This window comes from Lycorma delicatula, chromosome 1 (assembly GCF_047948215.1).
Source record: "Lycorma delicatula isolate Av1 chromosome 1, ASM4794821v1, whole genome shotgun sequence".
Taxonomy (NCBI): Eukaryota; Metazoa; Arthropoda; class Insecta; order Hemiptera; family Fulgoridae; genus Lycorma; species Lycorma delicatula.
Window position 1 is genome coordinate 323,675,336 of NC_134455.1, and position 144,179 is coordinate 323,819,514.

Genomic DNA, 144,179 nt, shown 5'->3' on the forward strand with positions numbered 1-144,179 from the left:
GTAAACAAAATTTGAGATAAATAACAATAAAAAAAAATTTTAAAAATCTAAGTTATTAATGAAATAAATATATTTTATGTACTTTTCATTTTAAAAAACCTGTATTCAAAATCTGAGAAGTTCTTTGGCTTCTTTAGTTTCTACAAGAGTGTATTTTGGTATCGGTACAATAAACAGTTACTCTTTGTGCGATCAAATGTAATTATCGGTAAAAAGTAATCTACAAATGTGTTATCGAAGAGATTTCACTTCCCTAAAACTGTTCAGGAATCACAAATAATCGGTCAAATAGTTTTTCACATTTTAACAAACAAAACTGGGGTAAATAAGTAAATTTCATAAATTAACTGAAACAAAAATATCTTTTGATCCTTCAGCATGTCTTAAATACTTATCGTTGTCTACAAAAGGGCTATCGGGGAACCACACATTTCATTTGTATTTAAAAGAAACCTTTTGTGAATATTTTCCACTTTTATTTTGTCATTAAATGTTTTTAATAACTTAGGCATGGAGTTAGATTTTTGAATAAAAACAATTTTATCGGTCCATTATTATATCGGCCATGTAAAATATTTTTCTTGAAATAAAATATTTATGAAATTTTTCAAGGTGCCTAGATATCAATGAATTACCATTTTGATAACATGTATCACACTTTTCTTTCCGCAGATATAACATAATCACTATGCTTAGAGAACTTTAGACGATCTCTGTGGAAACATTCACAGAATACAATAAAATTTACACTATTGTTTTATTTATTGTTTTATGTCATAAATGACCGATATTTTGGAATGCGGTCAAATATTTTATTATTTATAGTCGTAGAATTTCCAAATAACAGATATATTTGACTGAATTTTACTAGGCTTAAGAGATAATTCTTATAGTTCTTTAAATCCCTCTCGAATAATTCGAGATAGCTGCAAAAGCTAATTTTTAATTACAGTCATATCAGAATACGGTAAAATTAACGGCTAGGTTAGGTTATGTTTTTTAAGCATAATTAATTTTTACTTTCCTGGTATAATAGCTCTAGAGCTATGCTGCTAGAAGGAAGTATCAGTCAAGACATGGAATATGGTTTTTTTCATTTCTTGACGTTTCATGACCTAGGGACCCCAAAAAAGTAAAAAAAAAGTGAGGGATAATGTTCGTATGTAGAAACTTAACACGGTAAATCTTTCAACATAGTAGACATTATAGTATGCCATTATAGTACTGTAGTTGCATTATAATCATCTATCATTTATTTTTTCCAGTATATAAAAATAAATACCGGTGTCAGGAAAGCATAACTTTGTTGTAAGCTTTTTTTCTTTTAATTCATTTCCTCAGCTAATTGAATTTCTTCTCGGTTTTAAAAATCTAAATCATAATGCATTTACTTAAAAGAACCTGTAAGTTTTGTGTAAATAATCTTATTATTTGTATATACGACGTCATTAAAGCAAATTTACTTCTTTACTTATTAAGGCAATTTTTTTTTATAATTTTGATCCTATGTCTTATTTTTGGTCAATCACATCTTAAAATCTGTCATATTTTTCATCTTGAAGATAATGTTTAATAATAAAATTTTAACTATTACATGGAAATAAATATAATAAAAAATTTGTTCTGTAATGACTGTTGCCCGAAAGTTAGATATTTTTCTGTTTATGACTTACGTATTTGAAGCGAGTTCTCACTCGCTATAATCAAACATTAATCGCTGAGCGAGGCAGTGAACCCAACAAGAAGACGTGCCATTGTCATAGAAACCGTCATATACCATTGTGTTATTATCATTGGCAACGCATTTACTCATAAAATTACCTACTTTAATTATTTTAGGTTATACTTACAATATTGTGCATTTTCTGTACTGTGTTGTACGGTAAGATAAACTCAAGTTTAGGTGTATCTTAATATTACATACAAAATTATAATAAAAAAGGATATCATGGAAATTAAAGTAAAAAAATACATAAGATTTAACGTTTCTGAAGCATACACTTGAAAAGATATAGAACTTATAGAAAATAATTCAATTCTCTTGAGATCAAGATAAAAATTACAAAAGGTAAACGTATTTGGTATGTATAAAATATACATATATATGAGTATACCAGGTTAATTTTGTGAAGCAGTAATTCATCTCCCTCAATCAACGGCCTATCACAAATAAGTACTTGTTGAAGTAAAAATTATTTATAAAAATGCAGCACTCTAATCAAATGTAACTGTTGTAATGTTTTTACAGCAAACCTGATGCTATTTTGGATAGAGTTAAACCTACCTTCAATGATTAAACACCATCTTTTAATTATTATTAAAAATGCAACGTAAATATTATAAAATTTAACCATTAAGTACAATGTCTGAAGTCTATTTTCGATATTAAATAATCGGTAACTTACTTTCCTTCATTTGCATAACTAATTTTTGGTTGTAAATCATAATAGAAAGCGACAGAATATTTTTTCTCTTGATTTCTTAAACTAATGGTATTTACATAGAAATATTTTTAAGTTACTGAAGGTGTTCATTAAGAAAATATTAATTACATAATCAACAATATTTTATAAAATTCTTTTATTTGGCGATTGTCTATTACAGTTTTTTTTTTAATATTAAATAAATAATGCATTTATGTAAATATGAATAAATATACTATGTAATAAATGGGAGGGAGTCAAGGAAGTTTATTATTTTTTTTTAAGGAAGCCCTTTCTTAATTAATTCGGTCAGACAACAAACCGTTTTCGGAAGACTCTTCATCAGATATTTGGAGAATTTGTCCTTCGTCTTTGTTTTCTGTATCTCCAAAAATAATATTTTCATCGTCATCCAAATCGCTTGTACCCGTTTGACCTTTTCTTTCCATTTTTCTCCTCCAGTCTTCTTTAAGAGCGGCCGCTGCCGCGGCAGCGAGTTCTGCTTCTCTTTTAAGTTTTTCCACCGGTGAAGGATCTGGGCCGATTTCGGGGTTTTCTGCGGGAGGAATTTCTCTTATAAACGTCGTCGGAGGTTCTTCGCTGATCGACACTTTCTTCGGCCACGAAGTCTTTCTTCGTACATGTCTTTCGTTCGTTATCAATTCGTCTGAATCTCTTAAAATAGAATCTGCCGAATCTCTAGCTCGATTTGTAATTACTTTGATGTTGTCGGCGCTCGTATTCGCTCCGGCCGGATGGCTGGGATGATCACCTTCTGTCAACCAGCACCTCATGGGTTCGTCTGAACCTTTTACTAACACTCGCCCTCTCGCCGTCGGAGGTTGTGCGGTTCCTGAAGTCGGCGTATCCGTGTTTCTTTCTTCCGTCGAATCGTCTGAAGCATCAACATTTTCAGCTTTCCCCTGTAACTCGTTATCGGGTAAACTTATTTTCATCTTATCCACTTTGGTCGGTAACTGTGCGCTTTTATCGGATAAATTATTTTTTCTGTCTTTAAGAAGTAATTTAGAGTCTTTCACCTGCAGAACTTTTGTAGTATCATCATCCTCCTCGGTGAGATTTTCTCCATCAGAAGCATTTTCTATGATCGGTATTTTTTCTTTTGAAATGAAATCTTCATTTTCAAAACTTTTCGACGGAAGACTTTTGGTCTCTTCTAATACCTTGGAGACCTCGGACCTATTCAAAATTATTACAAAAATATTAGAAATAATTAAAACCTAACGAATCAAAAATATGAAATAAAAATGTAAGCGATACACTTTATAAAATAAACTAAAACATACAGACAACAAACTGTTATAGAAATATGATAAAATGGTTTTGGAAGTAATGATTTCCGAAAAGAATTAACAAAGAGTGTAGATATACTCCTGATCAGCGGTAGATATACTCCTGATCGGGGAATCTTTATTAGCCGATGAGATTTATTTAACTTACTCTGAAGGGCTTTTACTTTAACAGTTACAAAATTAAGGCTACTTTTCATTTAAGTATGTAATTGAAAAAGCTTTTACCAGAGAGAAAATTTCAAAGAAGCGAAACGTTATGAAAGGGCGTGGATTCGAAGTTAATGCTGAAAAATAAAATAAAATGGTCATATACCTAATGAAGTAATTAATAATGCGTTCTGGATTCTCATAGTGGAATCTATTTAAAAAATCGAATGATCAAAAAATATAATACATGGGAACAATAAATCTTAACACATGGGAATAGTTTGACACCTTATTTAACCCTGAAGATATTTTAATTTCAAACGATCGACTACATTAATAAATTCATTCAAGTAACAATAATCTGCGTTCCCTCTTCAAGTAACGATAAGTGTGTGTAGTATATTGTACTCAAAATATGTAGTATTTTTATGCTTAAAATATATGTTATTTGAAGGTTGAAGTCGCTAAAAACTTTAGTGATTCCTACAATGCGAATGACTTACATATTCTTTCTTGTGAAAATTGATAATTGACATAAATCTTCTCAGTATTATTAGACAAATTCTTACTGGCATTTTCGCAATGTATTCTTGGGCTTATTTTTTTCGAGTTGTTCAGTAATGATTTCTAAATTTCTTATTAAAACGTGTAATATTTAAAATGAGTCACATTTAAAGGTCTGGATGTATATCCTTTAACCGAGCCGATTGCTGTTTTGAGAAAAAACATATTCCTACTTCATTTATTTATGTACTGTACCCAGTAGATAAATATATGAAGTAGGACTATGTACGTACATAATATATATTTATACTTGGGTGTGTATACACAAAAAAATATTTTACATTTAAAATTTATAATCTTAAATAAACGAATGTTCGTATTCATTCATTCTCTCTCTCTTTCTCTCTCTCTCTCTCTCTCTCTCGCTCTCTCTCTCTCTATACATATATGTATGATGGTCATTCAATAATTCACAAATAACTATGGAGGAAAAACAGTTGGTAAGAGGATTAGATACTTTCAGAACAGTAATTTGATAACCCTGAATGACTTTTTTGATCAGCTGTTTGAAAAAAATTGTTTTGTTTATGACCTCAAAATATTATTTTATGAATGCAAGTCCTCTTTAAGTTCGCGAATTACTTGAAGAGCGTGCGGCGATTCATTTTTTTTTCCGAAGGTGAAAAACCAGCGTAACATTTACTTTCGTATGACCAACAAATAATACGGACAGAATTGTATGAACCGCAGAAACGTTTACAAGCGGGTACAAAAATTTAAAGACAGTCAAAATTTAGTGAATGAGGAGCACCGTTCTGGACATCCAATTGAAGTTTTAACTCCAGCGCTTGAAACTCACGTAAACTCTCATCCAAGAAGATCGACGGATTTCAGATGAGATTATAGCTGAAAAATTACAAGTGTCCGACAGTAAGAGAACCGGCAAATTACCATAAGGGGACAAATTTTGCATGTGCACAGAGCTGAAACAATGGTATCAACAGGAAGGTGATGCTTTTTTGCACAGTATTCTAACCTGTGATGAGACACGGATCAAAAAGACAGCATAAAACGGAAGTAGATCTAGAAGATCAGCAAATAATAAACTGTGCATAATATAATATATTATCAACAAAGTAAAGGCAGCAGTGTTGAAAAACGCCCTGAATGTCATTGGAAAGGCATGTCATTCTGCTTCACAATAACAACCGGCCTCACACCAGCTAAGGTAACTTTTTATTTTTCTTTCTGTTTAACCACCGTAAGAGGATGAATGAGGATATATATAAATGTAAATGTAGTGTAATCTTGTACAGTCGCAGGTCGACCATTCCTGAGATGTGTGGTTAATTGAAACCCAACCACAAAAGAACACCGGTATTCACGATCTAATATTTAAATCCGTATAAAAGTTTAAATCCGTTACTAAGATTTGAATCTTAGAACTCGCGACTTCGGAATCAGCTGATTTGGGATGACGAGTTCACCCCACTAGACCAACCCGGTGGGTAAATACGTAAGGTAACTAGAGAAACCGTAGACAAATTGCATAGGAAGTTCTACCGCCTCCCTCCTTAAAAATTCACCAATTCAGCCGAGAAGTTGGCTTCGTCGGATTTCTACTTGTTTGATCCACTCGAGCAATGTCGACGTCAAAGAGAATGTGCTAAATTAGCTCTGACATCGAGACAAAGATTTCTTTGCAGCAGGGATAAATAAAATGATTCAGAGATGGTGCAAGTGTATTAATGATGTTGGAGATTATGCTGAAAAGTTACAAAATTTTAAATAAAATAATTTAACTAAATGAACAGTTTTAGCATTAGAGCAATTGTATTTTTAATTACTGAATGACCCTCGTGTGTGTAAGTATATATATATTTTATACACATACACACACAAACACACACACACACACACATACACACACACACACATATATATATATATACATACATACACGCACGCACGCATCGGTATCTTACAAAGAAACAGAAAATTTGGGAACATTTTCTGCAAGTGAAGATAGAAAAAGATTCATGTAAACATGGATCCAGCTTTTTTTCGAATTATGGTAACGAGGTCCCAGAACTATACCGCTAGTAAATTTTGAAAAAAGTTTTGTAAAACACAAAAACTTGGTGTCTTATAACACAAAGTTTAAATTTGACGTACAAGTTAATTAAATTTCTGGTGAAAAAATAAAATTTTCCAACAAAATTTGCACAGAATTTATTCTTGAGAAAGAGAGAAACCATATTTTGACTTTTCAAAACCATTTTGAAAACCATATTAAACAATTAAATTTACTACGTAAGTTATAAGAATTTTAGTGCGGCTTCCTTGGAGTAAAAATCACTGCGAATTTTTTCCCGCGACATCACCGCGAAGTCCCGGACAAAAACGAACAGTTTCTGGAGCCATGTTTATGTGATTTTTTTTTATTTTCACTTTTAGAACATGTCCTGAAATTTTCGGTTTCTTAGAGAGATCTTGTTAAATTAAATAAGTAAATATAATTTATTAGTATGCAGTGTGAAGAGAAAATCACAAACATTTCTAAATACTTGAAAGTTAAGTAAAGTAAAAATTTTGGTGTTTTAAAAACATTCTATTTACGAATACATTTTATAAAAATGACTTACCCATAAATAAGATCGTACGTACTGTATGCAAAAATTTACCATCTCTTTAGAGAGCGTACATTTTGAAAAGTTATTATATGAAAATTTATTATTAAGAATTTAAAAGTATTTCATTCATAATTTAGTTATATAAAGCGTAAATATAAAGTTAATAAACTCTGAGTAAAATTAACTGGTGTTTTTTCGGTATTTAAATCTGCACTTAATGCTACGTTATAAAGCAGCCTATGTATTAGATTAAAGTTTAAGAGTACTAGTCACACATCAAGAAAATGTATATATATACATACTACACTGTATAAAGAGAAGAGGTTTTTTTGTTTGTTCGGGATACACAAAAAACTGTTCGATCAGTCGCAACCAAATTTTTACCCATGTTTCTTGGCATAATTAAGAAGGGTTTTAGATATATTTCATGTTGAAAAAAAAAATGTATGTAGTAGTGGAGATTTTCCGGTTGAGACAAAAACTGGAATTAATTGAATTAATGAACTGTGAGTCTCTATCACTGTGTGAGCTGGGCTCGAACTGAATGATTCGAATCAATCGAATGATTAATATTACAAAAATAATAGAATTAAGTTTACTTTAAATAAAATATAAAATAAATTTTTTTTTAATTTCTATTTTACAATAATGGGCTTCCCGTGGGAACTGCGTGTAAGGCAGTGATGACGTATGCGAGCACCTCGTGGGAGGCAAGACCGATCATCACCACCGACTGGTAACAAACGGGGTGCCTCTGAGGCGCTGTTTTGGGAGGTGCAATGGGGTGTTCTTATAATATCTCTGCAAACAATCATCCGATTTTCAACATTCAAACGGGGTATTTGTTAATTGGTTGAAGGCTAACTTTTTCATGCATCAGGTACACTCTCGATCTAACAGATCATGGTTATCATAAAGTTTGTATATGTGTGTGTATATATGTATATCGGTGTATAACAGACCGACTGATTTTTTTCAAATTTGCGGGATACTTTTTTGTTATCCCAGGGAAGGTTTTAAGCTACCGACCGAGGCCCGAGCTCCCTTGAAGGTTAAGATACTAAAAATATTCATTATTTATTCGTCCCTGAGGAGGGTGAAGTTAATCCTTTTACTTCATTATTATATTTTTGCCACTACGGCAAAGAAGAAACCACGGCAAGTTATGAATTTTTCGTCGTCAAAGATGTGTGTAGTAACAAAAAAATATTAGCCGTAGTAAGTTGAAATTATGGATTTAGCACTGTTATAACATCTAGTTGTGCACCCCCTCCCCTTTATTGCAATCAAATGAACCAAAAGTGTCTAAAAAAGCCCAAAATCCAAAAAAAATTGGATTTTGGACTTTTTCTTAACTGCAGTAATAAGTCCTCATTCAGAGATTTTCAACGGCATATCATAAGTGGTAAAATAGTTCTAAATCCAGTCTTATTAGAAGATATCGTTTGAATTTTTATTTAAAAAATTATCGATCTGTATGACTCATATGTATTACGCCAAATAACAATCCGTCAGCCAGTTTTTGTAACCTAACAAATCTTTCTAACATTTAGAAGAAATTCCAAGATTTAATATCATATTTTATACGAAAATAAAGTCTTAACAAACTTTGAAAATTACATTTAGCATTTTATTAAGATGCTTTAAAGCAATAAAGTAAAGCCTTACGGTAAATAAAATCAGTCCGATCTTGTTTAATGATAAGTACCCAAAACCTTCAGACAATTAAAAATAATACTACCGTTATTAATGACAATACTATTAGCAATAGAACGTCTATCTGGTTAAGTACATATGGTCCTATCTGAAATAAAATAATTATAAAACATAATAAATGATTTTTTGAACTGCCAGCAAATAACTTTCTAATCCCGTTTTTTTTTTTCAGAAATAGCACTGTTTTATCATCGAAGCGAATCTCTGTCTGAAGAAAATCAATAATAAAAATTAAAAGCGGCAAGGAATTGATACTTTCTAGAATATCCGTGTTCTACAACTTTGTAATAAAATCCTGCATTTTCACGGCTACTTTTACAAAAGAAATAAAATTTAAATCGATTTATAAGCTTACGGTTGTAATGTAGTAACCCTAACAACACCCTTACCACATCGCAATTTACTACATTGTGACGCAAACTTGCGAGTAATTGGTAGTGTGAGAATTATTTTTCTCACTATATTTAATAAAATTACGATAATGTTAAATATTGATAATCGAATTTAACGTGTACGAGGATTTTTGTTTAATTTCTAGTTATATTAGCCTGCAGGAGTTATCTGAATCAGTCTAAACTTTAGACTCTGAAGGTTAGACAGGCGCATATGTTTCTTTACTTCCTTTTACCTCTGCTTCTTATGAGTTCAAGTTATGCCGTGGTCAGTTGAGGATATATTTTTAACATCAACTGGTCCCGGTCTGCGACATTTTCATTTAATGCCGCTTCAACGTTTAATAAAAGATAGGTTTTTACGGCCTGTTTCGGTTTTAAAGGATATAGCCCCATCTAACCTCTAGACGGAGTTTAGGTTCAGATACTGCTACCGGACAATTTTCATAATTCATTTTTACCAAAAATGAATTTTTTACATTTAAAAAAAGTACAGCCGTTTCTACTCTTTAGTGTTTGTTTTGGTACAGATTTCGGTTTTCCTGCCTCTGATGTTCAGCGTTTTTCTGGTTGCATCTCTTAGGAAGAAACGTATTTTCATGAGTAAATGTAAACTATTTTCGAATAGAGTATTTAGCTGCAGTCAATTATAAAAACATTACTGCACCTGCTGTAATACGAATGTAAAATAAAGAAAGCTCTGTTTTTAATCTATTTCACTAACAAAAAAAAATATTTTTATAATAACTTTCCAGATAAAGGTAGCGAGTTTTTGTTGTATCGGCATTAATTTATCTTAAAATTTTTCACTCTACTCTGAAACTGACAATGCTATTTCGAGATAATGCAGGCCTTATGACCGGGTAAAATTCAACAGGAGATATTTGCCAAACTTAGGCTAATCGTTCTAGAACAACTGTTAACATTTCAGTCGAAAACTGCAACAGTAAGGTTACACCGATTAACTTGTCCTATATACAAGATTTCCTTAGTAGTTATTTTGCGTATGATCATTGCCTTTCCTTTAGTAACGGCTATGATTATATCGATAAGCATAGATATTAAAGATAACAATGAGACAATTTTTTGAACTTCAATTTATTTTAGAATTTTCGGTTTAAGTTTTATTATCGAACTCTAAATTTTTAATGGGATGAGGTGCGAAGAACGATTATTTGATTGATTAGGATTCATCAGAACGTAAAATCATAAAGCAGTGTTAAGTTCGGTTAGTAACTTACAAAATAGAATGTATTAGTATAAGCAGTATGTATGGTTATTAATGAAAGAGTAAATTAAATATTGGTAATACTACACAACTTCTTCACTCACAACAGATATTTTCTGCTTCGTGTTAATCGCATTGAATCACGATTACGCTTATTTAAGCGTGAAACTTACGTAGGAATTATTTTTTCTGTTGGAGGTGGTGGTTGTTTATCTTTCGCCTTTACGACTTTAGTGTCTGCTATCGATTTTTGTTGATTATCGCTTGTAGATATATCAGCTTTCGAGGATACCGGAGGTTCGGTTTTAGATGCCATTGCAGACGAAGAGAGATTATCGGTAATGCTACTTAGTTTTAACCACTTAAAGAAGCCACGTCTCCTATACGTCACACAAAAAAAAAAAAGTTAATAAAACATCAGAAAAATAAGAAGTACAAAATTAGAAATTAAAAAGTACAAAATTATAAAAATAAAATAAAATAAAATAGATTAGTTGTGTTTAAATTATAATTATGTGGTTAGGATTAGACTTAACGCTTTTGTTTAACAAGCATTAACTATACAAATTGATCCCGATGCTATGACTGAATACCATGTAAATATCTCAAAAATATGAGAAGCAATCATAAGAAAAATAGGTTTTTTCACATTATTAGTGAATAATACCAACACACACACACACACACACACACACACACACACACACACACACACACACCGAATAGTTTTAGTTTGATGGGATACTTGCAAAAAAGAATACCCAAATACATTACAAGAATGTTAGCTAGAAGGTCACTGAAATTTCGCACTCCACAACAGTGCGTTTGTTTTTGCCCGAGAGAAATGACACATACATTAAAAAATACTATTTTCATTGTGGAAAAATAACGGATATCAACAATTTTTAAACAATTCTTAAAACATTCTTAAACAATTTAAAAAAAAAATATCCTGGTGATTAGATATACGTCAAGATTCCTTTTTGGAAGTAATTTGCATCGTGAGCTCGAGAAAACCCAGGGGGGGTTTGGCCAAAAGGTTCTTTCTTTTTCCTGTTTAGCCTCTGGTAATTACCTTTCACATAATTCTTCAAAGGATGAATGTATGAGTGTAAATGAAGTGTAGTCTTGTACAGTCTCAGTTCGACCACTCTTGAGATGTGTGGTTAATTGAAACCCAACCACCAAAGAACACCGGTATCCACGATCTACTATTCAAATCCGTGTAAGAATAACTGACTTGAACGCTGGAACTCTCGAATTCCAAATTAACTGATTTGGAAAGACGCGTTCACCACTAGATCAACCCGGTGGGTCTTGGCCAATCTTTTACATCTGTTCTACCTCACTGATTTTAATGAACTGGCGTTCATAAAAAAAATTGGTTTTGGTTTGCTTCTGATTTATGTAACAGTAAATTATTATAATTATAATCATCTTATTATATCATCGTTATTATAATCATCAATACAATATTATTTTTTTGACTGATCTTGTACCCTACATTTTACCGGTGATCGAAATATATATGTTAAAAAATATCAATTACTAAATCCCATTCATTCGCTAATGTTACAAAAATCGATTGAAATAAGATGAGAACATCTGTGAATCCACTACAGTTGCATCAACTTTCAGTTCCTTGTTTTATGAAACAAGTCACAAATTTTTAAAACTTACGAAATCCAATTATTTTTAAATACAAGTTAACAAATTACAACATTATGTATGAGAAAATAGCAGGCTTCAGACTTCAAGTTACGTTTTATTATGCTTACCAATATTTATTACTTAGTAATTAAAGACAGTAAAATTTTAAAAAAAACGTTGTCGTAGTGCGTATCAATCTGACACTTTTATTTGATCTTGAGTACAGCAATTGTTTGTACCTCCCAACTGCCTTTCGCCTTAAGACTTACAACTTGTTACAGGACTATGCGGAACATTATGGGGGTAAACTGGATTTATATAAATAGCCTATTAAAAGTGAAACAATGTTGTAGCATCTGAAAACTGTTAAGCATACAGTAGTGATAGTGCCGTCCTATTTCACGGTGGAGTTAGTTATCAATTAAAATTTCAATTTGAGTTTTGCTAAGTTTACCCAGAAAGTTACATAAAATGGATGGATACTAATTGGGGTGACGGGTGAGTTTACATCAGTTTTTATAAATCGAAAATATAGTATAAAATATAAATCCGAGTTAGGAATAAACAGAACTTGTTATACGTAGGAAATGTTTGATCAAAACTTTTAATCTGTAATACGGATTTCTTTCCTTTCTGCAAAAAATAAAGGGAAATAATTTTTAGATATGATTTTGAGAATAATTTTTAGCTAAAACATTTTTAAGGCGTAAAAATTAAAGGGAGTAGAATTTTAAACATTTTCATAGCTGCAACTGCGTCAATTTTTAAACGGTTCTCATGTTCTCAACATAAACTGTTATTTTTTTATTTACCGGCTGATCAAAAACAATAGGGGAAGTCTTTGTAAATATTTTTTTAAGCGTTTTCCCTTCCGAAATCATTTTACTCGTATTCTTTTTAAATGGCATTATTATACTAGAATTAAAAATAAATGTCTTTTTATGGGACTGTTATTTATATTATTGTCTATTTATCAAGGCTTACACAAAATAAATAAATTATTTACAGGGATTGGTGTTGAAAGAATAATTACAGAATTAATGCACGCACTGTTTTCTTTTGGATGTATACAGTCTTTCTCCCTGTGTAACTACGTTTAGTTAAAAATTGGTTTTTGTTACTTAAGAAGTGGAGAGAAATTATAGCACATAGAGCAGATATTGTTTGGACATTGTTCCGTAGCTTATAACGTAATTCGTCTCGCACCTGAGCGGATGCAAGGTCGAATTCACTACTTCATAGCAGCATTCACTGCTGCACCCGACTACATATCTTGGGTCACTTCTAGTGTACAATAATCTAGGACTTTTATTATTTACTTCTTAAATAATATTTATCTGATAAAAAGTAATCGATTATATTTAATTGTGACGGTGTTACAATAGTAAACCGTTGAAATAAAACCAGAAATAAAATAAAATTAAACCACTTAATCGCAAAAATCAAATTAACTTCTATTTCACGAATCCGTACTTCTAATAAATTGTCCATCGGTAATCTGATCGTCAATTAATTAATTATCTAATCAACAGTTAAAATTAATTTAGGCGAAAATAATTTACATATTTTATACGTTTATTTTTGGATAAAACTTTCTCTTTCTTGGTACAGAGAGAATGAGAGATAGAAAGTGAGAATAAAAAGCCGTGAATTTGAGGTGCTACGGTGACTATTTCTGTTATTGTTAACATTTCTGTAATTATTAATCTGTTTATAAATTATAAAAAGTAGTATTATAATTTCATTTCTTTTATTTAAACTTCTCGGCCTAGAAGTTTCAGTTATACCTAAGTTACGTTCGACCATTAAACCGTACTCTAAATGGCCGCTACAAATTTTAACTGTTCTGATTTTGGAAAGATTTGTTTCCAAATATAATAGTACAAATAAAGTAGCCGAAATAGAAAACGTATCTCAAAAAAATGATGACTGAATTTTTCTACCAATGAATTAGCTACAGATTGCAATGTAATATTATTGGAGCGTATATTAAATATTATGCATTTAAGATAAGAATCGAGATCCACTTAATCATTTGATTATCTACTTTAAATAGGACAAGATTAAATGAAGTACAAAAATCAAAATCTGGTAAAAAGCAGACAATGATATCGAATTTTTCTATGTCTTTACAAAGAGTATAAGTTATCAGTTCAAAGGTGAATTTAATCCGATCTCCTGCTAACTGAATACAAGATTAGTCTGTGGTAGTGTGGCACAAGGAAAATAAATTGTTGTCGCAGCATACATTAAAGTCGAGTAAAGAAAAATCATCGATCAGTAGTTTCTGCTCCCATCGTAGGTAAAATGACCCTGCTCATCCGCGGGATTGTGGATAAGATTTCCTCTAGGTACGGGTGTTTGTCACGACTGCGATTTCTCTGTAGATCGTCCTAACCTTTTCTTCACCATATACATCGAACACGGGCAGATGAATACGATATGAAACTCCCAGTGGATATTTTATTAAATATCTCTTCTTGATATTTTTGATGAAATATGTAGTGAACATTAATAAAATGTTAAGATTTATTATCATGATTTTTTTTTAAATGACATGACAGGAGGTCTTTATTATTAAATGAAAATTGGACTACTGGGGACCGCGAAACATATTCTTTTTCATATTCTCTTAAGGCTGTTCTTCTGCCTTAAGCAGAAGAACAGAGAATAATATCTGGCTATTTTCGCCAGATATTTGGCTGTTAGATTTTCTTTTATGTTTTCTTAGCTTCTTGGAATTCATTAAATTCAGTTATTATTTTCCTGTACTTGGTTCTATCTAGCGCATCCATTTCTAACGGTCAAAGTTCGGTTAAGTCTTTGTTGATTTTTTTCTAACCAGTGGTTGGTAGATTTACTTTGACGTATAATACTAAAGATTTTTTGGCGAGTCTACTGTCGTCCGTTGTTATAGAGTATTCAAAGAACATTAGCTTTCTTTTTCTTATTTGTTTTTATTGATTTCATATATTGATAGATCTTTTCAAGATTACTTGGTTTAATCCAATTGTCGCCACATTTAGAATCTTACTTAGGGATCACACTTTTATTACAAGAATTTTATTTTTGAAGGAGAGTGTTTTTATTCCGTACTGTACTTCTGTTCTTGTCTCTGTATTATAGTGTCTCTAAAATTTTAAAAATTATTTAAATAATTACGTTTGTCTTTTTAAATTTAAAATTATTTACGTTAAAAATATTAAATTTACAAAAACAGTTAAATGTATAGAACATTCACGACTGATGTCGGATATTATATGGAATGAGAAAATTGCCAAGCTTTAATAACCATTAAGGCTAAAAATATACATCTATCTATTATTCAAGCGACTTGGTTATCCCCACCCCCTATTATTGTCATACAGTGTGCCAACTGGCATTCTTAATCTTCCATAAAGTGAACATGTAGGCCTAATTGTCTAACTGTCAACTTTTTCGTTGAAAAATGCTCCTATGTTCTTCGTAATTAATTATTTTATTGAGCAGTTTGATTTACAAAGGAATTTTCAAATTTAAATTAAAATCATAATTATTTTATAAACAATTTTACAACTGTAAATTGTTGATTCTATTCGAAAAAATCTTTCGTAGGCTTCGGTTTTAATTATAAAATTATGTTTCATCTGATTTAATGATTGCAATCGGCCAACTAAAAATTTCTATTTTTAATTTGTTCACATATGACGACTGAAGTTGACAGAGTGGTTTTTTTTATCAGTACCGTATTTTTAGGGAAATTTTTATTGTTTTATTTTTTCGGACTAAAATGAAGAAGGAATGAATAATTATCGGGTTCATTCAGTCCCTAGCAAACGTGTTACATTAATGATGCACCCACCAAGTTTTACTGTTGCGTGTTAATCTAAAGTCGATCTAAATAAGTTATTAAATTACTCAACGAATATATATTTCTAGTTTTAATTAAATCAAATGGTTAAATAAATCACGAAAGCAGCAATAGAGCACTTCAATGTTTTGCACGATATTTAGAATTAACATCAGTTCCTGAAAAATTCTTAATGGAAACAAAGTCTTCTATAACCTTTTTAACTGCTAATAGTATTAGCAGCTAACATTACTAGAAAAGGGTTAACACCATTACTTTATTTGTCATAAGAAACTGAACCAATGTCAACATTTTCACAAAATTCGTATAAAATATTTACATCTTTACCATGATTTGTAATTAATTCTTTTAACATTATATTCTAATCCTGTAAATGAATCTTTCCAGAACGGATTATGATTTATAGTGGTTTTAATATAAATACTTTTAACGTTCTTATACTGTATTCTTATAAAATAGCCGTACTAATAATGTAGTACGTATGTAAAACGTACGTTTTTCATAATTTCAAGCGTAATGTATTTGTCGGTATATTATAAAATTTGAACATAATTTAAATTTAATCGGAATCGATTTTCACAGCAGGGGAATTTAAAAAACCGATTCAGCCCAGTCGCCACTTCACCGTATCATAAAAATTACGATAATTAATTGTATCAGTTTAATTCAATTTTATCAAATTATCTTACGTACAATCATGTTTTACATTAATATCTCTGTATTTATCATAGAATATGAATTTGATTTGTACACCGTATAATTTTTTGGTCCTGTTGTATTAAAGGGGGGGGGGGGGGTACTCGATTTGCACTTGTAGTACCGTTTAATTATTGTATTTATTCTACTTTTGTAATTAATAAATTGTATATAATTTGTAAATTTACGTTAACTAGAGAAGGTTAACGAGCGAAGCGAGCGTAGGTTATCAACAGGCGAATCATACATATATCACAACATAACCTTCGCTCGCTAACCTCGTCTAGTTAACGTTAAATGTACAAATTATATACACTTATTATATACACTTATATACAAAATCATAACAAAAAAAAGCGGTACATAAAAACAGCGCAAATCGAGTGGTCCTCCCGTTAACACAATAGTACCAAATTTTTTTATTATTAGCAAACTATTATTGGAATTCGTATCAAAGTAACGATAAGCCTAGCTTGAAATCTATCAGAGTAAATTCAGATGTAATTTTATTCCTCAAAAATTAATTTGTAAGTTAATTTCAGCTTTCATAGTTAATAATAGCCACAATAATATTTTGGATAAGTGTCATTATCACTTCATTATTGTTATTCGCTTTCACGGAAATTTCTACACGAACAAATTGATAACCGTACTTCTCCACATCATATACGATGATGATTATAAATTAATTTACCTCTTCATATTTATGAAAAATGGTGTTTGTGTGTGTGTTGCGCGCCACGTATTAGCAACAGAAAAGGAGTAATAAAAAAAGATGGTAAAGTAGATTATCCGCTTTATGTAAAGAACTATAAAAGCATGAAAAAGGATAAAAAAATAAAAAGTAATACATAAACTGCAAAGGGTTGTGCTAAACTTAGACTGTTGCAGAGTTGGGAACGGACTTATCTGGTAACAACAGGTTAAAAATAGTTAAAATAACCCAGTACTAATGTTTCTTTTATAGTTAAATAGAAAAAAATGCATTGGTTTCCTATGATACTATCGATTAATTATAAAATCTTGTTTGCTGTCTTATTAATAAACATATAAATTTAAATGTCAGTAAATTAATTTTTTTAATTTCTTTATTTATTTTTGTTAAGCTAATTTTACGTCCTAGAGTATTAATGCTTTCCCTGTTATTAATTATTTAACTATTTTCCACGCTACATAATATATTTTTTTCCGAAGATGTTTCAAATATTGTAAGATAAACTAAAATAGGTTAACAGCGATTATTTTTCAAGAGAAACAACGACGTTCTGACAAAAATACCAAGTAATTTAAGCATACCAAAAATTAATAGAAAATATAGTACGAGGATATGAACTACAAATTTTTTTTGCGTGAACGGAAATATTTCAGTTCTCTACATTTACGTAAACATTGTGAGAATTTATTTCCCTGAAAAGCTATCCTATTGCATTAAATTTATCATAAATATCATTATAACTGTGATAAATGGTTGTATAATTTACGAGAATACGTAATCGCTAAAAGAATAAATGCAGTTAAAAAGGAGCAGCATCACCCGTCAAATTAAGTGTTAAAAACGTAATCCATATTTAGTTAAGAATTAGCTGCATTGAAAAAAGAGTAATGAAACAAGCTATTTATTGATATAAAGAATAATTTGTAAAACAGCACGTGACTCATTAGTAAATTAGTACCAATGAAAATATGGCCTTGTAACTTTTGTCATCCCATACAGCTTTGCCAGACTCCGCTCGTTTATGTAATTAAGATAATTATATTCTTTTCACTAACATATGCAAATGCAAAATGTAAAGCGATTTCAGCTAAATTTCTGTAGCAGAATGTAATATAACGACGTTTAAAACGATTAATCAAAAAATTGATTTATTTTAGATCTTTATTCTTTGTTAAGTTAATAGATTTAAATATTGGGATTCATTCAATTTTAGGATAAGATTCAACGTAAAATTTAAATTACCTTCAATGTTATTTTATATAGCGTACTGCCGTTATAAAACAACAATTAACTAATTAATTCTTAACAACGTAACTAAGCTTAATATTGAATCTCATTTCTGAACTCACAATTTCATGAGTATATTCAATACCTATAAAGAAAAATTGATCTTCTCTGAAACTTGTAAAAATGCCGTATTTAAGACAAGACTGGCGCTCGAAATCATGAAACAGAAAGTTTAACATAAAAATACTCAAATGGTATTTTTATTATTATTACGTGTGGAGATAATTCAATTTCGTAATATTCTGGGCATCAAACAGTAGAATAATGTCTGTCTTTATCAATATCGTTTGGGCGGGAAAAAATAGTACAATCGGGTATTGTTCAGTCCATTTTTCTTCTTACGGTTTTTGTTTTTGGATTGCTACTTCTTTTGCGATTTTGAACGACATAACAAACTAACATATCAAAATAAAAATATCTATTCTCTTAATCTAATTTTAATGTATCAAAGGCTTTTTTATCGTGAAAGAAAAGTTACAATGATCTTTTTTAATTTAAATTATTTAATCCTCGTTAAATATATTTTCCTGATAACTTAAACGTACATATTTAAACAAAAGTAGTAGTTTTATGGACTTTTTGAAGATATTTTTCATCATCATTAGTAAAACACTGTTAGCCTGATTTAACTCTCATATTCACGTTATAAGGTAAAAATTCAAGAAAATTAGAAAACTGAAAAGCAGAGAATTAAAAAAAGATAATACAAATTTCTCTATTTCATAATATTAACTCACGCTCGGTGGCATTTCTCTACATTCCTTTTTCAATTCTATCAAGACGCAGGTTCTCAGTTTTGCGTTTCTCGCAAGCGTCTTTTTACATACCGATAAAATTTTCTGAACCCATCAATATTCTAAATAAAAATAAAGATAAAAAGATTTAAATAAAAACAAGGATTTTTTGAATCGGTTTTTTTTAACTTTATCGCGAAATTATTTATAAAAACTGATTCTGTCTAAAATATTAAATATATCAATATAAAAATCTAATATTTTCACAGTAATCTTTTGCATGCAGAATGAATACATTTTTAACTGAAGTAGAATTAAAGAGAAAAAACTTCTCGACTTTTGCCTTCAGCTAGGACTACGTAATATTACAAAAATTGTTTAGTAGATTGTATACGAATTTAGCTTTTAAATTTAAGGTAAGCTTTTTAGCTTTTAACTGTTAGGAAAGCTGTATAGGAGGAAAACCTAAAACAACAAATTTTAGTTAAAAGCTAAAATTTATTAATCGGTACCATAAACTAAGGAAAATTATTATTTTTTTTATGAAGCCATATTTTATTTGTAAGCTAATTATTAATTTGTAAAGAAACAGAAATTAACGTAATAATTGAATTCAGATAGACTACTTTAAAATGATGTAACAGTGAGAACACGCCGTTAAAAAGTAAAAGTAATTTGAATACAACGAGAGTGTCATTCTTATTTTGGCAGTATCATTTACTTCTCAGGATTAGCTGCCAGAGAACTCTACTATGTATGTTTTTAATTAATCGGCCCCAAATTTATCTGCAGAAATATTTGTAATACGCACATCAAAACTAGGTCAAATAGCCTAAAAAAAATCTTATATTCATTAATTATTATCAGGGTCAACTATAATTGTATTAATAATATCTTGTTTATTTTTTATCACTTGTACAGAGGCCCAATTTAAACAGAGTAGATTAGAAAACTTTCTCATTCGACATACGTATCGGAACAGTGATACTAAAGATTATGTTGACTGGATGTAGTTAAGATATTTTGACTATGATCAAAAAGGGGGAATTTTTAGTTATGAATGGAGGTTAATAAGGAAATCATATTCGAATGTTGAGGCCAAAAACTAAGTACAGAAGGGAAACAATGCAGAGGAAATGCAACAAGCACAGCTTTTTACTGAAAACGTATGTATTCATAGGGTTTGAACTGCCATAAAAAAAATATTGGGTATGTACTTTATTATTATTCGTTATTTTGGTTACACTGCAAATTTCATTAGCGAACAGTAATATAGTCACAAACATAAATTTAAACGTTACTTAATTAACAGCTGATGATTCAGTTTTATATCTATCTCTTTCCTAATACAACGTAAAAAACAACTTATAGTTGTGTGGTGACGACATATGAAACGACGGTATGGAGCAGCCGTCTCCACTCAGTAGTCGGGGAGATTTTCTGTAAATATTATGAAGTGAAAAAATCCTTACAAATTATTAAAAATTAATGCGAGTTCACATTGTCAAACTGATATTTTTCAAAACTGAACCGGTATAAACTCTTTCGAGATAAACGTAATGAAATTTTAATTATAGAGAAGCGTTCTACTTTTGTCAAAACGAAAGGTTCTACGATAATAATTTGATCAGCAATTATACATTTATGTTATTAGCTCTTTTATTTTTTTTCAAGAGCTTTCTTTTTTGTATATTTCTAAATAATTACCCTGCAGTTTTACTGAATACTACTTTTTTCATCGAACAGAAAGCTTGATGGAAAAGCTCGACAGCTTTTGATAGCTTGTGAACGGATCTAAATAATGAAATATGAAAAATATGTCATAAGAAAAAAATTATTTAAATTGCAGATAAGCGTTGATGGATTTGAGTGGTGGAGTACGTTATTTAATTAATATCATTGTTCTTTTTCAAAAAATAGCCTATTGCTGGTTCATGTATTTTAGTACTTTGTATTTTAAGAATATAAGCGCCGGTTCATTAGCAGAAAAAGCCGTTTAGGAGTTGGCAGCGGTTATAAAATGCATTTAAAACTTCACCGACAAAGAATTTATCGTATTTGTATTATTGTTACCTGCCGATGCTCGATATCTACTAAAATATTCTAATTTTTAAACTAGATCGTTTTAGCTGATTTTTTATTAAATGTATTTAAATGTTCACTAGTAAATAGAAACACGCGTCGGATTTAACATTTTTTCAGACAAAAAATTTTACTCAATTTTATTTACTGTTACTTTTATACGCTTAGCTCCTCAGATTAATTAAAATGTGGTATCAATTCTTCAGTGTAAATTAATGAAATGAATTTATGAGCCGTAATAAAAAAAAAAAAAAAAAAAAAAAAAAACTAATAGTTTTAAGTAGCATTAGATCGTGCGATACGACAATTACGTAACTTTTAACTACATTATTTTGACGTTTTCTTGGCGAGTGAAAAAATATCTCTTAAGATGAAGAAGTTTTTCGCATTCACGTGTAGTTGCTCGGTTGATACGTAACGCTACGCTTGTTAACAATAAAGTTTGCTTTAGTCATGGCCATAGAAGTCCTTGGAAATTTACTCGGTACTGACATATCTATTTTATTCATTGTTTTATTTATTACCAAATCTTATGAAATATTGACAAATGAAAAATTAAAAAAAAAAAAAAAATTTAACGTCGAGTATCGTTAACTAAGCGGGTCAATAAAATAATAAATCCGATAAAAGCGATTTACCTTGTTGATGTCTACATATAATATTAACATAATTATGACTAAAACACATGTTGATGTCTAGTAAACGGCAGAAAATATTTTTCTCGGTGATTTATATTAAAACATGGCATGTTTCACGATTTCAAAATACCAAGAAAATGTAAACATTCATAACGCATGAAAATTTTGGATTTCTTGATTTATGATATAGACTACACACTTTGTTTGATAAGATAGCGGCCATTAAAAACTGCATTATTTAACTTATTTACTGAAAATAAGAGAAGACAACAGTTTATTTTTAAACTGTTTTGCTTTTATTTTTATTTTTTACTGTGTGCTGCTGCTATCCACACTATTTTAAAATAAAATCAAAATTATCTAACCTTAAGGAGGAGAAATGAAAAATGCAAGAAAATCGTAAAAGTTTAGAATTATAAAGAAGAATACGATAAAGGAAATGCAAACGAAAAGAAATAAAAAAATAAACACTTTGTTTTCAAATATAACTTCAATAATATTGGTTAAACCAGCTTTTAAGTGTTGCAGATTGCGCTATTTCTCATTGCGTGCTGTTTAATCGTCTTTAGAAGAATAAGAAATATTTTTAACGGGGTATTTCTTTTTTTTAATACAAAACAACAAGCTTATGAAGGGTAATTTCTGGATAAACTAAAAGTGATTTACTGACTGATTTAAGAGGACACCTAAAATCAATCATCCAAAATTTCTTTCTTTTTGTATTAACTCAAATACCAAACCCTGTTCGAACATAGCACATGTATTTGTATTGCAATGTAATAGAGGACGTAATATAGTTTGGAGCATCGTTAATTGATTATCAATGAATCCAATCAAATTCATTTATCCGCCCACTTTATTTACTATTTTCTATCCCTAATAAAAAAAAAAATAGAAATCATTCTATATGAAAATATCTTAAGCAAAAAGTGTACTTTTTAACAGAATTAACCAATATCTTCTATTATGTGATGCGATTAAATAGCATGGAACATAAATTAGACGATCCATTTTACTTTTTGTAGAATCATTCATCCGTAAGACTAAGCCAGACGCAAAGCAAAACAGAAGAAATATTTACGGTTCAAAGTTCTATTCGTAAAAATTCATAATTTATACCTGTTACAAATATAGCAACATGGGTGAAATATCTGTATCCAGTACAAAGCGATGCGCGTACTCACGCAATATCAATATCATAGTCATATTGTTCGGGAAGTTGTTTTCAAACGGATTTGTGTACTACTAGTAGTGGATACCGACTTTTTATTTAAAAAAAAATTTTTATATTTTTCTGTTTAGCCCTCGAAATCACCGTAAGGTACTACTTCAGAGGATGAATGAGGATGATATGCATGAATGTAAATTAAATGTAGCTTGTACAGTCCCAGGTCAACCGTTCCTAAAATGTGTGGTTAATTGAAACCTAACCATCAACCACCAAATAACACCGGTATCCACGATCTAGTATTCAGATCCGTATAAAAGTTTAAACCTTTACTAGGATTTGAACTTTGGTGGTTAGAGTTTGATTAACCACAGCAATGGTCGGCCTGAGTCTGTACAAGATTACACCTCATTTACATGTCATAATATCAGGTCGTGAGGGGTTGCTTATTGTTCACTAGTTAAACAGATTGCAAGTACACATTAAGAAAAATAATAAATATATTATTCAAATGAGATTTTCATTAAAAAGTAATTTTTACTTTCTCCATTATGTGCCATGCGTAAGATCGTAAATTTATTACGTTAGTTAAGTAACAATATTTTTGCGTGTTTTGTGTGTGTGCATGTGCGAGCGCTCGCTCACTAAACAGGCAATAAATTTCCTTAAAATTCAATAAATTTCTACTTGATCTATTTATTTGTATCCATTGAGATATATACTTATAAAAAAAGTTTGTAATCTTTTGAATATGTAAATACGCTAATATTTGTCAAAAAAGAGATACATGTATTAATTAAAATAATGCTAATAAATAATTATGTTGTGTATTCACGTGATGAGATAAAATTATTTTTTTATAAGTTATGCATCTGCGTTTTTCTGGATATATTCCAGTTTCTTCGACGAGTAGATTGAAGCACAATCTAAGATTGTTAAATAGTAATGTATTCTGGGAATGGATCTCGAGCCAAAAATCTGGGGGCGCATCTGTTTTAAAGAAGATTGTGTCTAACTTCACGTCTTTTTAGTTTAGTAAATAATTAAATTATTTCTAACGTAACAATAGTTGCCAGTAAGTTATGTAAGAAATTTAGATCGGTTTAGAATAATATTCTAACGTTTCATCTAAATTCGTAGCGAAATGCATGACGCACTTTTTTTACTGATGCTGAAAGCAAATACTAGAGGAGCTCACTTTCTCTTACTCCTTTTGAGTAAATAATTGTACGTCTAATATATCTTCCTTCAACATATGCATATGCATGCGAATGTGCGTGTGGAAGCGCGTATATTTTGTATGAGTAGAATTTCCTTTCTTTATTTAACTGGAAAATCAAATAAATAATTTATTTTAAACAGGGTATTTGTATCTCAAATATTTTTGAGGAAATATTGTCATATGCCAATAACCCGCGCTTTGGTAATGCCTCGAGTAGCAAAGACTTGCAATATTGAAATGGTTTTTTGGTTCTCTTTTAAGCGTAGTCTGTGAAAAAAAAATTGTGATTTTTTATATTAAGAAAAACATGGAGTTGTAGATTACATTTTCATTGGCACAGTTAGTTTCTATTCGAAACAATATTTCAACATCAGTGCATTTTAAAAAAAAAAAATCAAGACAAAATTTTGGCCGGGAGCCACTCACTCACTGCTCTACAGCATATTTCGGAATAACTCTTGTTTTCCGGTTATTTAAGAATTCCTCACCGAGGTAAAATATATTATTATTTTCCAAGCTAGTATTAACAAGATAAAACTAAAGAAAAGAAAAATTTGCAGCAGAATGAAAAAAAGAACATTATGATGAGAGCGAACTCATTTAAGGAAATTAAAGATAGGGTATAAAGAGAATAATAAGTCGAGCTGTAGAATTATCTTTAGACTAAACAATTTTCTAAAAACAGAAAGTTGTAATGTAAATTAATTCCGTAAAACCAGTCAGATTAATAACTTTTATTCAAAACCAGCCATTTTATGAATCCGAAACATAGATTATTCATTTCATCTGACCTTTTTGAAGATCTTAAGAAATGTATATTCATTAAAGTACAACAAATCCGCATAGTTTAACTACAATTACAGATATCAATAATAAACAAATTTCCTTATTACATGGTATACTTAAAAAAAATAAAAAATAAAAACGTGACATATAAAAAGCACTGAAGTAGAGTTAGAAAAATAAAAAGGACTAACGAAAAATTACAGTGAAAATTCTGGAAAATATATTTCACTTATAAAGTTGACAGTTACTAAGATATAAACAAATATCAACATTTTTTGCATCGAGAAACCTTATTAGAGGAGACAGGGGCATTTATTTATTTTAAGAAAATGTAATGATATGCTTGATGCAAAGTAGGGTTAGAAAATTACACAATTATTATTATCAATTGGCAGTTTTGTTGTAGTGTTTTTTTGCAAAAGGTTCTGCGAAAATGTAAAATAAAATAAACTTGAAAAACCAAACTAAAATTTAAAAATATTAATTGAATTCTCATTTAAATTTCGTTTTTTTCAAGTTAATTGTTAAAGTCAAAAAATTAAATTAAGGTATTAGTATAGTTCTGCTGCAACTTCAAAAAAGAGAAGTTATTGAATTTGCAAATTTTCTTTTTAATTTTGGCACTTTTTAAGTTTAGAAATGAATATATAAAATCTATGTGTTTAGAAGTTAAAAATTTTAAGTCCATTAGAAGCTATGTTCTTAATTTGCAAACACCAGAAAAACAGGGCTTTGAGGTTCTACAAAAGAATTGGTTGATTAATGAGGTGACTGATGTAGATTACAAAATGCTAGTCTTGTACACCACAAAACATCTGTGTTTGCTTTAACATCAATGAATATGTTAACAAATAAAATTATGATTTTTAAATTGAAATTTAATAAATATTGGATATTTCTTTAGTTATATAAAACTTTATGATTAATTTTCATTAAATAATCATTTTTGAAATGGAGAAATATCTTTAGGATGTTGTGAAAAGCAAAAATTTGGTATTAGACTAGATGTTTCTATTCATTCAGAAAATCAGTGTAACAAATATTTGTGTATGTTATTTGTTTGTGTGATTTAAGATTAGTTTTGTTTTTATGATTTATGAGTTTTGTCTTTATTATTTATGATGTGTCAATGTTATAGTAGCAGTCTATTCTGTACCTAAGGAGAAGTTTTCTTACATACTACAATATTTTATTTTCTTTCCTAATGTCCATGCAAGTAGAACTGTTTGGTGTATTTTCTTCAGAGGCATTTTGATAGTTAGGTGGATTTATTCTTTATTTGTTCTAAAAATGATTTTACATCTACTTTTTCAGTTTGATAGTACTAGTAAAATTCATGGTGGATCACCTGCTACTACTATTCATAGGTAATTTTTGGTATAAACAAATTTCAGCAAAGACTGATAGAATTCCAAAGGAATTTTGATTAAAAAATTTGAATAGATGAAAAAAAATCCTTTTGGCACGCCAGAAGGCAGAGATAGATTTCATCAGTGCTAAGTAGAGGATAACAAAGATTTCCATCTTGAAGTTACTCAATATGACAATGGTTGCATGTGAAAAAAAGTTTCACATGTTTAGCATATGACAAGCCCCATATTCTTACAATTCTGGCAACATTTTGGTCATCCCTTGCCATAAGGGTTGGTAATATCAAAAATTGTTTCAGACAAAAGTTTTAGGTAATGTTTAGAGGATTAACAACCACGACGACAGATTCGATACGGTGTCTGTTGAGGGAGGTATAATTTTTTTTTTTGTCTTCAAAACCCCATTTTTTCCACTCCCTGGGCCAATGGTTGGTGATACCAAAAGATTTTACTTAGATAAGTTTACGGTCCTTATCCAGAGAATAGTAAGAACTTTAAACGAATATTTTACTTAAGAAAATTATAGCAATATTTTGTTTTTGCGAAAAAGCCCCCATTAATTCCCCCATGGTCCGATTTTGCCCTTTAACGAACTCGACTGAGATTTTGGGTGGTTAAATTTTATGTTTAAATTTGAAAGTGATTGGCAAAAAATTACGCCAGTTATTGTGTCCACAAGAAAGTGACATATATATATAAAATTTTGAACTGACTGTGGTTTTGGGGTCTGGGGGATGTGAAACGCAAAGATATGTCAAAATTTTCTGGAAGTTGAAACATGGTACCCATTACAATAGGTAGCTTTGTTATGAAATCTACCTAAAATTCTGGATGAACATAAAAATTCAAAAACAGTTTTTACTAGTAAAGAATCACAAATAACAGTTAAAGGTTGCAACAGACCTTTAACAGAAAACATGAAAACAGGTAATATAAAAAGAGCCATCATTAATAGTGTACATTGAAATAAATATTTTACTTAAGAAAACTGTATATATTCCATAAACTATACATATTAAGCAGAATAATTAAAAAGCTAAATGAAAGTAGAAGTGCACCAGAACAGACTACTAAAATCAGTAGTGATGTGGATAAAAACTAAACTAATAATAAAATTATTATTTCTGAATTCAAAAATAAATAAAATAAATATTCAAATAATCTGTCAATGAAATTGATAGCTAATTCTGCACATACTTTATATATACATATTCTGTATAAACGACTAGTTTAAAACTATTAGTTTTAAACATAAATTATACATTAATTATATCAAAGATTATTAGATGACATGAGAAACATATATGGTAATTTATGTGAGCCCAGATCATATATCACCAACCTTTCCTCTACATTAACTTCTTCCAGTTGTCTTTGGTGATACCATAATTATACATGAGAAATAAAAGGATTTAGCTGGAAAGAAAGAGGATTTTACTCTATAACTCTTAGGCACCTAACTGTATTACTTAACAGCACTGCAACAATCTTGAATAAACCTGGCACAACACTAAACTGACACAAAAATGTTTTTGTTTGTTGTTTTTTTCTGTTCTTCTGGGAGTAGGTTATTTAATTCCTACACTCGCATACTATTTCCTTATATCTCTTCTTTTTACATTCTTCCTAGCTGAAATTTGTGGGTTTTGGTTAGAGATTTGTTGGATCTGTGTTAAGGATGTGGAATCTGTACAGTTAATGCATCAGTGGTGCTTGTTGTTGGAGCTATATATAGGGAATACTGTTTCCTACCCAGTAACTGTACAAAAACCTTATCTATGGGTGCTTATTTAGTAAAACTGAACTTCCTTATAAATAAATATATCAACTACCATTATCAATAATGTTTGTATAATTTCTTTGTGATCACTGAATTTAATATTCAGTGGTAATAATAATACAGAAATAAAGTGTTTTTCATTTTTTATGTAATAGCAGATAATGGCAGAAACTGTTTTCAGGTAAAATTTTTGAAGATAGTTAAAGACAACTTGTGAAAAGGATGTAAGCTAAATTGCTTGTTTGTAAGCAATGAAGTAAATTCACTGTTTATATAAGGTGTATAAGGTGTATCATTGTTGTAAGAATTTAATTATTATTTTAAGTATAATGATAGCAGCTATTAACACTAATGTTTACATTAATATTAACATAAAATCTTTAATACTAAATTATCAACCCACTAAATGACATCATCATCGGTGATGTCATGATTTTACAGCCCTCCAAGGAGGGCTGAAAGAGAAGCTTATGACTCCTTCTGTTTGTACACTTAAGGTGTCATCTAAGGGAATTCTGCTATAAAATGCTGGGTGTGAAATTGAACAATTGACACTGAAGGCAAAAGAACTGTAGTTGGAAGCAGTAAGCAAGTCATTATATATGTTGAGTACACAGTTCATTCCTGTATAAATTAGACACATATAGTGACTGTTCAACCAAGTAGATGTGCTTTGTACTTCGCTGCATTTTTTTTGTGTTATCAGCTTTTGTGTTATTGCCCGGGTCAAAAATAAAAAAAAAGGCTTTTTCTCAGATATTAAAATATAGATAAAATAAGGTTAAAACTAAGATAATATTTACATTAAAAATAAAAGAAACGTAACCATTAGGATAAAATATGTAACACAACTAACAAAATAAAATCAAAATTTATGGTTGATTTAATTAAATCTTATAAAGTATACTGATTCTTCTTAGAAGTAACAATACCAAGTCTATTACATTCTTATAATTTCCTAGCATGCTATGAATGTCCCTCGGTAATTTAAATTTACAACATAAGGCTGCATAACATATGCACTCCACAAGGATGTGGAGCATAATCAAGCAACGGTCGCATGAAATGGACAGTGGTGCTTTTCAGCTGACATCAGGTATCTGTGAGTAGCTCTGGTATGTCCTAATTGCAACTGGCACAAGACCACTTCCTCTCAGTAAATTTTTCTGCATGAAGAATCCCATGGCAACACTGACTCCTTGATGTGACAAAGTTTATTATCCACTGTAACAGTCCAGTCACCACATCTTCTTCAGAGTACGTTAATGTAATTAGTAAAATTGGTAGCAGTAACTCAAGTGGTGAAAGATGGTTGGTAAAAGACAGTTGCACCCTTAGCAGTGAAATTTGCATGTTTGTTACCCAGGATTCTCAAATGGCTAAAAACTCAGCAGAAATTCACTTGTGTGTTGTGATGATTCAAATCTCCATGAAGTTACAATACCATTGCTCTATGAAGTTCCAGCAAGCTTTTTTTCATGTGCTTCCAAAATGTGAATGAGCAATCCAATTTAATAGTAAGATGGTTGGGGCGACTTACCTGAACTGCCTATTGATAAAATATTACTAAAACAGTTAATTATGACTCAAATGGTAAGATGATGTGGTCACCTTCTTAGGGTTCAGCCAAAGACCTCCAGCATCACAGGTAGTATCTAAATAAACCAATATCAGGATATAAATTGTCTAATTTCTTGGATGGGATTGATTGGTACTGGACAAGGCATAGTTGGTCATCAGCATACTTAAATTTGTGACCGAGAATAGATGGAATGTCAGACAGATCTTGAGGTATATCTTATATAGAACCTTGGTTCTGCTTACATCATTCTGCAGGTGCAACCTAAAAAGCTCTGTTTTGACAATATACCATGAAAACAATTTGAGAAGGTATGAACACCTGAAAATCCTTCCTGTCTTCAACAGGAGGCTAGAATTTCAGAAAAGCAGAGGGCAATTCATAAACTGATATTTGCATGCTATCCTAAGAACCTCCTTTTGTTATGAGTAGGCTTTTGGGAGAACTGGTTCATCCAAGACGTGAAATCATTCCAGAAGCAGGGGTGCATTACAATAACATTCTTTAACATAACTTAGAAGTTATATGAAGAAAGCTTGTCAGAAATAATCTTTTTTGTAAACCTAAATGACTGCATAGTTTTATTTGCACTGAAGTATAATGGGTCATGTATTGCAAATAACATATAACATGTCATTTAGATGATAATGAAATTTCTATCTAAAATAAATTGTAACATACATTTAAATGTATATATATTTAGTTTGTCTTAACACAAATATATAAGCTGCATCAAACCAGTCATTTGATTGGTTTGATGCAGCTCTCCAAGATTTCCTATCTAGTGCCAGTCATTTCATTTCAGTACACCCCTACATCCTACTTCCCTAAAAATTTGTTTTATATATTTCTAACGTTGCCTACCTGCACGATTTTTCCCATCTACCTGACCCTCCAATTTCAAAAGCGACTATTCCAGGATGCCTTAAGATGTGGCCTATAAGTCTCTGTCTTCTTTTAGCTATATTTTTCCAAATGCTTCTTTCATCATCAATTTGCCACAACACTTCTTCATTTGTCACTTTATCCACCCATCTAATTTTTAACATTCTCCTATAGCACCACTTTTCAAAAGCTTCTCTCTTTTCTTCTCAGGTACACTGATCATCCAAGTTTCACTTCCATATAAAGCTACGCTCCAAACATATACTTCAAAAATGTTTTCCTGATGTTTAAATTAATTTTTGATGTAAGCAAGTTATATTTCTGACTGAAAGCTTGTTTCACCTGTGCAGTTTGGTATTTTATATCGCTCCTGCTTCTTCCATCTTTAGTAATTCAACTTCCCAAATAACAAAATTCTTCTACCTCCATAGTCTTTACTCGTCCTACTTTTATATCCAGTGGTCCACTTTATTTCTTCTACATTTCATTACTTTCATATTTTTACTATCCTGAAACTTTTGATGGAAAAACGTTTTTAAAAAACTTTAGTAAAACATTTTTACTAAAACATTTGATGGAATTATATATTCACTTCAATCTTAAAAATAGGGAAATCTCATCAGTTATGTTATTTTATTTTATTTTAAGTATTTTATTTTTGCATCATGTAGTGGTATAGCAAAAATCAAGCAAGATCTGTTATATCTTTTCTGAAAGAGCAACATTGACATTTGTATTACATACTAAGAAATAATGTTATACCATAAAAAATATCTCGTTAACCATTAAGCAGATTACAAAGGATTTTTCATAGATTTTTGAATCTAATTTTTAAAATTTGGTATAAGTCTCAAACATTCAGCTAATTCCTATTTTTCAGGCTGGAAAGAGGAGTGACATAAGTAATTATAGATCGATTGCATTGTTACCTATTATTTTCAATTACCTATTACCAATTACCTATTATTTTTAATTCAGCAAAGTGTTAAAAGCAACTTTTTGACTTTGAGTAAAATCAATTTCTTTATAGCAACAATATAAATTCTGGGTAGGGTAAAATACAGAATTTACGTTTCTTGTTTTATCTTCTAGATTTAATATTCAATACAGAGGTAATTTATTGGCTGGCTTATTCTAGGACCTTAAAAAGGCTTTTGATAGGGTATTAAAAAAGTTATGGTCTACTGATATAAGAGGTATGTGTAACTGATGTTAAAAGTCTTAAATTTAATAGACAGGTGAAGATGAATGGAATATTTTGTAAACTAAATAATATATAACATATAAACATTATATACATATAATGCATGATGTATCACAGATTGATACTTGGCCTCGATACTTTTCTTGATTTATATAAATGATCTTTGTTTAGGAAAGTTCAAGAGCAATGTGACAATTTTTGCAGATATCACTGCTTTACGAAATGAAGCTAACTCAGTTCAAGACGTAAACACTAATATTGAAGAGGAGTTTGGAAGAATACTACGGTGGTTAGTAATATCGAAGAAAACTGTAAAGAATACTTTGGTGGTTAGTTATAAAAATGGAATTTCTCTGAATACAGCCAAGAAAAATTATATTGTATTTCAGTTAAAAAATATATAGATTAATTTTGAAAATATTAGTATCATAGTTACAATATAGGGAATTACAATCAATGAAATTATCCATGTATTCCAAGTAAAGAATCTAGGTATAATTTTGGTTATAAACCTTTCATAGAAAGATCGTATCAGTAAAATAAAATAAAGAATTTGGGTATAATGTTACTAAATTTTATTATTTAAGGTCTTTCTGTCTGATAAAAATGTTTAAAATGTTGTACTGTTCTTTGGTTGGATTGCGGATTGGCCATTTGTAGTGATATATATATATATATATATATATATATATGATGGTAATTTGGAACTATTGCAAAAACACTTAATGCAGTTGATGTTAGGGAGGAGCAGGCTTATTATGGAGAAACTTTATTTGAACAAATTATTATTTTTCCCTTAAAATTCTTAATCCTCTTTTAAGTAATGAAAATATTTATAATAAATATGATAATTATAAAGATTATTAAGTTGTATTTGTGAACCTCTTTAAGGTGCTGATAACATATGTTCTGTCTCGACCAAGGTTGGAGGTCTTGAAGATAATTTATGGGACTAAAAGATTTTAGGATGCTACCTGATAATGTTGTGATTTGATTAACAATATTTAAAGGCAAGGTATATTTCCTAGCTGTAGAGAGTACATATAGTATATATAAATTATTGATTGAATCTTTAATCTCATGCGTCTCTTTTCTTAATCTTTTTCCTTTTTTAATTTTTTTAGTAGATCTTTTAGTGTGATAATATTTTTGTATATCTTGAACCGGGATATCTTACACTTCTCGCAGTTTAAAATAAGTTTAATTTAAATAGTTTCATAGACTAGCTTAATACATGTATCAAAGACTTATTATGAACATCTTATAAATATTGTAAAGTAATTTATAAAAGTAATAAGTAAATCTTTTACTCTGATCAGTAAACAATATTACATTATATAGATATGTAACGATTGGGTAGACATGCCTATTGATAGTGTGTCTGGTTTAAATATTATATGCTTTTCAGTGTTTTCAGCCACTAATAATATTTGCTGATATGTTGTTCTCTTTTAATTATTACTTGATATGTATGGTGTTATTTTAGTTGTATCATAGCAACAACCGTGTTAATGGTATACAATATTTGTTTGTGTATCACAAGCATTCGTTCTCTTTTCATTTATTTTTTGTGTATGGAGTGTTCCGGGACGTATTTCCCAAAATTCAGGTACTTGGGTAAAACTACTTTAATTAAATTTGGCAAATCAGAGACTTCTGTGTTATTCTACACAATAAAAAAAATTTGTAATCGTCACCATCAGAAATGTGAAAATGGCGGCTATCTTAATTTTTTAATCTTTAATATCTTTGTAATTATTTATCTGATCAAATTTTTACTTATTACAAAATTTATTAAGCATTTTATTTTGAACAAAATGAAATCTCATTTGTAAAAATCCGCTGACAAATGCAGGCAATTAACCCGGCAGTACGCTTGCGCACCGTAATGCACACAAGTTGATAATTTTTTGCTTGTTTTTATTTCCTTCATTAAATATAATAAAAATTAATAATAATAGATAAATTAAAGGAAGAGAGATAAGCGAGGAAGAATGAAGTATTGCAAGAAGAAAAACTACATATCGCGCCAGGAAGAGATCACTTAAAAACATTATTCACTGTCGACATCTCCCCTCCCACTTATTGAACATCGGCCCACACATTCAGTTAAAACCTCCGGTATATTATACCGAAGACACGGACTCGCATGTCAAACAGATCAACGCCTAAATAGCTCGATATCCTGTTTACGACATTTTTCCAAAAATCAATGGGATGAAAAATCTAATTTTGACATAAATTCAGCCGTGAAAAAACAAACTTACTTATTATCGTAAAATTCTGACGGTGCAACTCCAAATAAGCTACTAAAGTCTCTTTTTAAGAGAGATCTTTTGTTTTTAAAAGGACCTCTCGGAAAATAATTAAATTACGTTAACTTACGCACGGTCGCGAAAATGACATTAAAGAAAAATTAACTTATTTTTGGTAATTCTTTCCTTTCTTTTTCTGCTTAGCCTATGGAACCACCGAAAGGTGGTTCATCATCCTTCAGAGGATGATGTGTATGAATGGTAAATGGTGTATACTTGTACAGTCTCAGGTCGACCATTCCTGGGATATGGTAATACTAGTAAAGAACAACTGAATGCCATTAACCTACACAACCTGCCGCCTCGTTTTTAATGTTTACGGGGTTCCAGTCGTTTAATATGACTTTATGTATTTTATTTATTTATTTATTTTTCTTTTTGGGCGAAAAATGTTTTATGTTATCATCGGCCGGAAAACAAAATATGAAATATAAATACAAAATCTAATAGAATAACAAAACTTAAAGTAGAAATATAAAAAAAAAACTAAAATATTAAAAAAAAGGGAAAAATAAAAACTTAAAGACTCAAAAAACATTGTACAAGTATGTAGAATGTAGAAATTCAAAACTGCTTAAGTGAAAAGTGGTTGTGATAAAATGGCTCGTTTTAAAAGTATACCAGTTGAAACTCATTCCAAAAACAGTTACGTTCGGAATGCGGTATAAATATATGGCAGATTAGCAGGAAAATCTTTTTTCATGGGCGGTGATCATATACGACTATCACTCATAGAAGCAGTAAATATTCTTCCAAGAAAAAATGTATTAGCCCACATGAATCAGATGGATACAAAGAACAATTTTTTTTAACCCTAATTATGCTCAAGCGGGTTTGTGCAGGTCCATCCTCATGTTAAAAAATAGAATATGGAATATATAAAAAAGATAATGGTTTAGAGATTACATCGGACAAACAAACAAACTCTATATAATATTAAATTTTAAATTTAATAAAAATGACCGATTAATATTATTATATTTATAATTATTATTTTCATTGGAAAAACCCCATATCACAAATCTAGACTCATATTACTAATACTTAATGATTTAAGTCGGATAAATCAATAAAGTGTACTCTGGTAAACCGATTCAGGCAAAGATCTAGAGAAGGGATGTTTCATGTTTTTAGAACAGTTCTGGGTGAAATCAACCGTTAAGATTTAGGCTATACAAAAGGATCGAACACCATGAAAAGGATCGAATGGATGTGTGTGTTACGCAGAAGACGATGGGGATTTGTCGAATCGATCGTAACAAGCATGAAACGTGACGCACCAAAGACGAAAAACTCTATAGCACTCCAAAGACGAAAGTAGTAACTCGTACAGCTTCACCCTCCCACAGGTATCATTCAAGCCGCTCTCGAGTCCACGTCGCGGTATTTCTTTGGGTCGGTTTGAGACTTCTTGTCGCAAAGAACAAAGATTACTGCACAATCCTACTGAAAAACGCTCAGATTGTACCACTTTAACATCGGCAATATGACGGGAGTCCACTATCCGTATTCTTCAGCAATGATTCGTCGTTTACTGGAAAATTTCGAACGGGACCTATTCAGTTACCTGAAGTACAGTCTGCACTTACTCTAAGCAACCTCTGTGTTTTGAAAATTTGAAGAAATTTCCGAGAGAAGTGATTCACGAGTAATTAGTTGAATGATGCTGTCAGCAGTGGTTAAATGAATTTGTGACTGTGTTTTAAAGCGCACGGATTGCTACGATGTTGGCGGTTATCGCGTAAAAAAGCAGGCAGTTTTTGATGGAAAAAATTTAATCGTAACATTTTCATTAATTTTTATAGTAAAACCCGGTTTCCGTAGCGGAATGGTAGCGTCTCGTCCTTTCATCCGGAGGTCCCCGGTTCGAGTCCCGGGCAGACACGCGATTTTTCATACGCTACTAATTTTCATTTTCATATTCCCCCGTAAAAGCGTCTTTGAAAGCTTCTGAAGTAAATTAATTCATAAAAAAAATTTTTACGCTCAGATTAGATCTAATAGATAAGATTAATGACAAAGATTAGAAAATCTGCGATGAATTTTTTTTCCTAATTCAGAAGTCTAGAAAGGTTCAACTCCCTATCTAAAACGGTGTTTGTAAAATATTATTCTTACTATCAACCGTCGAGAAAGTAAAAAACACATCTACTGGTTATTTTGTCTACTAGTAGTTACAGACACGCTATTAAAAATGTAACGGCAAACTTCTAACGCCAGTTTCAAAATTATCTTTTCGCCTTATTACTGTTTCTATCACTTTTTAAAAAAATTATATTACAAATAAAATAGATTATATGAAGTCCGGATATGTCGCTTGAGTTTATCTCTTAATATGATTAACGATTCGATAACCGAGAAGTTTTTAATTTAGTAATTAACTTATGAAAGCCAAAACTCTAAAATATAATTAAAATTATTTTCATAAATGCCGTTAAAAGTCTATTATTAATACGCCATTCATGATGAAATTGGTTTTATTAACATTTATATTTCATAACGACTTTAGATAATCCCTTATAACTGATGTAACCTCAATATTTTCCACTATTATAAGATCAATGATCTTATTGTTAATTTATTTTTGTTTCATTAAAATCAATAAAAGAATTTTTTCAATATCTCTCCCGACAAGATCTTTCAGTCTATTTTTATTTAGCCGCATAACTTTCTGTTAGTGAATGATTTAATTTTCGATAAATGTAATAAAAATCTATTAAAAATAAATAATTCATGTTAGAAAACAATGAACAGACAATTTCCGACTTAACAGTTCTGTATGATGTAACAAAGTATTAAAAAAACATTTTTAAAGTGATTTATGAATTAAAATTCGAGGTAAGTTAATTGGAAACTCTTTATATTAAAAAGAGATAGTATATTTTCACTTTGAACTTGATCTTAAGAGTAATCAGGGCGTATCGTAACTTTACGTGTTGAACTGATAGTTTGGCAGCACGGTAACAAATGGCACTTTACCAAGACAGCAGAACAGAGAAGCAGCGAGCTCAATTTATTTTGGGATATTATGTTGGCTCAGCAGCCAGAACACTCCCCTTTACTGTTGTGTTTAAAAACTACAGAATCGAAAATAGAACGCGGGCGGTGGTTGCGCCCCATTATCAAAAGAGAAAATTAAGTCGAATTCCAACGGTCAAGAACGACATTATGCACAACCAAAAAAAAGCTTCATACCCACAGCTCAACGCTCTCCAAAAAAAATCTTAATTATTTAAACGAGCCGCAAGATACAACACCAGTGTATGATGAACAAATATTAATTTTAGTTTTGTTATAACATTTGTTACACAATTACATTAACTCTTTCCATGCAGCATGTTACTTAGTAAGTCGTTCGATAACATCGTCACAATAGGAACCTTAGTTAGGTGTATAATATTCTAAACGATTCAATTCTTACACCGTTCAAGCATATTCCACAATAGGCTACTTAAAACCTAAAAATGTTTCCCGCGAGTTTCAATTACAGTGTAAACGATAAATCAACAATAGAATAAAAAGAAAAATAACAAAATAACGAAAAACAATAAATTTTTAAAGTCGATGCAATTTTAGAGCTCAATCAACTTTTCAGTTTTTCTTAAATGTAGGAGAAATTTCTTTGAGAAAATTATACGATTACATTACGCAGAAATTATCTCGATAAACGATTTAATCGTGTTGTAATTATGATATACGCTTCAATTACATTCGAAACTAGATTCTACTTCAAAAAAAAAATAATCACAGAACATCTGTTAAAAATACCTCCCGTTATTGATACATAAGGACTTAAAACTTAATCGGCTGTTTATTTATTTATACAGACTTAATCCTTAAAGAACAATAACGACTATTTTCCTGGAATATATCGACTTTTGTAGAAAAAAAACGCAGGCTGTGTAAAATATATAACGAAAGCAATGACAGGATATGTTATATGTTGACGTTTACAAAATCTTGTTTTGGCACCTCGCCGATAATCATAAAATTTCTTTTGCAATCAAATTTTTTTTTTAGCTTTTATTCGAGTTCCCCAAAATAATTATACTTAAAATATACCCGAAGATGAGTAATTGAAATACCTATTTAAAAAAATAAAATTTAACCGTTTTATAATTACCAGGTAGCTCACACAGCTCGTTTTTAACTGACATGAGTTTTTCAAATGACGCTACTGTCTATCATATATATATCCCAAACGTTTGTTGTTTGAGGCAAAAGCAAATATTTTTATGGGATCTTCACCTTTAAGTTTTTAGCGGGTGATATTTATTTTAATAGGTCATATCAAGGAAAATCTGTGATAATAGTATCCTGATAGTCGCATTACTGCCGAAGTCTGTGAAAACTGCGAATTTAATTTGTAAAGCAACCACAGGAAAATCGCAGATACTAACAAATTGTAGGCGTCCGTAGAGATACTTGATGCTTGATTTTATTTAAAAGAACAGTTTTAGATGTAAAATGTTCCAAGAACCGCCTCCCCGTGAGTGAGCTGCTTTTAGATAAATCCAAAACGACTTCGACAGCCAGTAAGTATTTGATTCATAGCTTGTGATAAAATCAACTTGTGCACAATTATTTTATTTTTGCGGAAAGCAGTCTGTTAGTAAAAATATTTCTTATTCAAACAATTTGATAGTAATCTGGTCATTACTTTTTCAAAACGCTTCGTTAAGGACACTAGCAAATAAACGGATGTTTGTTTTGTTATCGAGACGTGTCATGGCATTTTTATTTTATATATGTGGGTATGAAAACGCCAACAAGGAATCTGTAAACACGCCCTCTCTCAAGGAACAATTCATTAGATATGTTAAATGTTTAAAAATAGAACAAAACAATATTTCGATAAAAAATGAAATCTTGTATGGATCGGCCGACCACCTTTTCTATATGGAGTATTATTCAATATTATAATCGATGTATCGATAAGTTATAACTTTTAATAAAGCAATAATACGAGTATACCGCTTTTTAAAAATTTTTTAAAGATATGTTTATTAAACGTGAACTCGGCAGTCGTAACATGCTAATAAAAGAATTCGCTGTATTTTTAACATAGCTGAAATACGCAAATTTAAAATTAAATAAAAAATAATTTTAAATATATTCAAGTTTTATCTAATTAGTAAAAATCCCATTTTCTAGCAGAGGGCTGAGTAAACTTTGTGTAAACATTCCTTCATCTCCATTTAAACGAGTTAGTTTTAAGAGTTCTCAATGGAAATGGACGATCGTAATGCACGTAAAAATTATTCAAGAAGTAATGGTGTGTGTAGAAAACGAATTTATCATCTAGGCGGATCAGTTATGAAACGTAATTAAAATGAAGGAAATCGTTGCGTTTACAAAAAAGAAGGTAGTTCAAAAACTATGTAAATTAATATTTTCTGTAACTAGCAATTATGATCTACTTACATAATACTCAAAGCTGTTTATTCTAGCTAGTTCTTCACGCTGGTGATAAATGAATTTAAAAATTTGACTGATACCGCAGAAATGCAAAACGTACCTAGTTAGTTTTTAAAATACAACTCCTCTTTTACACGATTTGACGCCCAGTCTTCGTATAGGCTTAATATCTATCATAATTAATTTTATTATAATAACAGAAATGAATATGGATAAAACTGTAATAAAATACTGGAAATATCTGGAGATGACTGTAATAAATTATTGTTAAGGGAAACGAATGAAAATTCTCTTACAACAACGATCTCCATAGAGACCTCTTTCAGCACTGTGAAAGTATTAGTTTATAGCGTCAATCCCCTAACCTTATAAGCTAAGTGGATAGCTTGTGGTGTGGGTAACAGTTCATCCAGGGCGATGAAAATACGCATTCCGATCTGCAAGTAACAAAAGAATCTTTATCGGGACGATAGTTATCGTGAAAACAAAGAAAATAAAACTGATTTATAATATTAAACGCTCAGGAAACACGGTATGATCAAAATCCAGTTATCTGGGTTTTGACGCGACTATATAATCTAACCTTAATAATTTAATTTGTTAATAGACATTTAATTATAGATTATTTCTTAAATTATTTATTAATTACAACAAATAATATGCAAGATTGTTATTGTGTACTTTGTTATTGATGTTATGGAATGTTGAATTTGCGCAAACGAATAAACAAACCAAATCGCAAACGTACGGGGAAAAAGGAATTACGCTTACTCATAATATTTCGTAATTCCCAAAAGTAGTTCAAACAATTTTCAATCCTATCGATCGACGCAAATAATTGTTTTTGATCAGAAATAAATAAATTTTTCTTCATCTGATATTCGTAAATACAGATGTTTTCCATCGTATCACGGAATTTTCATGTGCCTCCAAATTTGTGACTGTGTAATAAAAACACAACATTCTTTCTGTCGCAAAATGTAATACGGCTTTCATAGTTATTCATTTGACCATAAATCACGCGAATCGTATCATAAACCAATTATCGTAACTGGAATGTCGTGAACACCTGAGCGATTATGTTACAGATGGAAGTGTGAACGCACTTGAATATGCCACTTTTATAGATGAAAAAAGTAATAATGCGGTAACTATTCATTTTACAGCACGCTCATTGTGTTCATATGGACACAAGTACGTTTTCCTACAAATTGTGTACATTTATGCAACTGTGACTCAGATAAGATGGCAGATGTTAAAAAGAACGTCAAATAATGAAAGTACAATAATAAATTGTTTAAACTTTTCTTCGTGTACAATTTATGTTTAGTATCTTTGATGTTCAGAATCACAAACTAGACAATAAAATCTCTAAAATTTGACAAATATTATATTTGAAAATACATTTAATTTCATAAATAAATATTTTTTGTATTTCATCAGTTAATGCCAGTCAATTCCATTTTTTAGTTTTACTTTTCCGGCGAATATCGATAGATAGATATATTTAAAGGGAAATTATGGAGATTTTCGTCAAAAATGGGATATCAGTTTTTTTGAAAATCTTTTAGATCTAGGGTCCAACTAATTGTACGTGCTTATCTACATACTTATGTATAGCAAGTCCAAGATGAATTGGCACAGATCTGAACTGAGCGATAGTTGCCTAGATAGCGCGGGGCTACAATATACTACTCTCGTGGAAGACAGTATATTTACGGTATAAAACATTTTACGCTATATATACGGTATCCTTTTTTTTCTTTAATTTTTTTTTAAACTTTTACGGTATACATTTTTTTTAGTATTTTTTATACTAGTGTTCCAATCAACAAACAAATTCATATCATAAATTTTTCAATTATTTGTAGTCTTATATTTACATAAAAAAGTAAAATTCATAACCGAATAAAACAATACACAAATATTTAGCTGACTAAAATAATTTTAGGACGGTATCTCAGAATCGATTTGACAACAAGCTTTGATGGTGATGATTATGTGAAAGTCATAACTTCAAATTAAAAATTTAATGTTTTTGAAACATCCGCTTATGAAAAAAGTGGCTAAAAATCAAATTTTTAATTTGAAGCTATGATTTTCACATAATCTTACATATCACCATCAAAGCTTGTTGTCAAATCCATTCTGAGATACCGTCCTAAAATTATTTTTTACCTTTCAGTGCGTTTAATTTAAGAGTGGTTTTTAAAAAGTTTTTTATATATTATTTATTTTGTACTTTAGTTTATACTTTACGGCTGCGCTAGCGCACAGGTTTGAGCGTATTTAGCGAAAGATCGGATATGTACGGTGGGTGAGTGCAATCAAAACATAGGGCTAAACTATTTAATTTCTGGATAACCAACATCCGGTCGATCAAGAGTGTTCCCAATGTGTTAAAGAGTTAGCGCTCGACCTGCTGATACATACGCCGTTTGAATCGTGAAAACCGGACGAGCGGCTGCCAAAGTATTACGGTGGCACCCTATCGCATCTCCTCCCCAATTCCCCAACAGCGCCCCGGGGGCACTTGAAAATATTATCATCCGACGGGTACCAGTGGGAGCGGATGGTAATCGTCGGGATGTCGAAGAAATCTTTCAGAGCGCTAGGACCGACAGTTTTTGAGATATTTGGGATTTTCGTCCGAAAATTCGGATCCGGTTAAAAAGTACTAAATTTTTCCAAAACTATCAACTTTTTCACAGTCATTTCAACATTATCATAAATTGTTGATGATTTATCATTTTCTTTTTCAAGTTTATCATTATCGATTAAATGTTTCTGTATTATATAGACAGTGGGGGTCAATTTAACAGTTTCACTGTTAAATTGCTGCTTCAGCAGATGTTGAATTTTGTTTGGAAACATAAGTTTTATTATTACTGATGTTTGTATCTTTTTTACTGATGTGATTTTGCTTTTTATTTTCAATTATTTTTATACCTGATTCCTTGGTTTTAATATCATCATTTGAAGAACTACTTTCTAATTCTTTTGATGTTTTATCAACCGATATTTTTTTATCCCTGTTGAAATACTGTCAAGAAGTTGGGAACAAATCTCATTTCACTACCAACGTGGATAATTACTATCCTTTCTCCTTTGAAATTGGCATTTTCAATAAACATTGCCTCGTTTTCTAATTCTCTTCCACTAGAAGTCCATGATTAACAAAAATGTCCGTAAGCTACTCTTTTGCCCATTAAATACCCCATTACTTTTTAGTTTTGCAGTAAGTTTCCTTAGAGAAGGCAAGCAGCCCTCTAAGTAAAATTTTAACACTTACGTCGTATGGCATTCCGATCGAATCTGTCCGTGTTCGTTACTTCCTTCTTAAGTTTTATTCCTATGCGAGGAGAATTGAATTTATTTCCGAAGCTATTTCACCAGTAATTCGTTAAACTGTTCTTTTTGAAACTCCTGTGGCAGACGCAACACGTTCTACAACTTTTTTGGGGTCACTAACAAACATTCCAACTGCAGCTTCTCCTGCCACGTAATTAAAAACGTTGTGTACCATTTCATTCCCTTGGCGGTGAATGTCTTTTCCATAAATTAGACACAATATGCAAAATAATAAAATAAATTCACTACCATAAGAATACAGCCGACAAAAATTTACCAAGTTAACGCGAATAAATTACTTTTAAAATTTCACTTAAGACTTCAACTACTTTCAAGAATTGAAACTTCTTATCGAACGATAACCTTATACTCTTTTGATACACACAATTAACTGGACAAGTATAAATTAGAACGGAATCATTTACAAAAACAAGTTAGTCTCTTAATGAATCAGGAACGGTTTGTAAAAATAGAGATTTATTGTTTCATTTGATTGTTTAGAATGACACATGGTTTGTGTCATTTTCTTTTTCCTGTTTAGCCTCCGGTAATTAGCTTTCAGATAATACTTCAGAGGATGAATGAGGATGATATGTATGAGTGTAAATGAAGTGTAGCCTTGTACAGTCTCAGTTCGACCATTCCTGAGATGTGTGGTTAATTGAAACCCAACCACCAAAGAACAACGGATCCACGATCTAGTATTCAAATCCGTGTAAAAATAACTGACTTTACTAGGACTTGAACGTTGGAACACTCGACTTCCAAATCAGCTGATTTCGGAAGACGCGTTCACCACTAGACCGGACCGGTGGGTTTATTTACACAAACCTGAATAAAGACATTTTTTCTACGTATGACTCATAGCCTAGGCTAGCATACGATTCTTCGCCACTCCCAGAACAAAGGAGGAAGAGCGTTGCGTAAACAGTAGACATCAATCTTGTGCATGTTTGCCTTGGATATTTTATACAGTAATAAACTAAAAATAAATACATTTAGGCCTAAACACTAATCAGTAATAGCCGATTAGTCTGCATAATATTGCATAACATGAATTTAACAACATATAAACTCAGGATTAAATAAGTAACTAATAAATATAAGACGTGAATTTTTTCACTGATTGAAATAAGCAATAGTCGTACCGTATACATACGATCTTTAATCGAATAGTATTATAAACCCGTGCTCGTTAGGCAGCAAGATATACAGGGCGTTGGTGGTGGGAGGAGCACATGGCTGGTGTCTGACGCTTCCTTTGTTCATAGCATTTACATTTTAGTCGTTGAGATGGAGCCGTGGACGCTAGACCAACGCCTGTACGCGTATGACAGTTTTGTGTGAAATGACGAATCCGTAACTGCTGTTCGGCGAGATTTCCGCCGTCAGTTTAATATCCATCGTAATGCAAGTGTCCCTTCTCGTAACACAATATTGCAATGGGTAAACAACCTTCGAATATGTGGTTCAATATTGAAGAAAAAACCACCGGTTCCCCGACGAACTGCTAGCACTCCGGAGAACATCGAACGAGTAAGGGAAGCCATTGTCAGAAGCCCACGCCGCTATATTCAGAGGCATTCAGCAGCGCTTCAAATGAGCACAAGTACGGTAAGACGAATTCTGCATACAGACCTGCATTTCCATCCTTACAAGATAGTCGTCGTGCAGGAGTTAAACGAGCAAGATTTTACGCAGCGATTACAATTTTGTCGACAAATGCTTACCATTTTTGAAGAAAATGAACATTTGTTATTGTTAATGAGTGACGATGCCCGTTTTCATCTGAATGGCTTCGTCAACAAACAGAATTGCCGGTATTAGGCAGAAAGAAACCCACATCAGCTTCACGAGAGACCACTTTATAGCCCAAAGCTGACTGTCTGGTGTGCAATAGGAAAGATCGGTGTTATTGGACCATATTTTTTTGAAGAAAATGACGCTGCCGTAACTGTAACAGCTGATCGTTACATTGCGATGTTGAATACGTTTTTCATCCCTGAGTTACGAAACCGGGGAATCGATTTTTAAAATGTGTTATTCCAGCAGGATGGAGCTACAGCGCACACAGTGAGGGCAATGATGGCTGTTCTCCGTAACTTGTTTCCGGGACGGATCGTTTCCAGATTCGGCGATATTCCTTGACCCCCTCGGTCCCCCGACTTGAGTAGTTGTGATTTTTTTCTGTGGGGGTTTCTGAAATCGCGTGTGTACGGCAATAAATCGCGTACATTGGAGGACCTAAAGATCGCAATTCGTCATCACGTCACCCAGATTGATGTAGACATGCTGCAAAGAATTGAGGCCAGTTACTGTTAAAGGCTACAACAATGTATTGCCCAAAATGGACATCACTTACCGGACATAATTTTTCGTTCATGAGTAAGTAACAAATGCTTTGATTTAACAAGTGTTTCAGTACCAATAAAACTTTTTAAAGTAAATATTCAATTTTTTATGATTATTTTAAAAACATCCGGTTCCCGTGAATGACCCTGTACAACTATGTTGTTCATCAGATCTGTGCCAATTCGGCTTGGACAAGCAATACGTAAATATGTGCCACTACTTTTGGCCTTTTTAGGATTGAACAAACTGATTTTCTTCAAATTTGGCTCAAAATATTTCTGCATATGGGGCACTGATCATATTATTTTCTTTTTTTAAGTCTGTTAAACGGGTATGTTAGGATTTAGGAAAAAACTTTACTTAAGCAAATTTATTAGCTTAACCTACGTATGCATACTTTTAGAAAAATGTTGTTAAAATTTATTCCGCACCTTTAAAATATACATTTCTATTTTTGTTTTTTGACTTTAAATTTTTTAATTTTTATTATTAAAAATTTTTTATTTTATTTTTCTTCATCATAGAGCTAAGTAGCTTTGGCACCTATATTATATTCCGGATCCAGAATAAGAAGCAAACGTTTTTCATTGCTTTAATAAATACTTTTAAATCCTTTTATTTCATTTTTTCAATATTTCTAAACTATCCTACATTAAATTTATTCTTTCAAATAAATCTATTAAACTTCCCTTTTAAATTTATTTTTTAGGGATCACTTTTTAATAAAAAGATTTTTCTTGAATTTTCTCTACGTAATAAAAGTTCCTAAAATTATTCGAAATTTGAGAATTTTGATGCTTAAATCTTATGTTGATAATTATGACTGATCGCGGTAGCCGGGAAAGTTATGACTAAGTTTGCAAATTTTTATAATTTTGGATTCCTTTAGAGTTTCAGTACATTCTACAACAGGGTATCGTTTTTCTTTTATTTTGAAACAACTGAATTATTAATTTTAATCTTTTCAATACTACGCGGAGGGAGGACTCCTTCAAAATTTTAATATCAATTAAAATCTTATAAATATTATTAATCATGCCGATGTGTTTGAGGCTTATCAATTAAACTGTTAAAAAACCAGTCTTATTTTATTTCCCCCATTTATTTTTCTGTTAATCTAAGTCCTTTGTATCGAAGCTCGTTCTCAAAAAAGTAGATAAAATCCTCTTCTTTAACCGCATCTTCATCTACACAGATTGAACTATGTCGTGTAATTTATTTTGGTCGATCTTGATGATTTTATAAACATTTATTATAAATTACAAGAACAAATAATTTCATTTAATATGCATAAGCTGAATTAAATTGTTAATCTTAAAAGCTAAATATCAAAAACCATTTAGTTCGATATCAGTTTAAATAATTTATTTGCTTTAACTCTTGCCACTTAAAATATTTTGTAAAATACATCCCTAGCCGGCAGTCACACAATAGTTTTCTAAAGGGATGAGGTTCTCATTTCCTGTTCAAAATTGTAAAGAAACCTCCAAAAAAAACTTATTTACAATTTATTTTTGTATATTGAATAATTTTAATAAAATGCATCTTAGGCATTTAATTTGAAAAATTTAATTTACCAAAAGGGGTGTGTGTTATACTATTTTAACGATACTGTTTTGTTTTACTACTAGCTTTTTGGTCGCTGAAGCAGAGCCTAAAAGAATAAATGCCAGGAACATTATAATTACTGCACTAAAAATACAGTTGATCCGCAAGTTAGTTTCGTTAAAACAACTTTTTGTATTTTTCACGTAATAACTGAAAAGCAGAAGCAAATCGAGATAATTCACAATTTGACAGAAATCGAAATATGGAGTTAAAATAAGTAATGAATAACAAAAAAAAACAAATTAGTGAACAGATAAGTTCCCTACGAAAAGTAACGTCACTCACGCCTGCTACAAATAAAGGAGCGCGATGTAATTAATTTTGTTACCTAATATCTATCATCTATGCAACAGATTCGTCGTTATTGTAAATTAAAAACAAATAAAATTTACACTTACTGTAATTTCATTTAAGAAAACCGAATGGCTCTGTAAAATGAAGCACAGAATTCACAACCAGTAATAGAGTTCTCGAAAAATTACGTCCCATCTTTCTGAAAGTATTCTAAAATAAATAATTCGGTTTGAAAGGTCTCCTCCTTCTAGTTTTCTAACAGAATATAAAAAGTTTGACTTTAAAGAAAGTTGAATTCGTTACGAAAACTTACGTCTTCGCCTACTTCGAATTCTATGAAACAATAATATATTCGACTAATTGCTGCTATCTCGAGAAAATTTTAACCGGTTTTAATAAACGAGATATTAAACTCAAATTTAATCTATTTTCGAAATTATATTTGCAAAATTCATTTAGCAATATCTAACAGAACGTGATTTCGTTAGCGATTCAAATTATGAGAGATAATAAATCTTGTAAAATATGACAGGGCTCTTTCAGTTTATGCCTTACTATTGACCTAACAATGTAGTTATTTGGATATATTTATTCTTGAAACTTTCCTCAAAATTCACCAAGTTTAATGGTAAAAGAATCATTAAGATATCGGCCGATCGGTTCCAGAGTAAGCAAACATCGGTACGGACAAACAGGTGAACGTCTAGTAATTTATATATTTCGAAAAACAAGTTTTTTCGATTTGACCAATATTCATAGAGTATTTTCTAACTTTATTAAATTTTATCTTTTAATTTCATAACTATATTAGATTCTCTTGTAAAAAATAAGGAAAAGAAAAAAAAGATAATTAAAATTATAAAAAAATTTTCACACTTCTTTTATTTCGGTTAGCGATTACTTTAAAACTAAAATACTTCAATAGTATTTAACCAGTTAGACTTCGAGCGTGAACGCGTAATTATTCTTCAGTTTCTTGCAGAATCATTCTTGAGCTATTAATCCAACAATGACAAAATTTTTAATTATATCGCTATCCGGCTAGGAAATGATAATAACAATTTGTATAAATCTGAAATTCGTGAATTTCTTGGTTTGGAAATTAAAAATGTACTAACATATTCAAAATCTTAGCAAGAATAATCTGTTTGAAGAGTGATTTCGTAAATCGGATACTTGCCTTTTTTTCTTTTGAATAGTGTTAGATGCAAAAGTTATATTTATGATTAATGTTGAAAACGAAGAAAAAAACCGCTTTAAAACGATAACTTTATCGCGTTTTTATGAATTTCATCGAGAGGTATGCGGGTCAATGCCTAGGTCTCGACTTTCAAGTTACTTTATATACGTTTTGTAACTTTGTGACGCCTGAACAGCATGACGAATTAGTTCGTAATAATACTTAGTGTCTTCAGGTTAGAAATTCGTTACGGTAATGCTAGGACTGGCCTAAATCAACAAGCTATCTATCGTTCACGGGATGACTAAATCTAAACACAATTATTAATATATGCCTTTCATATTCATGCTGGGCAATCCTGATACGTTTTTCAAATTCTTTTCAGGAATACTTTTCAATCGATTTAAAAAATTTACATGAACTGTTATATAATGATGACAATGACCTAAATTACTTTTCGGTTCTATTGCGTGCCTCCAAATAAAATACGTACCAGTATGTTTCACAACCTACATTCTATAAGTTATGAGTTATCTTTTATATTTTTCATTAAAACTATTTATATTCAATAAAAAAGCTAATGTTTGAAAAATTCGTAAAAAAATAATTTGATATAATGATCTTGGTTTTTTCTTCTTTTTAAGAAAAGTATCTTTTAACTATCTCTGAAATTAGATTAGTCTTCAGATTAAATTACTGACTTTACTTATAAGAATAGACTTCACTTATAAATTACTCAACGTAAAAAAAAAAATAGTAATTAATATCAGCTACGTTGGCGTAAACGGCAAGTCCGAAACCTTTAAAATAGTACTTTTAAAAATTTAAACGATAAAATTCAGGTTTAGGCAAGATTTTTTTTTATTAGATTACAAATAATTTTTCATTTTAATTTGTACAAGTGAAGACGAATCAATAATTTTTAAAAGTAAGTAACATTTAAAAATTTTAATTAAGCGTTAGGAATTTTATATAAATTAATTTTGTACAGAAGATCGTTCCAAGTATTTTCTTATTTTATTTTTTCTAAAGCTTTTTTTGGCAACCGCATTATTTTCGGGTACCTGGCTACAAGCCTTGGGAGTGTCGCGTAAAAAAAAAGGGACGTTCTATTGCTGTCATAATAGTTAGTTGCATGGTATAAGTTTTTAGCTCGGTCGCCGGTTTTGCTCTGACCAGAATTACGATTACCCAAGCAGGTTTTTTCAGCTGAAATATAAAAATGAAATCTTTTTAGTTGTTAAAAAGCCTATCATCGGTCCATAGTTATGATGGTTAATATTTTCGGCTGTAGCGGAATATTGCTGAATACCACGCTGGGATTTCATTCTCAGTGCCAACTGGAATTTTCATTCAAATACTGAATTTAACATTGTTCGTTGGAAAACAGATTCCGCCAACTGAAATAACACAGCAGTTACACTGGGAAAACAGACTCAAAACGCTGCTCTATTTAATATTTGTAAATAGAGCAGCATTTTGAGTCAGAATGCTTTGGCCCACAGGAGTTTGAGAACCAATTCAAAATTTAAAGAAATATTTTCTAAAATAATTTCTTAATGCACAAAATAATCTTTTTAATATACATGAACGAGAAAATTACAAAAAAACCCGAAGCCAATGAATTTATTTTGTCAAAAAGGGGATGAAAATTTTGCGAAAAAGTTAAAATACCATCTGAATTCAATTACATTGCAAAATATCCTTTAGGTTTTGCAGTTCAATTAAAATCACTTTCATATATTCTTATTTTACAAGCAAATTAACAGACTGACTGTCAGATTAAACTAATTAATATAGATTTTTTTTTTAGTGGCATTGGCATTCATTATTCAGTTGGATGATATCAATTATTTATAGTATGAACTGGTTTTTGTTTAATCATATTTTGAGAATAATAATAATTTAAATATGATTAATGCTGTGGTAAGTATACAACTACTAAACAGATGTACAAAACTTGAACCTATCCTGTCACTTCACCTATAACTAAACAACTGGAACCTGTATAGATACATACCTACATTAAAAGTGAATTTGAAAAAAACTACTGGTTAATATCTAATTTTCATTGAAGTGGATGTTCTATAAAACACAATAAATAATTTCAATTGCAACCACATAGTCGCATGGTATAAAAATTCCATTGTTTGTAAATTCAATAAATTTACAATTCTGAGTTTTTTATTTATATTATATTATCTGAGTGTGTGCACTCACATATACATACAGAGTGAGAAAGGGGGAAGGAGTGAAAAAGAGAGGTTTCATCAAGGTGTGTGGTTGGAGAGGGGGAGGGAGAGAAAGATTAAGAGAAAGGGGGAGGGAGAGAGAAAGGGAGTGATAGTGAAAGAGAGAGAGGGAGGGAGGGAGAAAGACAGTAAGAGGAGGGAGGGAGAGAGAGAGAGAGAGAGAGAGACAGAGCGAGGGAGGGAGAGAGAAAATATGTATGCTAGTTAAAAAGGAATATTATACATACAGAGTGATTCAAAAAGGACTTCACGACTTAAAAGCAAATAATTTATTGAGATAACTTACAGATTGTTTGAGGTCTTATTTCATAGAAAAACACATCAAGTTTGTTACCCAACATCACTTTGCTTTGATATGGGTTCCATTTGTAATACAACATACATCTCACCTGAATCTATTTCATTCGAGACTGGGGCCAGCAAGTCAACATTACCTCTGCAGCTGCTGTTAATTTGAAGTCTTAGCGCAACAAGATCAGCAGGCAAAGATGGTGCGTAATCCCGATCTTTAATGAAATCCTACAAGATAAAATCTAGCGGGTTCAAATCTGGAGAGCGAGGTGTCAATGTAATTGGACCTTCATGACCAGTCCATCGACCTGGGAATTGAGTATCAAAGAGAATCTCGAATTTCTAGGTAGTGGTGAGGTGGTGCCCAGTCTTTCTGATAGTAATGGTGTCCATCTTCATTACCATCGTCTAACAAAGGAATTAAAAAATTTTGAAACATGTCCCGATAAATGATACCATTTACGGTTGCCTACTGGAAGGAGAATGGGTTGTACATTCTTTGTTTGCTTATGACACAAAAAAACATCCACCTTAGGACTTCACAAATGTACTGCAAAGTTTCATGAAGGTTTTCACTAACCCATATTTGACAGTTATAGGTGTTCGCCTTGCCACTGATGTGAAACGTTGCTGAGTAACTTTGTCATCATCTGTAATGTGTTGAATAATGGTTAGTTTGTGTAACTTCAAATGCAATCATTTGTGTAATACACACCAAACAGTCATTTGTGGAATGCCAGTCTCACACTATGTGTAAAGCTTTCTCTGAATTGTTCCATAGCAGCTTCAGGGACATGTGGGCATGCTGGCGATTTTATTTGTTTACAGATCAACCTGTCCCAATGAAGATTTGGTACAAACAATAAATTCTATGCCTACTAGGAGGCTCTCTATAGTTCTCTATGAAAATATCATTGAACTGCAGTTTCTAACTGCAAATCGTGAAACCAAAACGTACAGCGAGCACATTCCCCAAAATGTCAGCTCGATATGATTAACCATTACTGAGAAATAAATTTTTATGTTAAAAATACAAAATGGTTGATACCCAGTAAACTAAGTGTTTCTGGACATATGCGTGGGGGACCATCCCTGAATTCTTGAAACAGTTTTTATAAACACTCTGTATATTTGTGTAGAGATGATATATCATAGTGTATTATTAGAAAAAAATATATTTTAATAATTTGACTGTAATAAGGAAGGTATGATGTTTAATTTAAATTAAAGAACTATAAATAAAACTTCTTAATTTTTAGCGTTATTTATTACCTTAATCAATATGTTACTGTTTACATAAAAAACAGACCAAAAATTGAATAATATTTATTATAATATAGCCTAATCATGTCACATAACATAGTTAATGAGTCAAAACTTGATGTGTTTTGTTATGAAATGAGACCTCAACTGAATCTGTAAGCTAAGTAAGTTTTTATGTGCTTTTAAATTCGTGAAGTCCTTTTTTAATCACGGGTACATGTTTGTCACAAAAGGATAATAAACTAATTATAAATCAAATACATTTTATTTAAAATATATATCCTGAAAATTGTTGGATAATTTTTATGTTATTATTTATTTTATTATTATTGTTATTATTATTATATTTTGATTAATAAATAATATTTAAGATTAATTACAAAGTATGAACTTAATATTTTCTTTTTGCCAGACTGTTGCTCACTTTAGCAAATAAATTACACATTTCAACAGAGTGTATCGTTCTTCAGTTGAAAGAATTTTTTAATTTAAGAATGTAATAGATGCTAACATACTTAACTTACAAACCACTATTATTTACTAATATTTCTCTTACTATCACTTACAAATTGAAAAACCAGGGGAGAGATTGATAAAATATCTACACTGGAGAAAATGAATGTAGCAACACAAAATACCTTAATCATATATAATTTATGAAAAAACAACAGTAAAATTTACAAAAAAAAAGAATATTTCTTTCATTTTATGTGTATAGTTTTGTTTCACAACAGTTTACGCTTGTAATTGTATTTTATTAACTGCTGGACTAATAAAATGATATGTAACACCTGCACAAACTTTAAAAATTATTACTTTATTTTGTTTCAAACTATACAGACACTGCGCGGGTTTTCTTGGGTGATCCAACATGTTGATTAATTTTAGTCTAAGCCCAAGGAAGAAAGAGTTATGCAAAATTTTTAAGAAATAAAATAACTGCTTAACCAATACATTTGCAAGTTGTGTGGAGTAATAATAATAATATAAAATTTCTATACTATCAAATAAGTATAGTACATAAAGTTATAAAGTAAAGTTGTAGTGATATATGTTAAGGTAAATTTTATCTATTTGTTGTATCTGATATAAACTATCAGTAGTACAATGCCAATCTGCCGCCAACAAAAATCATGAAGAAAAATGTCATCTTAAATTTAAAGATTAAATTATAAATACCTGGAATAAATTTGATTAATTCAAATAATGTATATCAACAATCAACATACTTTTACATATAAATATGATTATTTATTACCTTTATATATTTCATTAATTCTGAAGAACAAAATGGAATATCTGGATTTGAAAACACTTGTTTAAATAATATATAATCGATTTTTTAAAGTTCAGATTTGTGACATATAAAGTGGTGTGATGTCAATAGGAGGCTGAAAAATATTACATTACATCAATTACATACTTAACACTGTGAGTTAGAATTTAATAGTATTTAATATATAAAAGGTTTGCAATAAAAATAATAGCCTGTTTCTCGTTTAATATATGTGTATGAAATGTATAAATATATTTCATCTATATCTATGAATTTTATAACAGGATTCTGAAAGGATGTCACATTGACTCTTTTATGAAGCTGTAGAAGGGAAATATTCAGTGAATGTCAACTACGACAAGTTAGTTCAAATAGACAATGAAATGTTTGATTTTAATAAGGAAGTTTAAAGTCTTCAAGTGTGACAAAATTGACGTTCCTTTAATTCAATTTATGAAAGCTAAGAAGCTGTCTAGAATAAAACAAATAAACAAATGTTATGATTTTACAGAAAAATGTGTGTAACACTAAATACCTTTTAAAACTTACCTTTCTATTTTACTGTTTACAGAGCACTAATATATTTTTGACTAAATATTTTAAAATAGAAAAAGTGACAGTTGATAACTCATTTTATAAATTAATTATTTTTAGAATATTATTTTCTTCTTTAAATCATAATAGATACTTAGCCCATTTCCTAGCATCTTTACAATTGTTTACAGAAAACTTTAATTTTGTAAACAATGCAATTCTAAATTAAAAACAGGGTTTCTCATGAATCATTCTGATATTTTATTTTATTTTTATTAACAATATTTATTTTATTTTGATCTTTTTATTTTATTTTTGATTATTTTATTGTAACAAACAATAAAAACTCAAAACATTTACATTTTACCAATTTCGTAACAGTTATGTATATACAGTAACCAACCTAAAGACTGATATGCTTATTTGATACTGTCTATACTTGCTATTCAAACCTTAAGTGTCTTTGACCAAAAGTTATGGAACAGCAGTTAGCTTCTTCCCCCATCAGAAGAAAACGTATTGAATAGTGATCAGTGTATTAGGCAGAAAAATAAATATATCTTATTGTTAACATCTTCAGCGATTTTTTAATTTTCTCTTATTTAGTTTGGTTCAAAGCTGGAGTTAAATTTTAATGTACGAGAAATGTTTTATTTATTAAGTTAACATAATTCAGGTTAACTATTAGATAGGTAAACAATTATTCTTTATTTTATACTTATTTTTACAACCACAATATTATTATTATAATTCACAGATGAATTAAAATAAAGCATTCAGAAAGTTTCTGTGCACTGGAATTATGAAAATCTAAAGACAAAACTTTCTTAATTATTACTTTGTATTTTTATTTCATTATTTTGTATAAACGGATATTATAACAACTGGAGTACTTTATAGGTATGAAGAAAAATTACATTCTCCAACATCATTACAGCACTGTACGCGTTTCGATTTGTTTTCAAACACTTTAACCAGCTAATGTACTGGAATGTGTCGTATGTATGACGTTATTGCTGTTTTCAGTTCGTCAATCGTGCACAGTCTGTTGCGATACACTGCTTGCTTCACTGCCCCTATAAAAAGTAATCTGGGGAAACCAGATCGGGCGACCCTGCAGGCCACAAACCCCTCAAAATGATTCGTTCATCAGAGATATTTCGTAAAAAGATCATTGACCTGTTTTAGCTGTGTGCACTGTGGCGCCATCGTGTTGGAACTAACCACGGCTGGTCTCTATTTCTGTTAACCGACTAATGAATTTGTTAAAACAGCACAATAACGATCACTATTAAACTGTATTTTCAATAGAGATTGGACCCACAATGCACGTTCTACTCACATCGACCCGGACTCCAATTTTGTTTTCGTGCAAAGATTGTTCGTGTAATTCATGAGGATTAGTTGTCGATCACAGTCATGTATTTTGTGAATTAATTACCCTCCCAGATGAAACCTCGTTCACCTGTAAAAAATGTAATGTCAAGGATACCTACGGAATCTTGGTCGATAAAATGTTTAAACCGTTTAAATCTGTAGGTTTCAGATCTTTCTTACAGCTTTATATGCGGTAGGAAGTCCGATATCTTGCTGCTGGGCTGACTTACGCATTAACTTTGATGTCTTTCGGTCATAGCATACGGAATAATAAGCAGCTTCAGTTCGTTTAGTTTAGGTGGTATTCCACTTTGATCAGCGTCTTCAACAGTACATGTTGACCAAAGGTTTTCGATAAGAATTCGAAATGCGTTGCGGTAAGGAAATAAGTATTTGGAAACTTTTCAGAAAACTTTTGTGCTTCACTAAATCAGAAGTACACTTGTCGCCTTTACGAAAGACGTGCTCAACGTCTTTCAAAGAACCATTACGTTTGTCGCAACACGAAACGAAACGAAGCAAGTTCAATCGAAACTAAATAACTGACGTCTTGGTTTATTACTGAGCAACGTCAAACGAACCCACAGGGCAACCAACTGGCAGAACAGAATGCTCCATTTAATTCTAAAGCATACTGCGCAGCGACTTTCCGAACGCACTGTAGAAATACAAAATAAATATTAAATCATTAGTTGATGGAGAAGCATAGTCAATTTCCAGTTAAAAACACAGAATAAATTCAAATTTTTTGAAAAGCTGAAAAAAATGAATTGAAGAGAAAAAATGAATCGTTTAGAGGAGGAATTTTGGAAGCGACTGAAGAAAGTGGCTAATCATAGGAGAGGTGAAGCAAGGTTTAATGAGAAGAGTTAAGAGGCTATCAAAAGAAAACAAGAGTAGTCTATAGACAGAGCAATAGCAATAGCTGCAACAGCAACACACAACAAGGGGAAGTGTATAAAAGAGTACCTAGAGAGACACATGATATGCACGCGTAGGGAGAAAAGAAAAATCTCTAAATGGAATGGAATGCAAAGTTGGCAGGAGTTTATTACTCCCTACTCCATCGCAGAACCTGGACAGAGTCCCTTGCTGCTGGATCATTCTAATCGGGCTTGTTTTTTTTAAAAGGGTTATTTTTAATCTCGGATCTAGTTTTTCAAGTTTTGTTTATTATTAATTTAGTGAATTTAAGACGGATTTAATTGCATTCCAATCCGTTGTTAAACCAGCGTTATCGAACCCATTTCATGGGCCGACCGCGGAAGGCTAGGCTTATAAAGCCTGTCCTCCCGACGTAATTCCCCTTCAGACCGTCCACTGAAGTCCTTTCGGTGCTAACTCTTTAATAGGCTAGCAGGAATACGTCACAACGGGGCACTAGCTATAAGGAGGGAGCAATGCGTCCCCTTTTCCGGAGGAGTCGCAATTGCTGGGTTATTTTGTCTTACTGTAAGTTTTGAAATAGGAGAGGTTGTGTAGAAGCTCTTCATCCGCTAGAATCTCTAAATGAACAACTGATAAATGCCGAGGAGTATAGAAACGGGAATTTTTAGACAAGTTAACTGACGTGCAAGATTTTTCAAGAACGGCTACTCTTTCCTCAATTCCTGATAAACGGTCAAAATGATCAAGAATAAGAATAGTGAACTGGTGATTAAGAAAGGAAGAACTATTTTAAGGAATTTGTAAATAACCTCTCAGGGAAAGTTGTGGAAAATTAAAAATTAGACTTTGAAGGGTGTTACCAGTGACGGAGGAGCAGACTAAAATTGAAATAGAAAACGTATTGTAAAAAATAAAGATTAATAAATTATCATATACTGAAGAAATCTTCAACAGAATTCTGGTTTCACAAGTGTGCCTACTATCGATTACATTTTCTTTCTGAGACAAGCTATTCAGGAAATCTGGAAATGATATAAAAGCACGATTTCTGTTGGGATTTTACAAAAAAAATGTGGTAGAATCAGTTGAAAGAAATTATGGGAGGCAATCTAAGAGGCAGGAATTCTAATAAATTGTTCTGGTGAGACTGGAATAAGACAAAAAATGAAAATATTCGCTTGTTAATGTACTTATTACAGGAAATGAGGTAAAAACAAATAGGACTGAGAATCAACCAAGGGAAGACCAAAAGGGAAAACTTAAGCATCACAAGATGCTAAAGTGCTGTGCGATGCTTAAGATATGATCAATTTTTGAGATTTTAGCTCTTCAAATACCTGTAAGTACAGAAAATTGAAGTAGTAATATAGAAAAGGAAATAATGGTTCGATTATATTCTGCTACAGGGGATGGTTTTATGAATTGAATAAACTGTTCGGTATGTTCAAAAATGTTCAAGAACAAAAAATATAAATCATGAGACCGCTTCTAACATTTTACCTGAAAAATGGGCCTTTAAGAAAATGAAAGAAAAGATTTTATTTTTTGAGAATTAGGTTCTGAAGGAGGCTTTTTTGAACAGGTACAGAAGGATGGAGTCAGACAAACAAAGAATGCGGAGTCTAATGAATAGTTCAAGGAAACTGATGTAACAATAATAATATTGAAAGATTTGAACTGGTTTGAATGTGTTCTGAGGAGTAAACGTGTATGAACAGAAACCAGGAGGAATACTACCGCTAGAGAAAGCCAAGCTTTGGGAGGGGGTAATTAAGGAAGGATCTGAACTCGATTACAGCCAATAAGAGCACGGTGACTGACGCAGAAGCACGAGGAGGCTTCAGAGTAATAATGAATCGTCTTCGGTTTACGTGCCCGATTAATGATGGTGGTAGTGGTAATAGATGCAATGGTAGATGGCTAGATGTAGTAATTCTGTATTTGTGTCAGCGTTTACATGCATTCTAAGAACGGTGTCTGGAATGCCCAACCGTATTAGTCTGCAACTACTCTTAGAACAATCGTTACATTTAAGGCCTGTGTATTCAGTGCTCATTTTTGAGTTAATAAACGGAAATAAAAACACAGAATACTGTATTACAAAAAGAAATAAAACAAACGCAGTAAACAAAACACACAGTTTGATATATTAATTTTATGAACCGAAACGGACTACCTCATTCCTAATACTCCAGTATTTTCAATACAAAGTTTATGGTACGGTTTATCAATCAGCAATTTAGCAATCTAAGTTTCTAAAGATTTTCAGAAACACTAGTAAAATCCTCCACTACAAAAACCAGATTAATGTTCTGTTGTAAAGATGTGTTTGTTACCAATTAATAAGTAAAAGCGATTAGAAAATATTTATGTTTTAAGTAATTATAAATTATTTGTATAAAAAATTATAAATCGCAAAAAATATTTATATTATATATTAAAAATGATAATTTAAAAGTTAGTCAAAAGCTTACAAAACTGAAGGTTTTAGCTTAAAGGCTGACGACGACTATGAATGTAATACGAGAAGAAGTTGTGGACGAAATGACCTCATGCTTGAAAAATGACTACTTCGATAGGCGTGGATCAAATAGGAACGTTTACAATTAAACTTGTTCGCATAGACTTTTTTAAATAAATTCGAAGGAAGTTGTGTGTAATTTCTTGACTATATCGATGAGTATAACTTTTGAAGTTTTCTTAACGATAAAACTCTTTCGCATGTAGGGGGGTTTTATTGTTCACAGGTCGAGTAATTTCAAGTTAATATTATTTTATTTTAACTTTGTTTAGAATAATGTTGCAAGACGTGGGACTATAAAACTAAAATCACTATCTACATTTATAACTTAATTATAGCTTACTGAGCATACAAGAATTGGTAAAGGCATTTTAGACATTTGTAGAACACGCGTGTTCTGAATATTTTACTTAATGGTTTAATAACTATCATTCGACTATCTCTGTAGAATAATTATGACAAATTTTTGGGAATAAAATATAAATAAATTGGAAGAAAGAAGACGGGGCGAGCAGCAATTTTATTTTCTGATGTCATCACATTTGGTGATGTTTATGACATGATGTTAAGTATTTTATGACCATAATGAAAACTGTTAGCACGCGTTAATCGCAATTAACAGAAGTAATCGCTAATTTCTGATACTAAGTACAAAAACGTTTATACATCTCTTTACATTTCGGTAAGAGCTGATAGAATCAAAATCACTCATCCAGAAAATAAGTTTTAAACATTTGGCCCGATCTATGAAGAATTATTTATTTAAAAAGATTCGAAACCGGAGTATTTTTTAAACCTCCGACTTCTGTAACCATATTATCTTACTTAAAAGATAAATGAGTTAAATGAACAAAAAAAAAAAAAACACCAATTCCTCAAATATTGATATTTTTCAATCGTGAATGTTTCAGCACGCAAAGGCAAGTGGGATGTTTGACCAGGCTCTAGCGTTAAAATATGAAGAGAAGGTTCTAAGATAAAAATATAATATTATTTTGTAAATATTAACAGTTTTATTTATTTTTAAAATAAAATCCTGTCTTATCTAGTTAAAATTAAAATTACAAATATTACGTTTGTTTTAATATTTAAGTAATTATTAAAAATTTAATTAAGTATGAAATTCATGTACAGTAACTATACGATAGATTCGTTAATGTTCACGATTTTTCTTTTCAAAAGAAAAGCGCAGTAAAAACTTTGCTGGAACTTTGTATAATTAACGCTTTAATAATATTAGTGATTTCATAGATTTAATTCTTAGATATTTTATCTCAACAAATGACTCTTGTCAAAGCAGTTATGCCGTTTGGATTATCATTTTCAGAATTTAGCTGTAACGAAACACCAAGTACTTAAACTGTTTAAAATAAGATTGTTAACAGTATCGTAAAATTAAATTCAGCAGTTACGTACAAAATCATACGGTGATTTCAAGGCTTTAATATATAATTCATGACCGTTAAACATATACAATTTATTAGTGATTAAAGACTTTAATTAATGATTAACACCTGTCATATTTTTTCGAAAATAAATGAGATAACTATTATTAAAAATTTACCTACTAGACTTACGTAGAAGCAGGGAAGGGTACCCATTGAAATAAACAAATTAAAAATAAAAATTTGAAACTAAAATTATTACAATATGTCGGCAATCAATGAATACAATTTTTCTCCATTAAATTCCTAATAAAAATTCCAACGACTGTTTCGGGTTTAGTGGACTTCATTCACAAATTTATTTAGTTTTTACTAGACTTCAGAATGACTCTCGTTTCGTTTTAATTTTTATAAATCCGCTGATGTTCTAAGATGTAGCAGGAGAAAGAAATATCGAAAAATTTAATTCTCGGTAAACTTTTTAAATATATGCAGTGAAGAAATAATGTAACTAAAATAAAAATTGGTGGTCAGAGAAATCAAACAAAGGCTTAAGATTCGTTGAGAATGTTGTTCTTTGGCTGCTAAAACTAAGAACAAATTATTTGGGCAATATGAATTCACATCTAGTAGATAAAATGCACCTTAAAATATAAATAATAAAATACGACAAACCTATTTAAGGCAGGAAAATTGTAGCATATTTGCGGATAAATATATTTATTATTTTTCAATAAAGGTTTAATGAATGGATTAAACAAGAAGTCATAAAAAAGCGATGATTTTATAACAATTAAAAGGACCTTTCCTCCAGAAAAAAATTCGAATCTTTTCTTTCACTCTTTGTGATGTAATACTGTAACCTTTCTTGTGTGCGATGTAATCAAAAATTGATTTGACGGTTCTAAAATCTGGGTGGTCACTTACAGCTTTAAATTCGAAGTGTCGGAAAAAAAAATCAATGAAAGTTTTTTTAGTTTGCGCGGTCGTGCAAGGCGTAAATTTACGTTTTTTTTAGATATGGAAAAGTTAGTGTATAGTAGAAGTAATCTCTAGACTTATAGACACAAACAGTCAGGATATTTTTGAGAGAACCTTGTGAAAATATTGTGAAACAAGAGTTTAATACGGAGTCAAAACACCGATATTAAAAGATATCAACAAACAAACAAAAATTGGGTAAAAATTACTTTACAATCTTCAGAAACGGTTATTATTTAATCAATTATCATTTAAATCATCATTTAATTATCAATTAATCATTAAAATCGTTTAATCAATTTATAGCGTGTGGCTGTTAAAATATGCTAAAATAGCGCTATTAAAAGATGGAGAGATATTTTTACCTCCGACAGTCGAACGCCAAAGCGTATACGTATTTATGTTTTTACGTATTATAAGCGTATTTATGTATTTGGCCAAAAATTACGTTATTTGTCCCCTTGTAACTTTTGAACGAATAAAAAAGATTTCAGTTATTTTTTTTATTACTTAAGAAATGATTTCAGGCATTCAAATATTGTGAAACAAGAGTTTAATACGGAGTCAAAACACCGATATTAAAAGATATCAACAAACAAACAAAAATTGGGTAAAAATTACTTTACAATCTTCAGAAACGGTTATTATTTAATCAATTATCATTTAAATCATCATTTAATTATCAATTAATCATTAAAATCGTTTAATCAATTTATAGCGTGTGGCTGTTAAAATATGCTAAAATAGCGCTATTAAAAGATGGAGAGATATTTTTACCTCCGACAGTCGAACGCCAAAGCGTATACGTATTTATGTTTTTACGTATTATAAGCGTATTTATGTATTTGGCCAAAAATTACGTTATTTGTCCCCTTGTAACTTTTGAACGAATAAAAAAGATTTCAGTTATTTTTTTTATTACTTAAGAAATGATTTCAGGCATTCAAATGTCCGAAGTTGTGTACTGCTTTTGAAATAGATTTTCACGCGACTGGAAAGCTTCTCAGCGAACATGGGGTCCCCGTTTCGCCAACGCTAACAGGAATTCTTTCCATCACACATGTTGACGTCGAACCGACGTTTTTGCCATCGGGGTTTTTAAAATCTTCAATATTTTCTTGTTAGAAGTATAAAAATAATTTAATAATACTTCAGTCACAACTAATGTTACTTTTGTAGTTTTAATTTATGATGGTTTTCATAGAAAATGGTTGTATAGAAATAAACATAATAAAGGTAATATATTAAAATAAAAATATCTTTATCTTTGCCGATTTGCAACTTTTTGGGTTTGCGAGTTGCTTACATATAAATTTGTCTCCGAATCGATCAAAATCAGTGATAACATTTAACAACGTCAGGATAGTAGCCTGCAAATGTTTAATTCTTCGTCGCTTTAGTTATAATTGCAAGGATTTTTGTCTGATATTTTCTATATATTTACCTAAGGCACTAGTCAATGATGGCTGAAAACTTCCACGCGGCCTGGAATTCAAAATGTACGCCCTCGAAGTCAGTTTGTTTTTAAATGATTCTGAATTATATTTGAAATATGAAAAAAATTAATAATAGTTCAAAATTTCTGCGGTCGATAGATGAAAAAGTGTAGAAGGCTTAAAAATAAATAAGTAAAGCTGAAAAATATACGCCTTAGAAAAGATTTATGACGAAAAGAGGTTGCCAAAGCCGTCATTTTGAATTCTAACAGTTTTGTGACTACCTTTTAATAAAAAGATAAAATTTTATTTATTTTCAAATATACTTCAAAATATCGCAGTACACCATGAAGGCATAAAACAAACAAACAGTTTACCTGTCGGAAGCGACTATTTTTGTAAATTTTATTATATACGGCTTAACTCAATTTTATCCAGTATTTTCATTTTCGAATTACACTGAATTACACAATAGAAAATCACACTAAACTGTAAATAAACGGCGCAAGGTAAGAATAAAAAAGATATGTACAAGTATAATTTGCATCCTTGTTCAAAAATATACATGGGTATAAAGAAATATAAATTTCTATTCTCAACGAAAGTATCATTTGCAAGAAATATTAGACGAGCATCTAAATTATATCAGATAAGAACTTTTTATACATAAAAAAAGAATTTCCTTGTCTCTCTCTCACTTTCCCAAAAATCGAAGATGGAACGTTAGCAGGCGCCATGCGCTACTCGCCTTCTCAACTTCCGCCTGTCTCTCCTCCCTTCTATTAATCAATTTCTAGTGGGAAAAATGTCATTATTGAAAGCGAAAGAAGCCTAAGGGATAAAATAGAAATACGACAGTGAAAATGAGAAGGCGAGGTCAGTTATAAAAAAAAATTAATTTATGCCTTTTTCATGAAAACCAGCTTAGGTATGGAAAAAAATCAAAGAACTGAAATAAATTTTCGTAAATGAAAATGTTGTTTCAACACCATCCCTTCAACAGATGTCATTTTTTAAACAAAATTTTTAAGACCTATCGCTATAATAAAGACAAAGTAGTATCGATTCGATATCCGTGAATCGACGTGCACGTCGATGCTAATATAAGGTTTATTATTCTATTGAATAATGCCCGCTTTCTTGACGGTATAAACGCTGTAAACAACATAAAACATTTTTTCTTATTTAACAGTGTAAAACAACATTTTCCTTCCTGATTATTTTTAAATGTCTATCACTTTGGAGTCGAAAAAAATTAAAGATTTGCAGACAATAATGAATTAAAATAAAGTGTAAGTAAAGTAAGATATATATATATATATATATTTCTCCAACCAGTTTTCCAACCACTGCCGCTTCTGGGTTTGTGTATGAAGGCAAATGCAATTACTACTATCGGCTTGCCGAGCCTGCAGATGCAGCGTAATGTTAAGTGTAAATATACCGGTGAAAATGTAGTCTGGACCAGTCTCAGGCCAACCACTCCTGAGACATGTGGTTAATTGAAACCCAACCACCAAAGATTGTATCGACAGTCTAGCATGCAAATCCATATAAAAGCAACTGGATTTACAAGAACTCAAACCTTAGAACTCTCTACTTTGAAAATCAGCTGATTTTGCGATGAGTTTAACCACTAAATAATTAGTAAAGTAATAAGTAATTATAAATAAAGTAATTAGTTTCAGTGTAAATCAGTAACCTTGAAATATTTTCGCCATTTATTTCTACAAGTTAACGAGAATTCTGAAACCATAATTACCATTAGCAAATATAAATCTGTAAGCTATACGATTCCACATTCTCGGCTTATCGTACAATAGATCCAGTTATGTTTATTTATAGAGTCGATATTATCTCATCGATAAAATATACACTTTGAACAAACTGATGCAAATTAACATACGGGAAAGTTTCGAAGAACTGATAAATTTTTCAAAGTAAACTTGTTTTAATTCTCTAGCTATCTTATATTAATAAACATACGAGTATAATTTCAAACGACGAGATGTTTTCGCTTACGGAAACACATTTTTCGATGACAAACTTTTTATTACATAAATCCTCAGATTAAAAAATTTCCGTTCTTAAATACACTTTAAAAAAATATATTTTGGTTAATTGATTTAAAATATGCATACTCAACTCATGAAATCCCTACACATTTATATAGAAATTCGATTTGAAATAAGTAATATTCTCAAACGATAAATAGATATGAAAATTAAGTATCAGAAAAACGTGTAATAAAAATATTTTGGGATCAAAAATTCCATAACTACAATAACTCAAAACCCCCAATAGTAATACGTTTTGAGGTCAAAACATAGCGATTAAAAATCCCATTAAATAAGTAGAATTTATTAGTCTTCAAATAATGCTTAAACTACAATGCTACAAAAAACTCATCTCATAAAAACAAAGAAGGTAAATTTTATTACTTTTATATATTAGTAAAATTATTTATTTTTCTACAAAATTTAAAGTATGGACTGTTGTTTACCTCGTATGTTTTCGGAGATACTGTATATAAATAAAATTTAAAGTGTCATAGTTTTATTTAGATATTTTAATCTCGTTATTATCTAATATAACTCCAAAAATATCGTCTTAGCAGCACAGTACCTGGAATTTTTTAAACGTTTCGTTTTAATTTTTGTCTTAAATCTTTATCACATGTTATTACACCGATGTAGTATAATAAAAGAAACACGCTATTTATATCCGTATTTACATTATATTCGTATAAATATCGATAACATTATACATTTAGTTAATAAGACAATAAACTGGTTTAGGTGATCTGAACTCAAATATATTCCTATTTTAGGTGAATTCTCTGGCTCATCATATTTCACTCGACCAGCTAAATGCGACTCTAAACCATTTTGAGTGAAGTAATCATAAATAAATAACTTTCTACATAGATCTATATAGTATTGGGTTTTAATAATGTCTAATAAAAACTAAAAATCACTTCTGTAATTTAGAACAGTAAAAAATCAGTATCTCAAATAACACTGTGTGCCTTTTATTTCTAAGGATATCGATTAGCTTATCTAAATGCTAAAATTTTAATAGTAAAATTTATTCATAATACTTGTTAAAACCTTTTTTTAATTTTTTCTTAGAAACATTTTTATGATGCTGATACCATCTTTATGGTTAGTGACTTTTTAAAATTTTATCGGTGTGATATTCACTTAATTACACATTTAATTAATTTATTCTTTAACATTTTTTATTACAATTTTCATAATTTTTTAGGGGAAATATGTTAATTTGTAATTATATGTTAATATTTGTAATTTGTAATTTTGGTGTTAAAATGTAATGAAGTGTTTTATCATACTGATTTCTCTAACAAGAGGCGTAGCAACTTCCAATACTAAAACGTACATGCGTGTCGTTTAAAGTATATGTAGCTTATTGTTGTAAATAAAGAAAAAATACTGGGAACGATTTTATAACATAAAAATTTAACGTAAGATTAAATCTAAAACAGTGCTACCAACCTGAATTCTTGAACTCCAAGATATATGTACCACAGGGTGAACATGATTAGGTTGGTATCTCTTCTCCCTTTACAAAATAAAGATAACTATTTTAAAATCGTTTGAACTGTAGTCCATTCACTTAACTTAAAGAGAAATTGAATTTAACATTGTAATTTACCAAAATATTATAAAAATTTCAAAATAAAACTGAACGAAATAAAACTGAGTGCTGTCGAGTAGAAATAGGCACGTCGCGGTACGAAACGGTGCGGTGTAACTCTATCTAGAGAACATGATTATTTTTAACTCTAGTCACTAAAAGTGCAACGAATGATTCACTAGTTTCGACGCGTTACTGTGAAAATTGTATTTCCTTTTGACCGGAAAATGTTAAAAGTAACCTCTGAATATTTCTTAACGAGTCACCTGACAGTATCTCTCTTCCTTTGCCTTATTGATCAACAGGGCTGCCTCTACCGTTCATGAGCAGTAGCCCGCAACTGATTTTCCAGCTAAAAATGTCACAACGCGAAGGGGTTTTCAATCTCAATGCGTTGCGTAATTTGTTTACACTCGCTTGCATTTAATTACGTTTTTCCTTTTTTTTTTCTATCAAAATATTTTTCCCTGTCAGATATATGTCAAATATTGTTAATTCTCTTACTAATTAAAGTAACATATTTAATAAACGGCTATGTCTTTAAAAGATTTTCTTAATAATAAAAAAAAAACAAATTTATAATTATAAATACAATAATTAAAATAATTTCTAAAACATTTATCAATCTATCCGAAGTTGGCAACAATGATATATGCAGTTTTACTTAAATTACAAAACCAGTACAGGTACAATAATTTAATGTTTAATTTGATAGTGTAATAAAATTAAAATTTTAATTATTTCAAGACTACATATACGATAACAGCTTTTTTATAGTGTTTTTAGTATTGCTTATAATGTTAGACCGATACCGTTTCACAAGATAGAAAAATTTAATAGATCTATAAATTAAAGTTATATTACATCGATTATCGTTCATTAAATTAATGTTACACTGCAAGTAAGAAGTAACAAAATGTACTCTACTAAAATTTAGTAATAAATAAAAATGTAGTATGGTGCCACTGTAACTGATAATGTAACAAAAAATTAGTGTTATGTACATTTAAAAATTGTTATTATTACTTAATACATAATAACTGACAATTTTCCATCGGTTCTATTTCTTCAGTTTAATATTTAACTTAAGATGTAGGATACGAAAACATTTTGTTGTCAATAGCACTCGATCCGCAATATTAAACCTTATTATAAAAAAAGAAGAGGAAACCTATTATTTATTATTATTATTATTATTACTTATGTCTACGTCAAGAATTTTGGCTTAATTATAAAATTTGTTGTCTCATTTAGTCCGAAGAGATTATTGTCGTTATCTTTCTAAACGCTAGTAGGTCGGAAATATTGCCACATATACACAAAAAACCGACATAACTCAAAGGAGAAGGTCGATATTGTTCTGTAGGGGGAGTTGATCGGTTCATTTTGTAACAGAATCAAGTAGAATTAACCTGTTAAAAATAGTAAAGTAATTAATCAGCTTCCTTAACAGCCAAATTTTAAGATTAGTCAGCCATAGTCTAGGTAGAAGTCTCACAGGGAATCTCTGGATAAGAAAAACATCGATTGAATTTTTATTTTGGTATCATCCAACAGTGGTGCCATTTGAACAAAATATTTTTTTAATATAAATTTCCTAACTGAACACAAAAAATTTTAAAATACTGTTTATATAAAGAATTGTAGTTTTTGTCTTATTAAATTTTAATGAGCAACCTATTTAGTGTAGTCATATTATTTAAAATACATTTAAATTACAGTCTACTGATATCCTGATTTTTTATTTTCATTTAAGACTTATTTTGATAGTATTTTCTTTAGTGAAACAGTAATTCAGATTATACTAATCCGAGTTAATATTATATAGACGTAATCATTAAAAAATACTTAACTTTTTGTTTAATAAATAGCCCCACAAAGATAAGGAAATGTGCTTATCGAAAACATCTTGGTGAATATATATTAAATTTATATATTATTTATGTTTTTATTATTTCTACATTTAAGACACATTTCTAAATTTAAAAAGATTGTGATTTTCGCTAATCATCTATAATACTTATAATAACGGTGGTTTATAATTATTTTGTCTTATAATTATTTCGTGGACTAAGGTTACCCCAAGGTTAAACTATTAAAAAAAATCTTTTTCGGAATATTTATTATTCGGATCTCAAACGATAACATAGCAATTTTTCGGTCTAGTATTGTTCAAATTTATACCGAATTTATTTTCCATTTCGTCTTGGTTTCAGATATAACATAATGATATCACAATTACAATGATATCATAATGAAATAATCACAATTACGTTTTTATCTGGAACACGGGAAAAGAAAAGGGTTTTATTAGTATAATTAATTTTTGTGTTTATTCTATTTAAGAATAAAGGTTCACACTAATGATTTTTACAGAACCCTTTGTTATTAGTATATATTTGAACAATATAAAAAGGAAGCCGACTGTAAATAACTACAACATATTTAGTATTACAGTTTATGAACGTAAAATCTTCGTTCTCAATATCTAAACATAAAGTACGAAAAATAGGATAAACACAATGAAATACATTTTAGAGAGAAAATTATTTTATATATTTTTCAAATTTACTCTTAATTTATTATTTAGGAAAGTTCAACGTAATAATTATCACTTATTAAACCAGTGAAGGGTTATACATAAACACCCAGTACAAACAAAGTTAAGGAAATACACATCCATGTATTTAGATATGTACTTCCTAAAAACCTAATGGTCAGAACGAAAAACAGAGAACGGCGACTAACAGAGAGACCTTAAATCTTTCGTTAAAAAACATTATATATATATATATATATATATATATATATATATATATATATATATACATACACGTACCATACATACATAGTTTCGAATGTTACAAAAAATTCAGTAAATGTTAATATGATTTCATTTTAAGTAATTATTACTATTTTTAGATGTGTGCCGATTATTTTAAACGTTAACTTTCTTCACAAGTAAAAAATCTTTGCAAAGCTTGACATTTTTTTCCCCGATCGCTGTTTTGTTAATCTAATCGCCGATCTCGGTTTTTTTTAGTAAACCAAATATAGTCTCAAAAAAGTGTAGGGTCTTTGGAATTATTCGAAAACGTCTAATTTAAGCAAGAACAGTTCACAACTATCTAATAACCGGACGGTTGGCGATCAGAGATGAGACACTCGATGAAAAGTATTAAAATATAAAGTATTATGTAAAGTTACGTATTAAAATTTGTTATACGCTAAGCTAAATTTCCTTCAACCAAAATACAAGAGATATTTCAGCTCTACAAATGACATCTTTACTCTGTTCAACACAGGGATCGGCCGGTTAATGAACGCAAGTACTTTAAAAGAAAGAGACTCTGACTAGAGTCGCTTGTTATCTCAAACAATTTACAGCCATCATAGTCACAGCAAGGACTCGAAAAGACTGAATAGAGTAAACGATTTCAAAGTATTCTACCGCTAGGTTTTATCCATGACGATTGGCGATGATGTTACTTCACAGATATAAATGCTTGCAATAATAAACCGAACGGAATTTTATAACAAAACGTTTTTTTAAATTTTCATTAAAATGCTTTCATTATCTTTGCTCTACAGTCTTCAGCGATTTTTACTGCTATTCTCACGTTGGCGCAAAGTGATGATACTACTAACGGTTTTTTTAATTAATTTTTTTTAAGTAGACAGACACATATTCAAAATGTGATCGGAAAAGTATGTTGGATTTGAATTTATGTCTGTTCATTGTTGCGTGTTTTTGATACTTCATTAAGAACCACTTCTTTAAACACTTGAGTTATGCAATTGTGCAAAAATACAAAACAATGATGTATTAAATGTACAGATAAAATCCAAATTCACCTCTCAACCACTCTCCAAGGTCGTAGGAGGCCGTTTTTTTTCTACATTATGAGTCTACCTAAAAAAATTCAAGTAGTACATCGCTGACTCCAATGCGAGAACAGCGCTAATCACTAAAGATGGTTGCAAAGACAACTGAAAACGTTTTGCGACCGTTAAACATTTTATTATGAAAAATTTAGTTAAGTTTGCCGATACAAAACTTAACTACTTCTTATTTTTTTACTACTTCTACTACTTAACTTCTTTTATATTTTTAAATTAATATTTGGTGGATTTAAATAAACAAAAGGTTTTTATAAATATAAGTATGAAAAGCTGTTTTCGAGTAAAGGCTAATGAAAAATTTCCCCTTGATTTTTGCTCCAATACTAAAATAAAGTTATATTAAAATTCTTGGGACCCAAATTGTGAGTGTGAATTGGTTATTTTAAATTTCGTATCTGAAGGTTAAAAAAAGGAATGAATTCCAGAACTGCATCTCCAGTAGTTGAAAATTTGAACAATCAGGGCAAAAAGCACATCAAATTAAATTTGATTTAATTTGCTTTGTTAATAACTGCCAAAATAAAAATAAAATTTTGTGACAAATTGTAGAGGATCTAATTTTGAGAAAATCAATGATGTAAAGTCAATTGATGATAAAAGTCAACTAAACAGTTTGTTGTACAAATTGTTAGTTTGTTGCACAAACGTTGTGCAACAGTTACAACTCTCAAACAGATGCACAAAACAATTTTTTGCACAAATCTGTTCTAATTTTAATTAAAATTGTACTTTCACCTGCAAACTTGGCAATCTCATCTTAGATAAACAAGATTATTTTACCAATAACAATGATCTCAAACCACTACTTCATCCTGAAAACTCATTCTGACATTTTGAAGGAGCCTTGATATATAATACTTTAGAAAGGAATACATGTAGTCCGAAGAAATATAATAATACAAACACAAATAATTGTGATGGCATGCTTAGTGATTTACTAATACGCTTCAGAGTGTAACAGTATGCTTTGATTTTGCTTTGAGCAAAATAAAATTGATTTGTTCCATTGTCCAATGGAAATTTATTGTTTGAGAGTCCCCCTCCCAAAAAATGCCACTTTAAGAGCAACAGGAATATTAGTACTAATTCATTAACAGGAACATTTTCCATGCAGTTGTAATGGTACACCTATCTGACAGATGTTCTGTAGTGCTATTACCCTTCAAAGGTAAGACAGTTCAAAGGTAACAGAAAATATGTTCTTATCTGTTAAAGTTGCCAGTGAAGAGGTCAATGATGAATGGTATCGGATTTGTCAAACATCATTAATGTAATACTAATAATTCCTATATTGTTCTAATTAAGAAGGGCTAAATGATCAAGAACAATTCTGAGGACCCCAAGGTCTCCTCTTTTTTTAGTTTCTTATTGAAAAATGAAATTTTTTGTAATCTGGTTATTGTCAATAAGATATGAATGTAAATAAATGTAAGCAACTCATCTGATACTATAGAAAGTAAGTTTTTCTTTCATTTAATTCTCTCAAGATGTAACCCTACAGGGAGGACTTAGCATTAATCATAATTCTGCTTCTGATGCAGTTATTACACTGAGAGAATTTTTGGTATTTCTCTTGAATTATATTATTAAACCTGCTTCAACTGAAAAGTAGTCAAGTAGACCTCACGAAGCAAGATTGGATGACCATGAGATTCATTTACTGAATATAAAAATCTTCAAATCATTATAATTACATAGAAGTAGTCCATTAAATTTTCTTGGCTTTATCCAAAACATACAGTACAATGGGTGAAATATTGCCTAGTAATTAAATATTATTTAATGGCAATTATTTGATTATTTAATGGTAAATAATTATATTAAAATGGAATGTTAAAAAGGAATTGTAAGATCTAATGAGTCATATGACGTAAAACTACACAGAGTAATGTTCTAAAGGTTTCAAGTAAATCAAAGAATGATAAATAACCTAAACTAGGTTGGTTTGTTATCTATTTTATTTAATTCTGTGCCTATTTTACAATAAGTACATCTGCAGTTGTAATTTTTACATTCAGTAGAGTTTATTGTTATTTTGTTTGTTAAAAAGAAAGATTGCTTTTACATAATTATTTATTAGTATTTTTAACTACTGGTCTATATCTAAGTTGTTAATAAAATTTCTCTAACACAATTCTGTCACTATGTTACACTTTCAAGAAAATTTTGTTAAAAGTTATTGCAGATAATTTTTTCAAATTATTCAGTAAATACAGGTAAAAGAAAAATCATTGAATAATTTTGTTCAAGAATTAGAAAACCCTGTTTATGGTCCAAAATAACAATGAAAGTCTGAACAGCTGGTCTAGTTTTAAAAAACTATTAATTGAATTTTTAGGAATAATAATACCATCTATCACTTTTAAAAAAATTCAATCAGGAATGTCATCTGTATTAACTAAACATTTACTCAATTTAAATACATATTAAATAAGTATTAATTTCTTGGGAATCAATTAAAAACAAAACAGTGAATTACAAAGTTATTCAATGTTAAACCCCAACCTTAGTGGGCCCAGCTACAGCCTATTCACCACAATATTAACGTTTAATTTGGATGCTTCAATGCACCACAGTACAGTTTGATTTTGAAGAGAGAAGTCAACTTGACTGACCCAAGTAAATTTATTGTTTAACAACATGAAAAAAATTTCATTTCATGAGCATATCTGCTTTACTTAGCAGACATATATTAAATGTAATGCCAATTTAAGTAATTGAATTTTTCTGCTGCTGTTATACAAAGAACAACACAATTACAGTGTTTTTTAACACTTCAAGATTGTTTTAAAGTAATGTTGGGAATTCAAATTTCGCATATAATAATGTTGTATGTGGCTTTACTTTTATTGTATTAATAAATATTTCAAATTATGAAGTTTGAATGTTCATGAAATGTGATAAATTATGTAGTTTCCTTTAGGCATGCCAAAGAATTCTTTGTAAAATTCTCATCACAACTCTAGTCAGAGTAGTGTTTATAATGAAAAATATGGTAAAAATAGATATTAATCTAAAAGTAAAGGAACAAGTTGATCTATCAAAAGCCAACAACTTGTTTTTTAGCACAAAAAAGAAACTATCCTTCACCCAACAGTAGATGTACTACGAGACCATTGGGACATGGCCATCCTTGGCCAAACATGGATGGCCAGTCTCACAACTCATTATTTTTTTGTCCCCAAGGAGGGTGAAGTTATGAATGAAAGATATTCATTAAGGAAAAAATAGATTAATGCTTTTACTTCATTATTATATTTCTGCCATCATGACAAAGAAATAAGTTATGAATTTTTTGTCGTTGAAGTTATGTGTACTTTAGTTACTAAAAATTATTATTATTTTATCTTTTGTAATTTAGTTTCTTTTTCAAGTTTCTATAAAGTCTGAATATTATAATTATTATTTATCAGTATTTCTCTCTTTGGAGATAACGTACTGTGCAGGGATCCAGAGGGGGGGGCCTTCTGGGTAGATGGCGACCGAAGCAAGCTCTGTGGGTATCCAAATTGGGATGGCAAGAGAAGCAAGCTCTGTAGCCATGGGGTAGGCCCTTTTGCTCCAAGGAGCCCTTGAGTTGGCTCCAGAATTTGCCTGGGCTGGGTTGACCTGAATCCTGAGGGTCCAGGTTCTGGCTAGGCAGGTCAGCTCTTTTCTTTTTTCCTGTTTAGCCTCCGGTAGCTACCATTTAGATAATTCTTCAGAGGATGAATGAGGATGATATGTATGAGTGTAAATGAAGTGTAGTCTTGTACATTCTCAGTTCGACTATTCCTGAGATGTGTGGTTAATTGAAACCCAACCACCAAAGAACACCGGTATCCAAGATCTAGTATTCAAATCCGTGTAAAAATAACTGGCTTTACTAGGACTTGAACGCTGTAACTCTTGACTTCCAAATCATCTGATTTGGGAAGTCGCATTAACCACTAGACCAACCCGGTGGGTTAGGCAGGTCAGCTAGTATTATAATAAGTTTTTATAATAAGTTTTTTTCCTTACCTTCTAAGAGAAATTTCCATATATTTTTATGAACCTTGTTTTGACAATAAAACAACATTTAAACCAATTTATTAATTGATTTATGTTAAGAAATTAAAACAAAAACTGATTATTATTTCTAAACAGTCAAAATTAGTTTTAATTTCTAACAAATACATTTTCTCTTTTTTCAATATTTTTTTTAGTTTTAAGCCACTGATATTTATCTGTGGCAAAAAAAATAATTTAAACTAAAACTCTACTTCTACTAATTTTATTATGAACAAATTCTGTTAAGTGTAACAGCATTACACAGTTTGTTGTCATATTTAAATACATATTTCTAAAATATATATGTTTTAAAATTATATAAACCAGATTTTTTTTAATATCTTTTGTACATAATTATAATGGTTACTACTAATAACAGTGGTATAAACTGAATAAATTTTATTGTGCAATGTTCTTAAAATAAGAACATTTAAATTCATTTTTTAGGAGATTTTAATAGACTTTAAAACCTGTTATTAAAGTTATTAAGTTTAGTTTAGCCATAGAATTTTCAAAATTATTCACCCCCTTATAAAAGTGATCTATTAAATTATCATTAAATTTTAGTGCCAGGTAAATTTATGTTTTCGTTATGAATTTTATAGTGTTTCTTATTTCTGAATGATATTCATTTTTAGCAATTTTACTTCTGATTTCATTAGGCATTACTCAAACTCTTAAATCTTACTATATTTTAATTTTTCAGTTATTCAGTCATAATGCACTAAAATATATTGCAATGCCCCACTGGATACCATTTGGATGAAAATAAGTAATTTAGGTACTAAATGATAATGCAAATAATCTTGAAACATTAAAAAAACATAATTATAATACTTTTTCAGAATCTAGCTAAGAAATCTAGTTTTTAAGGATGTTCTTGCACACCTTTAGACAAAAGATAATGTTAAATACTTGTATCATTTCATCTGATCCAAATTCCACCAGTACAGTATTGATTGTGTCATAAATTTGGTTTATTTCTTTTATCACTGGAGACATTGGGTGATTATTTTAAGCATTAGTAAATTTAACAACTAAGAGTTTAATTATCAGCCTGATGACTGCTTTGAGCCTCACCAATGTTAGCATCAGCTATTTAAAAAATCAAGGAGGCAATTTTAATGAGAAGCAGAGTTAAGCGGAACCCATAGTTACCTTCAAAACCAAACAATGACACATAAACGTTACTCAAATGTTTATGTGATTAAAGTAGAACAAATTTTTTGGACTACGATAAACCTTGGCTTTATGAGTTTTATCTTTTTTACTTCCCAGATTTTCTTCATTTGCTCACTAGTAGTAAGCGAATGAAGAAAATTAAATTATTAATTTAAGAAGGCTAGTAGCCTTTGTGAGATCACTTTAAACCTGTCATGCGTAACACTGTTTTTGTTCTTTAAATTGCTTCCAATTATCAAATTTTTTTCTGAAAACATTACTGTCAGCTATCTCTTCTTCCAGGATGTCCATTTCCACTAGACCACTTCTCACTTCCTTAACCAGATTTGTTGTGTGTTTCTGAATTTCATAAGAGATCAAAAATCAACTTCATCAGCCTGTTTGTGTTCATCCTCTTTAAGTGTCCAAAAAATTTAGCTCTTCGTTTTCTTGCTGTCGTGAAAGTTTCTGTTTCCTTGTAGAGTTCCTTGTTGCTCCGTGGTCGCCACTCTTCTTCTTTGTTTTTTTGTGGTCCTAAAATTTTCTGTAGTGTTCTTCGTTCCCACTTGTCGATCTCCTTGATAACCCCTTTTCTGTTCATGGATAAACAAACTACGGCGTATAATCCTTCTGGCTTGATGACAGTGTTGTAATGTCTTATCTTTGCTTGTATGGATATATTTGTTTTGTTGTACTAGTTCGTTATTTTGTAAGCTTTTTCCATTTTCTTAATCCGTGTTTGTATTGCCTATTTATCCAGTCTGTTTGGTTGAATCTATTCTCTAAGATACTTGAAGCTGTTGACCCTATTGATCTTGCCATATCTTGTTTCTAGATATTTTTCATTTTGTGTTTCCATTCCATATAATCCGTTTTTTCAAATGAGATTTGTAGTCCAGTTTTTTTGCAGTTCCTTGTAGTTTCTCAATAATTACCCATGCATCTTTTATTTTTAATGTCAGAAGTGCTATATCATCTGCAAATACCAGGCAGTCAGGTGTTTTCTTTTTTATTCCAGTTGTATTTCTTTAATATTCTTTTTTTCTAGTTGTTTTCGCCAATCCCTGATGATTTTTTCCAGTACAATGTTAAAAAGCGTTGGTGATAGTCCATCTTCTTGCCTAACTCCTGTCTTTATGCTGAAGACGTCCAAAATTTTGCCCATGAATTTAACTTTGGAGGTTGTTCATGTTAAAGTTTGTTCCATAATTTTGTGTGTCTTTCTGTCTGTGCCAAATAGACAGGAGCCTTCTTAAAGGCCATGAATGTACTACTATATTTCTGCCAGTTATTGCTCCCTTATAATGCTCTTAAGGTTGAAAATTTGTTTGGCACATGATCTCCCCTTCATAAATCCTCCCAGGTATTATCCAAATAGATGATCTGTTTGTTCGTAGATTCTATATTGGAGGGCCTTTGATAAAATTTTGTATGCTACTGGTAAGGAGGGAGATTCCCCTATAATTATTGCTGTCTCTTTTGTCTCCTTTTGTGTGCAGAGGGTGTATGAGGGTACTTTTCCATTCTTCCAGGATCTTTTCAGTTTTCCAAATTTCTTGCAGAAAAATTTTGCAAATTTTCTTTTCATCTTCTTCAACATTTCTGCCATTATTTCATCTTCTCTAGGTGCTTTATTGTTTTTCATTGTCTTAATAATCGGTTCTGTCTCCTGTTTTGTGGGGGATCTGAGTCTGGGTTGGGTTTATTATTAGTTTACTTTATTATTACTTTCATAATTCTTTAGGGGGTTTCACAGTTTAATATATTTTGAAAATGTTTGTCTAGAATATTGCAATTTTCTTTATTACTTAAAACTAGTTCACTGTCATCCTTTTTAAAACATAGTCCAGTGGTTGGTATCCTTGGAGTTCTTCTTTGAAGGTCTTGAAGTCCCTAGTGCTGTACTGCTTGAAGTCTTTTTCCATCTTTTCCAATTTAGTGATGTCATGATGCCTCTTGATTATTCTGATGGTTCTCACCATATCTTTTCATTGTCTATTAAAACTGTTCCAATTTTCTTTTGTTTTATAGGAGTTCCCTCATTTCCATGCTTCAGCACTATTATTTAGCATTTTGTTGCACTTATCATTCCACCATCTGTGCTTGGGCTTTCTTTTCAGTTCTGTGTTTCCTTCTTTGCTTCTGTTAAATTTTCTTGAATCTTGTTTTAGTCTGTTCCTAACTCTGCTTTGTTTATTCTTTTTAGATACTCGTCTTTTTTATGACAGAGGGCTTCTGTATTTATTCTGTTTTTTTAAAAGTGGTTTGGATTTGGGCTATTGGGTTGAAATTTTACTTAATTATTGTTAAGTAATGATTAAATCTAAGTTTAGTCCTTTTTTTAACTCTGGTGTTCATTATTTCTTTTTGATTTTTCCTGATTATAGTGACATGGTCTATTTGAATTTTTTCTATTTTTATATTAGGTGCGATCCTCACAGTAAACTGAATATTAACACTCAGAGTTCTTCTGCTTTAATTCAGAGACGTCTTTCCTATCCAGGTGCACCATATGGAGGCTTGAACATCAGGTTAATTCTGTAATAAAATCTACGGATTGTTGAATTACCTTTTTCTGTTCCAAAAGATTGACACCCAAAAAGGTGCAAATATTACAATATTTTTATTTTTATTAATTGAATGGAACTAGAGGCTAAAGCTATGTTACTTTTGAATTTAATATATCCTCAAATATGAACACATTCTGAAAAATAATAGTTTGAATATCACAATAGTCTTTTTAAGTGTTAATTAATTGAATGGTTGAAGGCCAACATCTTTAAAAAATATCTTTTGAAAAATACAGCATGAAAAAAAATTAATTTATATAATTTTTTGACAGGTAATTTGGGAGGTAAGCTTAATCATACATGCTATTTAAAGATTGTGATTAAACACAAATTAATTACAAAGATTTTCAAGATGTCAGTTTATTTTGTGTACAATAAACTGTTTACAACATGCTATCTTATTAAAATATCTTATGATGTTTAGCTATTGTTATTGTTTGGTCACTAAAAGCTGTGAAATTTTAGTCTGATTGAAGAGGTATCAATTGTTCACTTGGTGTAAACTTATCATTTAAGACTGAAAAATGTTTTGTTTTACTGATACACACAACTTGTTTATTTCAGTCACTTGGATGCTGCTGCATATCACATTAGTCATATGGGGATTTAACATTTTTTTATTTTTGGAAATTTTAAAAAGATTTAAATTTAATAAAATTTAAGTTTTATTTTAAAGATTAGGCCAAAACAATCCTTTTTCAAACTTCTATTTTATCAATATTTGTAATGGTAAAGAGGGTTTTAAAAATGTTGAGAAAAGGTAATGTACAATTCTTAGTCCTAATTTTCCAAAGAATTAATCTAAGAATAATACCAATTTTAGCACTTTAAAATCTCAAATTCTTAACAACTTAAAAATCTCAACAACTTAAATCAGTTAGAATTAGTAGTAATTTGTCTCATTAGAGACCTTTTGTAATTTTAAAATGGTTAATTTAAATTACTCTATAAATAAATGTGTAAATCCTAACAAATGATTACAGTATAATATTAGAATGGTACCAATAGCAACTAATTATGTAACTGCACCTTGTTGACAAGTAACAACCTTTCAATAACTAATCAGTGTCTGTAGTAATTTACTGTTACAAAGATGATTATGCTATTAAGAAAAAGTATGGCATATACTTTTAAGTGACGGTTTGTCACCACAGAGTTACTTATACAATATCACATAGTTTATATTTTATTATTGCTCTGTTTTTTATTACACTGTAAAGATTTTTAAGATTCTATTCAAAATTTTTACTTAGTTCTCTTACATTTAATGATTTCTTTTTCATTTCAGATCTTTCTCTTAAAAAGAATAAATAACTTTCTCCTATAGATTTCAAACATAAGACATCCAAAATGTGTTAAAAATAAATTTGAGTTGGATTAGTAATATTATATGTTAATAGATTAGTGAAATTATTTATCAAGTTCTTAAATTAACCTGATATGCTTTTAAAATATTTATACCAGAGACTTATGTGGCAACACTGTTCCTGTTTCATAAGAACTGCCAATACTATTATAATTTAATAATATCATTGCAGAATGTTTAATTTTATGCTTTTATTCTTCTTGTAATATATACATACGTTTATAAACTACACTAAAAATTTGGAATGAATTTGCAAGTAGCCAATAACTTATAATAAAATAAATCCATAAAACAGAATTTTATACAATTAAGTCACTCAATATTCATATATATTCAGTGATTCATTACATTAATGTTAATAATCATTGTATAAAGTACATCTGTAAATAAACATAAAATACTTAAAATAAAAAATTATAAATAAATGTTACTAACCTAAAAATTCTGTTTACCACTACTATTTGCAAAAATTTTATACATATAAATTCAATTAAAATTTGAATTTAATTGTTTAAAACACATAAAAATTAGGCTTCAGTTTAAATTTTAAATATTTTTAAGCAAAAAATAAAACATATTAAACAAGATATCTAAAAGTAAATATCTATGAAAATAAACCAATTGTAGGAAGTATCTTTTACTAAGTAATACACTACATACCATTTGAACAGTTTTGTTTTCCAGGTGCAAAAATAGAATTATTCCATTGTGAATTTAAGAAAAAAATTGTTATTTTTATTTTTTCTGTTGTATTTTTTCATGAAAATAAGCTGTTAATTTATTCTTCTAATTTACAAAGCCATCTTGATAAAAAATTAATATATTTTCCTTCAACCAATATTTTCACGTTTTGTTTCAACTTTTTTTTTTTTTTTAGTTGTATTGTTAATATTTATATAACATATTTTTAAAAACATATATCATTTTAGACTTTAATTTTTAATTAAAATGTTACCTAATAGCTTTTCTACTAATAAATAACTATAATGAGGAGTAACAACAAATTTTAATTTAATATTAAATTTTCTAATTTCTATTTTGAAAATTTACTAAATATATTTCTAAAGAAAATGTTCTTCTATTAGTTTGTATAAATACATAAATAACTAGTAATAATAATGTATTTAGATTTCACATTACAAACTGATATTTCAAGGATTTTATTTTTATTAACATTGATGTTCATAATGCCACGATCATTGTTAATTTTAATGATATGTGAAATAATATTTGTACAGGAATTAAACCATCAATTTTTAATTCTGTAATTACTTGTTGCCACAAGTTAAAATGAGAAAATTTATAAAGATTACAGACCATTAAATTGTATAATGTTAGACAGTGAGATGTCTTTGAAAAAAAACCAGTGGTTAGTTTCAAGTAATAATAAACAGATAGCATGATTTTTTAATTTAAATTAAAGAGCAAGAATTACAGAGTTAAAAAATAACAAAGAGCTGTTTATATAGAGAAAATGTACAAAATTATTGCCCATACTAGCAAAAATTAGTACTTACCTGAATCTGGTAGTTTTTGGAAATTAATATTAATGAAAAAATACCTCTGACTTACTAAAAAGTAATAAGTTATTTTCTGTTTTTAAAAAAAAAATGGAATTAATTATTAGTTCATAAACTTGAAAAAAATTTCATTCTATCACAGACCAGATGATTAATATTGAAAATGCAATATTAATCTCTTTACTAATAAACCCTGAAAAAGCTTTTAATATGACTTGGAGATATGGCTTTTTAAATCAGTTACAAGATAGGGGAATAAGAGGACGATTTCTAAGTATCATTAAAATTTATCTGGAGGAAATTCTCTTTGAAGTGTTAGAATTGTGAACCAATATTCGTCAGTGAGAAAATTGGAAAATGGTATACCTCAAGGACCGCAGCTAAGCAGAACCTTGTTTACAATTGCAGTGAACAAGTTCATTACCACTATACCATTTGACATTAGAAAAAGCTTATATGTGGATGATCTTGCAATTTTCTTTGTCAGCAATCAAACTGCAATTGTTAAATACAAGCTAAAGATGATGAATAACAAGCTTGTCAAAGTAGCAAACATGATTGGATTCCAATTCTAAATTGAAAAAACATGTGTACATTTTTGTAGAAAAAGTTCAGCTTACAGAACCCAATTTTGGCAATGGATAATAAATTTATTGAATACAAAGAAACAGTAGTTTCTTAGGTCTCACTTTCGAGAGATGGAGGGTGCACTTAACGGAACTAGTAACAAAATTTCAGAAACCACAAAATGTTATCAGGGGTCTGTCAAACTTGAACTGGAACTCTGATAAAGTGGTATTGTTGAAACTTTAGAAAGCGTTGATCCAATCTAGAATAGAATATGGATCAATAGCATATGGCTCTACTAGACTCACCTAAAGAAACTCATTGTGGTCTGTATTATAGGAATCAGGCTTACTACAGGAGCCTTATACACAAGCTTAATTGAGAGTATTTTGTCAGAAGCCAGAGTTTCCCACTGAATTACAGAAGGAAAATTGCATTACTAAGATACACAGCTCATGTCTTGGCTTTCCCAAGACATATAAATTTTGATTCTGTTTATAAACATAATTTGGCTGAACAGTATCGGAAAAGACCTACTCCTTTTCCACACTTACTGGAATAAGAAGATTGAAAATCTGTGGAAACCATTTTTTAACAGAAGTTTTGACAGTTTCCAAAAGAGAAACCCACCGTGGGTAATACCAACAGTGAAGGGCCGCATCCACTTAAAAAAGAAGACAAAATTGGGAATACTGAATGTTTTTAATCAAATTTCTTTTCAATGATTGATATCCAAATATAAAAACTACACCCATATGTTCACTGATGGGTAGAAGACTGAGATCAATGTTGGAAGCTCTGTAGTCATACATGACGAATCCCACTTTTGGGAACTATCTAATACAGCCAGTGTCTAGACAGCAGAGTTATATGCTACTTAGCAAGCTTCTCACTTTGTTTTACATTATAGCAAGAAAGAGTGCTTTTCTGCTCTGATTCTTTAAGTACGATCATTGCATTAAGTTATAGGTTCACATTTGATGCATTTACTCAAAATGTCTTAATACTGGCCACACTTGTATTCCAGGGAATGTAGCAGCTAATTGAGCAGACAAGCTCAATGAAGTCAACATTACTTTAGATTAGATGAATTTAAAAACCATGCCACTCAGGCTATAATAAAGGAATTGATTAGGAAGTGGGGTATGCTTACAATGAGCATAATTCCACTAAGAGCACCTTATTTTTCATTAAAATAAGAAATTCTCTGATGTGTCGAGAACAAGTTGGTGGTGACATTACAAGACTTTGAGTTGGTCAAATTAGACTCACAATGTCATTCATGTTAGCAGAACAGATACCAGTATGTGGAAGCTGTGACTCGTACCTCACAGTGAAACATATAAAAGAAGGTGCATGCTATACAGACACTTAAGAATGAGGAAAAAATTAACTAGATATTTGGAGATCGATTTATCTTATAAGATAAAAGAGAGATGAAAATTATCAAGTTTTTAAGAAAAAGTGTCTGTTAGATGGACTATGACTTCAATATGTGATACATTTTCATAACAGGATGACTATTTATTGATATTCTTTTTTATTGTGTTTTGTGTTATTTACAACTAATGATGAATTTCATTAAGGATGTGTTCTTAATAATTGTGGGTCCTTTACACCTGCTTTTGATGTTTTAACATTTCTTCAGGAATTGTTTACATGTTTAACTGGAAAGGCTCTATATACCCCCGTCATGTTATGTCTCTTGTGGGGTTTTATTGTTTTATGACAAGTCTGTTTTGTAGATGATCAGCCTGAAAGACTGGCCTTTTAATCACAGTGGGGAAGTCTTAGCTGTCAAGGGCTAATGACCACAGTAGTTGATGTTAATCATATGAAAAAAATTGCTCTAACACATGAAAATTGTGCTTGTAGAAGTCCTACTAGAGTTATTATGCATTTCAGTCAATGGTTTTACAGGTGTTGATAGCATCCATCTTGAAATGTTTAAGAAACTCCTTTATGATATTTCACGATGATATATTTAATTGGAAGTTTGTTATCTCACTTAATATGCTTTTTATATCAAGTTTAGTGCATTTGAAATTTCAGCCTTTTCAGCATATTGAATTTACGACTTTTATGTACTTCGTGTAAAATTTGCAAGTTGTGGTTATATTAGAATATACAAAGTGTAACCCAAAAGGGTAGTCATTTGATTGACACTTCCTTTAGGAATTTCTAAAAGACAAATGTTCAGTATCTGAGTAGTAACAGCACTCTCAAGAACAATAAAGTTAGAAAAGAATGTTTCTCAAGGTAGTGTGTCAACTTAAATATCATTTGTGCCAATCAGTATAATAAACAATTTAAATAAACAGATCTTGTATTTATTATTTACTGATGAATTTGTAACAAACATATCTTAGTGCTCCATTATAGAGTTTCATTCAAAATTCAATCATTTTTAGAAGGCTTAGTAAAAGAAATTGGTATAAAATTCTCAGATACTAAAACAAAATTTACAAATGTTTGAGATGTATAATTTAAAAAACAAGTGGTAAATTATTTTAAAAGAAAGGAATCTTTATTAGGAGTAACATCAACCTATAGAAATTTTACTCCTTTGATTTGATAAACAATTAATATAATAGATTATAATAGATAAATTGAGATTTAAAAAAAAACACTGTTTAAGAATTCATATTCATTTACAGTAATGACACACATTCACTTACAAACAGAAAACAACTTCATCCATCAGAATCAACCTTTGCAAATCATCTCATGTGATCAGAGTGCATGAAGTATAATAAAAAATTATTTGACTTTGGCTCATAAAAACAAAAATGTTATACCTACTTAGTTCAGTGACTTGTCCTCTTCAAAGTAGGCCTACTCTTACTCTTGCTTCAGCAAAAAGAATGACCGTTGGGATATATTGTACAGAAAACACCTAATTTTGGGGACTCCTTTTCACATTGTAAGATGTCATGGGGATTTTCTAACCCCCAGATATGGTCTTTATGTTTGTTAACTTTCCCACTAAAATGAAATGTTGACTCATCACTAAACACCACATGATTATGAGATTTGCCATCTTGTCATCTTCATGCTGCAAAATTTTGTTTGTGAAGTCGGCTTGCACGTATTCACTAGATTTCAAGTCTAATAAGCTGTAAGTGGTATGGATGCATATGTAAGCATTTTCTTAAAATATTCCACAGTGTCATCACCATCATTGCTAGTTTGTAGCTGAATTTTCCTAATAGATTTTTTTAAACTATACTGGAAAGACTCTCCAACACGTTTAACATTTTCTTCAGACACCATTGGGCTTCCTATATTTCCCTTTATTCATTTGACATCCAGTTGTTTTAAATTGATTATGCCATTGAAAAATGTTTTTGTCACTTGGAGATCACGATTAAAATTGCTATGGAATGCGTGTTGAACTGTAATGACAGATTCATACTTAGTAAACTGCAGAATACAGAAGGCTTTCTGTTCAGGAGTCATCACCTTTGCTAGTGGCACTGACAAGCTGAAAGTTAGGGAATCAATCTACAGCTATAGACATACTTTTTGCTCTTTGATTCTAGCTTTAAGTCAACAGTGAATACATCATCTAAAAATATATTATAACAAATTAGAACCCCAAAATTCTTTGTTGGTGCACTCAATTAAATCTTCATTATTTGGGCTCAGCATTAAAACGCTACATTTCCCAGATCCTAAAAATTCTTTAAACATATATAATAAACCCTAAATATAATAGATTTGATTCATATGAACTGTGCAGTGATTGTGAATTGATAAAAATAAAACTATAAAACTATTATACTTTTAGTAAAAGATTAACATCTTATTAGTGAGTAAAAAAAAATATATAGATTTATTTATATAATGTAAGTGAATTTGCAAAACATACAACACAATTGTTCTAAATCTAAATCACATTTAGTCTATAGATGGTAGAATACCTGTGGTACAACTTTGTAAATTTATAATCTGGAGAAAGTTTCCACAATATTGAATTACATGACCATTATGCACATACGTAACAGTAAAGTGATTCTCCTAAAGTTGCGTATTTTTAGTAATTTTCTACCTCTTATGTGATAATATATTTCAAGGTTAATATTTAAAGAGCCCCTGAAGTTACTGAAAGCATTCAGATATGAAGTAATGTATTTAATTAATTTAGTTTAATTAGTTATTAAAGAATTTAATTTTACAACATTCTCACTGCTGATATCATGGATAAAAACAAGATTTTATCTTTAAAATAATATTATCTATACAATAAAAAATTGTAATTCATCAGAAAACTGCCGAGAAGACTATCATACTTTATGTAGAAACTGAGAATGATGTGCAGGCAGTAACATTACTGATACTAAGAGATTGTGATTTGGAGTTTATTGTTAAACCACATGGTTCTTTAAATTACTCAGAAGGTAAAGTTGTATATTGTGATCTCATCAACTGTAGAGATCAGGAAATTGTCAAACAACTAGCAACCCAAGGGTCATTGAATTTGGCAATTGCCCATGAGAAGGATAAAGAGATATTGTCCTCCTCTTCCTCATATATATTGACCTTCATCAGCCTAGTCTACTTGAGAAGATATAAGCTGGAATATATAGCCTTGATATACATGCTTATGTACCACTACCACCAAGTGCTGCTTTAAGGGTAACTGCTTTGGACTTCTGGCTGAATAATGGAGCAAAACCAGCAGTTTTACAGGTTTACAAAAAAAAAAAAAATGGAAGGTGATCCAGAAGAGAAAGAAAGGATGGCCAAAAAGAAAGCCCAGATCATGAAGACAAATCTAAATGATGTATAAGTACATGACAGTGTAATGACAGAAAGATAGGCAAACCTATATTTAATCAATAGTAAAAGTAATAGTATTTAATCAATAGCACAAGTGTAGAATGCACAGAGTCATTAAACCTGGTATGCTTTTGACAAATTGTTAATGACTATTTTTCTGTTTACTGATAGTGCCAGCTGTCAAAAAAAAAAATAATAATAAACACAAAAGTGAATGTAAATCCAGTTTGTTCAGAGTGGTACTATTCACAAACATACGCAAGTCATGCACAATCACATCATATTTATTATTAATAGAAAAAGAGGAGAAGATAATTAAAAAATAAGTGTAAAACATTTTAATAACCAAGTTAATTAAAAGCCAGTGGCAAATATACTGCATTTAGAGATTCATGATAAAACATTTTTTTTTTAAAGAAATGAAATTTCTGTAAGAACACTTTTCTATGATGAAAAATATGTTAAGAAATTACAATTTTCTAATCTGTAACGTAATAGTTATTCTACATCTTATGAAAGTTAAATGAGTTAGGCGATCTACATAATCTTTTTTAGAAAATTAAAAACTACTTATTCATAAAATGAGTACACAAGAATTTTACTCTGTATTTTTCATTTGTTTAGGTGTAATGAAATTGAATTTTTTTTTAATAAATATATACTGGCATTGACTATAGTACTCATTAGCCACTAATAAGTGCTGGTATATATTATCTGTTTTCATTGTTAGCCAACAAAGAAGTTCCTTTTAAATCTAGTATAACAGATTCAACTGATACTGAACTTTTTCCTTTGCCTTAATTTTAATGATAGGCTAGGTTTAGTTTTAAATCTACAGGCTGACCTCCCAACACCCACCAGGTTGGTCTAATGGTGAACTCGTGTTTGCTAATCAGCTGATTTGGAAGTCAAGAGTTCCAGCATTCAAGTCCTAATAAAGGCAGTTATTTTTATACGGATTTGAATACTAGATCACGTACACTGGTGTTCTTTGGTGGTTGTGTTTCAATTAACCACACATCTCAAAAATGGTCGACCTGAGACTGTACAAGACATTTATACATTTCATTTACACTTATACATATCTCATTCATCCTTCATTCATACTTCAAATTCATCCTCTGATGTAATACCTGACAGTAATTCCCAGAGGTTAAACAGGAAAAAGGAAGAAAAAGAAGAAAGGTGACCTCTCATTATGCTAGGCAGCTCTGATAAGTGTATGTCTTTTATGACAAGTAAAAAATCTTAGATGGCAAAAAAAATAAAAAATTCAACTTATACTTAAAAAGGCTTAACGTCTAATGTAGTGTAAAATCTCATTCACTGTGCTAACGAAGTTAAAAGAGGATAAGTTTATTACATATCAGAAGTCAAGTATAAAATGTGAAGTTTGTTAGGGAAGATCCATTGACAATACTATTCTTGTGAAAGGTGACACTGCTACTATGAATATTAATGATTTGGTTACAATTGGTGAATTTAAATCACAAAATGAGGATTAATTCCTTGATGACAAAGAATGTAGTGTTAATATGATTATGACTGATCTGATGTAAAATTATTCTAATTATCTGATATAAAAAAAAATCTAAATATTATGTATTGAATAGCATTCTGCTAAAATTGAGCCAAAGATAAATGACAGCTCTGTGGAGAATACAGCATGGAATACTGTAGTTAAGAGATACAGAAATTAAATAATAAATCTCATCCTGGCATCGAGATAAAAAAAGTACAGTCGTATGAAACTGGAACTAACAGGCAAAAAGCAAGAAATGGTGGAACCGAAAAAGGGTGTTATGTGGAAAAAGATTCACAGTGAAAATTACTACAAAGGAGCTTGATGAATTGTTAAGTGGACTGAATTTAAAATATGTTATGTACTAGACTGAGGATAAATTCTGATATTCATAATTTCTTCCATCATCTATGATACTGATTTAAATCTAATAAATAATCCTGGTAATACAATTTTTTTAAGATGAAAATAAATTACCAGAGGGTGATTAAATAGAGCCAGAGATGGACAAAAATATTTACATTAAAATAAGTATTTTAATGTAAAAATAGTATTTTCATTTATTATCAAAACACCAAAGGATTAAGAATGAGATGGTATATAACTTTTTGTCACTCATGGTTTACACAGGATGATATTGCTTATTTAATATAGATTTTATTCCAGATACAAAAGAAAGAGCAGTATTCCAGATACTATTTACATATCTGAAAAAAAGAAAGTTAGTTGAAGAAAAAATTAGTTGACTTGTAGCAACTGCTTTTTATTTTTTTCTCGTCATTGGTTTTGAATGCTAATTTGTTTTTGAAGGTTAAGTAAAATAGAGTATGATATTATGTTGGTTGATTTTAATATAGCAAATATTTATTGGATTATCGATAATTTGGCTCAAAATAGGTTTTTATGCAAGGATTAGGGCTAAGTTAATATTTGATGTGATCAATTTAATCCTAATAATATAAATGGTCAGTGATTTTGAGAAATCTGTATTGAATTTTGTGATTGCCAATTTTGATTTGGATATTGAAGAGAATGTAGAGGGTTAATACTCATAAATAGGTTTCATTTTTTTTATTCTTTAATGGCAATTACCCACATCTTATTGATGTAGAAAAGAAATTAACTTGAACACATTACTACAACTGAAGAGATTACTTGCATTTGCTTCAGCAAGAAAATTAAATCATAGGAGTAATGTTTCCTTATGTAGTTATATTGCTGTAACAAATTTAAGAATATAATTACTGTTGTAAAAAAAATATACCATTAATGAGTCAAAAATCAGCAAAATATCATTTTTGTTTTTCGAAGAGCTTGATTAACAACCTAAAGAGGAAGACAATGTTGTTTTAAATATTTTCAAATTGTCAGATTGTAATGAATTTCCTTGCTTTTGAAAATTGGCAGCCAATTTATGTTATTTGCACTCTGGGGTGGAGTAGCATCCTGCCTTTAATGCAGAAGGTTTCAGTTTCAAATCCCAATCAGGTGTGGCAATTTCCACATAATAAAAAATTATCATATCTATTTCCATGCACTTTGAGCTCTTTAGTGATTAATGATCTAAAAACAATTATAATAGAAAACATTGTTAACGAAAATAATTAATATAAAATTCTACAAAGTTGATTATAATTTTGATGATGTGTGACCAACATTGAACATGATGAAATTTTATATAAATTTTACTCTTCAGCAGTAAATTAAAATATGATGTAGAATGTAATATTGAATAAGAAATCATAAATCGGTGTAATCATAAGAAATCAGACATATAATGATTATTAATTCTATTTGCACACTGTTTCACCTATGTAAGCAAAAAAACAACTTCTTTTTAGAGCTTAGTTTTGGAGAATTTAATTACATTTTAGATATTGGATTATTAAATAAATTAAAGAATAAATTATATGTTAATACCTACTCTATGAATCATGAGACCTTGCCGTTGGTGAGGGGGCTTGAGTACTCAGTGGTACAGAGTAGCTGGACCGAAGGTGCAACCATATCGGAGAGGTATCTGTTGAGAGCCAGACTAAGGAATAATTCCTGAAAGAGGGCAGCAGCTCTTTCAGTAGTTGTTAGGGGCGTGAGTCAGGACGACTTAAACGGCCATATCAACATCTCTCAGTCCTCTGAGTACTGCGCAGATGAAAGCAATGGAAAACTACAGCTGCTTTTTTTCCAAGAAAATGTGGCTCTCTGCATTTTCATATAGCAATGATGGAGGTGCCTTCCTTGGTAAAATATTCCGGAGGTAAACTAGTCCCCCGTTCGGATCTCCGGGTGGGGACTACCAAGGAGGCGGTCACCAGAAAATTAAAAAATAACATTCTACGAGTCGGAGCGTGGAATGTTAGAAGTTTAAAAAAGGGTGGTAGGCTGGAAAATTTAAAAAGAGAAATGGATAGGATAAATGTGGATGTAGTAGGAATTAGTGAGGTTCGGTGGGAAGAGGAAAGCGACTTTTGGTCAGGTGATTTTAGAATAATAAATCAGCTTCAAATAATGGGCAGGCAGGAGTAGGTTTCATAATGAACAATAAGATATGGGAAGAGAACAGAGTATTTCAAAACGCATAGCAATAGAATCATTGTAATAAGGATAAAATCAAAACCTAAACCGACAATGATTGTTAGCGTCTATATGCCTACAAGCGCCCATGATGATGATGAGGTAGAGTGTGTATACGAAGAGATTGATGAAGCAATTAAACATGTAAAAGGAGATGAAAATTTAATAATAGTTGGAGATTGGAATGCAAGCATTGGAAAGGGCAAGGAAGGAAATATAGTAGGTGAATACAGGCTGGGCAAAAGGAATGAAAGAGGGAACAGACTTACAGAGTTTTGCACAAAGTATAATTTAGTAATTGCCAACATCCAATTTAAAAATCATAATAGAAGAATATACACTTGGAAAAAGCCAGGTGATATGCAAGGTATCAGATAGATTATATCATAGTTAAGCAAAGATTTAGGAATCAACTCGTTGACTGCAAAACTTACCCTGGAGCAGACATTGATAGCGACCATAATTTGGTGATAATGAAATGTAAATTGGGATTTAAAAACCTGAAGAAAAGGTGTCAGATGAATCGGTGGAATTTAGAGAAGCTTGAGGAAGAGGAGGTAAAGAAGATTTTTGAGGAGGACATCGCAAGAGGTCTGAGTAAAAAAGATAAGGTAGAAAATGTAGAAGAAGAATGGGAGAATGTTAAAAAGGAAATTATTAAATCAGCAGAAGCGAACTTAGGCGGAACAAAGAGAACTGGTAGAAAACCTTGGGTTTCAGACGATATATTGCAGCTGATGGATGAATGTAGAAAATATAAGAATGCTAGTGATGAAGAAAGTAAAAGGAACTACCGACAATTAAGAAATGCTATAAACAGGAAGTGCAAACTGGCGAAAGAAGAGTGGATTAAAGAAAAGTGTTCAGAAGTGGAAAGAGAAATAAACATTGATAAAATAGACGGAGCATACAGGAAAGTTAAGGAAAATTTTGGGGTACATAAATTAAAATCTAATAATGTGTTAAACAAAGATGGTACACCAATATGTATTACGAAAGATAAAGTCGATATATGGGTGGAATATATTGAAGAGTTATATGGAAGAAATGAATTAGAAAATGGTGTTTAGGAGAAAAGAGGAAGAAAGGGAAGAAACAATACTGAAATCTGAATTTAAGAGAGCATTAAAAGATTTAAATGGTAGAAAGGCTCCTGGAATAGACGGAATACCTGTAGAATTACTGCGCAGTGTAGGTGAGGAAGCGATTGATAGATTATACAAGCTGGTGTGTAATATTTATGAAAAAGGGGAAGTTCCGTCAGACTTCAAAAAAGTGTTATAGTCATGATACCAAAGAAAGCAGGGGCAGATAAATGTGAAAAATACAGAACAATTAGTTTAACTAGTCATGCATCAAAAATCTTAACTAGAATTCTATACAGAAGAATTGAGAGGAGAGTGGAAGAAGTGTTAGGAGAAGACCAATTTGGTTTCAGGAAAAGTATAGGGACAAGGGAAGCAATTTTAGGCCTCAGATTAATGGTAGAAGAAAGATTAAAGAAAAACAAACCAACATACTTGGCGTTTATAGACCTAGAAAAGGCATTCGATAACGTAGACTGGAATAAAATGTTCAGCATTTTAAAATAATTAGGGTTCAAATACAGAGATAGAAGAACAATTGCTAACATGTACAGGAACCAAACAGCAACAACAGTAATAATCGAAGAACATAAGAAAGAAGCCGTAATAAGAAAGGGAGTCCGACAAGGATGTTCCCTATCCCTATTCGACAATCGGAGGATCTGAGAAGAAAAGATTAGAAGCTTTTGAAATGTGGTGCTATAGGAGAATGTTAAAAATCAGATGGGTGGATAAAGTGACAAATGAAGAGGTATTGTGGCAAATAGATGAAGAAAGAAGCATTTGGAAAAATATAGTTAAAAGAAGAGATAGACTTATAGGCTACATACTAAGGCATCCTGGAATAGTCACTTTAATATTGGAAGGACAGGTAGAAGGAAAAAATTGTGTAGGCAGGCCACGTTTGGAATATGTAAAACAAATTGTTAGGGATGTAGGATGTAGAGGGTATACTGAAATGAAACGACTAGCACTAGATAGGGAATCTTGGAGAGCTGCATCAAACCAGTCAAATGACTGAAGACAAAAAAAAAATATGTTAATATAAAACAATTAGAAAATAACAACTATTCATATAATAATAATAATAATAGTAAACGAAATAAAAAACCTTTGCTCTGGTTTGCAAAATTAGTCAAATAATCCATTAATGAAAAATAATTTTATCTGGAGAACAGATTTAATTTAGAAAAATAATACATTGGTATGTTTAATAAAACCGATGTTGCTTAACAAATCAGTATTAAAAAAAAAAATGTTGTGACTCTTGGTAAAATGCTAAATTTGCAGTTTTAAGTAGTTAATTAACATGATTTCAATCACGTTAAAATTTTTAGATCATATATCCCGCTTTGCTTCAGTAGTAATTCAATTTTTTTTCCGCACAATTTGTTTTTTTAATACATTTTCACTATGAATTGTATTTCATAAATAGGTATTGAAATCTAAGCCACGATAAGCTTGAATTTTATTTTTTACTGAACGTTTACTCTATTTTCCATTGGGATAGGTAGATATGACACATTTTATATCTGGTCACAAGTATGGATACACACATAACCCCTGATAACAATAACACATACCTTGTTTATGCACTATTTACCAAAAAAATTGAGGTTTAATCTTCAATATAGCCTGTTGTAGATAATAATTTTTTTCGTAAGGCTTAATAAGTTAATGAATTATCATTAAATTGGTGTCATTTAAATAAATGAAACTATTAAACACTGAAAGGGATAATTATGGTACATAAAGGAAAAAGAAAATATCTTTAAGTAATCTGTTTGAATTATGTTTTTATTTTAAATTTTATTAATCTTACTGATTTATTATAGAATCCTCTCTGACATTTCATTTTTGTGTTGTTACTGGGTCGACGTATGCGGTATTGAATGACATACTTTTGTTGTGTTGTTGTGGTATCATAATGAAGGTAGCCGTAACATCCGGTTTTTACACCCAGTGAGGACAGTAGTATTACTCATAATATGTTATTCTTGATTCTGTAAATTGACTTTTTTTCCGCTTTTTTCGTAAGAATGATCTTACTCGAGATCAACAACAGGATAATAGAGGAAACACTAACATTAAAATACAAAAATGCTTTAGCTGGGTGAGTAATGTTCCTTAGTTAAATTATTTTTCGCCGGCAGGGTGGAGCGCGCCTAGGCTATAGTTGGCTTTGTGAGGCTAAGTGTAGATATATTTCTAAAGATCTATTTTCTATCATTCGTGTTAAGGTAGTAAAGTGAAGTTGTAATCTTTCAAAGGAGTAGTTATATTTTTATTAAACTGATTGAAACTTCTTTCACCTGGCACAGAATATCACTTGACGTTTGTTGACCTTATTTGGAAAACTAGTCGATTGTTGTATGAATATTTACTTGTAAAAGAGCAAGGATTGCAGTAATTCGCAAAGGTTTGGGTATGTTCTGGTATTGTTTTTCTCAATTTGTTACTTGATAATTGGGTTCGTTTGTGTAGTTAATGCATAACCTATAAATTGAAACAGGAATGTTACATGTTCAGCTTTCTGTTTGACAGTTTCCCATAAATTTTATTTAATTGAAATATTGTTCCAAGGCTTACTGAATTAATTATTTCATTTAACATTTTAATTTTATTGCAGTACAGATGTGACATATTCATACTTAAAGATTCATCTATCCTTTTTATTAGGGGTTAGCATTACAGATATTGAAATATTTTAACAGTTTATAGAATAGTTCTGTTTAGAGTAATAATTTTCTCTTCAGTTGTACTTTTAATTAATATGTTAATATTGTGGTTGTAATGTTTCTCCAAATTGTTTGCAAATAGTGCAACATTTTGCACTATTTGTAAACAATTATTATTTAAAATAATATTAAAATGAATTGTAATACATAGCTAATTAACTTAAATACTTTGAATAATCCCAATATTATTGTACATTGCCAATTCTCATTTGCATCTAAATATTCATTATGTTATAATTGTAGCCTTAAAAGGGTAATAAAATTACACATAGTGATAATATGCTTCTGAACTTTTTATTTCATGTATATATGGTCAAGTGGTCTTTTGCACTTGCAACCTAATAACTTTCATACTTTAAGAACTCATTCAAGCTATTATTACTTTTTTTATACAATCTTATCTTTTAAAGCAGTAAGGAATAATATTCTTTGGCCAATTTAATCCCCTTATCAGTCAGTATTATGTTGGGACACTCATTTGTTGTGTCTGATGTTCATGTTTGTTTTTCATTTCTTTATTTGTAATTTGTTTTATGAATAATTTTTAAAGGTTATATTAAATATGAATCAAAAGTGAGCTAGGGTTTAGTTTAGTAAATATTATTAAACCCAAAAATATTCCCTGGCTTTTAATGTTCTCATAATTTTGAGACTGAAGGAATTAATTTAGAGAATATATTCTTATCTGGCTATTGCTCAAAAGTTAAGTTTTGTTTCTGAAGGGTATAAAAAAATGGCCATTATCTGTGACCCTAAGTTGGAACACAGTTATGTAGTCTTTTTGTAGGTGGAAGAGTAGATCATGGATACTGGTGTTCTGTGGCGGTTGGGTTTCAATTAACCACTCATCTCAGGAATAGTCGAACTGAGACTGTACAAGACTACACTTGTACATATCATCCTCATTCATCCTTTTAAGTATTATCCGAAAGGTAATTACCAGAGGCTAAACAAGAAAAAGAAGTATTTTTGTAGGACTGTGTGTAGGAGCTTTTGATTCAATTTGATGAAACTAACTTTTTAGCTGATGACAAAGTTCATTTACAAAAGTACGTTTATTTTAAAACTTTTAAGTATAGTGTTTGTTCCCCCTTTCACTAAATTATGAAACCTAGTTTTATGGTAAACCAAATCTTCTTTCAGTTTAATGCTTTATCATATAAATTAATTTATATTAACTAGATTTTTCTTGAAAAAAAAACCCTAATTTTTTTTAAACCATACTTAATCTAATTTTTCAATTAATTGTTGTGATTCAGCTATGTTTCCCTCTCACAGTCTGCTGCAAAATGCACTGCCCTTGTTTCAAAAGAGTTATTCAAATCAGAACCACATTTTCCATTTCCGTTACTGTTATCTCATCATGTGTTAATGTTACACAATTTTATGTCAATTAACTTGTTGTCTAATAATCTAGGAGCTGTAAAACAGCATAGTCAGTTGATACATATGATTTGATATGACATTTAGAGACTTGGTTATTTGTTTACCGAGTACTTTAAGTTCCTTTATCTTCAATTGATACAAATATTTAGGAGCAGGATTAACCAGCATTGATAAAATATGTAGCATTTAACATGAAGGGTTGTAAAGTAAATGAATATTAATAATAAAAGATGTAAACAAAATTTATTTAATTAAGAGGGAAGTTTTTGCTGTAAAACATAGGACGGGGTAAACTTGCTAGGATGAAAATGTTTAAGAAAGTTTTCATATACTTAGGTTAATGATTTCAAATGTGTACACCTCATAACTCTTCTTATATTCTTTATCATAATCAGTCAACATATAAAGTATTCTGAAAACAAGTATTTAAAAAAATTTGAAATAACCGTAACAGAATAAAATGATGTTAATTATTGTATTTAAATTTTTCAACTAGGTGTACCTGTATATTGACTGGTTTCTATTTTCTTGGCTGAAATGTCCTTACAACACTTTGCAAGTACACATGTGCTACCATGGAAATAATGAAGATAAATATTTTAGTGATATGATTCTTTTAATGTCATGATACTCCTACCCAAGAAGAGAATAAAAAAATAAACAGCAAACCCCACCACATACATAACACAAGTGAAAAATATATTATAGAACTTGAGATTCAGAATACCTAGTGCATGTTAATGGCTGTATGGATACACTTATAGACATGTTACATAAAAGAAAAAAATGAAATTCACAAAATTGCCAACATTTTTAAAAATAAGTTTTTTTTTGCTCGTAATCTGAGTATGGAATAATTCTGTCCTATGCTAAATAGTTAGTGCCATTTTTCAGAGAAGTCCATTCAATTAATATTTAGGATTTGTGGTTAATATTGAAAAAAAATATGCTTTAGTGATTTTTATCCTAAAAAAAAGAAAAAAAATAACAGCAAAACTCCTCATTGGTCTTGTACAGACCGATTGTTTGACGATTTCTGCAAAACAAAGATTGATTTTTCTTTTTTTTTAATTCAGCATCTTAGGTTTTTGAATTTTTTTGTAACTGAGAAAGAAGTCTAGAGTGTTCATATATTTCTTGTAGTGTTTTTTTTTTTTTTTTGTTATTTATTGTGTAAAATCATTAAAAGTTATTGCCTGAAGGTTTAATAATAATGGCCATAATCATAATTTGCAAATCCTACAGTATCACCTACATCTGTTTATTCTAGTTTTGTAGTTGTCACAGTTACTTGCAAAGATTGTTGTTAAGACATGTTGTTAAGACTAAAATTACATGTTTTGTTTAGAAAGTTTATACTTCTGGCATATTTCGTTATATATAATAGTTGTATTATCAGTTTCAAAAATAGCATTATTGCAGACATTGACAGCATAAGTTATTGTTTTTTTTTTTTTTGTTATTTGTTGCTTCATTCAAAATGATGTCCTGCAATGTTGTTTACATAAATGATCTATAATTTAACAACAGTAATTTATATTAAAGGTCACATTTATGGGTGAAATTAACATAAATGCTAATACCAGCCTTTACCACCAATTATATAATTTTCGAGGCTCTTTTCTACCCATACACATTTATGAAAAATATTGTGATAGAAATAAAACTAATTTTTGCTATGATCAAATGATGTGTAAAAGCAGCTTTATGCAACCACCTTTCAGAATCTCCCATTACAGTGTACATTTTTGTAAAATATTTTATATGGGTAATTGTATATTAGTTACAAATTAGAGAAAGCTCATCAGTTTTCTCTTCATTTTTTCCCTATACTCAAACGTATAATTCATACCAGAAAAAAGAAAAAAAAAATGTTAGAAAGTTTAAATTATCTAGATTTTTAACTATAAGGACGTTTTGCGATAGGTATGTCCCATTTTGGGGAAAAAATATTGTAATTGTGACATGTTTATGTCACATTTATAAACATTCATTTTTGAATGTTTACATATTTTTTTTTTATTCATAATTGTTATTATTTTTTTAAATACGTGTCTTGTTAAGATTAAATTATTGTAGATTACATCAAACCTGTCATTCATTTGTGTTTTAAATGTCATGATGTAATTTTTTTCATTTAACATTAAAAATGATCACAAGAAAGTTTTTTTTTTTTTATCAGGTAGCACGATTAAAATTTTTTGTCAACAAGTTATTTTATTATACACTAATAGTTAATAAATAATCCCCAGTTATTTAATAGAAAGTTTTTTATAGTAGTCATATTTTTGTAGAATAGTATATTTATTGTAAGTTTTAAACATTTACCCAAAGCATTTTTAACGTGAAGTTTTAAACAGCAACTCAACAATTTTGAACTATTAATTGGAGTAATAATAATTAACACTCCACACGGATTATCAAATAGTTTTGCTTTTGCTATAGAAGGTTTTTATGGAAGATTTGCAATGATTTAAGAAAAGTATAGTCAATATGTTGATGGTCTCTTTTGTTATTTCTCGGAATTACTTTTGTACAAAATCTCTTATGAAGAGTTTGTATTCTAAGCTTTTTTAAGTATTTCCTAAACAAATGAATTAAGCATAAACAATTAAATGTTATTATTACAGTCTGAAATTAAAGTGTGATCTCTGTTGAAAAAAATTTGATCTTTCCTCCAGATTGCACTCATGATTTTACTTACATTCATAAATTGGAATTGGAACTTTTACAGATTCTCTTAGAAAAATGTATGTATTAACACAATTATATGGGATTGCCAATTTTCTTTCCTCTGTTCAGATTTTTACCCCAGTGTTGCTTTCAAAATAAGAAATGACATACATTAAATCTTGCATTGTTGGTCAGCACAGCTACTCAGGAATAACAAATTTAACTGTAGTGATCATGAAATTTGAGTGAACTTGATGCACAAATTCTCACAAATAAGGAACACTCAAAACTTACAAAATATCAAAAACAATATAGCCAAATCAGCCTCTAGAAATAAAATATTCATAATAATTTGTTCTTTCAATTTGACTACTTAAGATAAAATTTAACGGAACTATCATACATGGTAATTCTATGGAGTCTGAAAAATATTATTGAATATAGCATTAAATAAAAGATATATTTGATGATGTTTATCAGTGAAAATCTCTAAAGTTATTGAGAATATTTTGTTAGATATTTTGAAAAAATGTTTGGAGTTATGTAAATATAGGATGTCTGCCTTAGGGTTTGATTAGTCTATTACATTTGTTGGCAGCATGATACTTATTACTGTAGTATTGAAAGTGGAGACTTAACTATAAGATATATAAAGAGATGAACTGTGTACTAATATTCACATACCAATATTAAGTGCATAGATATTTATTTTGTTTTTAAATAATAGAATACTAATTATAATTTTTGTTGTTCTTCCCCTTCCACACCTCCCCTTTCACTCCGTGCGTGTGTGTGTGTGTGTGTGTGCGCGCGCACGCATGTGTGTGACCTATACTAGTAACTTTTGATTTTTGTAAGATAGTAATTTATGTTAAGAATTCATCAGTTTATTCTACTGTGTGAAGGAAATTTGACAGGAAATGTGAATAAAGAGATAAACAAATAAGGAAATTTGGAAGAAAAATATTCATTTATATTAGTGGTTTTAAAACTTGTGCTCTTATTTACACTGTTTTGGTGCCAAAACAGCTAAGTAAATTATTTAATAAGAATAGAGTTTCTTTATATAATAGGTGAGGCTTACTGTATGTGCAATAAGATTTAGAAGAGACAGTCACAATATTTTCTTTCATATTAGATTTCAGTAAAAACTTTATGAATGTGTAATAATTATTAATACCCCCACCTAGTACTTTTAATCATAACTCATTCACTGCTGCTGATATTACTTTGTGATGTGCTATATGTATTTTTTTTTTACTAGTCCAGATAACCAACATTTTTTTCTTCTTTCTTAGTACATTTTTGGTGTTGATACATGACTCATGAAATAAAATGAATAAGTAGTTTATTGTGTTGTGTTGTAACTGTGCTTGTTGCAATGTATGTTCTGTTTCATAATTTTTGTTATATGTATACATACATACATACATGGACACACACACACACACATACATACACACACACACACACACAGTAGCATATTTATTGTTATACATCAAATATAATAGAAATATTGCCTTTATTTAAATTACAACCTTATGACATAATCAAAGGTTGTTTTACAGTAGGAGTTCCCATTATTTAATTAATGACTATATCGCATCCACTGACAGAAAATAAAATAGAGTATCATTAAATAACAAAATTAAATATTTTAAATTAAACAAAATCATATAAAAACCTGATAAAATGACCATTAAAGCAAACTAACAATCTGTAATAAATAAAATAATTTAAGTTCAAAAAATAGTAACTTTTATGTGTTTGTTTTCGTCTTAATGCATTTATACTCAAACTTTTTCGCCTACGGTCCACATTGAGAATCAATAATTTTCTAGCATCCCCAGAATTTTTAAACTTATTTGTTAAAAATATTAATTGCAATTGCTGTTTTTAAGATCACATCTTAAAAACAGCAATTACTATTATTGTTTTTAAACATGGCATATCCTGTTTTTGAGTTGAAACTTACATTTTAATTGAGAACAATTAAAATCACACATAATCATATTTTGAAGCATGTTTAATCATATTTGGAAGTATTTTGATTAAATTGCTGTAAAAAAAATTGCCATTGTATCTATATAGTTATATAAAAGCAATAATGATAGCATATTCAATAGCATATATTCAATATAGCAATACAATAATTAAAACAAGCTTTCAATTGCAAAATTACACTTACATTAATTGAAGAATGAATCTGATGTGCATTAACGAGTTTGTTAATATTAGGCTTGAATTTACTTAAAAACAGCCTTAAGTCACTGTGTTTGGTAAAATGCAGCCGATTTTTCATTTTGGTTGGCAATGTTGCTGCAGCACTAAATCCACGTTCAGACAAATATGACGATGGAAATGCTATCAGAAATCGTTGAACAATCAACCATAATCCAAGGATATAGTTGTGGGATTGTTTTTTGCAGCCAAAATCTTGTTAGCCATTCTGGAATTTTATTTTTATTTCTTCGTTTGTTGTCAGTTCTATAAGTTTTTCTTATAACTGGGATGATCCTGCTGTGGTAACATTTGAAAAAGTGTCCAACATCCACTTTGATATGTATAAATTAGAGAAGTTATTAAATTCATGTCTGTGAATACTTCTCTTGTGTAATAGTAGTTTGACTACTAATGCAACAATAACATTTTTTGTTTTAAACAAGTTCAAATCGTCGTTGTGAAGCTGGAGATTTAACATCATTAAACAATTTATGTAAGTCTCTCAAATATGCAATATCATTCTTTAATGTGATGATGTTGTCGTGCAACTCTGTCTTTGTTTTCTAGGAACTCTATCACAGAGTCAAACAGATTGTAAAATTGAGTCGGACAAGTACCTTTTGATAGCCAGCGCAATTCTGTGTGAAGCAGCAAGCACTTGAAATCTTCATCATTGGCAACGCAAAGCTGACTAAATCTGTCATTTAGTGAGTTGCTCCTGATTTTATTAACTGCTCTGATAACATATTAGAGTGATGTATGCAGGCATTCACTCAGGTTTCTCACAACTAAATGTTTGGCGCTGAATGATGCAATGTATAGGAAGCGCGTCTGGAACTTTTTATTTTTTAAGTAAGCTATTAAGCCTTTGTGACTCTCTGTCATAGCCGGAGCGCCATCAGTATTAATTGATATAATATTCTTTAAAAGAATTTACTTTTCGTCACAAAATGTTTCCAATGTGTTATGTATGATTTCTCCCTTTGCATCTGTCTAAATTTCTAGCCAATAATAGTTTGATAAACTTCACATGTGACAACAATGCGTCATTAGTTGATAACGTGGACTCATCCAACTGAATTGAAAATCAGTAAGTCTTAAGATGATTGCATAATGATTATTCAGTGTTTTCAGCCATCTCATCAATTCATCTTTGCACAGAACTATTGCTCAAAGGAATTTTTCAGATGATATCTGTTGCTGGTTTATGGAGCACAGTGGTTATTACTTCTTTTACTGGTAGATAAATTAAATCTTTCCCAATAGTGTGTTGTTCATAAAATGAAATATTGTATGAAGTTCAAAGTCCAGGATGGATTTTGAGCAAGACAATCTTGCTTGGAAGCTGCTGAAAAAAGTCTCGATACAGTTGGCTCAGCTACATACTCCTTTTCCAGGTCTTGAAAATTGGCCACATTTTTGTTTTTCTTATCCGAGTGCATTTATTAAAATGATCTTGTAGCCTGGAAGTTTTCATCGCTTCATTTGAAAATGTTTTTTGACAAATAAGGCACATTTGCAATGATAAATTTATGGGATTTTCAATAAATCCGTTTTTTCTGTGGGTGCCATTTTTCTTTTTTGCTTCCAATATGGTTTTGACTTCACAAATATGGAGTAAAAGATTGACTAAAAAAAAAACCTCCTACTGATTGCATGGGAAAATGCTAATGAAAATAAAAGAAACAATTACTGCCTTTATACAGGTTTGAAATGCAACATGCACCATCAGGAATAAACATGCAATTACTTGTTTACTGCTTGTGACAGAATTCGTACTAAGTTAGAACAAGCACTGATAATACTGTCAATTTATGCAGGATTGGACGAGTCGTATTGTTTAACTCATAGTGACTTAAAGTCATATAAAAAGTGACTTAAGCATTGATGACTTAATCATTTTAATACATGTTTGAGAAATGGTACATGATTGATAAACTAAATGGCATCTTAAACAGGATGATGTTAACTGTAATTTGGTATAAAAACATATATCTGATAATTGGTTTGTTTAAAATTTGTGTTCAAAAATTAAAAATGTTTGCTCATTTTTTTTTAATATTTTAATTCTATTTTGTGTTATATATGTATATTTCCTGTCACTTTTTCTTTATTTCTTTGTTGATAATTGATTAATAATGCTTTGTATGCAATAAATACTCATTTGACATATTTGCAGTCACACGTTTGGTGTGACTGCCACACAGAACAAGGAAAGGTTCGAATTTGCATTAGTAAAGTGTCTATATAACAAGGAATATAAATCAGTTTTGTATTTTGAATTTGAATTTTTTTATTTTGTCTTACTGCTACATTTTACACTGGTACAAAAAATTAAAGGGATAGCTATATATTATGATAAAAAATGATTGTATTCAAACTGTTTTAACATTGGAAACAAGGGGCGTAGAGAGATGAATAAAAAAATAAATTAAAGCTCGAGACCCTACTTTTTGACAATGCACTACAGATTTAAAAAATTATCAAATTAAAAAAAAATCTGTGAGAAGAAAAGTTTTAAAAATTTGAAAGTTTTTCTTCATGTTTGATTGAGTGCATGGGGAAAACAAATTTTTTTTCAGTAAACTGCATTAAAATCATTTGACAGCTTAAGACTTCAGCTTTATTTCTTCTTTTTTTTTTTGTATGACTACGATTTTTCTGAATCTAAATATTCTACTTTAAAGAAAAAAGGCTACTTTTATTTTTAATGCTGCATATCTCCCGATCTATGCAAGGATCCATTTGATCTATGATCAAATATGGAAATTAAAGGGTTTTGATCAAGGTGATCTAGCTTTAATGACAAATTGTGAGAGGTCTGTAATATAGCGTTGTAGTTTTTGGCTTTGTCCATTTTGTGCTGAGGTATTGAAATCTTTAAATATTGAGACTGGCAACATGTATCACTCACTCTCAGCTTAACCCAAGATCATGTTACAGCCTCAATCGTGTGTGCGTGCGCATGCACAGTAGTTTTATTTCAGTATAATTTCAGTATTCTTTCATCATAAAATATAATTAATAATAAAAATTAAGCAGGAAATCCTTTATTTGGTGGTTGTGCTTTGGTTTAGAGTTATTCTGTTCTATTCGTTTGGACTTTTCTTTTTTTGTAGGTATAATTAGTTCAAAACTTTTCCACAATTGCCTCGTAGTTAATAAGAACATTTTTGGTATTTTTTTGTTGGCACTCATGATACCATGATGTAACTGCACCACATATTTTCTGTTTCGCATAGAGTAATAATAAAGCTGTTTATTTTTTATCATGTATATTGCAATGAAAAATTTAACAACTATACAGTGCAGAAATATCAAATTTTTCAGTTTGCTTAAAAATCACTTTCCAAGACATTAATGCTGCTTGAATAAACAAATGGAGAATTACTAATGATGAAAACAGCAGCTTATGATTGACATTAGCATTTTAATGATGCTCATGTTAGTGTAGAATATGACATTTGGCAATGGGCGTCTTTCTACCTTGATAAATAAAGAAAATATAAAGTGTGTGGAAATGTTTTTCGTGATAAATAACAAACTGTCAATGAAATAGCGCTAGTAGTTGGATAACAGGGAGAAGTTTCACATTATTTTCCATAATGAACTGAACTTTCTTTACACTTAACATACTGTTCCAAAAATGCTGTCTGCAAATCAAAAAGAAACTTGCTTGACATCGGCAGGATACCTCATCATTATAGCTGAACTAGAATCTATATTTTTTGAGTAAGATCATGACAGAAGATTGGAGATGTTTTTTATGCTATCCACATGCAAAATTCAAATTATCAAGAGTGAAAATCATCTCCATCGTCACAAATAACATTTGGATAGCAGCAAAAAAAAATTATGCTGATATTGTTTTTTGATTTGCAGGGCATTGTTCACAATGGATTCTTTCATGATGAGCAGACAGTGAACAAGGGAATGTAGCTTATATCCTTATACAGTTTTTAGTAAAAAGGAAGCCTCCTGAAAACTGGGATATGAAGAATTTGTTTCTTTTGTATGAAAATGGACTGCTATTTCGATCTATTCTTGTCAAAGATTACCTGGAATAACACAATGTAATAATTGGAGAATCCTTCATACTATTCTTATATTGAATTCACTGATTTTTACTTGAAAAATATTTTTTTGGGGAAAAGGTACAATAACACCAATGCCGCAATATAATTTTAATTAATTCAATTCAGTTTGTTTTTGTGATGACAATGCAACGATGACAATGCAGCTGAGGATGATATCTCATACTGGGTTCCAAGGATGTTTCCAACAACTATATAGACATTGGCAAAAGTGTGTAGCTGCCAAAGCAAACTAATTTGAAGGTAATGAATGTACTTTAAAATTTTTTCATATAAGAGGTTCTGAAAAATAGTTATTTTTTGAGTACATATTTTTTTAATTATTGCTTCTTTGAATATTCTGTACAAAAATAATTGTATAAAATGAATTCTGCTTCTAAAAATTATAGTTTGAGCCAAATGCTTCAATTTTGGGGAGAACCTATCCAACAGTGAGTAGGTGAATATTTTTGAATGTAACATGCAAGAAGGTGCTTAATAGTATTGGTATAAAAAAAAAAAGTATGTCCTTGTTATAAATACAGAAAAATTTCAATTGAGAACTCAAATTTCAATTCGATTCTTTAGTCCAACCAAATTACACTTAGAGAAAAAAATTGTTACCTGGACTTTTTACAACTGGAAATTGTAAAGGGGCTTATAATAAACGTAAAAAAAATAAATGCTTGAGTGGAGGTGGTGGAGGGTTGATTTGAGCAGTTGAAAAGGGGTGAAAAATGGTATTATTGCAATTTCCGGCAAAGGTTGTATTTCCAATACAAAAGTTGTAGATCATGCAAAAATCTACAACTATTGTAGAGGTCATTTTTAAACATAACCTCAAAATTTCCGAGCAAAATGCGAAAAGTAATTTTTTTCTTTATTTATTTTTTTTAATTTCTGCAAAAATAACTTAATTTTGATGAAACTTGGTGAAAGTATACGTTTCTGTGTCTTAAATAACCACAAATTATTTTAGATAAAAAAATCAAGAAGTTTCTGTGATATTCATTTCTTTTCGGTCTGAAAAACTTATACAGAGTTCTACCAGTGCTCATTTTTTTCGTTTTGACATATACTTTTTAGTAAAATAAAAAACCTATAATCACAATTCAAAAACATGCTCAAAAATGTAAAAAAAAAGTAAAAATAAATAAAATGACTTGCAACAACAAATTTTTCAGTAATTGTTGATAATTAAAAAAAAAATTCAAAAACTGATTACACCATTCAATTGTATATAAAAAAAAACTGTTTCATTATTTGACCTGAAACTTTATTTTTGTACAGTATTGCTGTATACATCTTAAGTTTAATAATTTTGTGTACAGAAGGATGTAAATAAGAGAGGTGATTGGGCATGCAGCTCTGTTCCCACTTTTTACAGAAAGCTGCTTCAGAAAAAAATGTTAGATCGCAACTGTTTCATCAGTTCACTAGCACTGAAGCATTACCAACTACCAAAAATGTATTTCATGTTATTGATGGTGGATTTCTGTTACACAAAGTTGTTTGGCAAAAAAATGACACCATTGAAGTGATCACTCAAAAAAATTTGGCTTTCGTACGCAATCATTATTCAGACATTATTTGTATAGTATTTGATGGTTATCTTGATAATGAAAACTCAACTGCATCTTCAACAAAAACAGCTAAACACTTAAGGCAAAAAAATTCTTCAAGTGTTCCTTTTAATATTGAACCGCAGACAAAATAACATTTTTACAAGAGAAATTTTTGTCAAATGATAAAAATGAGAATGAATTAATAAGAGTTGTCAAAAGCTTTTACATTTGAAGGATGTACAATTAAACAAGGAGAAGAAGATGGAGATTCATTAATTATTAATACAGCAATAGAAATCGCTGAAAAAAATAAGTTATAAATGCAGCAACAGGAGTTGCCAAATTTAAAAAAGAACTGCCATGATATTGATCTTTTGGTTCTATTAAATCAATTAAGTTTCACTAATGCAATAATTTACTTTCTCATACTTGGTGCAGGTAATGTATGCGACTCAATGTATTTATCAAATAGTTATAAGATGAAGATTATCGTTGTATTGTTGGTTTTTTTACATTGTTTTACAGGTTATGACACAGCATCTGCTTTTGCAGGCAAAGAAAAAAAAAATCAACATTGAATTCACCGATTAAAACGCCTGAGTTGACAGAGTTGGTAAACCTTTTTATCAGACTAATGCAGAGCCAAAAGTCATTGCTTGAAATGGTTGTAAATTAATTTCATCTATTTACAGATGCACAAATGATAAATTATTTCTGGAGGATTAGAGGTTTCAGCAATATGAAATATTAACTGCATAGCCTACTTTTAAATTAGAAAAATTACCACTAACTGTTGGAGCAGTTACATAACACTCCTATAGAGCATACTTTCAGCTTCAAACGTGGCTTGGAAACAAAATAACTGCAACTAAGTGGGGCTGGAAGTAATTGTGAATAATTCCAAAATACTCATCTCTGTCGCTTTACAAAAGTATTAGTCATGCCTGAAGATTTATTAAAAACAATCTTTTGCAGTTGTGAAACCAGTTGTGAAGGTAATAGATGTGGGTGTCAAAAACATGGACTGCGATGTACAGATTTATGTACAAAATGTCATGGTTTGTACAATTGTTCGAATGTTGACAAAATTTCAGAAGATTTTAGTGATTCTGAAGACATTTCACATGAAATCAAGCAGCAAGTCTTTGCTTGTACCTGGAAAATCAATTATCTGAGGAATTTAGTGATATCGAAGAAATGTTTTAAGATCAGGAAGAAACCCAGTCTAATCAGATGATGAAGATCAAGTTAAAAAATTTGCCAAAAAGACCAAGATTGGCTTAGTATTATTTAATTGTAAAAATTTTGATAAATATAATAATTTTGAAAGCAAAAATCGGAATTTTAAATAATTTAAAAAATCGCTTATGAATCTGTGAATTCATCAAAATTTAAAAAAAATAAGTGCACTCGATTCTACGACAAACAAATGAAAAAAATTATTATTTCTTTTATTTATCTGAAGCTTCATTATCTGAATTGAATGTTAATAGCAATACTGCAAAAAAAAAAATAAAGTTCAGGTCAAACATTGAAATACACAGTTTCTTTGTATTTTTTCCGTACAATTGAATAGTGTAATCAGTTTTTGAATTTTTAAAAAAAATTAAATTATCAACAATTACTGAAAAAATTTATTTGAAAGTTATTTTTTTGCATTTTAAGCACGTTTTTAAATTGGTATTATAGATTTTTTTATTTTACCAAAAAGTATATATGTCAAAACAAAAAAAATTAGCACCAGCAGAACTCTGTACAATGATTTTTCTTAAAAATTCTCTGTAGAATTTTTTTGTTAAAAAAGTTTTTTGGACTGGAAAAAATGAATATCTTGGAAACTTCTTGATTTTTTTATCCAAAAATAATTGTGGTTTTTTAGGACACAGAAATTGAATTATTTTTGCAGATATGAAAAATAAAAAACAAAAAAAATGACTTCTCATTTTTCTCAGAAATTTTGAGGTTATGTTTTAAAGTGACCTGTACAAAAATTGTAGATTTTTGCTTGCTCTACAATTTGTATTTGTATTTTTGCTTGCATTTTGTATTTGTATTGGATACTTTTTTTGACAGTCAACTTTTGTCGGAAATCACAATAATACCATTTTCCACTTCTTTACAACAACCTCCCAAATTAACCTTCCACCACCCCCGGTCATGCATTTATTTTTTTTACATTAATTATTATAAGCCCCTTTACCATCACCACTTATTTCCACTTACTTGTTACCATTTCCAGGTAACAAATATTTTCCCCCTCTAAATGAGTTATTATGATCGGTCTTTATATATATCGATATCGGTCGATATCTTACAGAGCATGATGTAGGGATTCTGTAGGATTTTTAGTTTATCATAAACTAATTGGGTGGTGCATGCATGTACATTTGATATACATCATTCTATTGTACCCAGATAGCAGAACAGTATGTTAGCTACTGTTATAAGCGTGATTGAATGTTTGAATAAGTATGATAATGTAGATAATGTTTATAAAGTCCAGTGTATTTACTCAGGCATGTATAATGATATTGCTTTTAATAAAACTTTTTAAAATTTTATGTAGACATTATTTCAGAGTTAATTTATATAACATGTCAGTTGTACTTAACAGAATTACAAATGTGAATACATTTAATATTAAAAATCTAGCTCAGATTCTTTTCTGCAATTATAATCTTTTGTTTCAGACATAAACCAGAATCAATAGATATTACTATAGCTGATTTTGATGGAGTTCTTTTTCATTTGTCAAATGTTGGAGGCGACAAAACGAAAATTCGGGTAAGTAATTTTATCATTTAATCATCTAGTATTATTTGAAATTTTAGTTAATGTTTTGCATAAGATTGTATTAATGTAGGATGCCAAGATTTGAAATAATGTGTTAGAGCTATTATATTAGTTTTATTTAGGAAAGAGTGCTGAATCATTAAAGTCTAATCCAGGTAAACCATCAGGTTGATTGTTACTGGTCCACAGGGCAAATACTTGCTTCTTGGACCAGTAACTGAATCTATTTGTGTTGCATTGTTGTCATGATTGGTTAGTGTATGAATCTGTTTGACCCATTTGACATAGAAAAAAGATAATTTCCTTCTGAATTCAATTTTTTTGAAATCTTTTGAATTACATTTTTTCTCTGTTTTTCAAATTGAGTTTCTGCTATTGATTTCTTTTCAATTTAACTGTTCTGTCATTTGTAATGTCATTTCAGTCTTTTATTCCTTTCCCTTCCCCTTAATTTATTAAAATATATCCAACTTGCTACATAAAAATGACACCAGCTTCGTAAAACAATTCATAATTGATTGTGTTAAAAAGCCTTGTTTGAGCTTGCTATTAGAGTGATATGTATAATGTGATTTTTTTAAAATGAAATTCCTGATTTGATTGTTCTATAGAAGTACTTTTATTTTAAGAAATTAATACCCCATCACTTGCTAATTTTATTAGATAAACTTCTGTTTTAATGAGAATCTGCTAATTAAGATTTTCTATTAGAAAAAACAGAAATCACTACATTTATCTCTTTCTTCTTGGTAGATTGAAACTATGAAACTAAAGAATAATTATTTCTCTTACCTTAACAGTTTACTTCATTACATGGTATTGCTACCATTGAGCTTGGATTTTTCTATAAATAAAAAAATAGTAAACATTTCACTGGTACTTCAAAAATCTTTATATGGAGCTACTATACTTGTAGGGAGAAGGTATTGATGCTGCAGTTGTTTCAAGATGATTTTAGAAATTCATAGCTAAAGTCTTACCAAAAGAAAGATATAATGAAAAGAAAAGTGATTTGATTTATAAAGAAGTAAGTATATTAGTTAAGTAATAAAAAAAAAAAAAATTATTTGGAATAACAAAGTAAGGGGAAGTTAACTAAGTTTAATTTTTTTGAAAGTATATTTGCTGTTTTTTTTCTCTTGAATTTGTGATGTACTTCACTTTATATTTCTCTTAGTGTAAAAATGGTTTATATATAAATGAAATTTAAACCACCAAAACACAGTAAATAGATAAGTTAAACTTACCATATCAATTTTCATGGGATTCCAAATCTTCCATTAGTATTTAATTCCATAATTACATATTCATCCATAACTTAAAAATTTATAAAAAAATAACATTTTTGACAAATTCAAAATTCATAAATTATAATAACAATCTATTTTTATGTAATTATAGAATTAAATACCAATTGAAGATGCGGGATCGCAAATCAATTCTTGGAATTAATGTGGTAAGTTTAACTTACCTATTTACTGTGTTTTATATTTCATTTAATATTTAATTATATTAACACAGTGGTCAATATGTTAATAAATTATATGAATTTAAAAAAAAAATATATATATATATATATATATATATATTTTATATATATATAAACAACAATATATGTTGTTTATCCAGATATACATGAATGACGTTCAGGTCAATCTGGATTATTAATTTTTAATAAATAGTGGATTATTAATTATAAATATAAAACACAATTATGATAGTAAAAAGTACTTTTATTTCTCGATGTAATATCCTGTTACATTTATCCCAGTGATTCACTAGTGCCTGGATACCTGTACTGTAGAAAGATTTGTTGTCCAAACCAAGATAGGACTAACTGCTTCACCTCATTGTTGTTGTTGAAATGCTGGGCTCCTAGGAACAATTTCAAGGTCCTGAAGAGGTGAAAATCACTGGGAGTGAGGTCTGGACTATACGACGGGTGTGGCAGTAATTCCCAGCCAAGATCTTGTAGCATGCATGTCATATGGTGGGCTGTATGTGGTTGTGCAATGTCATTTATAGACGCCTTTAGTGATCGCACCAGGTCATTTTTTTGTGTGAGCATTGTCCACATCTTGAAGAATTTTACAGTAGTACTCACTGTTAATATTGTCCACACTGGGTAGAAAATTGACATGAATAATGTCATTTTATCCCAAAAAACTGAAGCCATAACTGGAGCTCTGAAGCACCTTGGCTGAGATTGTCACTCACTGATGTATGGCTTATTTTAAAATGTTTGCACCACTCAAGTGTTTGCTGTGACTAAGAGTCTCATCACTGTACTGTGCAAGGTGTTGCGAATAAATCACACTGGGTTTTACACCTTCATTCACAAGAAATTTTATTATAATGTGTTGTTCCACATATTCACTACATTGTGGACTCTATGTTCTTTACCACTAACTGTTGTTGTTTAATGTTGCTCATGCTAGTGCACCATGTGGTAATAGCTGACACTTTTACTTTATGTGTACAACCAACAGAATGTGCAGGTATCTCCATTTACACTCTAGTCTTAACAAAAATCTTGGATTGAGGGGAACTCCCTCGTATGTGTGTACTATCATATATATATATATATATATATATATATATATTACATATATATGTATGTGTATATTATGTTTTAAATTCACTAATTTTTTGTTAGCACTCAATTTTTGTTTATAATAATTTTTTTATTTGAGGGATAGAAAGGTTTCTTTTTAGTTTGTGTCCAAACAGAAATGATTATATTCATCCAAGATTTCAGTTATAAAAAAATCTGACGTGGACATCACATGACTTTCTTATATGGCTATTAAATTACATATATACATCTTTGCTGAAATCCATTTAAACTTACTCCTTTTGAAAGTGAAATACGATCCTCCAATTCTTTAATAAAAGTGGACAGTTATACAATTGCTAAAATATTAGTTTTTATTAACATTAAGTATTTATACAATCATTAATTCAACAATCTTACCTGAGATATTAGATTAGAGTAAAAGTCCCTTGATTACTCTTTAAATAAATTCTTTACCAAGTAATCCAATAATAAAAACTGATTATTCTATACTGTAAGGTCAAAATTAATATTTGTAACATGTATACATACAGGAGTTTACTGAATGGAATAGTTTAATTATTATTAAATTTTATTTATACGACACACCAGAAATCCAAAATATCGTGCATATTATACACAAGTGAAAATATTTTCAACAATCACTTTAAATTAAATACAATTCAAAAGTGTATTTTATTTTTCTATCAAATAATTAAATAAAATGATTTAAAAAAAAAAATATACAATTTTTATAAGTATTTGCCAAGAAAATCCAAAAATAATATGATTCTAAATTATAATTTTCAATTAATATTAAATAATAAGATGTTTCACCAAATTATACGTATACACATATCTAATGATTATTAAATTACATTTTCACATTTTAAAAAGTACATCAAATCTTATTTCACTAATAAGTATTTTTTATTATCATTGAATTATTTATTGTAAAACTTTTTTTTTCAGTCATATTAAATCAATATATTTAAATTAAAAAAAAGAGAAGTTAATAAATAAAAAAATAAGTTAAAAAAACAAAAGAAGATGAAATCTGATTCACACCGATGTGCCTTCTTTTAGGATTCAAATATTTCATCAATTAAAATTTTAATTTTAATTTTGATTGAAATAAAAAAGGGAGTTGCACAACTAGATGTTACGTCAGTGCTAAATCCAAAATTTCAACATTCTACGGCTAATCGTTTTCAAACATATGCACATACATATATACATATGTACAGACATCACCCAGAAACTAGTCAAAGTGGATTCAGGGATGGTCAAAATGGATATTTCCATTAAAATATGAAAACGAAAATGTTTTGCGATCACAATACTTCCTTTAATTTGTACAAGGAAATAAAAAAAAATTTAAAAAAAAGATAAAGGAGATGAAATGAAGACCAAAATTTTTTGTGATCACAATACTTCCTTTACTTCACAAACAGAAGTAAAAAATGTTATCCATTGAAAATGATTTTTGCTTTTAGTTGATAAGTGTTGTATGTTGTGGCTGTAGCATTAGAAACTGTATTAATATTAATCCGTCATATTAGATGCAATTGGATTTAGTCTTTGTATTTTCATGGAAAATTTGGCGAGTAATTCTTGAAAACAAGGCCAAACCCTCTGTGAATCAAAACTGATCTGGGAGATGATTTAAGCCAGTGGTTCCCAAACTTTTCCAAGTTGCAGCGCCCTTTTTCAATTAAACCTTTTCCATGGCACCCTAGCCTAAGTAAACGTATGAGTACTCATAAGTAAGAGATGAAAATAAATAAAACTCATGTATCTTCATTATTTTTTTTCTTTATTAACATTCAATTAATTATAAATGTCTTGTTTTAATTAGTTATGAAGCTTTTACAACATTTTGCGGTGCTCCTGTGAAGAGGCTGCAGCTCCCCAGGGCGCCATGGCACACAGTTTGGGAATCACTAGTTTAAGCTAATTGAAATTTATTAATTTGGTTCTTGTTTTATAAAATTTATATTGAGAAAAAAATTAGACATACAGGACCATTGAAAAAGGTTGCAGCAATTTAAAAAAAAAGTTATGTCGGAGATTACTAGAGATAATCATATTTAAAATAAAAAACTCAAAATTTTTTTTTACATACTGTAGAATGTTTCAATATATGCCCTCTGTTTGTCATTCTGCAGACATCCAGCTGATAATTGACTTCTGCCCAAGTCCGCTAGATCTTTGCAGGCATAACTGGCAATAGCAGCTGTGATCTGTTGTCTTAATTATTGCACATTCCTGATTTTTTAACTGTAGACAATGTTTTTAACGTATCCCCATAGAATAAAAATGTTGGCATGTCAAATCTGGGCTTCTTAGAGGCCAAAGCACAGAACTGGTCTTTCCAATCCAACGATTAGGGAATATTTCATTGAGAGCGCATCGAACGCCTGTGTAACACATTTGGAGTAGTTGTCTTTAGAATTCCTAACTATAAATTTTTCCTTGAAATTGATTTTTTTTTTTAGGAGTTCTTAAACAACTTTGGCATATACACTCAACTGCTTCATCACTCTTTTTGGGCTGTCTGGGGGACTTTATCACTTCCATGTTGCCAGACCCCTTAAACTTCCATTGCTTAAATTACCACTATCGCATGCTCTTTTCATGAGAAGGGTTATTGTCATAAACATGCCAGAAAGTCTTAAATAGTTGATATATACTCCGCTAACCACAAAATGCACTGTGCTTTCTGCTGAACTGTTGCCATTGCATTGACTAACAGTAAGTAGTACGGAGGTGTTGTGGGCATTGGCTCAAGGTCATGGCTAAAAAATTTAATATCGTGATTATTTTGCAATTCCAATTAATACTTTAGCTCCAGTTACATATATATATATATATTTATTACTGCAAACTTTTTCAATGTCCCTGTATGTTTATTTGTGGGACACACAGACAAACACTAATAGTTCTTAAACATTTTGTCAAATAAAAAAAATCTTTTTTTGAAACAGTAATAGTTTTTAGTTGTTCTATTCTGATATGTTCAAAAATAGAATTTTTACAATCTTTTTATAATCTTTTTTTTAAACGAATTTGAAATTAAGTGAAAATTAACATGTTCTGCAAACAGAATTAAGAGATCTTGTTGCTTTTATGTAGTATTTGTAGTTCATAATTATTTGTTACACATATTATCTTTGTTGTTACAGATAAGTATTTCACTCAAGTTTTATAAACAGTTACAAGAGCATGGTGCTGATGAACTTCTTAAAAGAGTGTATGGGTCATTCATAACAGAACCAGAAAATGGTGAGTCAGGGTATTTGCCCTATTAGTTTTTCTTTTTAATAGAGAAACTAGTTAATATGCTTTTATGATGAAAAACTCCTTTAGATTATTATTATGGTATTCATTGAATTAATTTACTAATTTAGGAGAAACTAAAAGGACATAAAAACGAATGGGTATCAGATCAGACACAAAATCTGAAAGAATCTGTAATTGTTCATCCCATTACCTTCATTGTTATATCTTTCATTCTTGAGACAGATTATTTTTGTAATATCTTTACTGACGATTACCTAAATTATATATTTGTAATATATATGTTTTTTTTAGTGTAGGCTTTGAAATTCTCACATTTGAGACAACTGACATAAAATGTTTTGTAGATATGATTATGTCAAATATATATGTATAAAAAAGGTTACTTAATGAAAGTACGATGCTAGAGGACTGAGTGTGAAATTAGTATGATAATACTAATTTCCTTTCCTTCCTGGGCCAATTTCCTGGTTTGTTACTGGGTACTCTTGTTTTGTGGATGACATTACTATTGCTGAACTGTCCTGTTTATATTGTCTCACATTTAAGTCTACTAAACAGTTGTTTTTTATTTGCCGAGATATCTTCACTGAATGAACTGAGCATAATAAGAAATGAGTGATATAAAATCTGGGCTTATACAAGGAGTTGAGATAATTTAACTTCAGAGGAAAAAATAATTTTTGTTTAAAATGAAATATTCGTTGTATACATGAATAGTATAATGTATACATAAAAGTGGCATGAGGGAATGGGTGATTTATACAGTGTTCAACTTAAAAGAGGTATCATCACTTAGTTTAGTCTATAAATGTAGTTTATTGGCAAAAAATTACATAATAATTTATAGGAGGTGTTGAAAATTATGTCCATCCACTTGTCAACATGTTTGATCATGTTCCTGGGTACTCTTGTTTTGTGGATGACATTGTTAATGTTTGTCTTCAATTTCTGCAGGTGTTTTCATTTTTTTTTTGTCTTCAGTCATTTGACTGGTTTGATGCAGCTCTCCAAGATTCCCTATCTAGTGCTAGTCGTTTCATTTCAGAATACCTTCTACATCCTACATCCCTAACAATTTGTGTTACATATTCCAAACGTGGCCTGCCTACACAATTTTTTCCTTCTACCTGTCCTTCCAATATTAAAGCGACTATTCCAGGATGCCTTAGTATGTGGCCTATAAGTCTGTCTCTTCTTTAACTATATTTTTCCAAATGCTTCTTTCTTCATCTATTTGCCGCAATACCTCTTCATTTGTCACTTTATCCACCCATCTGATTTTTAACATTCTCCTATAGCACCACATTTCAAAAGCTTCTAATCTTTTCTTCTCAGATACTCCGATTGTCCAAGTTTCACTTCCATATAAAGCGACACTCTAAACATATACTTTCAAAAATCTTTTCCTGACATTTAAATTAATTTTTGATGTAAACAAATTATATTTCTTACTGAAGGCTCGTTTCGCTTGTGCTATTCGGCATTTTATATTGCTCCTGCTTCGTCCATCTTTAGTAATTCTACTTCCCAAATAACAAAATTCTTCTACCTCCATAATCTTTTCTCCTCCTATTTTCACATTCAGTGGTCCATCTTTGTTATTTCTACTACATTTCATTACTTTTGTTTTCTTGTTTATTTTCATGTGATAGTTCTTGCATAGGATTTCATCTATGCCGTTCATTCTTTCTTCTAAATCCTTTTTACTCTCGGCTAGAATTACTATATCATCAGCAAATCGTAGCATCTTTATCTTTTCACCTTGTACTATTACTCCGAATCTAAATTGTTCTTTAACAACATTAACTGCTAGTTCTATGTAAAGATTAAAAAGTAATGGTGATAGGGAATATCCTCGTCCGATTCCATTTTTTTACTGCTAATTTCTTATGCTTTTCAATTATTAATGTTGCAGTTTGGTTCCTGTACATGTTAGCAATTGTTCTTCTATCTCTGTATTTGAACCCTAATTTTTTTAAAATGCTGAACATTTTATTCCAGTCTACGTTATCGAATGCCTTTTCTAGGTCTATAAACGCCAAGTATGTTGGTTTGTTTATCTTTAATCTTCCTTCTACTATTAATCTGAGGCCTAAAATTGCTTCCCTTGTCCCTATACTTTTCCTGAAACCAAATTGGTCTTCTCCTAACACTTCTTCCACTCTCCTCTCAATTCTTCTGTATAGAATTCTAGTAAGATTTTTGATGCATGACTAGTTAAACTAATTGTTCTGTATTCTTCACATTTATCTGCCCCTGTTTTTTTTGGTATCATGACTACAACACTTTTTTTGAAGTCTGACGGAAATTCCCCTTTTTCATAAATATTACACACCAGTTTGTATTATCTATCAATCGCTTCCTCACCTGCACTGCGCAGTAATTCTACAGGTATTCCGTCTATTCCAGGAGCCTTTCTGCCATTTAAATCTTTTAATGCTCTCTTAAATTCAGATCTCAGTATTGTTTCTCCCATTTCATCCTCCTCAACTTCCTCTTCTTCCTCTATAACACCATTTTCTAATTCATTTCCTCCGTATAACTCTTCAATATATTCCACCCATCTATCAACTTTACCTTTCGTATTATATATTGGTGTACCATCTTTGTTTAACACATTATTAGATTTTAATTTATGTACCCCTAAATTTTCCTTAACTTTCCTGTATGCTCCGTCTATTTTACCAATGTTCATTTCTCATTCCACTTCTGAACACTTTTCTTTAATCCACTCTTCTTTTGCCAGTTTGCACATCCTGTTTATTGCATTTCTTAATTGCCGATAGTTCCTTTTACTTTCTTCATCACTCGCATTCTTATATTTTCTACATTCATCCATCAGCTGCAATATATCGTCTGAAACCCAAGATTTTCTACCAGTTCTCTTTGTTCCGCCTAAGTTCGCTTCTGCTGATTTAATAATTTCCTTTTTAACATTCTCCCATTCTTCTTCTACATTTTCTACCTTATCTTTTTTACTCATACCTCTTGCGATGTCCTCTCAAAAATCTTCTTTACCTCCTCTTCCTCAAGCTTCTCTAAATTCCACCGATTCATCTGACCTTTTCTTCAGGCTTTTAAACCCCAATCTAACATTTCATTATCACCAAATTATGGTCGCTATCAATGTCTGCTCCAGGGTAAGTTTTGCAGTCAACGAGTTGATTTCTAAATCTTTGCTTAACCATGATATAATCTATCTGATACCTTGCAGTATCGCCTGGCTTTTTCCAAGTGTATATTCTTCTATTATGATTTTTAAATTGGATGTTGGCAATTACTAAATTATACTTCGTGCAAAACTTTATAAGTCGGTTCCCTCTTTCATTCCTTTTGCCCAGCCCGTATTCACCCAATATATTTCCTTACTTGCCTTTTCCAATGCTTGCATTCCAATCTCCAACTATTAATAAATTTTCATCTCCTTTTACGTGTTTAATTGCTTCATCAACTCTTCGTATATACACTCTACCTCATCATCATCATCATGGGTGCTTGTAGGCATATAGACGTTAACAATCGTTGTCGGTTTAGGTTTTGATTTTATCCTTATTACAATGATTCTATTGCTATGCGTTTTGAAATATTCTGTTCTCTTCCCTATCTTCTTGTTCATTATGAAACCTACTCCTGCCTGCCCATTATTTGAAGCTGAGTTTATTATTCTAAAATCACCTGACCAAAAGTTGCCTTCCTCTTCCCACCGAACCTCACTAATTCCTACTACATCCACATTTTTCCTTCCATTTCCCTTTTTAAATTTTTCAGCCTACCAACCTTTTTTAAACTTCTAACATTCCACGCTCCGAATCGTAGAATGTTATTTTTTAATTTTCTGGTGACCCCTTTCTTAGTAGTCCCCCACCCGGAGATCCGAACGGGGGACTAGTTTACCTCTGGAATATTTTACCAAGGAAGGCGCCTCCATCATTGCTATATGAAAATGCAGAGCCACATTTTCTTAGAAAAAAAGCAGCTGTAGTTTTCCATTACTTTCAGCTGCGCAGTACTCAGAGGACTGAGTGATGTTGATATGGCCGTTTAAGTCATTCTGACTCACGTCCTTAACAACTACTGAAAGAGCTGCTGCCCTCTTTCAGGACTCATTCCTTAGTCTGGCTCTCAACAGATACCTCTCCGATATGGTTGCACCTTTGGTCCAGCTACTCTGTATCCCTGAGCACTCAAGTCCCCTCACCAACGGCAAGGTATCATGATTCATAGAGGAGGGTGTTTTCATATAAAAACCCTAAAACCTCACCAATCTCACATTTTACATGAAATTCATCTCCTAAAGTAGTACCTGTAGACATGCCCATTTTGAATGTTTTACATTTATTAACAGAAGTTTCACTAAAGAACACAAACTAGCTTTTAGTTCATTATTACCTTTGAGAGAATATTTTGCTTTTTAGAAATCCCCATTTGAAAAAAATCACATAGTGAAAGATGTGATAATTTTGTTGTCATATTTATAGCTCATTGTCCCAGAATAGCTATTCTGGGACATGATGTGATTTTCATAAAAATGTTTGAAGATGAATTTTTTGAAAATTATTTTCATAAAATCTTTTTTGAAGTGGTAATCAGTACGTTCACTATAGGATTAATTTTTCACACTGGTCATTCATTAGATAATGAATGTTGCAGAGTAACATTACATCATGTTACTCTACCATTCCCTAATGCCATATTAGTGGTGCACTCGCCACCATTTTCTAAATTATGAGGCCATATAATTTTCTTTTGATGATTGTTTATCATTTGATTACTTTTTCACTGACTACTTTTAGTTAAAAAAATTGAAGATTTTCTAATCCAGTTGTGGAAGTTCTGTTAATTATCTTGACCAATTACTTGAAAATGGGCTTCATTAGACATTAAAAGTCTTTTCAAGGTTTTTGTTTTTATCATAAGTCACTGTTTTTACCAATTGCTTCATTGCAAATCCGTGATGTGTTCCTACCCAATGTTATTTTGTAACTAAATTGGATTGACTGTTGAACAAAATTATGTCAGTAATCTTAACTATGACTTTGACTTGAAAAATTTCAAAATTTCCTGTTGTTTATGTGTGTGTGTGCACGCGTGCGAATGTATAGATGAAAAATTAGATGATTAAAAGTTATATCTCCGCTACTAGTGTGATTCATATGATTTATTTGAAAAGACTAATTTGAAGCCATTTTAAATATATATGAAGGTTAATGAGTCATAATTTTTGGTTTACAAAATGATAATCATGCTTATTTTTTATTTTGTTTGGAATTCTAACATTTCCTGCCTCATTTTAGTCTGTTTAATTTCTTTAGAATATGATTCTGTAAAAGTTTTTTCTAGAAATTTTCTTGAGTTCCAGTTATTTTCTTGGAAACTGAAAGATAGAGCTCTGTCCCTTTCCTCCCACTGGATTGAATAATAAATAAAATCACTTATTTTTCTTGAAAATAATTTGTTAACAAATTTTTTATGGCGTTAAATTATGAGCAGAAGTTGGTGTCATTTTTTTATTTTTCATTATTACGATACACATCTGTACAGTGATACTAATTTCTTTTAAAGCATTATAAAGCTTTCTGTTCATAAATTTTGTCTTTACATCTTGTGCTGAAAATAAGTATTTGGAGATTGATATTTTAACAGTATGTTTGAATTCTTTTTGATGATGGATAAAAATATTTTTGCTGTTTTTTTTCATTGAGTATTTTTTTGTTCATAAAATATTTCATGATGGAATACTATTTTTTTAATGCTGTTTTCATTATTATTGCAGATTTATAATACTTTCTACATAAAAACTATATGGAATGATTTGTGTTTACATTTCTATGCTTTTTTTTACAACCCTAATAAAATATAAATCTGCTTCGGCCATAAATAACATACATAAAACCTTATTTTAGTTGAGATTTCATTTTTTAACCTAGAAATGCAGTTTTTTTTTGGATGAGGTATTTAAAATTTACATTATGTAAATATAGAATATGTAAAGATTTATGAAGTATATACATATTATTTTCAAAAAGTAGCAGAATATTTAAGAATATTAATACATTCATCGAAATCAAATCTTCAAGTACTAGCCTTATTTTCTCTTAAAATTTATTGCATTACATAAATAACTAAATTCAACAAAACATTTAAGGACAAAATTTTGGTGGTATAAAAGTAATGAACAATTCAAAAATTTGTAGAAAATCGTATACAAAAAAAAATTTTTAATATACACTAATGTATAAAAAAACCTGCACTGAAATATAAAAATTCGATTCTCAGTAAATATCGGCAAACATTCTACTGGCACATACCTGAAACAAATTTACCTAAACTGCATTGTATATGGGTGTATCTCAGAGCAGCAACATCTCACTTAAGGGAACGTTTCAGTAGACATGCCAAGTCATCCTTATCTGATCTAAAATATCAAGCCACTTCTGAGTAGAGTAATTCATCATCAGCTTACAGTTTGTTCTAGGGAATTTAATGTTGTCTCCAGCAGGCTAGTCTTCATGTCTGCAGCCTTTTTCTAGAGTAGGATTTTGTGGGGATTTATTTAATGACTTTGGTGTTTAGGAGATCAGCATCTTCTTAACTAACATAATAGTGAGAATAGATGTGTAGTATGATGTCCTGCCTATGCTTTTTGTAATACTTGTTTGGTTGTTAAACTGCTTGTATTTTGTAAATCCAAATTTCATTTATTATATGGTATGGTGAAATGGTAATTACATATAGGAAAATAATTCATTATATTTAGTAAAACTGTTCAAATTAAACAATTCCTGATATTTGGTCTTTCATTTTGAGTCGGCAATTGTAAGGTTGTTTTCATGAGGAAATAGTATAAAGTGTTACTGGGGTGATGGTAAACTATCATGATCAGAAGGAGTTTCGTTTTCCTTGAGTAGGTATCTTGGAAATTGAATGAACTTTTGCCATAACCAGGTCTACTGTGTTACATTTACACCTTCTAATAACTGATGAGAATCTAATATTATCACATCCCAATATTATTAAATTTAACTATTATTTATTTATATTAACAAAAAAATAATATTAAGTTGTTTACTTATAAGTAGGTTATTAATTGTTTTTCTTGTTGCTGCTTATGCCTGTTATATTGTGAGGTAGTTGATACACTCAGAAGTTGTAAGTCACAGAATGGTTTTACTAATCCAGCTTTTGACTAGAACTATTTTTTTATATCAGTTATAAACATACCGTATTTATTCAAGTACCCCCACCCACAAATAAGCCCTGCACCATGATTTTCCGGACTGAAAAAAAAAAAGAGTATATACCGGTATTTTGAAGTGCAACAGATATGATAAAAAAATATGTAGATAGGAAATATTCAGAAAGTAAAGCATTTAATTCGTTCATTTAAATCACAATATTAATATTACATTAACAATTAATTACCGTAAATTCAGAATCAGTAGGCCAGTAAAACAAAAAGAAAGTATCATGTTGATAAGGATCATTTTCATTACACCTTTTAACATGGGATTTTATTTTTAATTAATCACTGTCAATGTTTGTAGAAGATACCGGTAGTCTCCATGTCGCCTTGCCAAAGGTGATCGCTTCACTACCATCAACTTCATTAGATATTCCAATTTTTTAAAACTTTTCCTTACTAATTCCGTGGAAATACCTTCCCAAGCATCTTTTATCCAAACACAAATCTGGTTAAAATCTGGGTGATTGATTCTTCCTGTAGGCGTGAGAATGAAATTTTCATCAGCCATCCGTTTACTGTACAGTTGTTTTAATGCAGATTTGAACGGTTTATTAATGCAGACATCTAGTGGTTGCGATAGAGATGTCAATCTGCCTGGAATTATTACTTGGTCTGTCATACCCTTTTTTAAAATGTCTTTCACATTATCAGTCGTGTGCCCCTGATAACTATCTATTACTAGCATACCGGTATTTTTTTATTAAGTAAATCTGATCGCTTTTGCCCTACACACCTGATCCAATCTAAAATTAAGGTTTCGTCCATCCAACCTGATTTCTGTGCTCTGATAATAATTCCATTTACTTGTATGGTAGGAAGAGTTTTTCTTTTAAAAACAATGTACGGAGGTTATTTTGATCCATCAGAAGTAATGCAAAGCATAACACTACACCTTTGTTTTTCATTACCACCAGTGCGAACACTTTTTTCACCTTTTTTGTTTACGATTTTATCAAATGGCATTTCAAAATATAGGGGGGGTTTGATCAGCATTTCCTGTTTGAGAAGGTAAATAGCCTTTATTTTTTCTAAGATTTATTATGTATTTGTGAAAATGTAATTTTTTTGCACTTCCACAAGAGTGGAAGTCGTTGAGAAATGGTCGTCTTTCGTCTTATTGATAAATCATTTCGTGCAAAAAATCATATTATTCATCCATGGTTTGCTTTAAAATCAACTTTATTCAATGGTTTAGCGATTTCACGAGCATATGATTGACACATTTTTATCGTGACAGCATAACCGCATTTCCTTTTTTCCATAACAAAGTCATACAGTGTTTTTTCTATGTCTCTGTATTTTGGTTTTAAGCCACGAAAAGTCCTTTTATTACCAGTGCCTTTCACCAGAAGTTGTTTCTTCTACACCAGTCGCGAATGCAGCTTTCATCTACGTCAAATTTTCTTCCTGCTGCTCGATTTCCAATTTTTTCAGCCTCTTCTCTAATGCACAGTTTTTCATTTACTATAAAAGATCGTAGATGCTGTCCTTTTGTACTCATTTTAATGCCTTAATTAAAATAAATCACTGTATTATTAATCTTTACAAGATAAACTAAACAGATAAAATGCACATAACTGTTCACATATACAAACAGTACAATAACTATGGCAAATAGACAAGACGACGATGGGTAATATACTGTAACTGTAGTCTCATTAGAACCGGATGCATCCTATACAGACTGAATCAGTTTTATAAAAATACTGTAACTTCGTTCGTATCAATAATATGAACAGGATGTTAGTAATTAAGGATGTATTCTGTATAAGCAGCATCCGATATTGATAAATGAAAGCCTAATGTAACTATATTTATGTGATTGAATTTAGGTACTTTTAAGAAAACGTTTACTTTACATAAATTATCCTGGCTAAAGGCTATATTTCAAGTAAGCCCCGCACCCTTATTTTTTCTCTCCAATTCCAAGAAAAAAAGTGCGGGGGGTACTCGAATAAATACAGTAAATAAAATGGATTATATTGGAGTTGTGGCACTATGTGCAACGTATGGAGTCCAATTAGATTTTTGTATTTCAGACATAATATAAATATATACAAATGATTAAAATATCCAATGGTGATTTAAACTAAGTAGAACTAAGTAGATAATTTAAAATGTAAACTTATGGTGACATTTTTGTGCCTTATAGAAAATAATGAATAAAAAATTTGCTGCTAAACTCTTTGTCCTGTACTAGTGAATATGTTAATGACATTAGAATATAATTTTTGTTAATAATTGCTATTTTTATGATTGTTATATTTTTTAACCGTTTTGAATTATATTTGCATTTTTTTTATAGGATACAATGTATCACTATTGATAAGTTTAGAAAATATCCCCTCAGATTGGGAGGATTTAGTTACAAAAATTGGATTGTTAAAAAGAAATTGTTTTGCTTCAGTTTTTGAAAAATATTTTGATTTTCAAGAAAGAGGGGAAGAAGGCCATAAAAGAGCAGTAATCAATTATAGAAGTGATGAAACTATGTAAGTAAAGTTTTATATTTGTGTGCAAATAAAGATCTGTGCTACTTAATATTATCTTCAATAATAAATTAATTCATCAAGCCCATTTTAGCTGTGTGATTCAAACATATTGAAATAGTTTTGTTATCACATTCATAATGGGAAAAAACTACACTGTAATTACTGTTTTTTAAGACATTATTTGTTGCTGTTATTGGTTTGACAAATATTGTCCCAACATTTTGGAGTGAGACATATGAATGTCTCATTGCTCTGTGTTTTAATGTAATGCAATAATGCAATACTTCTGTTTCAAAAGATGGTGGAGTTGATGATGTTGATGGTTTCAAGGAAAATTGTGTTAGGTTCAGTTAAAAACAGTCAAAAAGGAGGATTTTTCTCTCCTTTTATCTGGAGATAAAAAGAAAGGCTGAGGAGGATAAAAGAATTTAAAATAAAGTACATTGTTTTTGAGAAATATGGGTAGTGTGTATATGAGCTGCCATAACCTCTAATGTTGTAGACAGATTAACATAGCCATAAGTCATCTGAGAACAGCACAGCCATTCTGAAAAAAGTATGGACAAAACATTTTGTAATCTTTGTAATCTTGTAGCAAGACACAAGTTGCTGCTGAATGTGACACAGCTGTTCAAGCCACCTAAACATCTATGCTAGGCTTAGTAGGAAAAGTAAAGAGTAATGTGGTTTACTGTGGTTACTTTTTCACTGAGCAAAATATACTGTTCCAGAACAGTAAATGTATACAGTCAAAGCGATGGGGATATTGGGTTCAAATGATACCTTCACTTTACTTCAGGGACTGCTGTATAGTAAACATCATTAAAGTTGGAAAAAGCAACTCTTGAATTATATTTTTTTAAATGTAGTGTCTATAGAAAAAGTGCCTTTGAGTAACTTCTAGAATGTTTTACTCATTTTGTGTTGAATGCCATCTTTAGAAACCCCCCAATAAAGGGCTTTATTTCAGGAATGTATCTTTCCATGCATTCTATAAAGAATATTGTGGAAATTGTGTTATCTTTAAAGCTTTTCTTTAATGTACTGAATAGTTCCTTTTACTGTTAAGGAGAATAATCATGCATAAAAAATAGCAGAAGGCACAATACAATTGTTTCTTTGTACTCAGGTTATAATGAATCTGAAAGTCAGTGGGATAATTTCTGTATTTAGCATTTCTTACTATCTTTTAAACTTTATTTTGCAGTTTTATTTATATTGGCTAATATTCTTAGATTCATAGATCCTACTATAGAGATAGCTACAGAAATATTAATTCATATATAGCTTCAGTCCTAGTAGCCATCATTTGACAAGAAACCAGTTTGTTTACTGAAGAACTCAAACTGGTTTAGAAACCAGTTTGAGTTCTTAACCAGTTAAGGAAACTTTATGCAATTAACTATTAACTTTTAATAAATATGAGAAACATATGGAAATTAGTATCTATTTTATAAAAAGGAAGTAATGAATAAAAATCTCTATAACAGGTTTCTTATTTTATTTATACATACATTAATTTATTTTTCCATGTAGTCTTCGTGAACATTATTTATGCACATACAATAATGTATAACAAGTTTCTGTACCTTTGCCTTACTCACTGGTTGGTAATTCATTATTTATCATTGTGACTGCTTCCTTTACCCTTTTACCTTTTGTGAGGTATATTCCTGAGTTCATCAGTTTTGTGAAATGGTGGAATTTGTAGCAGGTTATAGTTGGTTTGTGGTGTGAGGCTGGGTATTATAAGAATGATCATTCTGATACAAAGGCCTTTCATGTGATTCTAAATTGCCTGTTGCAATTATTTCCATGCATTAAGGTAGCTTGTGTGAGACAGTAGTGATTATTTTTGTCTTCTTGAACTTCATCTCCTTCCTTGTTTATTACAGGCAACAATTCATTATTACTGTATCTCTGGTGACATACAATTTATATAAATCTCAGAACTTAAAAGTAACTTTTCTTAATAAAAAAATAATAAATAAAATATCTCAACATAACAAGCACACTAAACAATTAAATACAAAACTGCATACATTGATGTTTTATTATAGCAACTATTAGCTGTTTTGACTGTTGCAAATAAATCAATAATATTGAAAATAACATTTAAAAAATTGTTAATATTATATTCTTATTATTTCTTAAACCATTGTAAAGTAGAAGAAAGTAAATAACTTAATCTATGATTACAACCTTACCAAAAAGAAAGTATAGCACCCATACAATTTGCATCATGCTAATAACTCATGCATAGAACTGTAAAGATTTTTGCATCCCTTATATAAATAGTGACAATTTTTTTAATTTTATTGCGAGACTTGTAGACATTTTCGTGGATTCATTAACCGGGCAACACCAATCTTGTCAAATAAATTTATTGAAATGATGCGGCACATAATCCATGTAACATCTGTATACCCATTTCATTCATCACCATTATTGTACTATTGATTCAGTCATTGTGTCGTCATGGACTCCAATTAGTCAATTATTCTCACTTAGCAGTGATGTATTTTTTGAATTAAGAATTTGAATAACTGATCTTACTTCATAAGCCATGGGGATTTTCAATTTTATTTTTAGACATGAAATTTTTTAAAGTTGCTAAATGGGGTCATTGATCTGATTGCTAGTGTACTACTGCCAAATAGGTATTACTTTAAATTTATCTGTGATTTAGGAATGATGTCATCTTGAAATGTTATGTGTCAGTTGTAATCAAACATTTAATTTGATGCTAGATTACTTCTTAAAGATATTTAGAATGTGAATAAGTTGTTTCTAACTAAAAAAAATATGGAAAAGTTTCAGAAATTAAGTAATGTATATATTTCTGTTTAAATATTATATACTCAGAATCTTTATACCTGAATTTTGTCAATGATTGGTTTACAAATAATTTATTGTAAACATTTTTAGGTGTTAATTTATTAATTTAGTTAGATAATTTATTTTTCTTTGATTGAAAAATTTTACCTTTTGTTACTTCATTTGTTTTTTCAGGTATGTCGAGGCAAAGTCAGATAGAGTGACTGTAGTGTTTAGTACAATTTTTAAATGTGAAGATGATGTGATCATAGGAAAAGTATTTATGCAAGAGTTCAAGGAGGGTAGGCGAGCTAGCCATACAGCACCTCAAGTTCTTTTTAGTCACAGGGAACCACCTCTTGAATTACAGAATACTGATGCTAGGGTCGGCGAAAATATTGGATATATAACATTTGGTAATTATTTGTTGCAGTGATTAGTTTATCAGTCTTATTGAAAATAAATTATTTATGACCTAAGTGCTTAATATCCTGTTAAAAGAGCATACTTTTCATTTTTATGAGATTATCATTGGTCGTTTTTACTAATAAAACCTTATGCCCTCCTAAGAATTCACATATATGAAAATTCTTTTTTTTACCTACAGTGAGTATTGCAGAGTATTCTTTTTTAAAAAGTACATTTAATTTACAAATTTGTAATTGTTCATTTTTATGAAGCTTGTATTTATTATATTGAGTATTGGATGCCCTTTGTATTCTTTACAGTGACATCTATAGTCCTCACCAAGCCAGAAATAAGTTAGAAAGGAGGTGATGATGTTTTAACAGTTTGCTCTCATTAGATTAAGGAAGGGGTAATGATCAGCCCAATGCATTACTAGTTGTGTTAATTTTTAACATTATTGCTCATAAAGTCATTCAATTTTTAAACAAGAAAGTGTCTTCCACTTAGTAATTTAGTTAATTCGAGGTTATAGTTCATTCCTTTCTGAATTAACATTCTTTGTGAAATTTTGTTGTAGTTCATAAAAATTTTAAAATTCTAAATCTTGCACCCTCAGATAGGAAAATAAACCTTCATGTAAGGAATAAAGGCATAACAAACTGGGAAGCACGTAATGGGCATAATATATTATGTACAGAAAAAATCTGAAGAAGCCTTCAAGTAATAATCCTTTTAAAAAAAAACCTCCCTGTTATGATGCACAGTATGTTAAATTGTCTGTGTTTCAACCTCAGTTTGGTTGAGGTTGAAAACAAAGCAATATTGTAATAATGTAATGTGATGAAATTCACTACAGAAATTAAAAGTAACTATTGTACAAAATATGATGTATTATATAGACTGCATCGCATACTGCTCGATCATTTGATGCAGTTACACCCTTGTGAAAATTAATTGAACAAATACAATATTTCTGTATTTCATGGTTGTTCAACTTGCTTTCAATTGTTCCTCTTCAAATTTTAGTTGAATATTACTTACAGAACTTTTAGAGGTTAGTTTGTAGTTTAGTATTCGCATCTTTTTTTTTTCACTGTTAGTCTTTTCTGTGTTTTTGTATAATTTTGTTACGTGAATACAGATTTTTTAATAATGGTGGAACATCTAGGAAGAAGAAGGGTGTTTAGAGTTGTGTTATATGAAAACAATTCCTTTACTCAACAAGATGTATAAAGTATACTTGATTGCATGGTCCCTGTATGATGTCACCATGGACTGTGATTATGACCAGAAATAATTTTTTTCTATGTTGAATAGAAAATATAGTGATCTTAGCAGAAACGATAATAGTAATTAATTTCTTAATATCAACAATTAGAATAATCTTCATCGATATAACATTTTACTGAATTTAACCTTGTATTATACAAATGACATTTTCCATAGTGTTGCATTGGTTAAAATTTCTTGAAGAAAATTGCATTACTCTGTAAAAAAATTTTGAAGAAAAAGTAATATATGATTAAAAATAAGTCCAATTTGTGAAGAATAGCTAATTTTAATAAACTTATTAATTTTTTTTATTCGTTATTTTTTTATCTGCTTTATAATATTTCAAAATAGAAAGTTTCCCTTCAACATAATGTTCTTTCAAGGATTTTGTTTTTGTAAATCTATGTTTATAATAATTGCTAAAATTAGGTAATTCTGTTTAAGAACCTTTAAGTTTCTATGGCATGAATTTTTTTTTAAATACTTAATTTTTGTAGTTAGCAAATAAACATTTTTTTTTTTATTATAAAATGGAGAGTATAGTAAATGAAAACATTTTTATATGATTGTGTTTATTCTATAATGAATACTCATAATTTTGTTAAATTATGTATTTTCTATAATTACACTTTCATTTTATATCAATACACAATTCTGTTAAAAATGATGAAATAAACACATATATTTTCTTAAATAAAAATGTTGAGCTTAATTGAGATCTGGTCTAGTATTGAAAGCTTAAATTATCATTTATTAACTACAAAAATAACAAAATAAGTTTGAAGAAAAAATTTCTCACTTGTGAGAACTTTTATTTTTATTCATGTTGTTAAAATTCTCACTGGTGAGAATTTTTTTCCTTCAACTTTTCGCTAGAGAAAAATTTCTAAAAAAATATTTGCTACTTAGAATAGTTTACAGTCAACACATTAATTTAGTAAGTTAAACACACTAGTTTTTTAATCCAGTCTTTATAAGTTTATTTTAACTCTTTAATCTAGGAAAAGATTTTTGGCAGGAATTATCTTTATAATGGTATAACCATTAAATATTAATTATTGCAGGCTGTTAACTGTATCAAATTGTATCAGGCTGTAAAATTTAATCAAATTTTTCTTAATATTTATTCTTGTACCCTTTCAGTTTACATGCCTGTAGAAAATCTTAAAGGTGCAGTGTGTGATCAGAGAGTGTTTGTTTATGCAACTACTCTTTTTCTTCTTTTGAGGTTGCTGTTGGAAGTAATAAGTCATGAGCTTGAGTAAAGCTTTGAGAATTCTGGTGTTTCTGTACATACTGCAATTTTTTTTAAACTATGTTAATAGTTTATTTGAGCATTATTTTTTGCTTTCCTAACATTGTCACTCTAAAGTTGTAGTTGATGTATTTTGGAGTACCTCCATTCTCAAAACTACTCTTAGCACTAATGTATTATGTTAAAGACTGACAATGCTAGGAAAGGAGAAAGTAATACTCCAAATCATTATCATAATAGGATTATGATAATCCATAATCTAGGATAATGATAATCCTAGCGGAAATATAAAAATTGTAGAAATTTATATGATATTAATCTTTTATTGGTCAGTAACAAATCTTATGTAGAATAAGACGTCAAAACTTAAAAACAAAATAATAAAAAATATATATAAATGGATGCACATGCTAAAGAAAATTATATATTATATAAATTTATATAAATAAAATTATAATTATATATATATATATTTTCATTTTTATTGTTTTAAATGTGACAGCAACTGGAAAAAATTTCTAATGATGAATTTTAATTGCTTAAATTAAGTAAAATATTTTAGTTTAGAAATATCACATTCTTTTCAGCTTAATAAAATTCACCAATCTTAAGTGTTTTTGCATTCGTTGAGTATATTAAGGTATAATTTGGTGGCTACTGGATCACCTAATTCAGGTGTGATTATTAGTAAGATCTGACATTTTTTTCAACTATTTGTTTATCATATCTTCCTGCTTAAAATACTTGTTTAAGATAAAATAAAAAATTTTTATAAAAGACTCAACCTCTATGGCTGATTTCAAAGTCCAGAGTTTTAAAGTTCAAAACTTAGTAAAGGCAGATATTTTTATAAGGATTTGAATTCTAGGTTGTGGATTCCAGTGTTCTTTGGTGGTGGGTTTCAATTAACCATGCATCTCAGGAATGGTTGACCTGAGACTATAAGACTATACTTTTACATTCATACATATCATCCTCTGAAGTATGATAATTCCGGTTGGCTAAACAGAAAAAGAGAGACCTTCATGGTTGAGTAGATAACTTCTCAGGTTTTGTTTGGAGTTCCTAAGTGCAAATCCTGGTCAGGTGTGGCATCCACCGTGCTAATGACCGAAGCTCTTTATGACTGCTCTTTCATAAAAAAAATTAAGAATAATCGTTTACTTTTGAAATTAAATTTGCTAAGCCCCAATCTAGAAATTTCCATTGAAAAGAACTACATTTCCCTTGACTTGTGTAACACAGTAAAACACATAATGCGCTTATTAAATAGCTGAATACTTGGTTGTTTTATTAGCCATCCTCTTCTGCCAAAAAGTACAGCTTTGAATTGAAATGTATACGTGTGGATCATAAGAATTCACTGTATTTGTGACTAATGCCTTAAGAGGTTCACCAACCTACAGCCACATTGTTGTATTCATGCTAGTGTGTCTTGCATTTATAGTAGAAAGATTGGAACATAAAAATTCAATTCTAATTATAAAGTCACCTGTAGGAAATTAGCTTAAGATAATTTCAGTTAAGATAAATTTTTGATTAATGCAAAATGAACACCAGTGCAACCAACAACAAGTAGCACACCAGACCAATTTTTTCTTTTATTTTTTTATTAGATTTACAAAAAAAAAAAAAAAATACTAAACATGTAATACTGTGTTTTTCAGAATGATTATCGGGATTTTAAAGTTGGAAATATTTATTAAGTTTTTTTACTTTGATAAATTATACATGAAATGAAAGAGCAACTCAAACAGTTTTTCGTATAAATGTTCAATGTGAGCACCATTTGTCACAAATGGAGAGAGTTCATCCCTTCCAAAAATAAGGAAAATAGGAGAGTTCATCCCATACTGTAGTCAGAAAGTCTAAGTAACTGATGCAACAGCTGCTTAAATCTTGTGTCTCAAATTGGGTTGGTCAGCTGATAAAGGTGGCACATACACTTGATCCTACAAAAGAAAAAATTGCACAGGGTCAGATTGGGCGAAAGTGGAGGCCACGGCTAACAAGCTTTGTCATCTGGTCCCCACCGACCAATGCAGCACTCTGGAAGAATTTAACATTCAACCAATCACATATAGTGTTATGCCATTGAGGAGGTGCACCATCTTGTTACTAAGTAAAGTTCTGTGGTTCGTATTGCAGTTGAGGAAAGAGCGATAGTTGTAGCATATCAAGATAGTTCATTCCAGACACACTTGCTTCTGCAAAAAAAGAACGGGCTGTAAACTTGCTGTTGGAATATGGCACAAGAACATTCCGTTTTGGGGAGTCTCATTTACATTGCAACATTTCATGAGGATTTTCTGATTTCCAGATATGCACATTAGAAGTGTTTATTTTTCCATTAATATGAAATGTTGATTCGTCACTGAATATGACACGAAAAAGAAAAACTTCATTGTCATGGTACATCATTTCATTTGTGAAGCTAGCATGTAAACCATTTTCTGTAGGCTTTGGGGCTTGTAACTGCTATAAATGATATAGACGCAGTTGTAAGCGTTTCCTTAAAATCCTCCAAACAAATGTCACTGGAATTGCTAATTCGAATCTAGCTTTCCTAACAGATTTCGTAGGATTATGCACAAAAAAAAGACTCTCTTACATGTTCAACATTGTCTTCGGACACTCTGTTGTCCTGTTTTCTTCTCTTTACATATACAGACAGTGGTTTCAAATTGTTTATTCCATCTCTGAATGTTAATGTAACTCGGGGAATCACAACGGAACTTCAAACAAAGTGCAAACTGTAATTAAGGATTCACAATTTTCAGACTGTAAAACACAACGCTAAAAATTATTGTTTACTTTTCCATTAACATGAAATATTGATTTGTCACTGAATATGAATTTAAAGCATTCTAGAAAAAATTGTGATAGTTTTATAGCTGCACAACAGGTTGAAAACATTTCAGGATCTATCAGAATAATGTGGTGTGTTACCCCCTTGCTATTAAAGTCTGGATGCAAAATTTTGAAGAAACTAGTTTCTTTCAAGTTTCAACAAGAAGCCTCCATCTAAATAAAAAATACTTATACATGAAAACACAAGCCTCCATAAGAAATACATTGTTATTAAGCTCCAAATGGTTCAGTGTCAGCACCAAATGGTCTTGGCTCATTGAATACCATTGTTTGAAGGATTTACATGTGGGTTATTCATATAAATTAAAGTAATACAGGTATTAATTGATGCATATTGAATTAATTGTATGATTTTAAACCAATTATTTTAATTCTGTGATCAGTAATAAAACATTATGTACAGTATTTAAAGTGTTGAATTATGGTAAGAACTGGTGAATCATTAAAGCATTCTGATATTGGGAAAAAAACTCTCTTGAAATGCGTCAAGAACTACTTTAAAAGCCACATGGTGTGAAATAGCAAGCTCTGGAATAATTTGTCAATATTTCTTTGAGAACTGTGATGGGAATGCTACTATCATGTCAGAGCAATATACCAACGATTGAAGAATTTTTGTCTCAAAGATTGAAGAATAGCAGAGAAACTTGAGATCATATCAAGACACATGATTTTAAATAGAATGGGGTGTTTAGTTTTATAGCTAGGCAATTGAATGTAATTAAATTATTGTTTATAGACAATGTTGCCTCCAGACACAGTGATATTCATTGGCCTTTGAGATCACAGGATTTCAAAGCATGCAATTTTTCTTGTTTGAAAAGTCAGGTGTACAAATACTTTACTCATTGCATAACATTTACTCCAAAATTTGTCATCTTTTACTTTTCTGCGACTTAGTGAAACAATTTAATATGATTAAAAATTGTATTTGTATGATTAAAGATTATATTTCTCATCAAGTCTTATTTTTAATTTTGTGTTGTGCTCTTATGTGGTTCAATGCTATCTGTTTTTTGTCCTTTAGTTGATTTTTTTAAGCTCATAGGTTATGATTTATTTTTCAAAATAAGTTTAATGTGTTGGATTGTATATACTTTGTATGTATCATTATACAAAGAACTTTTAAGTTTTGAGGTCAGTAGCAAGATTACCCGATTCAATTTTTAAGTTTTTAATTGTCCAAAATGATGTTTTCTCTTTTAATATAAAATTTTTAAATAGTTTGATTGAGGATTGATGTTGTCTTTGTTTTTAGTGTTTTTTCTTAAAGAGTATGTCTAAAAAGTTCCTGAACTAAATTTCTGTAGCCTATAGAAGTAGCGCCATCTCTCGGACAATCAAGGAGTTATGTTGTAGTGGTCGTCTGACAAGTGTGTGAACATAATTTCATAATGTTCTGTCACTCCAGTCTGAAGTTATATTCGGCAGTGTACATTGTGTTAAAAATAACCTTGTTTGAGCTTGCGAATAGAACATCCCAACCCCATAGGGGAAGACCACCCGCCTTGTGACACTTTCTAGTTGTCACACCACCCCTCCTGTTCCTAGCCCTGATGGGCTTTAATGAGAGTCATCTTTCGCCCTCTAACTTTTTACATCTCATGGTAATAAGCCAGGCCTCGTTGGGATGCCACCAATGTAAATATGTAAATACCTCGGTAGACATTTACATCGGTGATTTTAAAACTCAGCTTTTGCTTCGCTGTATGCCTCATCCGGACATTTTGAATATCTTAAATCATTGCCCTCTAAACTAGCTAACTGAGTTTGCGGAAGCACGAACCCTGCGCCTAGTTCTACTTTTTATTTGAGCCAGTTTCTAGTAAATGTCTCGAAATACGAGGTAATTTAACAAAAACATACCACCAGAAATGTTGTTTGCAATAATGAAATCTTAGTTCCCTTAGTGAACTCAACTTCGGTTCATATCCCTGACTTTGTTTAATTATGGACTCTGGTCTGGTCTACCAGGGAGAGGCGGACAGACCTACTCCCATTCAGCTCCATCGCAGAGTCCTGTGTGACATTTACTTAATTTTGACAATCGTCGAGATGCCGCTACACCTCACAGCTGCATGGCAACCTATGCCCTTGACAGTGCAGTACCATTACACCGACAGCTAAAGAGTAAAAATAATCACCAAAAATTTAATCTAACCATGGCTCGATGCCAGCACGCGCCTACTTTTGGCCAATCAACTGCCCAGTTGGTCGCTAGCCACCTGTGGTGCTACTCTATACCCCTTTGGTCATCCTGCTCAGGGCGAGGAAGTGAAGGAAGCCAGCTACAATTGTCTATTGTTTGCGGTCAACTGGAAGACTCGCAGATCAAAGGAATCCACTCTCTCGAGTTCTCTAACAATTCTGGTACGATCAGCTTCATACCGGGGACAAACATAGATGACATGGTCCACAGTATCATCGATGCTACACTCTGGACATAAGCCGGAGTCAACCAAACCAAATCTAACCAAACTGTTTCTAAAGGCAGCATGACCTGAAAGGAATTGAGTTGTGTTCTGATTGGGGGAGACCCAACTAATTGCAGCTCCCTAACATTTGGAAAGATACCATGCGTGTATCGTCCCACCTAGCTTGCCAAGAGTCAAAACCTTGGTCTTCAATTTCTTACATATGCCCAGAAGTAAGAAGGCCTTCTTAGAGATGAACCGCTTGTTACGTTCCGTGGCTAGAATATCAAGGGGGTTTAATGCCGGCAATCACAAAAACTGCCTCTCTCGAGACAGTTCTGTAGCCACTGACAACAGCTAACAATAGAAGAAGCTGGGCTCGCAAAAGAATATCCCTATAACACTGGAATTGTAAATGATGAGCCCAGACGGGCGCAGTGTACAACATTATGGTTATTCACAGACACTTTTGTAAAGAATACGCATGGTACGATAATTCAATCCCCAATCAGGATGGATGACTACAGACACCAAAGAAGGCATCAGTATAGCCTTCTTCACAACAAACTGAAGGTGCTCCTCGAATTGAAGACTCTCATCAAGGATGACACCCAGAACTGTTGAATGGTAATACCTAATCAGAAGGCTGTCCATGACAACTCGCAGATGACAGGTTGCTGCTAGATGATCTTTATGAAGCATTATAGTGGTTTTCTCCACACTGAAAACCATCTTATGCTGAAGTCTCCACAACCTTAGAACCTTACATGCCTGAGTGGTTCTGAGCTCTGTCTCTGCATGCGAATTGCCTTCAACCAGCAGCAACCCATTGTCGGCATAAGCCACGATGCAGCAACCTAGGCACTAGGCACCTGCAGTCGCATGAGAGAGACAAACTCAATGACCTAGAACACTGCCCTGTGGACAACCTTTAGACAAGTTCTTTCCTATTTTCGAACCACTGTCATGAAGGAAGACGGTTCTATCACTGAAATAGCTTGAGAGAGTTTTAATCTCATCTAGTGTGTGCCCACACTGCTGAAGTTGAAACAAGGCAGAGGGCCACCACAAGTTATTGAAAGCCCTAGATATGTCCACAAGATACCAAGTATATATTTGCACTCGCTGGACGAAGCCAAATACATCACCCTAAGAATTGCATCCTCCGTGTCCTTGCCAGGGCGGAAACCATACTGATTGTCCATCAGCATTTGGTTAGAAGTTAACCTACTATTGATACGGAGGTACAAGAACTTCACGAAAACCTTACCTGCTACAGGCAAGAGCGTTAGAGGATGTTAAGAACAGTGGTTACAGTGGGATCCTTGTCGCCACTTTTGAAGAGCAATTTCAACACACCACTTACCTTCTCGGTAATTTCAGAAGACAAATTATCAGAGCGAAAACCAACAACTTCTCTGCCTACATGTCGATGATAGAAGGTCTTACCAACCTCGGTATCAACTGGAAGCAGATTGTTCATCAGAAGAGTGAGGACACAATCTTTATCTGTAACAACTCCATCCTGGATTGAGAGAGATGGCAGAAGAATGTCTTTTTCTGCTTATGACCAAGTACTCTGTAGTCAACACCCCATGGGTCCTTGTTTCCTTGCTCTTGTACAAAAGAGCACCAAGAATCACGCTTAGAAGACATAACCTTATGAAAATACTCTGTTCTCTTCTGACGATAATTTGCAATCAAAACAACACGCCGATCAGGATCACCCTCATGCTGTGCGGCTCACCTGAGCCGACCCACAATCCGCTTCATTGCGGTCAAGTCCTGAGTCCTCCAACCAGCTACTCTCTCTTGACCCGTGGTTCTGGGAATTGACTGCTCAGTGGCCTCAACTACCGCAGAAGAAAAATTCTCTGCCAGTTCATCTAAAGGAAAGATTTCATCCAGACTCTGAGCAAAGACTCGAAGTCTGGCTGCAAGAATGTTTGAAAACCTAGGTCAATCTGCATGCCTATGCAGGAAGCACCCCTGCTGAACATGAACGTTCCTCCTAAAGACATCGCACAGCCCATCTACCAAATACCAAAACTATTAGCCGATGATTGCAATAGCGATCATCGGCCAGTTAGGAATCCTACTAGGGATATCTTTATCAATAACATTGATATTGGTACCATGGAAGGTCCTCTGCAAACCAACTACACCGGCAAAGATAGACAATTCGCCAACTACATTAAAAACATCAAAATGATACTGTGCGATGAAACCTTCGATTAATTCACCGTCATCATCCATGATCCCACTGTGCCAAAGAAGCGATTTGGCATTCACATCAACTCCTATAAGAATAGGACGACCTGCTTTGTGAATGGATCAGAGAAGCAGGATAAAACTTTGTGTTCGACTTCAAAAATGTTTGATTGAAACTTATTCTATGATATAGCAAGCATTTGGTGATGAGCCGCATCTCGTACTACAACATACATGTGGTGGAAGTGGTTTAAAGACAGTAGAGAGTTATTGGATGATGATGAATGAAGTGGGAGGCTGTCAACAGCTGTTCATGATGAAAACATTGTGAAAGTGAGCGCACTCCTGCTCAAACAACCTCAACTTATTTTTTGGGCCGTTGCAGAAGAACTAAACATTGTTAAAAATGCGGTACGTACAATTCTAACAAAAAAATGAACTGCTGAAAGGTGTGCTCTCGTTTCGTTCCACACTTCTTGACCGAAGAACAAAAACATGGCTGTCCTTCTTGTACTCAAGACTGTTGAAACTGCCAATTGTGATCTGAATTTTTTGCAAACAATTGTAAATGGGGATGAAAGCTGGTGCTTCATGTATGATCCACAAATGAAGTATCAATTTGCTGCATGGTTGAGTCCTGGAACACAAAGACTGGCAAAAATCAAGAGTGAAAATGATGTAATCTGTACAATTGATTGCATTCTGTGACTTAAAGGTTCATCATGAATTTGTTTCAACTGGTCAAACTGTGAATTTTAAACTCTTTGGAAGTAACGAAATGCCTGATGTGTAGCATTCATCAAATCTGGCTCGAGTACTGGGATCCGCAGTTAGACTCTTGCACGACAATGCCCTTGCACTCATGGCAACAGTTTTGACACATTATACTGCAAATCAAATCACTTTCCTATCCCACCCACCCAACTTGGCTCCAGCAGACTATTTTCTGTTCCGGAAACTCAAGTTGAAGATGAGAGGCCCCTTTTTCGATGACATTCCGGCCATCCAAAGGGCGTGCACCAAGCAGTTAAAGGCAATCCCACGAAGTGATTTCTCCAGAGCGTTTGATGGGCTCTACCAGTGCTGCAACGAGTGTATAACTAGAGAATGGTTCTATGTAGAGGGCTGATGTCAGTAAATTTATTTATCTATAAATTTTTATTTAATTTACTTAGAGAACTTTTCAGACATACTGTATTTGTGCAAAATTTCTCAAAAGATTAAAACAGTTGTATGCGTATCCTTTATTTCTAGGGCATATTTCTGCATCCTTGTTGATAGCTGGGAGGTTATTATATATAACCGTAAATTCCTGAAATAATTAAAGAAAATGGATAATGAAGATTGAAATAAAACTTAACTTTTAATTCTTAAAAATATTATTTACATTCAGTATATTATTAACTACTAATATGACAATAATATCAAGAAAACAAGTTGCATAATATCTTTGGATGATTAAATAACTAATTCTGTGGTGACATCTCTCATATACACTGTTTAAAACAACATAGTTGTCTTGGCTGCAGCAACTGTTATGGTAAATGAACTACATGCATATCTGTATGTTATTATTAGTTTTCAACTGGGTTAATAAAATTTAAAGGCCAGCATTCATATTGATTTACTGCTGAACAGTCAGAACCATCTATCCTTAACTACTATCAGTTTTGTTTTGTATTATTCCATTATTTGTAAAGCTTCTGTAAGTATTATTTCAGTGATGTGTTAAGTAAATAGTACTCTTTTCTAATATATTGTAATTTGTGTTTTAGTTTTATTTCCTAGGCATACAAACCGGACAGCACGTGACAACACAATCAATCTTATCCACATGTTCAGGGATTATTTACATTATCACATTAAGTGCTCCAAAGCCTATATTCATTCTAGAATGAGAGCCAAAACATCAGATTTTCTAAAAGTATTAAATAGAGCAAGACCTGAGCCTAAAAATGTTGAAAAGAAGACAATTACGTAAGTTTTGTATGATGTTTATTTCTTAAACAAAAGTAATCAAAGTACTTATAATTTGATATTAATGGTTATTATAAATATTACTTTATGAAATTAAAGAGTAGTAATCATTTCTTATGTGAGTTGATGTACTCTATGATGTTGCTTTAGTAAAATCTTGCTTATTAAGAATGTTGTCAAATAAAATTCCATTGTGAACTGTACAATATGTAATTTTAACTATTGACTCACTACATTTTTCTACTTAATCTATTTACTGTAACAGGTACTGGTATAGATCCAAAATAACCAGCATTAGTATCATAGATAACATCTTCTAGATAAGCCTTAGAGATATTATTTTTGGATTAGGGATCTGGATTGTCTGGTATTTTTTTACACATTTTCATCTGTAATTTATTTATTGACCAAATGCAATGTAAAATGTTATAATAAAAAAAAAAAAAAAATGTTAAAATAGTAGAAATAAACTTTTAGAATTGAAATAAGATCATAATACTGTAATAAGTTTATGAAAAATGTTTTAAACAGATCTTGTAAAAAGAATTATTATAATTCACAGTATAATGAAATTAATACAATGCAACAACACCAAACATAAAAAGACCACCATTCCATTTATTGGGGATGGTAGAAAACAGAATTTCTGGTATTGGGCACCTGAAAACCGCAAGAACTGCCATCACATATTGATTAAAAAAAAAAGAAGTAAAATTAAGAATAAAGTTATTCTAAGCTAAAAATAAACATATTTTGAAGAAAAATAAATAATTTTCTATATCTTTATCATTTGTTTCTTCAGGGTAGTCTTCTATATCATTTTGATTTGGAATATTCTGGTAAAAATGATGTAAAAAATGAATGATAGATAATATTTCATTGTACAGGGTTCGGCAATAAGGTATGGTGGTTTTGAAAAGACTGTCATGGACACTGTGGTGGGCCAAATATTAATTAGAATGATTGACTGTACTCATTTCCAGATACCATTTCAGTTGCAATGGAGCCTTGGTGTGCAGTGCATTACATGTTTGTTTATAGCACCTTCATTTAACGGGTCATTCTGTAGTGCTCTCACAGTGATGATTTTGAAACCCTTTTAATGTTAGTTGTTATGGTCGTGTTTCAAAACGAGACACCATGATGAAGTGGGTGAATAATTTTCATACAACAGAACCTCAGACCAGGGACTGCATGGGGAGATGATCGAACTGTATGGACCCCCAGAAACGTTGAAAGGGTGCGAAAAGTGGTGGAAGCCAGCCTTTATCGTTTGGCTGTGCATCACGCTCTCGGGCTGTCAGACAGGTCAGTTTGGAGAATCTTACACTTTGATCTCCATTTCCATCTCTGTAAGATAATGGGTGATGACATCGTTTTGATTATGAGTGATGAGGCTCACTTCCATTTATTGGGGATAGTAAAAAACAGAATTTCTGGTACTGGGAACCTGAAAACCGCAAGAACTGCATCAAAAACCTCTGCACTGCCACAGATTAACTGTTTGGTGTAGCTTATCTCGAACCTGCATTATTGGGTCTTAATTTTTTCATGAAAACAGACGAACAGAATCTGTTAACAGATTGTCATGTTGCATGATTATTTCCTGCCAGAATTAAGAAGACTTCAGAATTAACTTCAACAGAGTGTGATTTCAGCAAGAAACTTGCTGTACATCAAGAGTAACTATGTCTTTTTTGAGATAACATTTTCCTGGATGCCTGATTTCATTGCATGGGAATGTCAAGTGGCCTCCTTGGTCACCATAACTGTCACCTTGTGACTGTGTTTTATGGGCTGCCTAAAAGCTCAAGTTTATGTAGAAAAACCTTGTATTCTTGAAGCCCTTTCTGATATCATAACATGAGAATTTCAAAGGGTTCCTTGTGCCATGCTTTGAAGGAGTATGGACAATTTCACCAGTCACCTACAAGAATGCCTCAACAAAAATGGACGCCACCTAACTAATGTGATTTTTGTGCTGAGAATTTATTTTTCTTATGTTTCTCTGTGCAGTCTCAAATGGCAATGTAATATTAATTTAAAATAATAAATTTTGAAATTCTTTAAAAAATAGGCTTGTGACAGTCTATTCAATACCACTATACCTTGTTGCCAGACCCTGTATTTCAGAATTTAAGTAGGTTTTGGATTGTTCCTAATATTAAGTGGATCTGGAAATACTGTCATTTTTTCTTAACTTTTCTTCTTAATTTAATTTTCATAAAATATGAACCTGCATTGTTTTCATATTTGAGAATAATGTAACCAGTATTCTGTTCTTCTCGAAGATGAATAAATTTTGACAGCATTATTGGCTGTTTATTAACAAGTTATCAACAAAGCATGACTTCGGCTTATAGAGCGATTTGAAAGTTTGAAGTCATTCAATTCCATGTTGCTTATAGTGTATTTTTTTTAACACTGGTGAAAAACTACTGCCAATTCCGTGAGTTCAGTGTCATTAAAGAATCCATTTCTTTTGTACATGGATGTAATCAGCCTCCATGTGGGTTTGCCTTCTCAACAAAAACAAAGAGGTGTGGATAGTTACGTAAAATATAAAAGAAGCACATTGCAACCACCATACTTATATTTTTTCCAAAACAATTAACAGGACCATAATTATTTCCTCACTGGACACTTTACAGTAGCTAAAACTATTTCATTTGTTCCATGTGATACACCTTATTTTCTTTCCATTTCATACAGTGTGTGGTTCCACTTGAATTAATCATACATTTGTAATTAAATGTTCACGATGTTCTTTTATAAAAACTTAAGCTATTGGTTAATAGTGACGTAGGAAGATATTTTTCCAAATCAGAGTCTGGCTGTTTTTGACAATCTGTGCATCAATAGATATCAGTGAATATCTTTTTTCTCCTTCTGAAAGATGTAAATCATAACTCTCTTCAATTGATTTCTTTTCAGATGGATTTAACTGTCCTGAAGTTTTGCTCCATATGAATCCCATAAAAATGTGGGCTTAGTATTAATAACTTGGAAATATTATTATGACTACTTTAACTTTCACAATGTGTTTTAATGTATCTGCCAAAAAATAATGTCGCAGTATAATTTATTTTTTAGAAAAATAACACTTCAAATTCAAGCCATAATAGTATTAATCAAAAGCACACAGCATTATATGTACATAATGTGCAAAAATATATTATTCTGTTCAGAAATAAACAAATATATAGATATAGTTTGTTTACCTCTATGAAAACAGTACATTTAAAAGTGGCAATCTCTGTTTACATTCAGAACTATAGATAGTATTGTATACCACTGGAAAGAGCAGAAAAAAGTATTATAAAGTGCATTCATAAACTCATTTTTGACAAAATTGGATATAGAGTCCTTTGCCTTCAGACCATAGATGGCAAAAACTTATTCATTAAAAATGAAAAAATTTTGTATTTACTGATCCATCAAAACGTAATCTAAAAGTTAATTGTAAACCTCGGGTAGGCCAAAATAAGTATTTTTTGATAAATTTTAATTTGTTTAGAGTTTAATGTTCATGTGTTAACTACGTGCAGATAATGAAACAATTTTTTAAGGTCAATATGAGCATCTTAGCTAGGTAAAAAAAAGTTTCTTCATGACTTTCCAGCTAATGGAAAATCCTTATAGATTTTCTGTTTAAAGAACTGAATTTTTTTTAAGTAACGTTTTGACTTGGAAAGAACATGAAATTTACTGTAATTTGATGTAAAGTTCATTTTGAGAAAATCACCCATTACAATAATGTTCAATTTGCAAATTATTTTTTAAGTAGAAAAAATGTATTTAGATATTTAAATAAGAATAATTGTTTTTGTTACAGTGGACGAACGTTTATTAGAAAGGAATGATTCTGCGCTCTTTGTGGTGGTTAGGCGTATTTAATGAGAAAAGTGAATTGACTTTAATGAACTAATGTATTATAGAGAATTAAAATGAAGATAGACGTCGAGTATGATTGTGAAAGCAGGGTTAAGAGAGATAAATGCCTGAAACTGGCCACACCCTGCTATTTACTGAACCGGCACAAGATATTGACTGTTGTAAGTGAATGCATTAAGTATAACAGCCACACCCATTGTCACAACTGTAACGAATAGTTCTTTCTAGTAACATTTTAATTTTTTTTTGTTACAAAATATTTACAGGATGTTTATTAACTTATAAAAATAGTAAATAAATGAGCTCATGTTGAATAAATTAGTAAGTTATACTAATGATTGCTTAATCTTCAAAACAAATTTTTTTCTTGTTGTTTAAAAACAAAATTCTTATGCTACTGATTTTCTGCATCTTGTTTCATGTTTTAAACATTTCATTTCCTTATTTAAAAAAAAATTTAGTTCCTGTAAAATATATCATTGAAAATTACATTTTTGTTCCGTTGCATCTTTACCTTTTGAGATTTTGTTTGTAATATTTTATGTAATGCATAT

General features: G+C 30.6%; 2 protein-coding genes across 3 annotated transcripts in view; one reads left to right on the forward strand and one right to left on the reverse strand.

The window, feature by feature from the left end:
* Positions 1-2,548: 2,548 nt before the first annotated feature.
* On the reverse strand, positions 2,549-66,735 carry LOC142334203 (uncharacterized). The gene is made up of 3 exons (XM_075382030.1): positions 66,240-66,735; positions 10,530-10,736; positions 2,549-3,623 (listed from the first exon to the last, which is right to left on the reverse strand). Exons 1-3 carry the CDS (start codon positions 66,281-66,283, stop codon positions 2,720-2,722), a joined length of 1,155 nt encoding a protein of 384 aa, XP_075238145.1. The 5' UTR covers positions 66,284-66,735; the 3' UTR covers positions 2,549-2,719.
* Positions 66,736-93,406: 26,671 nt separating this feature from the next.
* Arpc2 (Actin-related protein 2/3 complex, subunit 2) overlaps positions 93,407-144,179 on the forward strand; it is a 63,597-nt gene continuing 12,824 nt past the window's right edge. The window contains exons 1-7 of one of the 2 annotated variants that reach the window (XM_075382031.1): positions 93,407-93,576; positions 108,812-108,905; positions 114,654-114,753; positions 124,320-124,506; positions 127,519-127,739; positions 139,530-139,731; positions 143,567-144,179. The exon at positions 143,567-144,179 is cut by the window's right edge and continues 12,824 nt beyond it. In XM_075382031.1, the coding sequence (XP_075238146.1) occupies positions 93,503-93,576; positions 108,812-108,905; positions 114,654-114,753; positions 124,320-124,506; positions 127,519-127,739; positions 139,530-139,731; positions 143,567-143,594 (906 nt within the window). In that variant the 5' untranslated portion in view covers positions 93,407-93,502 and the 3' untranslated portion in view covers positions 143,595-144,179. Of the gene's footprint in view, positions 93,577-108,811; positions 108,906-110,315; positions 110,371-114,653; positions 114,754-124,319; positions 124,507-127,518; positions 127,740-139,529; positions 139,732-143,566 lie in introns of those variants that run through there. The other variant, XM_075382032.1, reaches the window with a different exon arrangement.

Coding starts and splice junctions, on each gene's coding strand:
- LOC142334203 (XM_075382030.1), bottom strand. CDS start 66,283: ATGTTCACCCTGTGGTACATATATCTTGGAGTTCAAGAATTCAG. Junction 10,737..66,239: donor CTTGGAGTTCAAGAATTCAG/GTTGGTAGCACT, acceptor TGTGACGTATAG/GAGACGTGGCTTCTTTAAGT. Junction 3,624..10,529: donor ACAGAAAAAATAATTCCTAC/GTAAGTTTCACG, acceptor AATTTTGAATAG/GTCCGAGGTCTCCAAGGTAT.